The sequence below is a fragment of the Pseudophryne corroboree genome, chromosome 3 (genome assembly GCF_028390025.1).
Source record: "Pseudophryne corroboree isolate aPseCor3 chromosome 3, aPseCor3.hap2, whole genome shotgun sequence".
Lineage (NCBI taxonomy): Eukaryota > Metazoa > Chordata > Amphibia > Anura > Myobatrachidae > Pseudophryne > Pseudophryne corroboree.
The window spans coordinates 8,808,506-8,947,939 of NC_086446.1; the positions used below are offsets into that span (position 1 = coordinate 8,808,506).

At 46.4% G+C, this 139,434-nt stretch overlaps 1 protein-coding gene across 1 annotated transcript; it reads left to right on the plus strand.

The window, feature by feature from the left end:
• Window positions 1–33,366: 33,366 nt before the first annotated feature.
• On the plus strand, window positions 33,367–72,956 carry LOC135054526 (zinc finger protein 883-like). Its single transcript, XM_063957662.1, has 6 exons — window positions 33,367–33,506; window positions 54,652–54,813; window positions 55,401–55,479; window positions 55,599–55,696; window positions 55,823–56,258; window positions 70,880–72,956. The coding sequence occupies exons 3-6, from the start codon at window positions 55,446–55,448 to the stop codon at window positions 72,475–72,477; spliced, it is 2,166 nt and encodes a 721-aa protein (XP_063813732.1). The 5' UTR covers window positions 33,367–33,506; window positions 54,652–54,813; window positions 55,401–55,445; the 3' UTR covers window positions 72,478–72,956.
• The last annotated feature ends 66,478 nt before the right edge of the window (window positions 72,957–139,434 follow it).

Below are 139,434 nucleotides of genomic sequence, written 5' to 3' on the forward strand. Positions count from 1 at the left end.
AACAACAGTGCTTTTCGACAGTCTGGTACTTGGAGAACCACAAGTACCAGCATGCGGGGGGAAACGGGCCCGCTGGTACCTGTAGTTCTACTGCAAAAAAAAATACCCAAATAAAAACAGTACACGCACACTGTGAAAGTAAAACTTTATTACATACATGCCGCCACACACATACTTACCTATGTTCACACGCCGACTGTGTCCGTGGCTGACTGCGAGTAACCTCACCGCTGACCGCAAAATTCCCACCATTGAAGATAATGGAGCGGCAGTGCAATGCGCCGTCTGACAGCTCAGACATGCACAGCCAATCAGGAGAGTGCCAACGACATGGCAGGGACCGATATAAAAGTGTCCTCCGGCTGTGGCATTATCTCTCTGACTAGTGGAGCCCGGTGCTGGTGTTAAAAATATGGGGGATCCCTATGGTTTTTGTCCCCCGTATTTTTGGCACCAGGACCGAGCGTAGAGCCCGGTGCTGGTTGTAAAAATACGGGGGATCCCCTGTCATTCCCCCCCCCCCCCCCCCGTATTTTTACAACCAGGACCGGCTCAAAGAGCCCGAGGCTGGTTATGCTTAGGAGGGGGGACCCCACGCATTTTTTTTCACAATTTTTTACAAACTTTTGTGCCGTCCATGAAGTCGAATCCAGGACGCACACTATCGTCAATTGGTTCGTTTTTCTACAGCGGGACTGTCAAATCCGTTTTTAATTGCATATGTCGACTTCCGGCACCCGCCGGCCGGGATTCGACTGTCGTATTGTGTCTAATTTAAAAACGGTCGAATTCCAGCAGGAATTCGACCGCAATTGCATATACCCCATACTCTCTTTCTAAACCCCTATAAAATCCTAACTCCTCTTTGTATACCCATATAGCCTACAGTTTCAAATACTGCCAGGCCCAATCTACTAGGCTTCTGTACCAGTATGGGTTTACACCATTGGTGTGACTTTTGCCTCACAATAATTAGCAGAAGGCTTTGGAAGATGGTGGAGCTAGACAGTCCAGGACACATCACTATATCTGTGCTCTGGCTTTATATATATTTGAGTGCTTACTGTGCAAGTGTAAGAGTTAAGAATTCATGTTACTGGTTGGTACTGGGATTGTAATTTAATATGGGGTCAACATGCAGTAGCCGCCATCCAGATTCCAGTTTAAATAGTGGATTCCTACACAATAGTGTTAGCTTTGTATTAGAACCTGAGACTGCAGTAAGGGGTCCGTTCATCATTCATTGATCCAGGTGTTGATAAATGACAGAGCTCCCTGGAAACCACACCCTATTTTGAAAAGATTAACCTGTATTACATGAATCCCTACATGAAGCTCAGTATTTGCTATAATAATTTGTGAGGTGACAATGCTCAGTCTAGTGGTCATGTGTATAACTACTCCCTTCGATCAGAAGACCCACAGCTTCTATTTGCAGCTGAACCTTTTAAATGTTTTATTTAACATTTCTCTTACATCCTAGGGGATACTGGGAATTCATTTAGTTCCATGGGGTATAGACGGATCCACTAGGAACCATGGGCACTATAGAAGTTTGATTGTGTGCTGGCTCCTCCCTCTATGCTCCTCCAGACTCAGTTTAGAAAATATGCCCGGAGGAGCCGGTCACACTTATGGAAGCTCCTGAAGAGTTTTCTGCATTTATTTTTCTGTTTGATATTTTCAGGCAGGACTGTATGGCACCAGCCTGCCTCTGCTTCGTGGGACTTGGGGGGGGGGCAACCTCCCAAAGGGTTAATGGTCCCGTACCCCGCTGACAGGACACGAGCTACTGAGGGAACTATTCTCAAGCCCCACCACGGCGACTGTACAGACCCGCAACACGCCACCACCCCTAACAGAGCCAGAAGAATGAAGAGTGGTGAGTATTAAGCTGGCATCCCGACTAGCGGGTCGCCGTCCATTACGGCGGCATGAGGGTACGGAGACGCACGGCTTCTAATGGGACGTACTGAGTTTCACAGTACCCAGACTGACAATACAGTCTTAAAAGGGGGCTGACTCCATTTTAGGCACAGTTTATGTTGCAGAAGACTCTTGTGTGGGTGCACTCTTTATTGTGTTTAGTTAAATGGAATAAGTTAAAACTTAACTTTTATTAATTAAGGTTAATATAAGTAATAACCCCAGCTACACCACCGTAGAGTTAATGCACAAAATGCAGACTTACAATAGTATTAACAAAAATAAAATCATGTTCTGGTTAGTATATTACATATTAGACTGGCTGGGAGATAAGAACACTGTGGTTCACTCTCTGAAACCTGCCATACCAGCACAAGCGAAGCTTGTTTTAATTAGGACCTATTATGACCAAGGAGGACCAGATCATTTGTGGCAGGAGTCCACCCATCCACACATATGTAAAGTAAATGGTTATCCAATTGTTAAGACTTAAAATGTGCCCAATTGTTCCCCGGACTGCCCTAGGGAGGCAAGAAAAAAATCATTTACATAGGGAAATTAAATAGATGAAAATAAAGTGATTCTGCTGTTGGTATTGAGTCAGGATTGAATCTGGACTTACTACACAGAGTATTCTCTGAAGGTCCCCCTATCAGATACTAACCCAGCCCATCCAAGATCGGACAAGATTGGGCTCCTGCGGTGAGGTATGATAGTAAAGTTTTAGGCACTAAAGACACTTCATATCCCACTCTGGCGCTTCACAAGGTTTACATGTATAGGAATATCTTCATATCCTTTTAGAACCTATATATATAGCTTACACCCAATTTTTCAAGGATGTAAGTAAAGAAAAAGAAGAACAATATAGTGCAGAGACCTTTTAAAAATGGATATCTTTATAAAGACGAATGTACACTCACAAGCCGACTTTAAAACATAAGCACATCAGAGTTTCTCTCTCTTGAGTTGATTCCAAATGGGATTTTATTCTTCATTCTCCATTAACACCAACCTGAGTAGAGTGTGTATGTGTCTCCCACAATGGAGAGACACAATGGCTCACACACATAAAACAAAGAAAGGCTTATAGTGCAGACGTCCTTCAAAAGTATAACAAGGTTTTATTCTGACAAATTTGCACTTACATAACATAAAAGAATAAAAGGCATATAAAATCTCTATATCACGTCCCAACAAATGCCAAGGTTATCCACACCGGAGCGCAGAGATCACAAGAAACTGCTGGTTAGCTGCGGTCCCGGGAACCGTATAGCTCACCTATTCCAGGGGACAAGGATGGTGTTCAGGCAGATGGTGGTATCGTGATGCAGACCCGCTTAACGCGTTTCGGTTTCCCTTTTTCAAAAGTGGATACTATTACAATGAAAACCCCTTCCTTATAAACCCTAAAGTCCTCCCACTTAATGCTGAACAGCTGTAGAAGTTCATTAGCGTGATTCTGATGTTCATGACTTCCGATCACGTGATCATGCGTTCCACCGCCGGATGTCGAGTTTAACTTCCTGTTTATGCGGTTCACGTGCGTTCCAAATGCCGCGAATGCGGAAGTCCATCAATTATAGGCGATTTTCATAAATTCACATGTATAGCAGCATTTTTTGAAGCGGCAAGGACTCCATTCATAGATCATGGGGCAAGGTGCTCAAATACATAAAAGATATAGAATCAAAAAACAATAAATTAGAAGATGAAATATAAAAAAAAATTATTAATCATTTAAAAACCACTTTAATTCAAATTCACCATTAAGCCCACGTGGTACCAAGGTTTTAAGGTCAAAAATCCATTTCATTTCTGTTTTTGCCAGTTTAGTTTCAATATTTTTATTTTTCCAATTTCCTACAATCTGTTCTAATCCCCAAAAATGTCTTATTTCACATTCTTTTGAATTATGGCAGTGTTTGAAGTGCATTGAGAGAGTGTGCGTTTCAAGACCTTTTCTAATGTTATAGATATGTTCACATAGTCTCACTTTTAGCATTCTAGTGGTCTTGCCTACATAAAGTAGGCCACACTTGCATTCTATAGCGTAAATCACATTTTTAGATGTGCATGTGATAAATTGGTTAATCTTATAGCATATACCATTGATGTTAATTTCTTTATATTTGGAGCTTGTGGTTTTGACTGTTCTGCATACCAGACAAGACCCGCATCTGTGGAAGCCACGTACACGTTCACTACTCCTTTTGTTCTCACTTAAAGCACTTTTGACCAACTTATCTTTAAGAGATTTGGACTTCCTATATATAAATGATGGTCTTGTGGGAAGATTCCCTTTTAGAATAGGATCTTGTTCAAGAAGTTTCCAATTTTTATGGAAAATTTTTTCTATCTCACGGTGTAGACAGCTGTAACCGGAAATAAAAGACCATTCATAATTTTTTGAAGTGGGTTTTGTCGATTTTTCAACTAATAATTCATGTCTGGACATGGATGTGACCTTTTCTTTAGCAGACTGTAATTTTTCTTTTTTGTAACCCTTATTTTCAAAACAATCTGCCATTTGGTCTATTTGTGTATTGCAAATCTGAGCTTCTGAACAATTTCGTTTCACTCTTACAAACTGGCTGTAGGGTATTCCCTCAAGCCAGTTTGCATGGTGCTGGCTATCTTTCTCAATAAAAGAATTTGAATCTGTTGGTTTCCTAAAGACTTGTGTTTCTAACTTGTTATTTTTAATATATATGTTCAAATCCAAAAAATTTATCTCCTCTTTACTTATGGTGAAGACTAACTTGATGTTTTTATCGTTACAATTCAACTTTTCGCAGAAGGACTGGAGACACTCTTCACTTCCTCTCCATACGAAAAGAATGTCGTCAATGAATCGGTACCAGGACACCAGGTCTGCCCCTGCCAACTCGTCCTGCCACACCGTCGACTCCTCCCAGTATGACATGAACAAGTTGGCATAACTAGGGGCAAACCTGGTGCCCATGGCTGTACCGACCTGCTGGAGATAATAGTCCCCATTAAAATAAAAATAATTATTTTTTAAAATGAAAGCTATACCTTCCAATATAAATTCCTTCAGTGACTTTTCGGTATTATTTTTATCCAAAAAATATGATATCGCCTCTAGACCTTGTGTGGGTTGAATTATCGTATATAATGTACTGACGTCGGCTGTACACAAGAAACAATCTCTGTCCCAATCAATGAGTTGTAATTTTCTTAATGTATCCCCTGTGTCTTTTAAATAGGATTTACTTTTCACCACTAAGGGTTGTAGAAAAGAGTCGATGAATGCAGAAAGATTGGCAGTTATGCCATTGCACCCCGATATAATTGGTCTTCCTGGGGGGTGGAGTGGATCCTTATGGATCTTGGGTAGAATATAGATAGTAGGTACACTAGGGTCTTTAACATTGATATATTCAAATTCATCTTTTGATATTATACCGTTTAAAAGGGCTTTGGATGTCCATTCAGTAAGTGTCTTTGAAATTTGGTTTGTTGGATCACTTTTCAAACGTTTATAAGTACATCCCTCATTCAGTTGCTTATCTATTTCTTTAACATATTCTGTTTTGTCCATAAGGACCACTCCACCCCCCTTGTCAGCAAAGTTTTGAGCAAAAGTCTTAAATTTGCCCCCAAACATGTCCAAAAAACATGTCCAAAAAAGAAATGTTAGCTTTAAAAACCCTACAGGAAGACACTGACTTGATTATAAAGCCTGCTGACAAGGGGGGTGGAGTGGTCCTTATGGACAAAACAGAATATGTTAAAGAAATAGATAAGCAACTGAATGAGGGATGTACTTATAAACGTTTGAAAAGTGATCCAACAAACCAAATTTCATTGACACTTACTGAATGGACATCCAAAGCCCTTTTGGACGGTATAATATCAAAAGATGAATTTGAATATATCAATGTTAAAGACCCTAGTGTACCTACTATCTATATTCTACCCAAGATCCATAAGGATCCACTCCACCCCCCAGGAAGACCAATTATATCGGGGTGCAATGGCATAACTGCCAATCTTTCTGCATTCATCGACTCTTTTCTACAACCCTTAGTGGTGAAAAGTAAATCCTATTTAAAAGACACAGGGGATACATTAAGAAAATTACAACTCATTGATTGGGACAGAGATTGTTTCTTGTGTACAGCCGACGTCAGTACATTATATACGATAATTCAACCCACACAAGGTCTAGAGGCGATATCATATTTTTTGGATAAAAATAATACCGAAAAGTCACTGAAGGAATTTATATTGGAAGGTATAGCTTTCATTTTAAAAAATAATTATTTTTATTTTAATGGGGACTATTATCTCCAGCAGGTCGGTACAGCCATGGGCACCAGGTTTGCCCCTAGTTATGCCAACTTGTTCATGTCATACTGGGAGGAGTCGACGGTGTGGCAGGACGAGTTGGCAGGGGCAGACCTGGTGTCCTGGTACCGATTCATTGACGACATTCTTTTCGTATGGAGAGGAAGTGAAGAGTGTCTCCAGTCCTTCTGCGAAAAGTTGAATTGTAACGATAAAAACATCAAGTTAGTCTTCACCATAAGTAAAGAGGAGATAAATTTTTTGGATTTGAACATATATATTAAAAATAACAAGTTAGAAACACAAGTCTTTAGGAAACCAACAGATTCAAATTCTTTTATTGAGAAAGATAGCCAGCACCATGCAAACTGGCTTGAGGGAATACCCTACAGCCAGTTTGTAAGAGTGAAACGAAATTGTTCAGAAGCTCAGATTTGCAATACACAAATAGACCAAATGGCAGATTGTTTTGAAAATAAGGGTTACAAAAAAGAAAAATTACAGTCTGCTAAAGAAAAGGTCACATCCATGTCCAGACATGAATTATTAGTTGAAAAATCGACAAAACCCACTTCAAAAAATTATGAATGGTCTTTTATTTCCGGTTACAGCTGTCTACACCGTGAGATAGAAAAAAATTTCCATAAAAATTGGAAACTTCTTGAACAAGATCCTATTCTAAAAGGGAATCTTCCCACAAGACCATCATTTATATATAGGAAGTCCAAATCTCTTAAAGATAAGTTGGTCAAAAGTGCTTTAAGTGAGAACAAAAGGAGTAGTGAACGTGTACGTGGCTTCCACAGATGCGGGTCTTGTCTGGTATGCAGAACAGTCAAAACCACAAGCTCCAAATATAAAGAAATTAACATCAATGGTATATGCTATAAGATTAACCAATTTATCACATGCACATCTAAAAATGTGATTTACGCTATAGAATGCAAGTGTGGCCTACTTTATGTAGGCAAGACCACTAGAATGCTAAAAGTGAGACTATGTGAACATATCTATAACATTAGAAAAGGTCTTGAAACGCACACTCTCTCAATGCACTTCAAACACTGCCATAATTCAAAAGAATGTGAAATAAGAAATTTTTGGGGATTAGAACAGATTGTAGGAAATTGGAAAAATAAAAATATTGAAACTAAACTGGCAAAAACAGAAATGAAATGGATTTTTGACCTTAAAACCTTGGTACCACGTGGGCTTAATGGTGAATTTGAATTAAAGTGGTTTTTAAATGATTAATAATTTTTTTTTTATATTTCATCTTCTAATTTATTGTTTTTTGATTCTATATCTTTTATGTATTTGAGCACCTTGCCCCATGATCTATGAATGGAGTCCTTGCCGCTTCAAAAAATGCTGCTATACATGTGAATTTATGAAAATCGCCTATAATTGATGGACTTCCGCATTCGCGGCATTTGGAACGCACGTGAACCGCATAAACAGGAAGTTAAACTCGACATCCGGCGGTGGAACGCATGATCACGTGATCGGAAGTCATGAACATCAGAATCACGCTAATTAACTTCTACAGCTGTTCAGCATTAAGTGGGAGGACTTTAGGGTTTATAAGGAAGGGGTTTTCATTGTAATAGTATCCGCTTTTGAAAAAGGGAAACCGAAACGCGTTAAGCGGGTCTGCATCACGATACCACCATCTGCCTGAACACCATCCTTGTCCCCTGGAATAGGTGAGCTACACGGTTCCCGGGACCGCAGCTAACCAGCAGTTTCTTGTGATCTCTGCGCTCCGGTGTGGATAACCTTGGCATTTGTTGGGACGTGATATAGAGATTTTATATGCCTTTTATTCTTTTATGTTATGTAAGTGCAAATTTGTCAGAATAAAACCTTGTTATACTTTTGAAGGACGTCTGCACTATAAGCCTTTCTTTGTTTTATGTGTGTGAGCCATTGTGTCTCTCCATTGTGGGAGACACATACACACTCTACTCAGGTTGGTGTTAATGGAGAATGAAGAATAAAATCCCATTTGGAATCAACTCAAGAGAGAGAAACTCTGATGTGCTTATGTTTTAAAGTCGGCTTGTGAGTGTACATTCGTCTTTATAAAGATATCCATTTTTAAAAGGTCTCTGCACTATATTGTTCTTCTTTTTCTTTACTTACATCCTTGAAAAATTGGGTGTAAGCTATATATATAGGTTCTAAAAGGATATGAAGATATTCCTATACATGTAAACCTTGTGAAGCGCCAGAGTGGGATACTACTTGTGTATATAGAAATTGTCTTGGAAGCAGGTGAAACTTCCTTTGTATTTTTCACTGGGTCGATTCACTTGGTCTGATTGCGCACTCTGTCTCCATCAAAGCCTTTTTAGTACTAAAGACACTTCAGCCAGTATAAAAAAAGAGCAGGAAGACCGCGTGCCATTGCAGGGGCGGGGCTTCACTATGAGGGGATCCAGCAGCTCACAGGCACCATTTTACACACTGCATCATCACACACCGGGTTACACGGGCGAAACGCGTCTTCCTGACAACAGCGACTCTGGCAGATCCGGCGGTTCAAGTCCAGGAGCATCTACAGCAGCGCGGGCGGTGACGGCGGCTCCGGTGTTTACAGCCCAGGGATATCCAGCAGCTAAACGCGACCCCGGCAGACCCAGCTGCTCCAGACCAGGGGAAACCATACCAACGCGAGCGGTGGATCCGGCATCGGTAGCCCGGGGTGATCCAGCAGCACAGTAGTAACCGTATCCCCCATAGCAGGAATACCTGGGACTAATCTCCCCTATCTGAGGAATAATCATTTCTTGTCAGCTCCAGTTGAGACTTTAGAAGGTTCAGAATCCAACCGTGCTTCTTGAGCAGATGTGTCGTGAGAGCAATGGATCGCAACAACTTCTCCCCGGACGACGCCTTGATCAGGAGATCGTCCAGATCCGGAATTATGGCCCTCATTCCGAGTTGTTCGCTCGCAAGCTGCTTTTAGCAGCTTTGCACACGCTAAGCCGCCGCCTACTGGGAGTGAATCTTAGCTTCTCAAAATTGCGACCGATGGATTCGCAATATTGCGAATAGACCTATTTTAGCAGTTTCTGAGTAGCTCCAGACTTACTCTGCCATTGCGATCAGTTCAGTCAGTGTCATTCCTGGTTTGACGTCACAAACACACCCAGCGTTCGCTCAGGCACTCCCCCGTTTCTCCAGCCACTCCCGCGTTTTTCCCAGAAATGGTAGCGTTTTTTCACACACACCCATAAAACGGCCAGTTTCCGCCCAGAAACACCCACTTCTTGTTAATCACATTACGATCACCAGAACGAAGAAAAACCCTCGTAATGCCGTGAGTAAAATACCTAACTGCATAGCAAATTTACTTGGCGCAGTCGCACTGTGGACATTGCGCATGCACAGTAAGCGGAAAATCGCAAAATTATGAAAATCGGCAACGAGCGAACAACTCGGAATGACCCCCTATGTTCACACCTTGCTTGCGCAGGAGAACCATCATCTCCGCCATCACCTTGGTGAAGACCCTCGGTGCTGTGGAGAGGCAAAACGGCAGTGCCTGAAACTGATAGTGATCTTCTAACAGTGCAAACCGGAGATATGCCTGATGCGGAGACCAGATGGGAATGTGGAGGTACGCATCCTTGATGTCCAGGGACACCAGGAACTCCCCCCTTCGTCAGAGCTGAGATGACAGCTCTCAGAGACTCCATTTTGAATTTGAACTCCCTGAGGTAGGGGTTCAAAGATTTTAAGTTCAGAATTGGCCGTTCCGAACCATCCGGCTTCGGTACCACGAAAAGGTTCGAATAGTAACCTTTGCTCCACTGATGAGGTGGAACTGGAACAATGACCTTGGACACCACCAATTTTCGGATAGCGTCCAAAAGAATCGCTCTGTCTGCCGGCAAAGCTGAGGTGGTAGATCTTGAAACTCCAGCCTGTACCCTCTGGACACTATATCCAGTACCCAGGGGTCCAGGCCAGACAACACCCAGACGTGGCTGAAATGCCAGAGTCTTGCCCCCACCTGATCGTCCACCAGGCCTATCTGTCCACCATCATGCGGAGGACTTTGGGGTATCAGAAGCGGGCTTCCGGTTCCTTTAGCACGACCATCTCTGAAGACGGTGTTTGAAGGCTTGTTCTTTCTAGGCCTCGTGGGCCAAAAGGACTGTGACGTGGCTGGTGTAAAAGGCTTCTTCGTAGCCGGTGCAGCTGAGGGGAGAAATGGAGACTTACCTGCTGTAGCCGTGGCAATACACGCATCTAGCGCCTCCCCAAAGAGAGCCTGACCTGTATAGGGTAGACCCTCCACACTTTTCCTAGATTCCGCGTCCGCAGACCATTGGCACAGCCAGAGACCCCTGCGAGCCGAGACAGTCATGGAGGAGATCACCGCAGCCATGGAGCCCAGGTCCTTCATGGAATCTACCAGGAACCCTGCAGACTCCTGAATATTACATAAAAATAAATCAATGTCACCTCTATCCAGCGTAGTCAATTCCTCCTGCAGAGTGATTGACCATTTGCCAACACTTTTAGCAATCCAAGCACAGGCTATAGTAGGCCGCAATATAGCCCTTGAAGCCGTGTAAATGGATTTTAGAGTAGCATCCATCTTTCGATCTGCTGAGTCCTTCAACGCGGTGGATCCAGGGACTGGCAGCACCACCTGTTTGGACAGCCTAGAGACAGAGGCGTCGACTATCGGCGGGGACTCCCATTTCTCTGACGTCCTAGTGGATGCTGGGACTCCGTCAGGACCATGGGGATATAGCGGCTCCGCAGGAGACAGGGCACAATAATAAAAGCTTTAGGATCAGGTGGTGTGCACTGGCTCCTCCCCCTATGACCCTCCTCCAAGCCTCAGTTAGATTTTTGTGCCCGGCCGAGAAGGGTGCAAGCTAGGTGGCTCTCCTGAGCTGCTTAGAATAAAAGTTAATTTAGGTTTTTTATTTTCAGTGAGTCCTGCTGGCAACAGGCTCACTGCTACGAGGGACTTAGGGGAGAGAAGTGAACTCACCTGTGTGCAGGATGGATTGGCTTCTTAGGCTACTGGACACCATTAGCTCCAGAGGGATCGAACACAGGCCCAGCCATGGAGTCCGGTCCCGGAGCCGCGCCGCCGGCCCCCTTGCAGATGCCGAAGAAAGAAGGTCCAGAGGTCCAGAAATCGGCGGCAGAAGACTTTTCAGTCTTCATGAGGTAGCGCACAGCACTGCAGCTGTGCGCCATTGTTGTCAGCACACTTCACACCAGCGGTCACTGAGGGTGCAGGGCGCTGGGGGGGGGCGCCCTGGGCAGCAATGAAAATATCTATACTGGCTAAAATACATCACATATAGCCTCTGGGGCTATATGGATGTATTTAACCCCTGCCAGGATGTCAGAAAAACGGGAGAAGAAGCCCGCCGAAAAGGGGGCGGGGCCTATTCTCCTCAGCACACAGCGCCATTTTCCCTCACAGAAATGCTGGTGGGAAGGCTCCCAGGCTCTCCCCTGCACTGCACTACAGAAACAGGGTTAAAACAGAGAGGGGGGGCACTTATTTGGCGATATAATTACATATGTGAAAATGCTATAAGGGAAAACACTTGTATAAGGGGTTGTCCCTGTATAATTATAGCATTTTTGGTGTGTGCTGGCAAACTCTCCCTCTGTCTCCCCAAAGGGCTAGTGGGGTCCTGTCCTCTATCAGAGCATTCCCTGTGTGTGTGCTGTGTGTCGGTACATGTGTGTCGACATGTAGGAGGACGATGTTGGTGAGGAGGCGGAGCAATTGCCTGTATTGGTGATGTCACTCTCTAGGGAGTCGACACCGGAATGGATGGCTTATTTAGGAATTACGTGATAATGTCAACACGCTGCAAGGTCGGTTGACGACATGAGACGGCCGGCAAACAAATTAGTACCTGTCCAGGCGTCTCAGACACCGTCAGGGGCTTGTAAAAACGCCCATTTACCTCAGTCGGTCGACACAGACACGGACACTGACTCCAGTGTCGACGGTGAAGAAACAAACGTATTTTCCTTTAGGGCCACACGTTACATGTTAAGGGCAATGAAGGAGGTGTTACATATTTCTGATACTACAAGTACCACAAATAAGGGTATTATGTAGGGTGTGAAGAAACTACCTGTAGTTTTTCCTGAATCAGATAAAATAAATGAAGTGTGTGATGATACGTGGGTTTCCTCCGATAGAAAATTATTGGAGGTATACCTTTTCCCGCCTGAAGTTAGGGCGAGTTGGGAAACACACCTTAGGGTGGATAAGGCGCTCACACGCTTATAAAAACAAGTGGCGTTACCGTCTCCAGATACGGCCGCCCTCAAGGAGCCAGCTGATAGGAGGCTGAAAAATATCCTTAAACGTATATATACACATACTGGTGTTATACTGCGACCAGCAATCGCATCAGCCTGGATGGGCAGCGCTGGGGGGGCTTGGTCGGATTCCCTGACTGAAAATATTGATACCCTTGACAGGGACAGTATTTTATTGACTATAGAGCATTTAAAGGATGCATTTCTATATATGCGAGATACGCAGAGGGATATTTGCATTTTGGCATCAAGAGTAAATGTGATGTCCATATCTGCCAGACGAGACACGACAGTGGTCAGGTGATGCAGATTCCAGACGGCACATGGAAGTATTGCCGTATAAAGGGGCGGTCCATCGGACCTGGTGGCCATGGCAACAGCTGAAAAATCCACCTTTTGTTACCCTAAATCACATCTGAAAAGGACACAGTCTTTTCAGTCTCAGTCCTTTCGTCCCCATAAGGGCAGGCGAGCAAAAGCCCAGTCATATCTGCCCAGGGGTAGAGGAAAGGGAAGAAGACTGCAGCAGGCAGCCCATTCCCAGGAACAGAAGCCCTCCACAGCTTCTGCAAAGTCCGCAGCATGACGCTGGGGCCGTACAAGCGGACTCAGGTGCGGTGGGGGGTCATCTCAAGAGTTTCAGCACGCAGTGGGCTCACTCGCAAGTAGACTCCTGGATCATACACGTAGTATCCCAGGTGTACATTGGAAATTCGAGACGTCTCCCCCTCACAAGTTCCTGAAGTCTGCTTTACCAACGTCTCCCTCCGACAGGGAGGCAGTATTGGAAACAATTCACAGGCTGTATTCCCAGCAGGTGATAATCAAAGTACCCCTCCTACAACAAGGGAAGGGGTATTATTTCCACACTATATTGTGGAACTGAAGCCAGATGGCTCGGTGAGATCTGAAATATTTGAACACTTACATACAGGGGTTCAAATCAAGATGGAGTCACTCAGAGTAGTGATAGCGAACCAGGAAGAGGGGGACGATATGGTGTCACTGGATATCAGGGAGGCTTACCTACATGTCCAAATTTGCCCTTCTCACCAAGGGTACCTCAGGTTCGTGGTACAGAACTGTCAATATCAGTTCAGACGTTGCCGTTTGGATTGTCCACGGCACCCCGGGTCTTTACCAAGGTAATGGCCGAAATGATGATTCTTTTTAAAAGAAATATGGACGATTTCCTGATAAGGGCAAGGTCCAGAGAACAGTTGGAGGTCGGAGTAGCACTATCTCAAGTAGTTCTACGACAGCACGAGTGGATTCTAAATATTCCAAAATCGCAGTTTTTTCCGACGACACGTCTACTGTTCCTAGGGATGATTCTGGACACAGTCCAGAAAAGGATGTTTCTCCCGGAGAAGAAAGCCAGGGAGTTATCCGAGCTAGTCAGGAACCTCCTAAAACAAAAAATGGTGGTTTCTTACAAAGCGATCCCATTCGGTAGATTTCACGCAAGAACCTTTCGGTGGGATCTGCTGCAAAAATGGTCCGGATCGCATCTTCAGATGCATCAGCGGATAACCCTGTCTCCAAGGACAAGGGTGTTTCTTCTGCGGTGGCTGCAGAGTGCTCATCTATGAAAGGGCCGCAGATTCGGCATTCAGGACTGGGTCCTGGTGACCACGGATGCCAGCCTGAGAGGCTGGGGAGCAGTCACACAAGGAAAAAAATATCCAGGGAGTGTGATCAAGTCTGGAGACTTCTCTCCACATAAATATACTGGAGCTAAGGGCAATTTACAATGCTCTAAGCTTAGCAAGACCTCTGCTTCAAGGTTAGCCGGTATTGATCCATTGGGACAACATCACGGCAGTCGCCCACGTAAACAGACAGGGCGGCACGAGAAGCAGGAGGGCAGAAACTGCAAGGATTCTTCGCTGGGCGGAAAATCATGTGATAACACTCTCAGCAGTGTTCATTCCGGGAGTGGAAAACTGGGAAGCAGACTTCCTCAGCAGACACGACCTTCACCCGGGAGTCTTCCACCTGATTGTAAACCGTTGGGAAAAAGGTGGACATGATGGCGTCCCGCCTGAATAAAAAATTAGACAGATATTGCGCCAGGTCAAGGGACCCTCAGCCAATAGCGGTGGACGCTCTGGTAACACCGTGGGTGTACCAGTCAGTGTATGTGTTCCCTCCTATGCCTCTCATACCAAAAGTACTGAGAATCATAAGAAGGAGAGGAGTAAGAACGATACTAGTGGCTCTGGATTGGCCAAGAGGGACTTGGTACCCGGAACTTCAAGAGATGCTCACGGAGGACCCGTGGCCTCTACCTCTAGGAAAGGACCTGCTCCAGCAGGGGCCTTGTCTGTTCCAAGACTTACCGCGGCTGCGTTTGACGGCATGGCGGTTGAACGCCGGATCCTGAAGGAAAAGGGCATTCCAGATGAAGTCATCCCTACCCTGGTCGAAGCCAGGAAGGATGTAACCGAAAAACAATTTCACCGCATTTGGCGAAACTATGTTGCGTGGTGTGAGGCCAAGAAGGCCCCTACAGAGGAACTCCAACTGGGTCATTTCCTGCATTTCCTGCAAACAGGACTGTCTATGGGCCTAAAATTAGGGTCCATTAAGGTTCAAATTTCGGCTCTGTCGAATTTCTTCCAGAAAAGAACTGGCTTTAGTGCCTGAAGTTCAGACGTTTTGTAAAAAGGGGTACTGCATAGCCTCCTTTTGTGCCCCAGTGGCACCTTGGGATCTCAATGTTGTTTTGAGCTTCCTAAAGTCACATTGGTTTGAACCACTCACCACTGTGGACTTAAAAATATCTCACATGGAAGGTGACGATGCTATTAGCCCTGGCTTCAGCCAGGCGTGTGTCAGAATTGGCGGTTTTTATCATATAAAAGCCCTTACTTAAATTTTCATTCTGACAGGGCAGAATTGAGGACTCGTCCTCAATTTCTCCTTAAGGTGTTTTCTGTTTTTCACATGAACCAACCTATTGTGGTACCTGCGGCTACTAGGGACTTGGAGGACTCCAAGTTACTTGACGTTGTCAGGGCCCTAAAAATATATGTTTCCAGGACGGCTGGAGTCAGAAACTCTGACTCGCTGTTTAGCCTGTATGCACCCAACAAGATGGGTGTTCCTGCTTCTAAGCAGACGATTGCTCGCTGGATTTGTGATGCAATTCAGCTTGCACATTCTGTGGCAGGCCTGCCACAGCCAAAATCTGTAAAAGCCCATTCCACAAGGAAATGGGCTCATCTTGGGCGGCTGCCCGAGGGGTCTCGGCTTTACAACTTTGCCGAGCAGTTACTTGGTCAGGGGCAAACACGTTTGCTAAAATTCTACAAATTTGATACCCTGGCTGAGGATGACATGGAGTTCTCTCATGCGGTGCTGCAGAGTCATCCGCACTCTCCCGCCCGTTTGGGAACTTTGGTATAATCCCCATGGTCCTGACGGAGTCCCAGCATCCACTAGGACGTCAGAGAAAATAAGATTTTACTTACCGATAAATCTATTTCTCGTAGTCCGTAGTGGATGCTGGGCGCCCATCCCAAGTGCGGATTGTCTGCAATACTTGTATATAGTTATTGTTACAAAAATCGGGTTATTCTTGTTGTGAGCCATCTTTTCAGAGGCTCCTTCGTTGTTATCATACTGTTAACTGGGTTCAGATCACAGGTTGTACGGTGTGATTGGTGTGGCTGGTATGAGTCTTACCCGGGATTCAATATCCTTCCTTATTGTGTACGCTCGTCCGGGCACAGTATCCTAACTGAGGCTTGGAGGAGGGTCATAGGGGGAGGAGCCAGTGCACACCACCTGATCCTAAAGCTTTTATTATTGTGCCCTGTCTCCTGCGGAGCCGCTATATCCCCATGGTCCTGACGGAGTCCCAGCATCCACTACGGACTACGAGAAATAGATTTATCGGTAAAGTAAAATCTTATTTTTTTCCTATCTTCCTCTGGGAAGGGAAAAGCAACCAAGACCCTCTTAGGGATCTGGAATTTATTTTCCGGATTTTAGCATTTAATTCTTTGGATTCCGGGAAGGTGAGGGGGGCTTTTTATTGTCTGTGGAAAAGACCTCCCCAGCCTGCTCAGGAGCTGTGTCAGTAATGTGTAGCACATCCCTTACAGCTTCAGTCATCAACTGCACCCCCTTAGCAAGTGATGCTGTCCCCCTCGACACATCCCCGTCACCGTCTGCATTATCAGAATCGGTATCCGTGTCATCCTGCATAAGTTTGGCAAGTGCACGTTTTCGAGAATGTACCGCAGGGGACCCCGATAAATCAGTATCAGACCAAACAACCATAGAGGATTGTAGGATCTGAATGGCATGCTCAGTCCTAGAAACCCTATCGGAAATCTGAGAAATAGTCCCCCTCAGAGAGACTAACCATTCTGGCTCTCTAGCTGGGATCTACGCTACAACAGTGCAATCCTGATTACGTGGTATGGAGTCTTCCTGGGAAGATAAATCCTCTGCAGCATATGAAACAGTTTCCCTAGACATGTTGTCACACACCCACCAAACACCCCACAAACACACAGGGTACTGGGTAGACAGAGTTTCCCCCCCAAGAATAGCAGAGAGACAGAGATTGGAGCCAACCCACACACAATGCTATTTGAGTATAGGGAGACCCTAAACCCGCGCTGTGTCCCTTAATAGGTGACACAGTCTTACACAGCCTCCCCTCCCTTTCACACCCCCCTGGTACCGTACAGATAGCTGGAGTTGTTCTGGAGGGACATGTTCATCCACTGGCAGTGAGCTGCAGGCAGGAAAATGGCGCTGTACGCTGCTGGGTCCGCTCAGAGGAGAAGCTCCGCCCCCTTAATGGCGCTGTCTTCCCACTCTTAGAAGATTATACTGGCCTGAGGATTTTGTGCTGGCTTGGATCCGCAGACCCCGACAGGCTTGTTTTGGTCAGTGTAGGGTCAGGTGCTGGCTCAGGGCGCCCCTCACAGCGCCGCACCGAAGTACCGCTGAGCCATGCTCCTACCCTTAAGCCGCCTTCTTCACAATAACCCCCCGCTAGTAAGTGACTCACTCACAACTTTCAGCTCTGTAAGGGGGTGGCGGCTAGCTGCCGGGGTGAGCGGTCTCCTGTGGCAGGGCACGATCTGTCCACTCTGGAGCTCAATGTCCAGTCAGCGGAGTCAGTTGCTCAAGATCCCGCAGGGCGGACACTGCTCCCCCCCTCAGTCCCTCGATGCAGGGAGGCTGTTGCCAGCAGCCTCCTGTAAAAAAATAAACTCTTAAGAAAAACTTTTACCAGAGAAACTCTGTAGAGCTCTCCTAGCTGTGACCGGCTTCTCCGGGCACATTTTCTAAACTGAGTCTGGTAGGAGGGGCATAGAGGGAGGAGCCAGCCCACACTATTAAACTCTTAAAGTGCCAATGGCTCCTGGTGGACCCGTCTATACCCCATGGCACTAATATGGACCCCAGCATCCTCTAGGACGTAAGAGAAATGTCTTACATGGCGCTAGCATTATGAGTCACTATGGGTTATGGCTGAAACGACCTGCTACACTCCTTATGCCTAGAAGCCACTGTTACTGCGTCCTCAGTAGCTGTCTAGCACTGATTGTCTTATGCTTGGCTAAATGTTCTATAGCCTCCCATTGCTTGTGGTGCTTAGTGTTGTTCAGGTGACTGGTTATGCACTTACTCCGTCCTGTAGCAGTGCTGGTGTGTGGTGCTCCCCCGTCTCTTTCTCTTGCCAGTGACAGACGACACCCCCTCCTCAGCTTACTGGAGCCTTGCCTGGTAACCCCGCCTCTGACGGGCAGTACTAGGGGGAATGCTGTTGGTGTTGTGGTTGCTACGGCACTGTGCTTCCGCTGCTGCAGGCACTTGGATCTCTACGCCGTCCATCATCCACCGCTTGCCACCATCCGCCTGTATGTCACAGTCACCCCGGGAGCAGAGGCACTTCAGCGACTCGATCCCTCTCCAGCCTCTGCCGGCACAGAGAACAGGCACACCACCTCAGCGGCCACTTCTGTCTCTGCTCGCCCGCTCCTGGCACCTCCGCTCTGCCGCCTCATGGCCCCCCTGTTTTCCCGCTCTGTCCACATGGGTGATTGTTCTGTGGTCGCAGGACACTCTGGAAGCTTCCCTCACAGCGCTGTGTGCAGGGCACACTTAAACCCTTCAGCGCCACCAGTACATGGCCCTCACTCTACACTATACACATAGCTCAGTTCCAACCCCTACATACAAAACAACATAATAAATAAATATGTTTTCCACATAAATCAACTAGTTATAAAAATAAACCTGTGTGATGGACCGGCACTCCCCCGCACAAAGCAATTGTGCTCCGGTGCCCTCTGTCACAGATTGGCATAGAGTAAATGAAGAAAGCGTCACTCGGAGGCTGAATAAATGAAAGTGTATTTCACACTTAGTGAACCTAAGTGTGAAATACACTTTGATTTATTCAGCCTCCGAGTGACGCTTTCTTCATTTATTCTCTCTCTCTCTCTCTATATATATATTTCTGCTGCGGGGTACACTGGGCTCCACAGGGATTCACATCGGAGTGTAGCATGGGATCTTGATCTGAGGCACCAACAGGCTCAAAGCTTTTGACTGTTCCCAAGATGCACAGTGCCGCCTCCTCTATAACCCCGCCTCCATGCACAGGAGCTCAGTTTGTAAGTTGGTGCCATGCAGTTTGCAGGCACAGAACAGGGGGACTGCCTCAGGCAGCCTATTCAGAGCTTCATTTTTAAAGAATAGAAGATTCTTGTACAGAATACTACCAGGGCTGCAGCAGGCAAAGTCTCACAGACTTCCCTGCGTGTAGCTCCGTCAACCCCAGCGGTGCTGTATACTCCCGTGCCCTGGTTGTCGGGTCACTGCAGCGGTGGCTCCGGTTTCTTCTAAAAGGTCAAGTCACACACACGCCGACCTCCCGGATCGCGGGGCCGCAGACAAGGGGGAGTTAATGGGCTTCTGTGCCTGCACATTACCGCGATCCAGCGCAGCCGTAGGCGGCGGGCCGCGCGCGCTGGGGTGGACACTGATTACTGGGCAGCCGATCCACTAGTCACCAGGGACGTTCATGGGCACAGGTCAAGGGGGGGGGGGGTTTCTTCACATTAACCCCGTTTTCACCGCCCGCAGTACCCTGTGGGAATGCTGGGAGCAGGTTGGACCTAAGGCCCCTCCCCCGAGCCCCAGGGCGCCATTTCCCTAATGTTCCCGCCCTGGAGCAGCATATCTCTCCCTCACTCCTGACCAGCACATCATAGATTAAGCTGAGCTGTTTCTAGGACTGCTGGGGCAAATCCTCCTCTGTAGAACCGCCTGATCGCCAGCGCTGTGCTTCATACAAGACACTTGAGTATTCCACCTCTCACTGGGACAGTGTTAAGAAAGAGTGCATACATTCAGGGTTGTGTGGTACAAACACCCTGTGATATACATCCAGTAGTTACTGTGCTTTGTTATGTCTATTGTTAACACATATAGCCATACTGAGTATTACTTTGTATTGCTAGTCCAGTGCAGTTTTATGGTACATCATTTCTGCATGGTACGCTTGTGACTATATATGTGTGTGCGCATGTAGCTGCTGCGTGGCTGCCTTATTGAAGGGTATTTCACTCAGTGGACTATTCCTATATTGCTATACCTGAGGGGGCCAAGTTTCAGGTTTTCTTTCTGTTTAATATAGGATTGTATCACAGTATATACTGATGGTGTATTTTTTCTTGTGATTTATAGTCACCATATAGTCTATATCTCTTGGACTCCCGGTCTGTGCTATCATAGGCACACTTTACTGAGAGTTCTTGATAGGTATAGTGCTGCTACACCTTGTACCAGGTTGCCCAATATTGTGCACATAGTTATGTCTGCTACACGTGGCAACGAGGCTGGGACTTCTCCCACACTGCGTGGTAGTGAGGCCACGGATGTAACGGAGGATAATATGGCAGCTGAGAGTTCAGGTTCAGGGGGTTTCTTACCCCCCAGTGGGTCGGTAGCAACTGGGGCATCACAAGACCCACCTTGGGCTACATTTCTCACATTGTTAAACACGCTTGTAACTAAATTGACGCCCCCTGTGGGACCACCTGTGCGACTTCAGCAGTTTATGGTCCCTGCTGTTAACCCGCCATGGCAGATCAGCTTTCCACTCAGTTACAGCATTTGAACTGATCTATGACTAAATCTAAGTGTCACTCTCGCCCGCCTAATACTAAGGGGTAAATTTACTAAGGTGGGAGATTTTTAGAACTGGTGATGTTGCCCATGGCAACCAATCAGATTCTACTTACCATTTATCTAGCTGCTTCTAGCAGATAATAGATATAATCTGATTGGTTGCTATGGGCAACATCACCAGTTCTAAAAATCTACCACCTTAGTAAATGTACCCCTAAGTCGTCTTCTAAACGGGCCATTACTTCCTCCCAATCCACTGCTATTCCAGACACGTCCTCTGACGAGGACGGTGCATATACTGACCCCACAGACACTGACCCAGATGTTTCTGATGGGGAAGGGAAGTCATTGGTGGATGTCCTGGATTTGATTGAGGCAATCAGGCTCATTCTTCAGGTGTCTGATGATCCTGAGCCTGAGACTGTCACCAAGAAACCGGATAGGTTTAAACGTAAGAAGGTGGTTAAACAAGTTTTTCCCCATTCTGATCACCTGGCTGACATACGTAAGGAATCCTGGGAAAATCTGGGGACAAAATTCACACCGAATAAGAGACTATTGGCTCGCTATCCTCTCTCTGCTGAGGTCTGTAAAAATTGGGAAACCCTTCCGCCTGTAGATTCTCATGTGGCGCGTATGCTTGTTTCCTCTGCTCTGCCAGTAACTACCGTCACCTTTCTGAAGGAACCGACGAATCAAAGTGTGGAGGGCTGTTTAAAAGTGATTTAAACCCTAACGGGGGCTGTGCATAGGCCAACAATTGCAGCAACTTGGGCTGCTGAAGCTGTTGAGGCATGGGCTCAGGAGCTTGAGGCGTAACTGCCTTCCAACACATCTGATCATGCTCGAGAGTGTCTCTCGTATATTACCACGGTTTCTATGTAACTTAAGGAGGCGGCCTCCGATGCCGGGGTGCTGGCGGCCAAGGCTGCTACTACATCCATCTTCGACAGACGTATCCTTTGGTTGAGATCCTGGTCGGTGGATATGGATTCCAACAAAACCCTGGAGGTGCTTCCGTTCAAGGGAGACATTCTCTTTGGAGAAAACCTCAATAAGATTGTGGCTGATCTGGCTACTGCTAAAACAGCTTGCCTACCTAGTACGGCTCCTTCAGCGCAGAAGGCTAAAAGTATTTTCCCTCGGCCCTTTTGTCCTCCAGGAAAAGCAAAAGGTCAGGCGTACCCAAAGCAAAGCAAGCTTGTGCTTCCAGACCTGCCACACCCAGACCAAAGCGTGCCTGGGCCACCCATCAGCCAGCTTCCAAAACTGACGGGGCGGGCCTCCCTCTGGGGGATCCCAGGGTGGGGGACCGACTTCTAGGTTTTGCCCAGGAATGGTTGAAGACCACTTCAGATACCTGTGCGAAGGGAATCGTCACTCGAGGTTACGCCATACCCTTCAAGAATCGTCCCCTGCAGTGATTTTGCCTGACAGATGTGCCTCTGGATCTGGCAAAAGCAAACACGTTGCACTCGTAGTACATTACCTCCTGACCACAGGAGTGGTAGTACAGGTGCCTCGGGCACAGAGAGGCATGGGGTACTATTCACCGCTGTTTCTCGTCCCGAAACTGAACGGGTCCTCGCGGCCCATTCTCAATCTGAAGTCCTTGAATAAGCATGTGCGGGTCTCCAAGTTTCGTATTGAAACGCTGCGCTCTATTGTTCTGGCCATGGAAACGCTATGCTTCTGGCCATGGAGCCTGGGGACTATATGATCTCCCTGGACATACAGGATGCCTACCTATATATTACTATTGCTGTATCTCATCAGCAGTACCTGAGGTTTGCGGTGGGCAATCTTTATTAGCAATTTCGGGTGTTACCCTTTGACAACGGCTCCCCAAGTTTCACCAATGTTATGGTGGTCATGACGGCTACACTCCGCCGTCAAGGGGTCAGGATCCTGCCGTACTTGGACGATTTGTTGATCCTGGCAAATTCCCCAGAATTTCTCCTGTGTCACCTCGATCTGACGGTCCAGTGCATGAAAACCCACGGGTGGCTGATCAACTGGAAGAAATCCTCCCTGGTTCCTGCTCAGAGGATGTTACACCTGGGAGCGTTATTGGACACTAACAACCAATGGTTGTTTCTGTCTCAGGAGAAAGTCCTGAAGCTTCAGACAGGATTCGATGCTTCCTATCTCGTCCGCAAGTGTCGATACATTTGGCAATGCAAGTGCTAGGTCTCATGGTGTCTGCGTTTGACATGGTGGCGTATGCTCAGTTCCACTCTCGCCCTCTGCAGAAGTTAATTCTGACCAAGTGGGACGGCCTGCCTCACCGGATCAGATCTCACATGATCTCATTGTCTCCGGAGGTCCGCCTGTCACTGAGCTGGTGGCTTCAGGACCAACCGTTGAGCAAGGGCAGTCCCTTCTGGATATCCGACTGGGTCCATCTGACAACGGATGCCAGTCTGAGAGGTTAGGGCACAGTGTTGGAACAACACTCTCTCTTCAGGGTAGGTGGACCAAGGAGGAGTCTCTGCTCCAGATCAATTTTCTGGAACTGCGGGCAGTGTTCAACGCGTTGACAATGGCCCAGCATCTAAAACAGAACAGACCTGTTTCAGTACAGTCGGACGCTACCACGTTGGCGTACATAAATCATCAAGGCGGCACTCGAAGCCGCATGGCAAAGAGGGAAGTATCACGGATTCTTCAATGGGCGGAGTGCCATCTGCCAGCCATATCCGAAGTGTTCATTCTGGGCATCCTGAACTAGGAAGCGGACTCTCTCAGTCATCAGGACGTACACGCAGGAGAGTGGAGCCTCCATGTGGAGGTGTTTCAACTTCTCGTGGACACGTGGGGCCTTCCAGATGTGGATCTGATAGCATCTCGACACATTCACAAGGTTCTGGTCTTCGGAGCAAGGGATCCTCAAGCTGCATTCGTGGACGCTCTGGCAATTCCATGGAACTTTCAGCTTCCGTACGTGTACCCTCCAGTGTCACTCCTGCCCAGAGTAATATGGAAGTTCAAGCAAGAAGGAGGAAACCTGCTTTTGGACACTCCAGCGTGGCCCAGATGGCACTGGTTTTCCGATCTACTGGGTATCTCATGGGATCGTCCCCTTCTACTTCCACAATGATCAGACCTCCTTGTTCAGGGCTCTTGTGTTTACCAGGATTAGGCCCATCTGACTTTGACGGCATGGCCCTTGAGGCTTCCGTCCTGAGGGCCAAGGGTTTTCTGAGGCGGTCATTCAAACTATGTTGAAGGCCCGTAAGCCGGCTTCTGCTCAGATCTACCATAGGGTCTGGAATGCTTACTTTACTTGGTGTGCGTCTTTCACAATCATGACGTTTTCAAGTTTAGCATGGCCAAACTGTTGGCCTTCCTACAACAGGGCCTAGACTTAGGCTTGCATCTGGCCTCCCTCAAGGTTCACATCTCTGCCTCGTTGGTTTGGTTTCAGAGAAAGATTGTTACCCTTCCTGATGTCCATACATTCACTCAAGGTGTGTTGCGGATTCAGCCTCCTTTTGTGCCATCTGTGGCCCCTTGGGACTTGTCTGTGGTTTTGGAGGCCTTGCAAGTGTCTCCGTTTGAGCTTCTGCTGACCTTAAGTGGCTTTCCCTTAAGGTCCTATTCTTGCTGGCGATTGCTTCAGCTAGAAGGGTCTCGGACTTGGGTGCCTTATCCTGTAAATCTCCCTATTTGATTTTTCACCGTGACTGGGCGGTTCTTAGAACGCAGCCATGTTATTTACCTAAGGTGGTGTCTTCTTTCCACCTTAACCAGGAGATTGTGTTTTCCAGCCTTTACTTTTCCTGAGTTGTCTTCCAAAGAGCAGTCTTTGGATGTGGTACGGGCTCTCCGTATCTTTGTGAAGAGAACTTTCTCCGTTAGGAAATCTGATTCTCTTTTTGTATTGTTTGATTTTCACAAAAGTGGCTGGCCTGCTTCCAAGCTGACCCTGGCCTGATGGATTAGAATGGTGATTGCACATGCTTATGTACAGGCTGGTTGTCCAGCTCCTGCTACCATTAAGGCTCATTCTACTCGGTCGGTTCGACCTTCTTGGGCGGCACACCGTAGTCTTCAGCGAACATGTACTTAAGGTTCTATGCCATTGATACCGCCGCTTCCCAGGATGCTTCCTTTGGACGCTGGGTTCTTGTGCCCGCTGCAGTGCGTCCCCTCCCATAAGGAACTGCTTTAGGACATCCCCGATGTTGATCCTTGTGGAATACCAGTGTAAAATAATGGTTGTAAACTAGACCCATAATTAGATACGGCCCTACACTGAGTTAATTCCCTTCCATCGATAACATTATAGTAATATAGTAAATTGTTTAAAGGATTCCTTATAGAATCAATAGTATTGAGGAGTTTAATGAACTGATATCAGCATGGTCTCTTATGTTTAAGTGATTAAATTGTACTCTTAAATGATGTTGTTGGCTTCTTTTTTATTTATGAGCTATATAAGAAATACAGTTTCACCCTTATCCTTTTTAGGGATAAATACTACTTCTGACTTCAACCTAATTGTACATTTTCTGTTTTGATGAAGTCTATTTAGGTATGTATTGCTAAATTACATCATATATATGTCTTTATTCCATAAATTTTTTTGGACCTTATGTTTGGTGCTGTTACAATAGGTTTTCCAATAATGTCTGATTGCCTTTTCCTCTTAAGACCTCCATTTATGTATTATTCCTTCTAATTGAATTGGAGTAATAGTATTGATGATTTACTCTACATACTATATACAAACTTGAGATCAGTTATAAAGTTCATCATTTCTGACTCTTTTTCCCTCCCTTTGGAATGTATATATGTGTATGTATGTATATATGTGTGTGTGTATATATATATATATATATATATGTATATGTATGTATGTATATATGGATATAATGTATATTAATTATTATAATGGTAATGTTTCAGATACCAAATCATTTGAAAAGAACTTGTGATTGGATGTAACATTAAGAATTTAAACCTGTCTTAATCAGTGGTAAATCATTTTATCATGAAAGCTGGTATGTATGTTCATCCATACTTGATTTCAATAGAATACTCGTTATGACTACTTGAGTTTATTGTTTAAAAAGTTGGTCATGAAGATTGTGACTTATTTCCCTCTGTAACTATTTAGATTATCAACCCCTGATGAAGTCCTAACGGACGAAACGCGTTGGGTTTGCACTATTGAGCTAACAAAGCTATATTACAAGCACCTGGTCGGATGCACGTCCCCTCCAAGTTCTGACTGTGACAACCTGATTGTAAATTCTTCACATCAACTAAAAATATCTATGTATAAGATTGTTTAATGGTTTTATTGAATTTTTAGATATTTGTACCTAGGACAAACTTTTAGATTATAAATACCTTTCGTTTGTGTATAAATAAAAAAATTATTTTTATAAAATTGTTATTCTGAAGGCTGATTGGCTCCCACAAGATCCTTTTCCTATCTCATATATATATATATATATATATATCTATCAATGATATTGCGTTATATACAGCGGAGATACATATAGGAGATGTGGGAAGAAATGAGAGATGGAATAAATGTTCACCACAGTGATATGCAGAATTAATTTTGCTGATGAAAATTTTAATTGAAAGCATTTATCGACAATCGTTTTATTTCAGGATTAAAATTGGACTAAAATAAAAATAGATCCACTAAATTTTGACTAAAATAAGGCAAAAAAAACAAAAAAAAGTCTTAGACTAAATTTAAACCCTTGTCAAAATTAACACTGGAAGTCAGGTTTTACATTTTTAAAGAACTATTGTGTGTTCTAGATATTTGCAGGAAATAAATAAGACCTGCTGGGATGGAAATAGGATGGCGTGTTGCACTTATTTGTTCCAACAAACACGGCATTCATTTGTATATATTTGGGAGTAGTATGGTAAATCAGACTCGGTATGTAACACAGTTTCAGCCTATTGAGCCTAGATTACTAATGATATATGGGAGCGCTGCGGTAAGTCAGACTCCGTATGTAATACATTCTCAGCCTACTGAGCCTTGATTACTAATGATATATGGGAGCGCTGCAGTCAGACTCAGCATGTAACTCATTCTTAGCCTACTGAGTCTAGATTACTAATGATATATGGGAGCGCTGCGGTAAATCAGACTCCGTATGTAACACATTCTCAGCCTACTGAGCCTGGATTACTAATGATATATGGAAGTGCTGCGGTAAGTCAGACTCAGTATGTAACACATTTTCAGCCTACTGAGACTAGATTACTAATGATATATGGGCAGAGGAATTTCAGCTGGGTCGATTTCTGCACTTCCTACAGTCAGGAGTGACTATGGGCCTAAAATTGGGTTCCATTAAGGTCCAGATTTCGGCTCTGAGATTTTCTTCCAGAAAGAACTGGCTTCACTGCCTGAAGTTCAGACATTTGTAAAGGGAGTGCTGCATATTCAGCCCCCTTTTGTGCCTCCAGTGGCACCTTGGGATCTCAACGTGGTGTTGAGTTTCCTAAAATCACATTGGTTTGAGCCACTTAAAACCGTGGATCTGAAATATCTCACGTGGAAAGTGGTCATGTTATTGGCCTTGGCTTCGGCCAGGCGTGTGTCAGAATTGGCGGCTTTGTCGTGTAAAAGCCCTTATCTGATTTTCCATATGGATAGGGCAGAATTGAGGACTCGTCCCCAGTTTCTCCCTATGGTGGTATCAGCTTTTCACTTGAACCAACCTATTGTAGTGCCTGCGGCTACTAGGGACTTGGAGGATTCCAAGTTACTGGACGTAGTCAGGGCCTTGAAAATGTATGCTTCCAGGACGGCTGGAGTCAGGAAGACTGACTCGCTTTTTATCCTGTATGCACCCAACAAGCTGGGTGCTCCTGCTTCGAAGCAGACTATTGCTCACTGGATTTGTAGCACAATTCAGTTGGCGCATTCTGCAGCTGGACTGCCGCATCCTAAATCAGTAAAAGCCCATTCCACGAGGAAAGTGGGCTCATCTTGGGCGGCTGCCCGAGGGGTCTCGGCTTTACAACTTTGCCGAGCTGTTACTTGGTCAGGGGCAAACACGTTTGCTAGATTCTACAAATTTGATACCCTGGCTGAGGAGGACTTTGAGTTCTCTCATTCAGTGCTGCAGAGTCATCCGCACTCTCCTGCCCGTTTGGGAGCTTTGGTATAATCCCCATGGTCCTTACGGAGTTCCCAGCATCCACTAGGACGTCAGAGAAAATAAGAATTTACTCACCGGTAATTCTATTTCTCATAGTCCGTAGTGGATGCTGGGCGCCCAACCCAAGTGCGGATTGTCTGCAATACTTGTATATAGTTATTGCTTAAATAAAGGGTTATTGTTGAGCCATCTGTTGAGAGGCTCAGTTGTTATCATACTGTTAACTGGGTATTGCATCACGAGTTATACGGTGTGATTGGTGTGGCTGGTATGAGTCTTACCCGGGATTCAAAATCCTTCCTTATTGTGTCAGCTCTTCCGGGCACAGTATCCTAACTGAAGTCTGGAGGAGGGTCATAGTGGGAGGAGCCAGTGCACATCAGTTAGACCTAAAGCTTTCTTTATAGTTGTGCCCAGTCTCCTGCGGAGCCGCTATTCCCCATGGTCCTTACGGAGTCCCAGCATCCACTACGGACTACGAGAAATAGATTTACCGGTGAGTAAAATCTTATTTTTAAAAAGTGAAAAACTCATGTCGACCTTTTGACCTAGTACATGCCAACCTAATGACCATATCAACCTAGTGACCCTGTCAACCTAATGCAATTCAACCTATAGTGGTCGACCTAAGCTGTGTTGACCTAATGACCGTATCCCACTGGAAGCATCTCCATGTCACAGTTTATGGGAGAATTAGGAGACATAGGGAAGGATGAAATGCGCTAAACTCGCTCATTTTGCAAAGTCAACCAATGTAATGGGGGTGCAGGAACATGCAAAATCGCATGTTTCCTGCTGTCCAAAAAAATCGCAGTGGCAAAACTCGCATCCAAATGTTTTGCCATTGCAGACATACAACTCGGCCAGCATAATAGGATGCGAGTTTACAACTCACACCTAAAACGCTATCAAAACATCGCAAATAAATAGACCAGCCTCTGGCAGGCGAGACTGACAGAAGCATGCACAGATCAGTGAGATGCTTCTGTCTAGAAAAAGACAAGAAAGAGTTATAAACTTCAATAAAAAGGATGTGCAGGACCTCCGCAAAAAAATAACCAGCCTTGGGATCTTTGAGCCGATCCTGGCTACAAAAATACAGGGGGGGAGAATCGACTAGGATTCTCCCGTATTTAAACAACCGGCACTGGGCTCTTGGACCGGCCCGATCCAAAAATACGGGGAACAAAAGTAGGGGTCCCCTGTTTTTTTCCCCCAACCAGCACTGGGATCCATTAGCTAGGGAAATATTGTCTTTTGCTGTGGAACTACAGGTTAGCAGGCCTCCGCTGCATGCTGGTAGTTGGAGAACCACAAATAGCAGCATGCAGGGCATTAAAGGGCCCATTGGTACCTGTCGTTCCACAACAAAATAAATATTCAAATAAACACACACACACACACACACACACCGTGACAGTAAAATTTTATTAACACACACTTACATATACTTACCTACATCCCATGCCTCCATTCACGTCCACTTCTCCAGTAGAATCCATTAGAGTACCTGTAAAAAAAACCCTCAACTATACTCACCTAATATCTGGTGTAGATCGGTCCTCTTTGGTCCATGTAGGCATCCAGAGCTTAAAATAAATAAAAACTGAAAAAACCCGGACCACGCAACTAAAGGGAATCCATGTTTACACATAAGCCCCCTTTCCCAGAATGCAGGGGACCCGTCATGACTCCTGTCACTAGGGAACCCGGCAACCAGTCAGTAAGCGCCACATGATAACGCTCTCCTGAGGCCTGCCAATCAGGCCGAGCGCATAGGCTGTAATTGAGGATCGCAATCCCCAGTATAGTCTATGGTGGGAACTCTGTGGTAGACCGCAGGGTCAATTGGGGCCACTTTCTCACACTCGCACTGGGAGTATAACCCTATGAGTGCTGGCGGTACTGGAATCTACTCTCTCAGCACTGGGAGTATAACCCTATGAGTGCTGGCGGCACTGGAATCTACTCTCTCAGCACTGGGACTATAACCCTCTGAGTGCCGGCGGTACTGGGATCTACTCTCTCAGCACTGGGAGTATAACCCTATGAGTGCCGGCGGTACTGGGATCTACTCTATTAGCACTGGGAGTATAACCCTATGAGTGCCGGCGGAACTGGGATCTACTCTCTCAGCACTGGGACTATAACCCTATGAGTGCTGGCGGTACTGGTAGCTCTCTCAGCACTGGGAGTATAACCCTATGAGTGCTGGCGGTACTGGGATCTACTCTCTCAGCACTGGGAGTATAACCCTATGAGTGCTGGCGGTACTGGGAGCTACTCTGTCAGCACTGGGAGTATAACCCTATGAGTGCTGGCGGTACTGGTAGCTACTCTATCAGCACTGGGAGTATAACCCTATGAGTGCTGGCGGTACTGGGAGTATAACCCTATGAGTGCTGGCGGTACTGGGATCTACTCTCTCAGCACTGGGACTATAACCCTATGAGTGCTGGCGGTACTGGGATCTACTCTCTCAGCACTGGGAGTATAACCCTATGAGTGCCGGCGGTACTGGGATCTACTCTCTCAGCACTGGGAGTATAACCCTATGAGTGCCGGCGGTACTGGGATCTACTCTATCAGCACTAGGAGTATAACCCTATGAGTGCCGGCGGAACTGGGATCTACTCTCTCAGCACTGGTACTATAACCCTATGACTGCTGGCGGTACTGGTAGCTCTCTCAGCACTGGGAGTATAACCCTATGAGTGCTGGCGGTACTGGGATCTACTCTCTCAGCACTGGGAGTATAACCCTATGAGTGCCGGCGGAACTGGGATCTACTCTCTCAGCACTGGGAGTATAACCATATGAGTGCCGGCGGAACTGGGATCTACTCTCTCAGCACTGGTACTATAACCCTATGACTGCTGGCGGTACTGGTAGCTCTCTCAGCACTGGGAGTATAACCCTATGAGTGCTGGCGGAACTTGGAGCTACTCTCTCAGCACTGGGACTATAACCCTATGAGTGCTGGCGGTACTGGTAGCTACTCTCTCAGCAGCACTGGGAGTATAACCCTATGAGTGCTGGCGCTACTGGGATCTACTCTCTCAGCACTGGGAGTATAACCCTATGAGTGCTGGTGGTACTGGGAGCTACTCTGTCAGCACTGGTAGTAAAATCCTATGAGTGCCGGCGGAACTGGGATCTACTCTCTCAGCACTGGGACTATAACCCTATGAGTGCTGGCGGTACTGGTAGCTACTCTCTCAGCACTGGGAGTATAACCCTATGAGTGCCGGCGGTACTGGGATCTACCCTCTCAGCACTGGGAGTATAACCCTATGAGTGCTGGCGGTACTGGGATCTACTCTCTCAGCACTGGGAGTATAACCCTATGAGTGCTGGCGGTACTGAAATCTACTCTCTCAGCACTGGGAGTATAACCCTATGAGTGCTGGCGGTACTGGGATCTACCCTCTCAGCACTGGGAGTATAACCCTATGAGTGCTGGCGGTACTGAAATCTACTCTCTCAGCACTGGGAGTATAACCCTATGAGTGCTGGCGGTACTGGGATCTACTCTCTCAGCACTGGGAGTATAACCCTATGAGTGCTGGCGGTACTGGGATCTACTCTCAGCACTGGGAGTATAACCCTATGAGCGCTGGCGGAACTGGAATCTACTCTCTCAGCACTGGGAGTATAACCCTATGAGTGCCGGCGGAACTGGGATCTACTCTCTCAGCACTGGGAGTATAACCCTATGCGTGCCGGCGGTACTGGGATCTACCCTCTCAGCACTGGGAGTATAACCCTATGAGTGCTGGCGGTACTGGGATCTACTCTCTCAGCACTGGGAGTATAACCCTATGAGTGCTGGCGGTACTGGGATCTACTCTCTCAGCACTGGGAGTATAACCCTATGAGTGCTGGCGGTACTGGGATCTACTCTCTCAGCACTGGGAGTATAACCCTATGAGTGCCGGCGGAACTGGGATCTACGCTCTCAGCACTGGGACTATAACCCTATGAGTGCTGGCGGTACTGGTAGCTACTCTCTCAGCACTGGGAGTATAACCCTATGAGTGCTGGCGGTACTGGGAGCTACTCTGTCAGCACTGGGAGTATAACCCTATGAGTGCCGGCGGAACTGGGATCTACTCTCTCAGCACTGGGAGTATAACCCTATGAGTGCTGGCGGTACTGGTAGCTACTCTCTCAGCACTGGGAGTATAACCCTATGAGTGCTGGCGGTACTGGGATCTACTCTCTCAGCACTGGGATTATAACCCTATGAGTGCCGGCGGTACTGGGATCTACTCTCTCAGCACTGGGAGTATAACCCTATGAGTGCCGGCGGAACTGGGATCTACTCTCTCAGCACTGGGACTATAACCCTATGAGTGCCGGCGGTACTGGGATCTACTCTCTCAGCACTGGGAGTATAACCCTATGAGTGCTGGCGGTACTGGGATCTACTCTCTCGGCACTGGGAGTATAACCCTATGAGTGCCGGCGGTACTGGGAGCTACTTTCTCAGCACTGGGAGTATAACCCTATGAGTGCCGGCGGTACTGGGATCTACTCTCTCAGCACTGGGAGTATAACCCTATGAGTGCCGGCGGTACTGGGAGCTACTTTCTCAGCACTGGGAGTATAACCCTGAGTGCCGGCGGTACTGGGATCTACTCTCTCAGCACTGGGAGTATAACCCTATGAGTGCTGGCGGTACTGGGAGCTACTTTCTCAGCACTGGGAGTATAACCCTATGAGTGCTGGCGGTACTGGGAGCTAATGGTCCCCAGTGCTCTGTAACAGCCGCAGTTCGCAGCCCTCAGAGCCGGACTCCCCTCTTGCAGCCTGGGTAGTATTGGGGCTCTACCCCAGCACAGTGTATCACACCGGGGGTGAACAGCTCGAATCTTTCTAGGAGTCTGATTTCCCTAGTCCACCACAGTACAGCACTCACAGCCCTGCATTGTGGTTCCATGCACACTCCCCCCAATGCAGAGCACCCGGGATTGGCTGCTGTCTAGACACAGTTGCTGGAGGTGACCGGGATTGCAGTGCAAACAAAATAAAAACATCTCTGTACACTGGTGGCTCCTCTGTGCTGCTGTGTGATCTCTCCTCTGTGCTGCTGTGTGATCTCTCCCCCCTCTGTGCTGCTGTGTGATCTCTCCCCCCTCTGTGCTGCTGTGTGACCCCCCCTCTATGGTGCTGTGTGAGGGCCCCTCTGTGCTGCTGTGTGACCCCCCCCCTCTATGGTGCTGTGTGAGGGCCCCTCTGTGCTGCTGTGTGACCCCCCCTCTATGGTGCTGTGTGAGGGCCCCTCTGTGCTGCTGTGTGATCCCCCCCGGGACCTGTGCTAGGAACATGAGACGCACGTTCCCTATATACAGAGGTGTAGTACAGCAGCGGCGGCCATGTTCCTATAGTGCGGAGACGGAGACACATGAGGTAGATACTCGCTCTATATTCTATCACTGTCATGTGACCCGCTCCCGCCTATTACAGCTACAGTAATACGGCAACAGATAGAGGAGAGCGGCGGCCATTTTCTCATCGTCTCTCAGACCAAATCAAACTAGCGCTATCACGTGATGCAACCGGGGGAGGGTGGCGCCACAGACAATTCCATCCGCCATTGTGACATCTGTTGTCACAGGTCTATAGGCTGCGGTAATGTATATCCCTCATATCATATCACTGTTATTATATAGGGGAGAGGGGACAGTACAGTGATATATGAGGGGGAATAACACAGCTCCCGGCGCACGCTGATATGTGGTATTATTATTATATAGAGGAGAGGGGACAGTACAGTGATATATGAGGGGAATAACACAGCTCCCGGCACACACTGATATGTGGTATTATTATTATATAGGGGAGAGGTGACAGTACAGTGATATATGAGGGGGAATAACACAGCTCCCGGAACACACTGATATGTGGTATTATTATTATATAGGGGAGAGGGGACAGTACAGTGATATATGAGGAGGAATAGCACAGCCCCTGGCACACGCTGATATGTGGTATTATTATTATATAGGGGAGAGGTGACAGTACAGTGATATATGAGGGGAATAACACAGCTCCCGGCACACACTGATATGTGGTATTATTATTATATAGGGGAGAGGTGACAGTACAGTGATATATGAGGGGGAATAACACAGCTCCCGGAACACACTGATATGTGGTATTATTATTATATAGGGGAGAGGGGACAGTACAGTGATATATGAGGAGGAATAGCACAGCCCCTGGCACACGCTGATATGTGGTATTATTATTATATAGGGGAGAGGGGACCGTACAGTGATATATGAGGGGGAATAGCACAGCCCCTGGCACACGCTGATATGTGGTATTATTATTATATAGGGGAGAGGGGACTGTACAGTGATATATGAGGGGGAATAGCACAGCCCCTGGCACACGCTGATATGTGGTATTATTATTATATAGGGTAGAGGGGACAGTACAGTGATATATGAGGGGAATAACACAGCTCCCGGAACACACTGATATGTGGTATTATTATTATATAGGGGAGAGGGGACTGTACAGTGATATATGAGGGGAATAACACAGCTCCCGGCACACGCTGATATGTGATATTATTATTATATAGGGGAGAGGTGACAGTACAGTGATATATGAGGGGAATAACACAGCTCCCGGCACACACTGATATGTGGTATTATTATTATATAGGGGAGAGGGGACAGTACAGTGATATATGAGGGAAATAACACAGCTCCCGGAACACACTGATATGTGGTATTATTATTATATAGGGGAGAGGGGACTGTACAGTGATATATGAGGGGAATAACACAGCTCCCGGCACACGCTGATATGTGATATTATTATTATATAGGGGAGAGGTGACAGTACAGTGATATATGAGGGGAATAACACAGCTCCCGGCACACACTGATATGTGGTATTATTATTATATAGGGGAGAGGGGACAGTACAGTGATATATGAGGGGAATAACACAGCTCCCGGAACACACTGATATGTGGTATTATTATTATATAGGGGAGAGGGGACAGTACAGTGATATATGAGGAGGAATAGCACAGCCCCTGGCACACGCTGATATGTGGTATTATTATTATATAGGGGAGAGGGGACCGTACAGTGATATATGAGGGGGAATAGCACAGCCCCTGGCACACGCTGATATGTGGTATTATTATATAGAGGAGAGGGGACAGTACAGTGATATATGAGGGGGAATAACACAGCTCCCGGAACACGCTGATATGTGATATTATTATTATATAGGGGAGAGGTGACAGTACAGTGATATATGAGGGGAATAACACAGCTCCCGGCACACACTGATATGTGGTATTATTATTATATAGGGGAGAGGGGACAGTACAGTGATATATGAGGGAAATAACACAGCTCCCGGAACACACTGATATGTGGTATTATTATTATATAGGGGAGAGGGGACAGTACAGTGATATATGAGGAGGAATAGCACAGCCCCTGGCACACGCTGATATGTGGTATTATTATTATATAGGGGAGAGGGGACCGTACAGTGATATATGAGGGGGAATAGCACAGCCCCTGGCACACGCTGATATGTGGTATTATTATTATATAGGGGAGAGGGGACTGTACAGTGATATATGAGGGGGAATAGCACAGCCCCTGGCACACGCTGATATGTGGTATTATTATTATATAGGGTAGAGGGGACAGTACAGTGATATATGAGGGGAATAACACAGCTCCCGGAACACACTGATATGTGGTATTATTATTATATAGGGGAGAGGGGACAGTACAGTGATATATGAGGGGAATAACACAGCTCCCGGCACACACTGATATGTGGTATTATTATTATATAGGGGAGAGGGGACAGTACAGTGATATATGAGGGGAATAACACAGCTCCCGGAACACACTGATATGTGGTATTATTATTATATAGGGGAGAGGGGACAGTACAGTGATATATGAGGAGGAATAGCACAGCCCCTGGCACACGCTGATATGTGGTATTATTATTATATAGGGGAGAGGGGACAGTACAGTGATATATGAGGGGAATAACACAGCTCCCGGAACACACTGATATGTGGTATTATTATTATATAGGGGAGAGGGGACTGTACAGTGATATATGAGGGGAATAACACAGCTCCCGGCACACGCTGATATGTGATATTATTATTATATAGGGAAGAGGTGACAGTACAGTGATATATGAGGGGAATAACACAGCTCCCGGCACACACTGATATGTGGTATTATTATTATATAGGGGAGAGGGGACAGTACAGTGATATATGAGGGGAATAGCACAGCTCCCGGAACACACTGATATGTGGTATTATTATTATATAGGGGAGAGGGGACAGTACAGTGATATATGAGGAGGAATAGCACAGCCCCTGGCACACGCTGATATGTGGTATTATTATTATATAGGGGAGAGGGGACCGTACAGTGATATATGAGGGGGAATAGCACAGCCCCTGGCACACGCTGATATGTGGTATTATTATATAGAGGAGAGGGGACAGTACAGTGATATATGAGGGGGAATAACACAGCTCCCGGAACACGCTGATATGTGATATTATTATTATATAGGGGAGAGGTGACAGTACAGTGATATATGAGGGGAATAACACAGCTCCCGGCACACACTGATATGTGGTATTATTATTATATAGGGGAGAGGGGACAGTACAGTGATATATGAGGGAAATAACACAGCTCCCGGAACACACTGATATGTGGTATTATTATTATATAGGGGAGAGGGGACAGTACAGTGATATATGAGGAGGAATAGCACAGCCCCTGGCACACGCTGATATGTGGTATTATTATTATATAGGGGAGAGGGGACCGTACAGTGATATATGAGGGGGAATAGCACAGCCCCTGGCACACGCTGATATGTGGTATTATTATTATATAGGGGAGAGGGGACTGTACAGTGATATATGAGGGGGAATAGCACAGCCCCTGGCACACGCTGATATGTGGTATTATTATTATATAGGGTAGAGGGGACAGTACAGTGATATATGAGGGGAATAACACAGCTCCCGGAACACACTGATATGTGGTATTATTATTATATAGGGGAGAGGGGACAGTACAGTGATATATGAGGGAAATAACACAGCTCCCGGAACACACTGATATGTGGTATTATTATTATATAGGGGAGAGGGGACAGTACAGTGATATATGAGGGGAATAACACAGCTCCCGGAACACACTGATATGTGGTATTATTATTATATAGGGGAGAGGGGACTGTACAGTGATATATGAGGGGAATAACACAGCTCCCGGCACACGCTGATATGTGATATTATTATTTTATAGGGGAGAGGTGACAGTACAGTGATATATGAGGGGAATAACACAGCTCCCGGCACACACTGATATGTGGTATTATTATTATATAGGGGAGAGGGGACAGTACAGTGATATATGAGGGAAATAACACAGCTCCCGGAACACACTGATATGTGGTATTATTATTATATAGGGGAGAGGGGACTGTACAGTGATATATGAGGGGAATAACACAGCTCCCGGCACACGCTGATATGTGATATTATTATTATATAGGGGAGAGGTGACAGTACAGTGATATATGAGGGGAATAACACAGCTCCCGGCACACACTGATATGTGGTATTATTATTATATAGGGGAGAGGGGACAGTACAGTGATATATGAGGGGAATAACACAGCTCCCGGAACACACTGATATGTGGTATTATTATTATATAGGGGAGAGGGGACAGTACAGTGATATATGAGGAGGAATAGCACAGCCCCTGGCACACGCTGATATGTGGTATTATTATTATATAGGGGAGAGGGGACCGTACAGTGATATATGAGGGGGAATAGCACAGCCCCTGGCACACGCTGATATGTGGTATTATTATTATATAGGGGAGAGGGGACTGTACAGTGATATATGAGGGGGAATAGCACAGCCCCTGGCACACGCTGATATGTGGTATTATTATTATATAGGGTAGAGGGGACAGTACAGTGATATATGAGGGGAATAACACAGCTCCCGGAACACACTGATATGTGGTATTATTATTATATAGGGGAGAGGGGACTGTACAGTGATATATGAGGGGAATAACACAGCTCCCGGCACACGCTGATATGTGATATTATTATTATATAGGGGAGAGGTGACAGTACAGTGATATATGAGGGGAATAACACAGCTCCCGGCACACACTGATATGGGGTATTATTATTATATAGGGGAGAGGGGACAGTACAGTGATATATGAGGGAAAGAACACAGCTCCCGGAACACACTGATATGTGGTATTATTATTATATAGGGGAGAGGGGACAGTACAGTGATATATGAGGAGGAATAGCACAGCCCCTGGCACACGCTGATATGTGGTATTATTATTATATAGGGGAGAGGGGACCGTACAGTGATATATGAGGGGGAATAGCACAGCCCCTGGCACACGCTGATATGTGGTATTATTATTATATAGGGGAGAGGGGACTGTACAGTGATATATGAGGGGGAATAGCACAGCTCCCGGCACACACTGATATGTGGTATTATTATTATATAGGGGAGAGGGGACTGTACAGTGATATATGAGGGGAATAACACAGCTCCCGGCACACGCTGATATGTGATATTATTATTATATAGGGGAGAGGTGACAGTACAGTGATATATGAGGGGAATAACACAGCTCCCGGCACACACTGATATGTGGTATTATTATTATATAGGGGAGAGGGGACAGTACAGTGATATATGAGGGGAATAACACAGCTCCCGGAACACACTGATATGTGGTATTATTATTATATAGGGGAGAGGGGACAGTACAGTGATATATGAGGAGGAATAGCACAGCCCCTGGCACACGCTGATATGTGGTATTATTATTATATAGGGGAGAGGGGACCGTACAGTGATATATGAGGGGGAATAGCACAGCCCCTGGCACACGCTGATATGTGGTATTATTATTATATAGGGGAGAGGGGACTGTACAGTGATATATGAGGGGGAATAGCACAGCCCCTGGCACACGCTGATATGTGGTATTATTATTATATAGGGTAGAGGGGACAGTACAGTGATATATGAGGGGAATAACACAGCTCCCGGAACACACTGATATGTGGTATTATTATTATATAGGGGAGAGGGGACTGTACAGTGATATATGAGGGGAATAACACAGCTCCCGGCACACGCTGATATGTGATATTATTATTATATAGGGGAGAGGTGACAGTACAGTGATATATGAGGGGAATAACACAGCTCCCGGCACACACTGATATGGGGTATTATTATTATATAGGGGAGAGGGGACAGTACAGTGATATATGAGGGAAAGAACACAGCTCCCGGAACACACTGATATGTGGTATTATTATTATATAGGGGAGAGGGGACAGTACAGTGATATATGAGGAGGAATAGCACAGCCCCTGGCACACGCTGATATGTGGTATTATTATTATATAGGGGAGAGGGGACCGTACAGTGATATATGAGGGGGAATAGCACAGCCCCTGGCACACGCTGATATGTGGTATTATTATTATATAGGGGAGAGGGGACTGTACAGTGATATATGAGGGGGAATAGCACAGCTCCCGGCACACGCTGATATGTGGTATTATTATTATATAGGGGAGAGGGGACCGTACAGTGATATATGAGGGGGAATAGCACAGCCCCTGGCACACGCTGATATGTGGTATTATTATTATATAGGGGAGAGGGGACAGTACAGTGATATATGAGGGGGGAATAACACAGCTCCCGGAACACACTGATATGTGGTATTATTATTATATAGGGGAGAGGGGACCGTACAGTGATATATGAGGGGGAATAACACAGCGCCCGGCGCACGCTGATATGTGGTATTATTATTATATAGGGGAGAGGGGACCGTACAGTGATATATCATGGGAATAACACAGCTCCCGGCACACGCTGATATGTGGTATTATTATTATTATATAGGGGAGAGGGAACGTACAGTGATATATGAGGGGAATAACACAGCTCCCTGCACACACTGACATGTGGTATTATTATTATATAGGGGAGAGGGGACCGTTCAGTGATATATGATGGGAATAACACAGCTCCCGGCACACGCTGATATGTGGTATTATTATTATATAGGTGAGAGGGAACGTACAGTGCTATATGAGGGGAATAACACAGCTCCCGGCACACACTGATATGTGGTATTATTATTATTATATAGGGGAGAGGGAACGTACAGTGATGTATGAGGGGAATAACACAGCTCCCGGCACACACTGATACATACCTCCCAATATGACCCTCTCCAGGAGGGACACAATGCTCTGCTTCTGGACTTTTCTCTTAATGTATGATTGCCGGCACCTGTTTTGAACAGGTTAATGGATAAGAAAAGTGTTTCAGCACAGGTGATGGCAAACATACATTAAGCGAGAAGTCCAGGAGCAGAGCATTCTGTCCCTCCTGGAGAAGGTCAGGTTGGGAGGTATGCTGATATGTGGTATTATTATTTCTCTATCGTCCTAAGTGGATGCTGGGGTTCCTGAAAGGACCATGGGGAATAGCGGCTCCGCAGGAGACAGGGCACAAAAAAGTAAAGCTTTACTAGGTCAGGTGGTGTGCACTGGCTCCTCCCCCTATGACCCTCCTCCAGACTCCAGTTAGATTTTGTGCCCGAACGAGAAGGGTGCAATCTAGGTGGCTCTCCTAAAGAGCTGCTTAGAGAAAGTTTAGTTTAGGTTTTTTTCTTTACAGTGAGTCCTGCTGGCAACAGGATCACTGCAACGTGGGACTTAGGGGGAAAGTAGTAAACTCACCTGCATGCAGAGTGGATTTGCTGCTTGGCTACTGGACACCATTAGCTCCAGAGGGATCGAACACAGGCCCAGCCGTGGAGTCCGGTCCCGGAGCCGCGCCGCCGACCCCCTTGCAGATGCTGAAGCGTGAAGAGGTCCGGAAACCGGCGGCTGAAGACTCCTCAGTCTTCATAAGGTAGCGCACAGCACTGCAGCTGTGCGCCATTTTCCTCTCAGCACACTTCACTGGGCAGTCACTGAGGGTGCAGAGCGCTGGGGGGGGGCGCTCTGAGAGGCAAATATAAACCTTATACAAGGCTAAAAATACCTCACATATAGCCCATAGGGGCTATATGGAGATATTTAACCCCTGCCTGACTGGAAAAATAGCGGGAGAAGAACCCGCCGAAAAAGGGGCGGGGCCTATCTCCTCAGCACACGGCGCCATTTTCTGTCACAGCTCCGCTGGTCAGAACGGCTCCCAGGTCTCTCCCCTGCACTGCACTACAGAAACAGGGTAAAACAGAGAGGGGGGGCACATTAATGGCTATATATATATATATATATATTAAAGCAGCTATAAGGGAGCACTTAATATAAGGATATCCCTTGTATATATAGCGCTTTGTGGTGTGTGCTGGCAGACTCTCCCTCTGTCTCCCCAAAAGGGCTAGTGGGTCCTGTCTTCATTAGAGCATTCCCTGTGAGTTTGCGGTGTGTGTCGGTACGTGGTGTCGACATGTATGAGGACGATATTGGTGTGGAGGCGGAGCAATTGCCAAATATGCAGATGTCACCCCCCAGGGGGTCGACACCAGAATGGATGCCTTTATTTGTGGAATTACGTGATGGTTTATCTTCCCTTAAACAGTCAGTTGAGGACATGAGGCGGCCGGACAATCAATTAATGCCTGTCCAGGCGCCTCAAACACCGTCAGGGGCTGTAAAACGCCCTTTGCCTCAGTCGGTCGACACAGACCCAGACACGGGCACTGATTCCAGTGACGACGGTAGAAATTCAAACGTATTTTCCAGTAGGGCCACACGTTATATGATTTTGGCAATGAAGGAGACGTTACATTTAGCTGATACTACAGATACCGTAAAACAGGGTATTATGTATGGTGTGAAAAAACTACAAACAGTTTTTCCTGAATCAGAAGAATTAAATGACGTGTGTGATGAAGCGTGGGTTGCTCCTGATAAAAAGTTGATAATTTCAAAAAAGTTATTGGCATTATACCCTTTCCCGCCAGAGGTTAGGGCGCGCTGGGAAACACCCCCTAAGGTGGACAAGGCGCTCACACGCTTATCCAAACAAGTGGCGTTACCCTCTCCTGAGACGGCCGCACTTAAGGATCCATCAGATAGAAAGATGGAAGTTATTCAAAAGAATATATACACACATGCAGGTGTTATACTACGACCAGCTATAGCAACTGCCTGGATGTGCAGTGCTGGAGTAGTTTGGTCAGAATCCCTGATTGAAAATATTGATACCCTAGATAGGGACAATGTTTTACTGTCGTTAGAACAAATAAAGGATGCATTTATCTATATGCGTGATGCACAGAGGGATATTTGCACACTGGCATCTCGGGTGAGTGCTATGTCCATTTCAGCCAGAAGAGCCTTATGGACACGACAGTGGACAGGCGATGCGGATTCAAAACGTCACATGGAGGTTTTGCCGTATAAAGGGGAGGAGTTATTTGGAGTTGGTCTATCAGACTTGGTGGCCACGGCTACTGCCGGGAAATCCACTTTTTTACCTCAAGTCACTCCCCAACAGAGAAAGGCACCGACTTTTCAACCGCAGCCTTTTCGCTCCTACAAAAATAAGAGAGCAAAGGGCTTGTCGTACCTGCCACGAGGCAGAGGAAGAGGGAAGAGACACCAACAGGCAGCTCCTTCCCAGGAACAGAAGCCCTCCCCGGCTCCTGCAAAAACCTCAGCATGACGCTGGGGCCTCTCAAGCGGACTCGGGGACAGTGGGGGGCCGTCTCAAAAATTACAGCGCGCAGTGGGCTCACTCGCAGGTAGACCCCTGGATCCTGCAGATAATATCTCAGGGGTACAGGTTGGAATTAGAGACGGATCCTCCTCATCGTTTCCTGAAGTCTGCCTTACCAACCGTCTCTTCCGAAAGGGAGAGGGTGTTGGAAGCCATTCACAAGCTGTACGCTCAGCAGGTGATAGTCAAAGTACCCCTATTACAACAAGGAAAGGGGTATTATTCCACTCTATTTGTGGTACCGAAGCCGGATGGCTCGGTAAGGCCTATTCTAAATCTGAAGTCCTTGAACCTCTACATAAAAAAGTTCAAGTTCAAGATGGAGTCACTCAGAGCAGTGATAGCGAACCTGGAAGAAGGGGACTTTATGGTATCCTTGGACATCAAGGATGCGTATCTACACGTTCCGATTTACCCCGCACACCAGGGGTACCTCAGGTTCATTGTTCAAAACTGTCACTATCAGTTTCAGACGCTGCCGTTCGGATTGTCCACGGCGCCTCGGGTCTTTACCAAGGTAATGGCCGAGATGATGATTCTTCTTCGAAGAAAAGGCGTATTAGTTATCCCATACTTGGACGATCTCCTAATAAGGGCAAGGTCCAGAGAACAGCTGGAGACAGCTTTAGCACTATCTCAAGAGGTGCTAAGACAACACGGGTGGATTCTGAATATTCCAAAATCCCATTTAATCCCGACAACTCGTCTGCTGTTCCTAGGAATGATTCTGGACACGGTTCAGAAAAAGGTTTTCCTTCCAGAGGAAAAAGCCAAGGAGTTATCCGATCTGGTCAGGAACCTCCTAAAACCAGGAAAAGTGTCAGTACATCAATGCACAAGAGTCCTGGGAAAAATGGTGGCTTCTTACGAAGCAATTCCATTCGGCAGATTCCATGCAAGAATATTCCAAAGGGATCTGTTGGACAAATGGTCAGGGTCGCATCTGCAGATGCACCTGCGAATAACCCTGTCACCAAAGACAAGGGTGTCACTTCTGTGGTGGTTGCAGAAGGCTCACCTATTAGAAGGCCGCAGATTCGGCATTCAGGATTGGATCCTGGTGACCACGGACGCCAGCCTGAGAGGCTGGGGAGCAGTCACACAAGGAAGAAACTTCCAGGGAGTATGGACGAGTCTGGAAAAGTCTCTTCACATAAACATTCTGGAACTAAGAGCAATCTACAATGCTCTAAGCCAGGCGGAACTTCTCCTGCAAGGAAAGCCGGTGTTGATTCAGTCGGACAACATCACGGCGGTCGCCCATGTAAACAGGCAGGGCGGCACAAGAAGCAGGAGTGCAATGGCAGAAGCTGCCAAGATTCTTCGCTGGGCGGAGAATCACGTGATAGCACTGTCAGCAGTGTTCATCCCGGGCGTGGACAACTGGGAAGCAGACTTCCTCAGCAGACACGATCTTCATCCGGGAGAGTGGGGTCTACATCCAGAAGTCTTCAACATGTTAATAGACCGTTGGGAAAGACCAATTGTAGACATGATGGCGTCTCGCCTCAACAAGAAACTGGACAAATATTGCGCCAGGTCAAGAGATCCACAGGCAATAGCTGTGGACGCACTGGTAACTCCTTGGGTGTACCAGTCAGTGTATGTGTTTCCTCCTCTGCCGCTCATACCAAAGGTATTGAAGATCATACGGCAAAGAAGAGTAAGAACAATACTAGTGGTTCCGGATTGGCCGAGAAGGACTTGGTATCCGGAACTTCAAGAGATGCTCACGGACGAACCGTGGCCTCTACCTCTGAGAAGGGACCTGCTACAGCAGGGTCCCTGTCTTTTTCAAGACTTACCGCGGCTGCGTTTGACGGCATGGCGGTTGAACGCCAGATCCTAAAAGGGAAAGGCATTCCAGAAGAAGTCATTCCTACCTTGATTAAGGCACGGAAGGAAGTCACCGTGAAACATTATCACCGCATTTGGCGAAAATATGTAGCGTGGTGCGAGGATCGGAAGGTTCCGACGGAGGAATTCCAACTGGGTCGTTTCCTACATTTCCTGCAATCAGGATTATCTATGGGTCTCAAATTGGGATCCATTAAGGTTCAAATTTCGGCCCTGTCAATATTCTTCCAAAAAGAATTGGCCTCTGTCCCTGAGGTCCAGACTTTTGTCAAGGGAGTACTGCATATACAGCCTCCTGTGGTGCCTCCGGTGGCACCGTGGGATCTAAATGTAGTTTTAGATTTCCTCAAATCCCATTGGTTTGAACCATTGAAAAAGGTGGATTTGAAATATCTCACATTGAAAGTGACTATGTTACTAGCCCTGGCCTCTGCCAGGAGAGTATCTGAATTGGCGGCTTTATCTTATAAAAGTCCTTATCTAATCTTCCATTCGGATAGGACAGAACTGCGGACTCGTCCGCATTTTCTCCCTAAAGTGGTATCAGCATTTCATCTGAACCAACCTATTGTGGTGCCTGCGGCCACTAGCGACTTGGAGGACTCCAAGTTGTTGGACGTTGTCAGAGCCTTAAAAATATACATTGCAAGGACGGCTGGAGTCAGAAAATCTGACTCGCTGTTTATATTGTATGCACCCAACAAGTTGGGCGCACCTGCTTCTAAGCAGTCGATTGCTCGTTGGATTTGTAACACAATTCAACTTGCACATTCTGTGGCAGGCCTGCCACAGCCTAAAACTGTAAAAGCCCACTCCACAAGGAAGGTGGGCTCATCTTGGGCGGCTGCCCGAGGGGTCTCGGCATTACAACTCTGCCGAGCAGCTACGTGGTCGGGGGAGAACACGTTTGTAAAATTTTACAAATTTGATACCCTGGCAAAGGAGGACCTGGTGTTCTCTCATTCGGTGCTGCAGAGTCATCCGCACTCTCCCGCCCGTTTGGGAGCTTTGGTATAATCCCCATGGTCCTTTCAGGAACCCCAGCATCCACTTAGGACGATAGAGAAAATAAGAATTTACTTACCGATAATTCTATTTCTCGGAGTCCGTAGTGGATGCTGGGCGCCCATCCCAAGTGCGGATTATCTGCAATACTTGTACATAGTTATTGTTAACTAATTCGGGTTATTGTTAAGGAGCCATCTTTAAGAGGCCCTTTCTGTTGTCATACTGTTAACTGGGTTTAGATCACAAGTTGTACGGTGTGATTGGTGTGGCTGGTATGAGTCTTACCCGGGATTCAAAATGCCTCCCTTATTGTGTATGCTCGTCCGGGCACAGTACCTAACTGGAGTCTGGAGGAGGGTCATAGGGGGAGGAGCCAGTGCACACCACCTGACCTAGTAAAGCTTTACTTTTTTGTGCCCTGTCTCCTGCGGAGCCGCTATTCCCCATGGTCCTTTCAGGAACCCCAGCATCCACTACGGACTCCGAGAAATAGAATTATCGGTAAGTAAATTCTTATTTATTATATAGGGGAGAGGGGACAGTACAGTGATATATGAGGAGGAATAACAGCTCCCGGCACACGCTGATATGTGGTATTATTATATAGGGGAGAGGGGACCATACAGTGATATATGAGGGGAATAACACAGCTCCCGGCACACACTGATATGTGGTATTATTATTATATAGGGGAGAGGGGACTGTACAGTGATATATGAGGGGGAATAACACAGCTCCCGGCACACGCTGATATGTGGTATTATTATTATTATTATATAGGGGAGAGGGAACATACAGTGATATATGAGGGGAATAACACAGCTCCCGGCACACACTGATATGTGGTATTATTATATAGGGGAGAGGGGACCGTACAGTGATATATGAGGGGAATAACACAGCTCCCGGCACACGCTGATATGTGGTATTATTATTATATAGGGGAGAGGGGACCATACAGTGATATATGAGGGGAATAACACAGCTCCTGGCACACACTGATATGTGGTATTATTATATAGGGGAGAGGGGACCGTACAGTGATATATGAGGGGGAATAACACAGCTCTCGGCATATGCTGATATGTGGTATTATTATTATATAGGGGAGAGGGGACCGTACAGTGATATATGAGGGGGAATAACACAGCTCCCGGCACACACTGATATGTGGTATTATTATTATATAGGGGAGAGGGGACTGTACAATGATATGTGAGGGGAATAACACAGCTCCCGGCACACACTGATATGTGGTATTATTATTATATAGGGGAGAGGGGACCATACAGTGATATGTGAGGGGAATAACACAGCTCCCGGCACACACTGATATGTGGTATTATTATTATATAGGGGAGAGGGGACCGTACAGTGATATATGAGGGGGAATAACACAGCTCCCGGCACACACTGATATGTGGTATTATTATTATTATATAGGGGAGAGGGGACCGTACAGTGATATATGAGGGGGAATAACACAGCTCCCGGCACACACTGATATGTGCTATTATTATTATTATATAGGGGAGAGAGACCGTACAGTGATATATGAGGGGGAATAACACAGCATTTCCCAGAGTAAATTATAATGTCAAAAACAAGTACATATGTCAGTGTGTTATAATTTAATTCAGAATTGTTTAATATCCAGACAATGGTGATGCCAATAGTTTCTTGTGGGACCCATTGCATTGGCATTATTGGACTTTAAACCACGTTCTTTGTCCTGGACTTTGTTAATGCTTAAGGCAGAGGTTCTCAAACATGGTTCTCAAGGCACCCCATCAGTCCAGGTTTTAAGTTTATCCATGCCTGGCCGCAGGTGACTTAATTAGCACCTCAGTCAATTAGTTTTAACCATCTGTGCTTTAGCCATGGCTATACCTAAAATGTGGACGGTTTTGGTGCATTTGAGAACATCTGACTTAAGGCCTTCATCTCCAACCCTGCTGGTACTTATGTTGGCTTGTTGGTAATCTGGGCCTAGCTTCTGTACTTTGTTGAACTCATTTCTTTATTTGTATCATTTTATTATTTCCAAGTGTGCAGCGCTGTATAATCTTCTTCTACAGAATAAAATTTCATTTGGTGTTCATCTTTTACCGTGTGTGATCTGCTCACCCTTCATCCCATCTTCACCCTGACTTCACCTCATCATTCTTATTTCACCTCATAATCACCCCAACTGTATACCTACTTCACCATGACTTCACCTCTAGTTCACCACATCTTTATCCTGACATTACCTTATTGTCACCCATAATTCTTTTCCATGTATCCCCAATTTCTCTTACGTCCTACAGGATGCTGGGGTCCACATTAGTAACACTAGGAGCCACTGGCACTTTAGGAGTTCTAGAGTGTGGGCTTGCCCCTCCTACCAGACTCAGTTTAGAAAATGTGCCCGGAGGAGCCGGTCACAGCTAGGGGAGCTCCATAGTAGTTCTTTTAGTGTTTTTTTTAGAGTTTAGGCACAGGGAGGCTGCTGGCAACATCCTCCCTGCTTCGAGGGAGTAAGAGAGTGGTAGTAGTGTCCGCCCTGCGGGGTCTGAGCCACTATCTCTGCTGACAGGACACTGAGCTCCTGTGGGGACAGAACGTTCCCCGCCACAGGGGATCGCTCACCCCGGCAGCATGCCACCACCCCCTTACAGAGCCAGAAGGTCAGTGGCAAGTTAGTCACCGCCCCACTGGCAAGCAGAGAGCCGATGTGAAGATGGCGGCAACAAGGTAGGGAGCGCAGTATTAACTGCGCTTCAGGGCTCAGCGGTACATAGGGTGCGCTGTGAGGGCGCCCTGAGCCAGCGCCTACACCCTACACTGACCTCCAAGCCTGTCAGGGTCCCAGGATCGCTGCCAGCATTTTTCCTCAAAGCAGTATAATCTTCAGAAGAGTGGGAAGCAGCGCAATTAAAAAGGGCGGAGCTTCTCAGAGCGTACCCAGCAGCGTTCAGCGCCGTTTTCCTGCCTTCAGAAGCTCTGTCAGCGAGAGCTGTTCCTTTAAATCAACTCCAGCTATCTTGTACGGTACCAGGGGGTTGTAGAAGTGTGTGTGGGGGGTGTATCTGTGCTGTGCAACCTATTAAAGTGCACAGTAAGTGCTGGTTAGGGGTCTAACTATCTTGTAGCGCTGTGTGTGGGTTGGCTCCAATCTCTGTGTCTCTCTTGCCATTCTTGGGGGGAAACTGTCTGCCCTTCCCTGTGTGTGTGTGTGTGTGTGTGTGTGTGTGTGTGGAGTGTTTGTGGCCCCCGTTCAGCTATATCCAGGGACTCTGTGTCATATGCTGCAGAGGATATGTCCTCTCAGGATGATCCCATTCCATGTAATCAGGATTACACTGTGTTAGCGCAGGTCCCAGCAAGGGAGCCTGAGTGGTTAGCCTCTCTTAAAAGTATGATTTCTCAGATATCTACTAGAGTTGCACAAAATGAGTCTGCAACTCAGGTTTTACAGAACTCTATGGCAGTTTGGTCTGGTTCTGTTACCTCAGGGCCCCTAATGTACGCTCCCAAACACGTGCTCTTGCGCAGATTATGCAAGATGACACGGATACCGATTCTGACACTGCAGACGGTGATGGGGATGTGCTGCAGGGGGTGACACCTCTTGAAATAGTGGTGCAGTTGATGATAGAGGCCATTAGAGATGTGTTGAATATTGCTGATACAACACCTGAGCAGGTTGAGCAGGCTTACTTCACTGACAGTAAGAAAGCCTCGCTAACCTTCCCTGCGTCTAAGGAATGAAATGCTATATTTGAGAGAACCTGGGAAAACCCGGAATTTTTTTTTCAGATCCCTAGAAAGGTTCTGGTTGCTTTCCCTTTCCCTGAGGAGGATAGGAAAAAATGGGAAAACCGACCCATAGTTGACGCATCTGTATCCAGTCTCTCAAAAAAGGTGGTTTTGCCTGTCCCCGGATTTACCATGTTAAAAGAACCGGCTGATCGCAAAATTGACACTACGCTCAAATCCATATACACGGCTTCAGGGGCGATACTACGTCCTACTATTGCCTGTGCATGGATTTCCAAAGCTATAGTATAGTGGTCAGGCACGTTACTTGAGGATTTGGATACAATGGATAAAAGTTGAATTGTTTTTACGTAACATTCAGGATTCTGCATGATTTATGGTGTAATCCACGGAAGACCTGGGTTCAATGGCTGCACGGATATCTTCCATGTCTGTCTCAGCTCATAGAGGACTTTGGCTACGCCAGTGGTCTGCCGACACGGAATCCAGGAGAGGTGTGGAGACCCTACCCTACACAGGTCAGGCTCTCTTTGGGGAAGCGTTGGATGCATGGATTTCCATGGCTGCAGCGGGTAAGTCACCTTTTCTTCCCTCAGCTGCACCTGCTACGAAGAAACCTTTTTCTTCAGCTGCATCGCAGCCCTTTCGGGCTACTAAAACAAGAAAGACCAAGCCGTCCAACACCTTCTTTATAGGAGGTCGGCCAAAATCCAAGAAACCTGCTGCTGCGGGTTGCCAGGAATAGAAGCCTGCTTCAGGTACGCCAAAGTCCTCAGCATGACAGTGGTCAGCGCGGCCTGGAGGTGGGGTCTGTGGGGGCTAGACTCAGGCATTTCAGCCACGTCGTCCGGCCTGGATCCCTGGGTGCAAGATATTGTGTCCCAGGGGTACAGGCTGGAGTTTCAAGATCTCCCTCCTCACCGATTCTTCAAATCAGGCTTGCCAGCTTCGCTGGCAGACAGGGCTATCCTACAGGAAGCCATCCAGAAGTTGGTGGAGTCATAGGTCATTGTACCAGTTCCACCCCATTTGCAAAACAAAGGTTACTATTCGAACCACTTTGTGGTACCAAAACCGGATGGTTTGGTCAGGCCCATTTTTAACTTAAGATTGCTAAACCCCTTTCTGAGAGAGTTCAAGTACAAAATGGAGACTCTGAGGGCGGTGATATCAGGTCTGGAGGAGGGGGAATACCTGGTATCCCTGGATATCAAGGATGCATACCTCCACATTCCGATTTGGCCGCCACATCAAGCTTTTCTCCGATTCGCACTGTTAGACAGTCATTATCAGTTCCAGGCCCTGCCATTCGACCTCTCCACAGCACCGAGGCTATTCACCAAGGTGATGGCGGAAATTATGGTTCTCCTCCGCAGACAGAGGGTGAACATAATTCCGTATCTGGATGATAAAGGCATCGTCCAAGGAGAAGCTGTTACAGTCCATTGTTCTCACAACCCATCTACTCAGAGAACACGGTTGGATCCTAAATCTTCCAAATCACATTTGGAGCCGACAAGGAGGTTGTCCTTTCTGGGAATGATCTTCGACACGGAAGTGCAGAGGGTGTTTCTTGGTGATACAAACAATGGTCCAGGATGTCCTGAAGCCAGCCTGGGTGAGGCTCTGCAGTACGGGAGGTTTCATGCTCGGCCCTTCGAACCGGATCTCCTGGACAAGTGGTCGGGATCTCATCTACACATGCACCAGAGAATACGTCTGTCGCCAAAGGCTAGGATTTCACTCCTTTGGTGGCTACAATTACCTCACCTTCTGGAGGGCTGCAGGTTCGGGATTCAGGACTGGATCCTTCTAACTACGGATACAAGTCTCTGGGGCTGGGGCGCAGTCACTCAAGGGGAGACCTTCCAAGGAAGATAGTCAAGTCTGGAAGCCGGCCTACCTATAAACATTCTAGAACTGAGAGCCGTCTACAACGGTCTTCTCCAAGCAGCACATCTTCTGCGGGATCAAGCCATTCAAGTGCAGTCGGACAATGTAACGACAGTGGCTTACACAAACCGCCAGGGTGGAACGAAGAGCAGAGCTGCAATGGCAGAGGTAACAAGAATCATCCTCTGGGCAGAAAAACACACGTTGGCGGTGTCCGCAATCTTCATTCTGGGATTAGACAATTTGGAAGCGGACTTCAGCAGACACGATCTCCATCCAGGAGAGTGGGGACTCCATCTGGAGGTGTTCACGGAGGTAACAGATCTTTGGGGTGTACCTCAAATAGATATGATGGCCTCTTGTCTCAACACAAAGCTTCGGCTTTATTGTTCCATGTCTAGTGACCCGCAAGCCGTGGCGGTGGACACCCTAGTGACTCCGTGGGTGTTCCAGTCGGTATACGTGTTTCCTCCACTTCCACTCATTCCAAGTGTTCTGAAACTCATAAGGAGAACAAGAGTTCAGGCGATCCTCATTGCTCCGGACTGGCTAATAAGGGCTTGGTACGTTGATCTTCTGGAACTACTGCTAGAAGAGCTGAGGTTTCTTCCTCTTCGGGAGAACCTGCTGCAGCAGGGCCATTTGCTTATCAAGACTTATCACGGCTACATTTGACGGCATGGAGGTTGAACGCCAGATATTAGCTCGGAAGGGCATTCTGAACAAGGTTATTCCTACCCTGATACAGGAAAGGAGTAACCTCTAAACATTACCATCGCATTTGGAAAAAGTATGTCTCTTGGTGTGAATCCAAAAAGTTTCCTACGGTGGAGTTTCAACTGGGACGGTTTCTCCTCTTCCTTTAAACAGGTGTGGATATGGGCCTGAGGTTGGGATCCGTAAAGGTCCAGATTTCGTGCCTCTCGATTTTCTTCCAGAAACAGCTGGCTTCCCTGCCAGAGGTTCGCACCGTTTTGAAAAGGGTTCTGCACATCCAGCCTCCCTTTGTGCCACCTACGGCACCATAGGATCTTAACGTGGTGCTGCAGTTTCTCCAATCAGATTGGTTCGAGTCACTACAGGAGGTTGAGGTCAAGTTTGTTACATGGAAGGCTGTAGCTTTGTTGGCCTTAGCTTCTGCTAGACATGTGTCGGAGCTGGGGGCTTTGTCTTGTAAGAGCCACTACTTGATATTCCATGAAGATAGAGCTGAGCTCCGGACACGTCAGCAGTTCCTTCCGAAGGTTGTGTCGGCATTTCATATCAACCAACCTATCTATTGTGGTGGCAGTTGCTGCTGACTCCTCAATTTCATCAAAGTCCTTGAATGTTGTAAGGGCTCTGAAAATCCATGTGAAGAGGACCACTCGTCACAGAAAATCGGACTCTCTGTTTGTCCCGTATGATTCCAAGAAACTTGGGTGTCCTGCATCTAAGCAGATGATCTCTCGCTGGATCAGGTTCACTATCCAGCATGCGTGTTCTATGGCAGGATTGCCGTGCCCTACGTCTGTTAAGGCCCACTGAGTTTTCCGGCATGTTGGCTGGATTTGCCTTGTATGTGTGAGCTGGTGTGAATCTCGCCACTATCTGTGTAATTCCTTCTCTCGAAGTATGTCGTCTCTTTGGGCAGTTTCTAGACTGAGTCTGGTAGGAGGGGCATAGAGGGAGGAGCCAGCCCACACTCTCAAACTCTTAAAGTGCCAGTGGCTCCTAGCAGACCCATCTATACCCCATGGTACTAATGTGAACCCCAGCATCCTCTAGGACGTAAGAGAAAAGGATTTACCGGTTGGTAATTAAAATCCTATTATCACAATGATTTCACCTCTACTTCACCTCATCATTCTTATTTCACCTCCTCATCACCCCAACTTTACCTCTACTCCACCATGACTTCACCTAATCATTCTTATTTCACCTCATCATCACCCCAACTTTACCCCTACTTCACCCTGATTTCACCGCAACTTTACCTTGTTGTCACCCTGACTTCATTCACCTTGTTGTTGCTCCATCTTTACCTCTACTTCACCTTGAGTTCAACCCAACTTCTCCTCAACTTCACATTTTTTCCTGTGCAACTCCTTAGGGGTGCGAGGTGATGTTTAGGTGATATCAAGGTCATGTAACATCACCTGGAATTGACTTTATGGAATTAGCTCTGCACTGCAGTCCTAAGGGAATCCCACAATTGTGTTTATGTTCAGCAATTTTCAGGAAAGAATGGTGCATCATCATCTTCTAGATTGTAGCTCCAGTAGGGCGGGTACTTGTATGAGAATAGCAACTGAGATCCCCAAGATACCTACCTCACCCTCGGCAGTAAAGTGCTTCACATCTTATTGGGTGAAGGGGGCTATCTAAATACAGTATTATAATATGAGTGTATAATCAGACCTCAGAGCTGTTATGGCCATGACGTCATGCTAACCATTACAACCATCCGTGCTACCCCACAATTTTTTGGGAGATCATAGTCTATCTTCCGCTACATTGGTATCTTGCGTTTTGTACTACAGTTAGGCTGATTACACACTTGCCAATACACCTCATATGTGACATCATGCAAGATTTCCTCCCACAAACTATATCGATCGTACACACTGAGCGATATCGATTGCTAGACTGGATGACGGCACCCGGCCACTTCCAGTCTTGTACAATATCTTTAGATTTCAAGTTGAAAACTAAAGATATTGTACATCGCTAATGACCTGCGGAAGAGCGCACCGTTTTATGCTATTGTGACTACACACTTAATGAGCGGGTGCGTATCGTCAAGTGTGTACCCAGCCTTACACAGCAGGTGATTAATCCTTGGGCGCTGACTATGGACAAATGATCAGAACGTTGGTGAAACTGAAGATGACAGACGCTGTAAGACATATAAATGCTTTATACACTCCAATTTCCTCTATATAATAATCAGTTACATGTAGGGCATAGGTGATATCTGCAAACTGCAAGGATCCTGTTTATTGCATAAATCAGAGGTTCCCAAACTGTGTGCCGTGGCTCCCTGGGGTGCCTCGGGACACTTGCAGGGGTGCCCTGGGTTGGTGGTCCAGGACCAATTCAAATTATTCATGGTCAATATAATAGGCAAAACCAGTGCTGGTGGCTGCCAGTCATAAAATATGTGGCCAAAAATAAGCAAATATTGTCCCTCATCACACAACTGACCCTAAGGATGACATATAAACGTGATCTACTTAATGTAATATTTCTTTCTAAATTTCTCAATAAGAAATTTTTGGCCTAGGGGTGCCGTGAAAAAAATTCTGATATTCTAGGGCGCCGTGATTCAAAAAAGTTTGGAAATCACTGGCATAAATAGTTCTTTGAAAATAGTTCCAATTATATTCATTTTCTTTTTACCCTTTTGTTGCCTTCGTTACACAGTAGTGAGGATGATATTTGGTTAGTGTAAGTGTGTCAGGAAGACTGATCAGGACCCAGAGCCCCATCACGGTGCCTCCACCTCACTCACTGATACATGAAAGACACAATGACCAGAAGATCCTGGAACTCACCAACAAGATCATTCAGCTGCTGACTGGAGAGGTGACTGCTGGGAATGGGGTATTATACAGTAACACCAGGGGATGTGTCTGGGTGATGACTGGAGAGGTGACTGCTGGGAATGGGGCATTATACAGTAACACCAGGGGACGTGTCTGGGTGATGACTGGAGAGGTGACTGCTGGGAATGGGGCATTATACAGTAACACCAGGGGATGTGTCTGGCTGATGACTGGAGAGGTGACTCCTGGGAATGGGACATTATACAGTATCACCAGGGGACGTGTCTGGGTGATGACTGGAGAGGTGACTGCTGGGAATGGGGAATTATACAGTAACACCGGGGGACTTGTCTGGGTGATGACTGGAGAGGTGACTGCTTGGGAGTGGGGCATTATACAGTAACACCAGGGGATGTGTCTGGGTGATGACTGTAGAGGTGACTGCTGGGAATGGGGCATTATACAGTAACACCAGGGGACGTGTCTGGCTGATGACTGGAGAAGTGACTGCTGGGAATGGGGCATTATATTGTAACACCAGGGGATGTGTCTGGGTGATGACTGTATCATTGTGTGTGTCAGGTTCCTATAATGTGTCAGGATGTCACTGTCTATCTCTCCATGCAGGAGGGGGAGTACATAGAGGAACACAGGGGTCTGTACAAGGACGTGATGATGGAGAATCACCGGCCCCTCACATCACTGGGTAAGAGTAGACTGTCATGTATTGTACAGGGGAGAGCAGGTATGGGGGCCCCCTATATACACACATCACCTGATAATCACATATATACACTGTACTCAGTCACTGTGTGTCTCCTACAGATGGACCTAGTAACAGAGATACCCCAGAGAGATGTCCCCGTCCCCTGTATTCCCAGGATTGTACAGAGGAGAATCACAGGATCCCACAGGAGGATCAGGTAGGTGGGATTTAGGGTCTCACCAATATACCAAAGTGACTGTCACTATTTGATCTGTAGAGGAGTTATACTGTCTAATCTTAAAGAAATTAGACCCTACTAAAGTTTTATTGTCTTGTGATTTAGGGTGAAGACCTGACTCTTATTAAGGTAGAAGTTATAGAGGAAGAAGAAGAGCCGTATGTTACTGATATAAAGGCAGAAGATGATGAAGAAGAAGAGACATATGTGACTGATACGAAGGTAGAAGATATAGAGGGAGAAGAGGAGACATATGTGACTGATATGAAGGTAGAAGATATAGAGGGAGAAGAAGAGACGTATGTGACTGATATAAAGGCAGAAGATATAGAGGGAGAAGAAGAGACGTATGTGACTGATAAGAAGGTAGAAGATACAGAGGGAGAAGAAGAGACGTATGTGAAGGATATTAAGGTAGAAGAGATAGAGGGAGAAGAGACGTATGTGACTGATATGAAGGCAGAAGAGGGAGAAGAAGAGATATATGTGAGGGGTGATCAGCAGTGTAAGGAGGAGGAGATCCCTACTCATACCAGCACAGGTGAGTAACACTAACACTGTCCTGTTGCTCTCCTATCTGATCAGTGATTGTCTCTACTGAAGCTGCAATATAACTTAGTAGCTTGCAATTGCTACTTGAGGGACTTATAGCAGCTGATTCATGGTGTACTTTTGATATCTATATGTGTACATGGAGGGCTCTGAGTAGTGTAGAAGTATGGATAGTATGTGCTGCTTTATATAGATGTATCCTCAGTTACCCATCCTTCTAGAGGTGAAGTCACGGTGAACCTCCACTGTGGATAGCATTTTTTGACATGCACCTCCCCCTCTATACCCCCTTGTCTGGACATGTCAGGGTTTTCTAAGTGCCCATTAGAGTCATGTCAGAAAAAACTAAAATCTCTACAGTTCCTTTCCTGTGGACATTTTTCAGGCAAGCCTTGGGTGCCGTGGTGGTACGAAGCTCTGCTTGTAGTGAGGAAGGTCTCAAAAAGGAAAAACTACCAGTGTTGCATGTGTGTTTTTGAGATCCCTGGCTCAGCCTACCAACAGTTTCAGGATTCGGTATTGTGCACCTTGGTCCGTTGTAGATCGTGAATAGCTACCTGTTTCTACTGACGGCAGGTATATTTTTCTTTAATACAAGCCGAGGCCTCCACCTCCTTCACTCCCAGATAGGCAAAGGGTGTAGCAGAGATTCGGGGGAAGCGACGGGTGTTGTTCAGTGGTGGCTCCTTCAGGCTTTTGAACTAGTGGAGAGGAGTCCTCAGCGGGCCATCGTTTTGGATTTGCATGTTTTCTTTTTATTGTGCCTGGGGGGCAAGGAAATTGCCTGTAAATTTTCCTCCTGAGCCAGTGTTTTTATTTCATGACTAGCCAGCTAAACTGTTGTACTGTTGTTGCATTTTGTTATATCTCATGTCTGTGAAGAGCATTTCGTCCAAGTCCCTTAAAGACAAGGTAACTATTGTAGCACAATTCTACGTCAAAACTCCTCAAGAGGATTTTATGGAGGATTTAGAACAGGATTTATTATTATCTCTTACCGGGTCAATACTTGGTGGTGAAAAAGTTTTACATATGTTGGATTCAGTGATGTCTGAAGGTCCAAATACATATCTTTCAAAAGGAAATGAAAAGAGATGGTCTGTTTCTCCTCATTGCCTCTCTTTGTGGACATTCTGAATGAGGTATGTTTAAAACTGAATAAAAAGTTCCAGATTTATTGGAGATTCGTTCAGATTTATTCTCTTCCTTCAACCAACAGATCAAGATGGACGTCTCCTCCTTTAGTATATCCTTGTATTGCTTGTCTATCCAGGACAATTGCCATTCTTGTTCCTTTCAAGGATGGTTCTGATATTAAGTTGGAAACGACCTTAGGAACCATCTTTTAGGCAGTGGGAACTTCTATTTCGCATATTCTCGTATCTGCCTGAGTACATTAAAGCAGTTAAGAGATGGGCGGATTACTTGGATTTTCTTTGTTCAGTTAAAACTTGTTCAGCCTTCCTTCAGATCTCTTCTTCCCAAGAAGGACGTGCAATAGGAATACAGGCCTGGACAGGGTGTCACCCAGCTCCCTGACATTCCAGTGAACCTGCAGCATGATGGGATTTTCTCTCATCCAGAATTTTCTGTGGTGGTAACCCATCTACTTTTGTTAAAGTCGGTGTGGCAAAAGATCACATCCGGTGACTTCGTGCTAGCAGTTGTATCAAATTGGTGCCAGATAGACCTTTTGCATTCCTATTCTCATTCATTCTTACTACACACCTTCTTATAGCGCAGTGCAAAAAGGGATATATTCAAGCTCTTTAGGACTGCCTGTTTCTTCCGAACAGAGAGGAGTAGATTTCTAAGATGTTCCTGATTCAGAAGTCATAGCCAGTATGGACGATGGAGAATTTATGTCCGTAGACATACAAGATGACTATATCTATGTTCCCATTGAAAGGGACATCAACCTCTTCATTTTGCTGTCCATGAAAATCACTTGCATTCTTTATCTTCCCCCTTCGAACTTTCTACCTCCCCATTGTTTTTTCTTAAATATCATGGCTGTCATGGCGGCTTATCTAAGGACACTGCGGGTAATGGTTATCCCAGACTTAGATGACCTCTTGGTCAAAGCTTATTCTCTAGAGGTCATGAGGACACAGATGCACTTGGCAGAGTAAGCTTTCGTTTCTCACAGCTGTGTTTTCAGTCATGTGAAATCCAATTTCCATAGCCAGCCTTGCTAGGTGCATAGCCGCTTCCCCGCTGCAGGACCACCGTCCAGAGTGGTTGTTGTTCAGTGGGGCACTGCGCCTTGGCTGTCACAACCGCAGCACGCCACACTGCCTGAAAATAACGTCTGTGGTGAGTACAAACCGGGGTCCCCCCGGTTCAAAGTGCGACTGAACGCGGGCGCGGCGTACGGGACCCTCCTGGGGGGGGTCACGCTAGGGTCCCCCATATAGACTGGCTGACAATCGCTTGAACTACCACTTGTGTTATGTTTTTGAGCAAACGGGAAACATTGCCAGTATAAATAATCACTATAGCTCCGGTGCCATTGGAGGGGGCGGAGCTACCTCAGAGCAGGACCAGAGGCATTTTGACACTTTCCTCTGCTTAATGCAGCCACAGACAGCACACACAGCGCTTCCTGCCTTACAAGCCACGCTGGAACACTGGTACAGGGTGTTGCAAAGGGGGAGAGCCACTATTGTACACTATGTGGGTACTCTACAGACATTGTTAGTGTGTTATAGTTATCTGTCAGCCTCACTGTGGCTGTACAGCTCGAGGTGTGCTGCTGTCCTTCTCTCTGTGTGTCTCCTCTCACATACAGTAAGGGCAGGCTTGAGATATTACTGTCTGGATAAACACAAGCTGTGCAGTGTATGTCACACTAGATTCTCTCCCGTATCATCGGATTCTGTTTCTTGTGAACAATGCAGCCAATCTTCACAATTCAGTGAAGGGACTGTGGTAGAGGGTCCAGAGCCCGCATGGCTAGGGTCTCTGAAAAATATGATGTCTGATATGTCATCCTAGCTCACTGCAAATGTACGGAAAACTCAGCTACTACAACAAGCTGTTGCAGATTTAGCTGCTAGGCAGGTGTTACACAGCACACCTCCTTTCATGCACAAAAGCATGGTTTGCCTGCTCTACTATTTGACACAGATGAGGATATACAGGAGGATGGAGAGGACTTGGACCCCGTTAGTGGGGATACCGATTCTGCTCATAGTATTGAACTCCTAATTCTGGCTATACGGGATGTGTTAAGCTCCCTTTAGTGGACGCTGCATCACAGCAGTCGTTTTTCTTTATACAAAACAACAGATACAAAATGAGAGATCCCTGTGGCGCAAAGAAGATGTTCCATGTACAACCACAAAAAGGTAATAAATAAATGAACAAATCAATACAGTCCCTTTGGTCTTTGGTCCTCCAAAAGTGTCTCTCGATTTGTAGTACCTCAAAAATAGGAGAGAGACACTTAGTGTAACACCGTAGGGAAATGTACGGAACCAATGATAAAATGGCACACTCACATGGACTTAGGATAATTAGTGCTCGTCATCCACCCAATTTGAGAGTATTAACTTCAGGTATCTTCCTCCAGTAGAATCTCAAATAAGGGAAAGACACTTAGTGTAACACCGTTTGGAAATTTCACAAAACTAGTGTTAATGATAGGTAGCACACTCACATTAAGTTAAAGTGATAAATGCTCATCATCCACCAAATTGGGAGTGATAACTTGACATTCCTTCATCCAATAGAATCTCAAATAGGAGAAAGATATTTAGTGTAACACCGTTTGGAAATTTAATATAACAGTGGGAAATAGGTAACACACTCACATTCGGTTGGAATAAATAATGCTCATCATCCACCAATTTGAATGTGATGACGTCAAGTATCCTCCTCCAATGAAATATGTAAAATAAACAGAGAAAAATAGTGCAACACTGTGTTGCACTATTTTTCTCTGTTTATTTTACATATTTCATTGGAGGAGGATACTTGACGTCATCACATTCAAATTGGTGGATGATGAGCATTATTTATTCCAACCGAATGTGAGTGTGTTACCTATTTCCCACTGTTATATTAAATTTCCAAACGGTGTTACACTAAATATCTATCTCCTATTTGAGATTCTATTGGATGAAGGAATGTCAAGTTATCACTCCCAATTTGGTGGATGATGAGCATTTATCACTTTAACTTAATGTGAGTGTGCTACCTATCATTAACACTAGTTTTGTGAAATTTCCAAACGGTGTTACACTCAGTGTCTTTCCCTTATTTGAGATTCTACTGGAGGAAGATACCTGAAGTTAATACTCTCAAATTGGGTGGATGACGAGCACTAATTATCCTAAGTCCATGTGAGTGTGCCATTTTATCATTGGTTCCGTACATTTCCCTACGGTGTTACACTAAGTGTCTCTCTCCTATTTTTGAGGTACTACAAATCGAGAGACACTTTTGGAGGACCAAAGACCAAAGGGACTGTATTGATTTGTTCATTTATTTATTACCTTTTTCTGGTTGTACATGGAACATCTTCTTTGCGCCACAGGGATCTCTCATTTTGTATCTGTATTTCTGTAAAGGTTTGGTGGACCTAGAGGTACCAAGGCTGCATTGTTGAGTTTATTGCGCAGTGGTTAAGGTTTTTCTCTCTTTATACAAAACAAGCCTAATGTCACTTTCCCTTATTCTGCAGAGTTAGATTCAAGTTGGCCTGGAAAAATCCAGACAAAAAATCCCAACTGTCCAAAAACTTTTTGCACACTTTCCTATTTGCTCCTGAAGGTAGGAAATTTTGGGAGGAACCCCCGGGGGTTGATGCATCAGTCTCTCGACTGTCCAAAAAGGCGGTGCTACCTGCCCAGGGCTCCTTTGCTATAAAGGATCTGGGGATAGGAAAATAGAGGCTACACTCAAGTCTATTTACATGGCAGCAGGTGTATCGCAACGGCCGGTCATTGCGGGTTGCTGGATAACCCATGCCATTCATTCATGGGCCACTCAAATTCAGGAGGGCCTCTCCGGGGCTATGCCCCTCGTCACTAGTGACCCTCCTAAAGCACATTCAGAACACTACACGCGTCCTCTGTTATTCCCTCAAGGAGATGGGGAACATTAATGCTAGGACCTCTGCCATGGCATTGTCGGCGCGCTGGGCTTTTGGCTGCGTCAGTGGATATCATACGCAAAATTCAAATGCAATGTGGAATCCCTCCACTTTCCAGGTACAATGGCTTTTTGGGGTTGAATTGGGTACGTGGATTTCCAAAGTTACGGCTGGGAAATGCACGTTTATCCCCTATGGGGACCCGCCGGCAAGACGCTCCTACCTGGGGCCGTCTGATAGTGTTCACTCTAGGAGTGAAAAGGGGCAGGGTGCCGGACCCCAGGGGCACATGTGTGTGCTTCGCCGCGCACGCGTCCAAAATGGGGGCGCGTCCACGCAAATTAGGGGGCGTGGCCACGCCGCCGTCATTTTAGGGGGCGGTGCGGCCCACAGACGCTACTATAGAGAGCGTCTGTGGCAGGCGACGTCACTGTTGGGGGCGTGCCCAGCACCTCCGTCGGTGCTGGGCTTCCCCCAGCCCTCTCCCAATGCGTGAATGGATGCCGCGCGCATGCACACGGCATCTATACACGCCGGGAGGGCAGGGAGCGGGCGGCTGTTCTAGCAGGGCGCCGCAAAAGGGGCAGGGCGGGTTTTGCCTGTTAAAAAACGGGCAGGGCGCGGCGCCCTGCTAAAACAGCCTAGAGTGAACACTAGTCCGTCTGTACAGTCCTTTTGGTCTCTCAGATTTCAATCTAAAGCCAGAGGTGCCTCCAATGCGACTAGAGGCACCAGAAGTAAGTCAAGAAAGCCTGCCAGCACCAGCTCTCAGGAACAGAACACCAGTTCTGCTTCCACTAAGGCCTCACCATGAAGGTGTTCACCCACCCCGAGGGGATCTCGAGGTGGGAGCTCGACTGCGTCACTTCAGCCGCGTCTGGGAGGCTTCCTGCCAGGATACATGGGTCAGGGATCTCATTTCTCAAGGCTACAAGCTGGAGTTCGACATTACTCCTCCCCAACGATTTTTCAAATCAAGCTTACCAGTTTTGGAAGATATGCAGGTTACGTTGCAACAGGCCATCCTAAAGTTGGTCCAGTCCCACGTCATTGTTCCAGTACCAATACCACAATGAGGCAAGGGTTATTACTCCAACCTGTTTGGTTCCGAAACAGGACAGTTCGGTAAAACCCATTTTGGATCTTAGGTCCTTGAATCCTTACCTAAAGGTGTTCAAATTCAAAATGGAATCCTTGCAAGCAGTGATTGTGGGCCTGGAAAAACAGGAATTCATGGTTTCCTAGGTTATCAAGGACGCCTACCTCCATATTCCCATTTGGCCACCTCATCAGGCGTACCTGAGGTTTGCCCTGCTGGACAATCACTACCAATTCCAGGCACTGCCCTTCGGCCTATCCACAGCTCCAAGGGTGTTCACAAAGGTGATGGCGGAGATGATGTTCCAACTCTGGGTCACTATCCAACTTCTGTCACGCCATGGGTGGATCCTCAACTTACAGAAGTCCACCTGGAGCCTACTCAGCGGCTCCTGTTCCTGGGGTTGTTGCTGGATACTGTGGCCCATAAGGTGTTCCTACCAGAGGACAAGGTGCGAACACTTCAGGAGTTGGTCCGCATGGTGCTCCGACCTACTCTAGAGTCTGTCCATCTTTGCATAAGATTGTTGGGAAAGAAGGTCGCCTCATACGAGGCAAACCGATATGGGAGTTAACATGCCAGGACTTTTCAGCTGGATTTCCTAAGCAAATGGTCCGAATCACATCTTCAGATGCACCGGTTGATACGGCTGTCGTCTCAAGTCAGGATTTCCCTCCTGTGGTGGCTGCAATCCTCCAATCTCCTGGAAGGCCGGCGTTTCGGGATTCAGGATTGGATCCCCCTCAGAACAGCTGTGACTCTGAGAGGGAGGGGAGCTGTCACCCAATGGGCGCCGTTCCAGGTCAGGTAGTCAGCCCACGAAGCCCTCCTTCCGATCAACATTCTGGAACTTCGGGATCTACAATGCTCTGCTTTAGGCCTCTCGATCCACGTGCAGTCGGGCAGTGCCACTGCAGTGGCGTACATTAATCGTCAAGGATTAACAAAAAGCAAACCCTGCATGCGAGAGGTGTCAAGAATACTCCTCTGGGCGGAAAGAAATGCAAGAGCAATGTCGGCAATCTTCATTCCGGGTGTGGACAACTGGGAAGCGGACTTCTTGAGTTGTCACGATCTGCAGTGGGGTCTCCACCATCAGGTGTTCCAACAGATAATCCGCCAGTGGGGTTGCTCGCAGATAGATGTGATGGCTTCTCGTCTTAACAAGAAGCTTCTCTGGTATTGCTCACGAACCAGGGACCCTCAGGCGAGGGCAGTAGATGCACTGACGTCGCCTTGGCCTTACCGGCTGGTCTACCTGTTTCCTCCGATTCCATTGTTCCAAAGGGTGCTCAAGCTCTTCCGACATCAGGGAGTCCAGGCAATTCTGTTTGCCCTGGATTGGCCTTGGAGGGCATGGTACGCGGATCTTCTGGACATGTCCGTCAAAGACCCTTGGCCTCTACCTCTCAGAAGACATCTCTTTCAACAAGGACTGTTCATCTACCCGGACTTACAGCGACTTTGTTTGACGGCATGGAGGTTGAGCTGAACATCCTAGCACACAAGTACTTTTACAAACAGGTTATTGCTACCATGTTTCAGGCCAAGAAGCCTGTGACGTCAAAACACTATCATTATATCTGGAAAAGATATGTCTCTTGGTGCTATCCACCTAGAGTATCACTTGGGACGTTTCTTATGTTTCCTGCAGGCTGGTGTGGATAAGGGCTTACGTCTGGCTTCCATTAAGGTCAAGATTTCAGATCTCTCAATTTTTCTTCAGAAGAAGTTGAAAGTGTTGCCAGCGGTTAAGACCTTCTTGCAAGGGGTACTTCACATACAACCTCTGTTTGTGCTGCCCACGGCACCCTGGGATTTGAATGTGGTGTTGGAATTTCTACAGTCCTCTCTGGTTTCAGCCTCTGATGACGGTAGAAGACAAGTACCTCACGTGGAAGGTAGTGATGTTACTGGCCCTGGCTTCTGCTCGACGAGTCTCAGAATCTGGGCCTTATCGTGTAAAAGTCCCTACTTGGTCTTTTACGAGGACAGAGCGGAGCTCCGGACCAGACAGCAGTTCCTGCCGAAGGTTGGCTCCGGGTTTCACCAAAATCAGCCTATTGTGGTTCCGTCTAGTTCTGATACTTCTGATGTCAAGCGAACAGCTCGGATCAGAAAGACGGATTCCTTGTTTGTGCTCTCTGATGCGCAGAAAAAAAGGTTGTCCTGCTTCGAAGCAGTCCATTGCTCGTTGGATTAGGCTTACTATCCAACAGACCTATGTGTCGGCAGCCTTACCTGTTCCTAAGTCTCTGAAGGCCCACTCTACAAGATCAGTGGGCTCTCCCTGGTGGCTGCCCGTGTAGTCTCGGCCTGGCAACTCTGCCGAGTTGCTGCCTGGTCAGGGAAGAACACCTCTGTGAAGTTCTACAAATTTGATACCCTGGCCAAAGACGATACCCAGTTTGGGCAGGCGGTGCTGCAGTTGTCTCTGCATGTTCCTGCCCGTTCTGGAATCTTTGGGATGTCCCCGTCATACTAAGTCTCCCCAATATCCCTTATGGATGATAGAGAAAATAGGATTTTAATTACCTACCGGTAAATCCTTTTCTCATAGTCCATAAGGGATATTGGGCACCCTCCTCAGTACGTTGACTTTTCTGCAGGTTCTGTGTTATGTGGTTACCTGTTCAGCTGTTGTTGTTATTGTTACCAGCCGTTGCTGGTTGTTATATGTTCGTGGTGTGCTGGTATTAAATCTCACCACTCTTTGTTGTCATGTTCCTTCTCTCATATATATCCTTTCTCCTTCAGGCACTGTTTTACCTATAATTGCCTGTGGGAGGGGGCATAGAGGGGAGGCGCCAGCACACCCAGTGAAGAAATTTAAAGTGCATTGGCTCCTTTGGACCCCGTCTATACCCCATCGTACTAAGTTTCCCCAATATCCCTTATGGACTACGAGAAAAGGATTTACCAGTAAGTAATTAAAATCCTTTTTTTGCTACATCTCTGAACATGGTGTTCGTAGGGATGATCTTCGATACTCTCCTCCTCTAGACAAGATTCCGTACCATCATTCCATGGTGCAGTCTCTTGTAACTCGGTCCTGGGTGACCATCTACTTATGCATGAGACTTCTGGGCAAAATTAAGTCAACTATCGAAGCTGTCCAACTTGCCCTGTTCAATTCTCGGGAGTTCCAGACAGAAATTATCCTGAAGTGGAACAAATCTTACCTGCGCATTTCTCAACACATAAGGTTGTTTCCAAAGACTCTCCTTTCTCCTGCTTGGTGGTTGACGGTCGACTACTTGAAAAAGGGATACCCATATGCTATTTGGAATTGGACTTCAGTTTCAACAGATACCAGTATCCCGGTGTAGGAAGCGGTAACTCTACACTCCTATATTTTTACGGTTGGTGGACACTAGAGTAGTTTATACTTCCCATCAATGACCTCAAGCCAAGGGCAATTTTCTTCACTTTATCCAATGCACAGGGTCGTCTCTGGGGAAACCCAGTAAAATCTAATAAGACAGTGCTACAGCTGTAGCTTATTAAGGAGGGGAAAAAGTTCCCAGGCCATAAATTTGACTTTTAGAATCATGACTTGGGCAAAGAAAAACATGTATCAGCTTTCTTCGTTATGGACATACAAAACGGGGAAGCAAAACACCTGTGTAGACATTACCTTGTCTGATTCAGTGGTCTTTCCATTTAAACATATTTAAACTTATTTTGGAGAAATGTGGTATATTGGGTATTGATATAATAGCGTCCTGGCACATGTACAAGGTGAGCAGTTACTGCTCTTGGAAAAGTGACCCTGCAACCTTCTACATCAACACCATTGTTCCATTGATGTTTCTTTATCTGTTCCCACCAGTAGCTATGCCTACACAGGTTCTGAAGCGAATGAAAGAGGGTAGAAATCATTGTTATGGCCCCAGATTTGCAGAGAAGAGCTTGGTATTTTAATCTAATCACTTTATTGGCAACTTGTCTTGATGTCTCCCGCTGTGTTCTCATCTGTTATCCCAAGGTCCCATCAATCATCTAGGTTAACAACAATTGGTGTTGACAGTTTGGCTTTTGAAGCCACCATTATCAAATCTAAGGCTCTCTCTGACCAACTATGTCTCCTAGTGAGAAAAGAAAAATTTTCCCACTTCAACATTCCCTATCGATAGACTTTCTTTTTCTTTAGGACGGGTTGGATGCTGGTTTGTGGTTAGGATCCTCAAAGGTGCAGTTCTCTGCACTGTGCTTTCTTCTAGGGCTGTCTAGTCTTAATTCCAGATGATCACACCATCTTACAGGGAATTCATCATGTGCAGATATGGGACTCAGACTGGTGATAAGGTCATCACAATTATCTTCCTTTGTACCCTTGCATTCGGTAGGCATTTAAGATCTCACTTGGGAAACCATTTTTCTTCTGCTATTGCTTCTGCCATGAGGTTTATTTGTGTTTTTATATTACCTTTTGTGTTTTAACTTCTCTTTATCTTTTGATGTTCCATGATGACAGGTCGTTCTTTAAACTAAAAAGAACCTTCCTTTCTCTGACGTCCTAGTGGATGCTGGGACTCCGTAAGGACCATGGGGATATAGCGGCTCCGCAGGAGACAGGGCACAATAATAAAAGCTTTAGGATCAGGTGGTGTGCACTGGCTCCTCCCCCCATGACCCTCCTCCAAGCCTCTGTTAGATTTTTGTGCCCGGCCGAGAAGGGTGCAATCTAGGTGGCTCTCCTGAGCTGCTTAGAATAAAAGTTTAAGTTAGGTTTTTTATTTTCAGTGAGTCCTGCTGGCAACAGGCTCACTGCTACGAGGGACTTAGGGGAGAAGAAGTGCAAGAACCTTTCAGTGGGATCTGCTGGGAAAATGGTCCGGATCGCATCTTCAGATGCATCAGCGGATAACCCTGTCTCCAAGGACAAGGGTGTTTCTTCTGCGGTGGCTGCAGAGTGCTCATCTATGAAAGTGCCGCAGATTCGGCATTCAGGACTGGGTCCTGGTGACCACGGATGCCAGCCTGAGTGGCTGGGGAGCAGTCACACAAGGAAAAAATTTCCAGGAAGTGTGATCAAGTCTGGAGACTTCTCTCCACATAAATATACTGGAGCTAAGGGCAATTTACAAGGCTCTAAGCTTAGCAAGACCTCTGCTTCAAGGTCAGCCGGTATTGATCCAGTGGGACAACATCACGGCAGTCGCCCACGTAAACAGATAGGGCGGCACAAGAAGCAGGAGGGAAATGGCAGAAACTGCAAGGATTCTTCGCTGGGCGAAAAATCATGTGATAACACTCTCAGCAGTGTTAATTCCGGGAGTGGAAAACTGGGAAGCAGACTTCCTCAGCAGGCATGACCTCCACCCGGGAGAGTGGGGACTTCAGCGGGAAGTTTTCCACATGATTGTAAACCGTTGGGAAAAACCAAAGGTGGACATGATGGCGTCCCGCCTGAACAAAAAACTAGACAGATATTGCGCCAGGTCAAGGGACCCTCAGGCAATAGCGGTGGACGCTCTGGTAACACTGTGGGTGTACCAGTCAGGGTATGTGTTCCCTCCTATGCATCTCATACCAAAAGTACTGAGAATCATAAGAAGGAGATGAGTAAGAACGATACTCGTGGTTCCGGATGGGTCAAGAAGGACTTGGTACCCGGAACTTCAAGAGATGCTCACGGAAGAACCGTGGCCTCTACCTTTAAGAAAGGACCTGCTCCAGCAGGGGCCTTGTCTGTTCCAAGACTTACCGCGGCTGCGTTTGACGGCATGGCAGTTGAACGCCGGATCCTGAAAGGGCATTCCAGAAGAAGTCATCCCTACCCTGGTCGAAGCCAGGAAGGATGTAACCGCAAAACATTTTCACCCCATTTGGCGAAAATATGTTGCGTGGTGTGAGGCCAAGAAGGTCCCTACAGAGGAATTCCAACTGGGTCGTTTCCTACATTTCCTGAAAACAGGACTGTCTATGGGCCTAAAATTAGGGTCCATTAAGGTTCAAATTTCGACCCTGTCAAATTTCTTCCAGAAAGAACTGGCTGCAGTGCCTGAAGTTCAGACGTTGTAAAAGGGGTACTGCATATACAGCCTCCTTTTGTGCCCCCAGTGGCACCTTGGGATCTCAATGTTGTTTTGAGTTTCCTAAAGTCACATTGGTTTGATCCACTCACCACTGTGGACTTAAAAATATTTCACATGGAAGGTGAAGATGCTATTAGCCCTGGCTTCAGCCAGGCGTGTGTCAGAATGGGCGGCTTTATCATATAAAAGCCCTTACTTAATTTTTCATTCTGACAGGGCAGAATTGAGGACTCGTCCTCAATTTCTCCTTAAGGTGTTTTCTGTTTTCACATGAACCAACCTATTGTGGTACCTGCGGCTACTAGGGACTTGGAGGACTCCAAGTTACTTGACGTTGTCAGGGCCCTGAAAATATATGTTTCCAGGACGACTGGAGTCAGAAAATCTGACTCGCTGTTTAGCCTGTATGCACCCAACAAGATGGGTGCTCCTGCTTCTAAGCAGACGATTGCTCGCTGGATTTGTAATACAATTCAGTTTACACATTCTGTGGCAGGCCTGCCACAGCCAAAATCTGTAAAAGCCCATTCCACAAGGAAGTGGGCTCATCTTGGGCGACTGCCTGAAGGGTCTCGGCTTTACAACTTTGCTGAGCAGTTACTTGGTCAGGGGCAAACACGTTTGCTAAATTCTACAAATTTGATACCCTGGCTGAGGAGGACATGGAGTCTCTCATTCGGTGCTGCAGGGTCATCCACACTCTCCCGCCCGTTTGGGAGCTTTGGTATAATCCCCATGGTCCTTACGGAGTCCCAGCATCCACTAGGACGTCAGAGAAAATAAAATTTTACTTACCGATAAATCTATTTCTCGTAGTCCGTAGTGGATGCTGGGCGCCCATCCCAAGTGCGGATTGTCTGCAATACTTGTACATAGTTATTGTTACAAAAATCGGGTTATTCTTGTTGTGAGCCATCTTTTCAGAGGCTCCTTCGTTGTTATCATACTGTTAACTGGGTTCAGATCACAGGTTGTACGGTGTGATTGGTGTGGCTGGTATGAGTCTTACCCGGGATTCAATATTCTTCCTTATTATGCACGCTCGTCCGGGCACAGTATCCTAACTGAGGCTTGGAGGAGGGTCATGGGGGGAGGAGCCAGTGCACACCACCTGATCCTAAAGCTTTTATTATTGTGCCCTGTCTCCTGCGGAGCCGCTATATCCCCATGGTCCTTACGGAGTCCCAGCATCCACTACGGACTACGAGAAATAGATTTATCGGTAAGTAAAATCTTATTTTCAAGTCAAAAGTGGTTTCCAAATTCCACATTAACCATCAGGTTGTGCTGCTTCCATGGACTGGCAGGGTTAAAGCACTGACAATGATTCTCTGTCTTTTGGATGTAGTATGCGTGTTGCAGATTTCTGTCCAAAAACCATGGACTTGCATTGTATAGATGAGCCGTTTGTTTTTTAAGACCCTTCAAGAATGGATGGCCTGCTTTGAAAAACAAATTCTAGCCAGGTGAATAACTGCTGATATCAGTCAGGCTTATTCCAGAGCAGGAGTTCCTGTTCCGAACATTTATGGCTCATTCTGACAATTGGTGAGGCTTCCTGATTGGTGACACCCTGTCTCCAGCGAGCAGCTGTGCAGGGTTGCACAGATTCACTAGACTTTAATTTGACACTTTTGCGGCTCAAGATACGAGCTTTGGCCGTAAAGTCCTATGTCCCATGAGGAAAGCTTTGGAATGTCCACAGTGTCCTCCATTAAATGAAGGAGAGAGGGAGAGGTTTGTACATACAGTAACATCCATTTCTCTGATTCCATAGTTGACACTGGACATTCTCCCAGCTAATGTATTTTTTTTTTCTTTTGTTGGGTTTTGTCCGTGTAGATTGTGTTTTCCAATTTTTCACTCTTTCCTGTTATCTGTCTCTGTTTTGGTGCTTTGTGGCCTTTCCAGACTGCCGTGGTATAGAGTGGAAAAATAGTAATCACAAAATGGGTGCATCATTTGAAAGACCGTATCCATCCTCTTGCAACTGAGGGTGACTTGAATTTATTGAAGCCAGGATGGGGGAGATCCAACCCTTTCCCTGAGTTTTGTGATGATTTATATAGTTTTGAGGGTTTTTGTGTAGTGATCTCACGGATCGTTGGACAGTCTTTGCTAATGGGCACATAGACGCCACTGATTTGTTTACATTTGCCAGACTAGAAGAGATAAGGGACTTTAAATACCCTCCTACCCCATTCTGTGGGTCATTTAATTTTTATAGTGTAGTTGCAAAAGAGTTTGACTTGCCTTTAGCTGGTTTGAGGTATATATTGGGAAATAAAGCCCCTACTCATTCTTCGAACTAGGGGGATAAAACCACTAAATCACTTGCACTGACTAATAGTATGAAATTATGTTATTTCCAGCAGATGGATTCACAAGCAGCGATCCCTTAGATGAACATCTTGTTTTATCTTCAAACGGTAAAATAGAAGATAACAAAATCTTACGAGAATCCTCAGAAGAAAAGCCTGATGCTCTAAATATACATTCAGTGTGTGTCGGTGTGCCCTTTAATCTTGAGGAATGTTCTCCTGATGAATCAGTTCTTACTGCGCATAGTACAACTGGTACAGGTGATACAGTCTTGTCATCTTCTGAATGTGGTAATTGTTCTAAGTCTGTTTTCTGTGGGAAATGCTGTACAGACAAATCCCATCTTGTCAGTCATCAGAGAAGTCCTACCAATGAGAAACCATTTCCATGTTCTGAGTGTGGGAAAAAGTTTACACAAAAATCACATCTTGTTAGACATGAGAGAAGTCACAGAGGTGAGAAGCCATATCCATGTTCTGAGTGTGGGAAATGCTTTACACAGATATCTGATCTTGTTAGACATGAGAGATGTCACACAGGTGAGAAGCCATTTCCATGTCCTGAGTGTGGGAAATGTTTTACAGAGAGGTCACATCTTGTTAGACATGAGAGAAGTCACACAGGTGAGAAACCATTTCTGTGCTCTGAGTGTGGGAAATGTTTTACACAGGTATCTGATCTTGTTAGACATGAGAGAAGTCACACAGGTGAGAAGCCATTTCCATGTTCTGAGTGTGGAAAATGTTTTAAACAGACAACTGATCTTGTTAGACATGAGAGAAGTCACACAGGTGAGAAGCCATTTTCATGTTCTGAGTGTGGGAAATGTTTTACACAGGAATCGCATCTTGTTAGACATGAGAGAAGTCACACAGGGGAGAAACCATTTCCATGTTCTGAGTGTGGGAAATGTTTCACACAAGCAGCCCATCTTCAAAGACACCAGAGACATCACACAGTTGAGAAGTCTTTTGTGTGCTCTGAGTGTGGGGAATGTTTTAATCGCAAATCACTTCTTGAACATAAGATGCGTCATACGGGAGAGACACCATTTCCATATTCTGAGTGTGGAAAATGTTTTATAAGAAAATCACATCTTGTTACACATCAGAGACTTCACATGCAAGAGAATCCGTTTCCATGCTCAGAATATGGGGACTGTTTTACAAAAAACTTAAACCTTGTTGATCTTCAGAAAACTCACACAAGTGAGAAACCATTTGCATGCTCAGAGTGCAGGAAATGTTTTATAAAGAAATCATATCTTCTTAAACATCAGAAAAGTCACATCGGTGAGAGGCCATTTCCATGTCCTGAGTGTGGGAAATGTTTTACACAAAAATCGCATGTTGTTGAACATCAGAGACGTCATACAGGTGAGAAACCATTTCCATGTTCTGAGTGTGGGAAATGTTTTACACAGAAATCAAGTCTGGTTAAACATCAGATGTGTCACACAGGTGAGAAACCATTTTCATGTTGTCTGTGTGGGAAATGTTTTTCACACAAATCGGATCTTGTTAGACATCAGAGAAGTCACACGGGTGAGAGGCCATTTCCATGTTCTCGGTGTGGAAAATGTTTTACACAGAAATCAGATCTTGTTAAACATCAGAGAACACACAAAGGAGATCAGCAATTCCCATAAGCAAGCAGACATGAAACAGGTTCTAGCAATACTCTCAAAATGTCACATGCCAGACTGGTGGACCACGTTACTGTGCTGGACGCCATATATATTAGTTATGGTAAAACTTCCCGTTGATAACGTTATTTCTCCTAAGTCCAGAGGATGACATTGATATGACAGCGAATTTGCACCAAACGGTCAAAGCTTTCGGCCTCCCAGCATGCAACGGGCCCGTCCACATATCCCCGCTTACTGGCTCAGGCAAATCAGTTTTTCCAAAGCTCAAGGCAGGAGCATCATAGAGAGCCCTAGTCAGGTGAGAAGAACACACATACACACCCTTCCGTACAAGAAGGAAGAGGTTAGTAAGTGAAAGGATCCTCAAATCAAGTGAGTCAGGTTGGGATCCTGTGGACTAACGTTATCAATGGTAAGTTTTACCATAACGACTATTTCTCTGACGTCCTAAGTGGATGCTGGGGACTCCGTAAGGACCATGGGGAATAGCGGCTCCGCAGGAGACAGGGCACAAAAGTAAAAGCTTTAGGATCAGGTGGTGTGCACTGGCTCCTCCCCCTATGACCCTCCTCCAAGCCTCAGGTTTTTGTGCCCGGCCGAGAAGGGTGCAATCTAGGTGGCTCTCCTAAAGAGCTGCTTAGAGTAAAAGTTTTGTTAGGTTTTTTATTTTCAGTGAGTCCTGCTGGCAACAGGCTCACTGCAACGCGGGACTTAGGGGAGAAGAAGTGAACTCACCTGCGTGCAGGATGGATTGGCTTCTTAGGCTACTGGACACTAGCTCCAGAGGGACGATCACAGGTACAGCCTGGATGGGTCACCGGAGCCGCGCCGCCGGCCCCCTTGCAGATGCTGAAGAAAGAAGAGGTCCAGAAATCGGCGGCTGAAGACATCCTTGTCTTAAGGTAGCGCACATCACTGCAGCCGTGCGCCATTGCTCTCAGCACACTTCACACCAGCAGTCACTGAGGGTGCAGGACGCTGGGGGGGGCGCCCTGGGCAGCAATGTTAATACCTAAACTGGCTAAAAATACATCACATATAGCCCCTGGGCTATATGGATGTATTTAACCCCTGCCAGGAATCCAGAAAAACCGGGAGAAGAGCCCGCCGAAGAGGGGGCGGGGCCTATCTCCTCAGCACACAGCGCCATTTTTCCCACACAGCTCTGCTGGTGGGAAGGCTCCCAGGCTCTCCCCTGCACTGCACTACAGAAACAGGGTTAAAACAGAGAGGGGGGGCATTTTGTGTGGCGATATTATAATATATTAAGATGATATAAGGGAAAACACTTATTATAAGGTTGTCCCTGTATAATTATAGCGTTTTGGTGTGTGCTGGCAAACTCTCCCTCTGTCTCCCCAAAGGGCTAGTGGGGTCCTGTCCTCTATCAGAGCATTCCCTGTGTGTGTGCTGTGTGTCGGTACGTGTGTGTCGACATGTATGAGGACGATATTGGTGTGGAGGCGGAGCAATTGCCTGTAATGGTGATGTCACCCCCTAGGGAGTCGACACCGGAATGGATGGCTTATTTATGGAATTACGTGATAATGTCAACACGCTGCAAGGTCGGTTGACGATATGAGACGGCCGGCAAACCAATTAGTACCTGTCCAGGCGTCTCAAACACCGTCAGGGACTTTAAAACGCCCATTACCTCAGTCGGTCGACACAGACACGGACACTGACTCCAGTGTCGACGGTGAAGAAACAGACGTATTTTCCAGTAGGGCCACACGTTACATGATAAGGGCAATGAAGGAGGTGTTACATATTTCTGATACTACAAGTACCACAAAAAAGGGTATTATGTGGGGTGTGGAAAAACTACCTGTAGTTTTTCCTGAATCAGATGAATTAAAAATTGCTAATATCTAAGAAATTATTGGCGTTATACCCTTTCCCGCCAGAAGTTAGGGCGCGTTGGGAAACACCCGCTAGGGTGGATAAGGCGCTCACACGCTTATCAAAACAAGTGGCGTTACCGTCTCCAGATACGGCCGCCCTCAAGGAGCCAGCTAATAGGAGGCTGGAAAATATCCTAAAAAGTATATACACACATACTGGTGTTATACTGCGACCAGTGATCGCCTCAGCCTGGATGTGCAGCGCTGGGGTGGCTTGGTCGGATTCCCTGACTGAAAATATTGATACCCTTGACAGGGACAGTATTTTATTGACCATAGAGCATTTAAAGGATGCATTTCTATATATGCGAGATGCACAGAGGGATCTTTGCACCCTGGCATCAAGAGTAAGTGCGATGCCCATTTCTGTTAGAAAATGTTTATGGGCACGACAGTGGTCAGGTGATGTGGATTCCAAACGGCACATGGAAGTATTGCCGTATAAAGGGGAGGAGTTACTTGGGGTCGGTCTATCGGACCTGGTGACCACGGCAACAGCTGGAAATCCACCTTTTTTACCCCAAGTCACCTCTCAGCAGAAAAAGACACCGTCTTTTCAGCCTCAGTCCCTTTGTCCCCATAAGGGCAAGCGGGTAGAAGGCCAGTCATATCTACCCCGGGGTAGAGGAAAGGGAAAAAGACTGCAGCAGGCAGCCCCTTCCCAGGAACAGAAGCCCTCCACAGCTTCTGCCAAATCCTCAGCGTGACGCTGGGGCCTTACAAGCGGACCCAGGTGCGGTGGGGGGTCGTCTCAAGATTTTCAGCGCGCAGTGGGCTCACTCGCAAGTGGACCCCTGGATCTTACAGGTAGTTTCCCAGGGGTACAGATTGGAATTCGAGACGTCTCCCCCTCGCAGGTTCCTGAAGTCTGCATTACCAACGTCTCCCTCCGACAGGGAGGCAGTATTGGAAGAAATTCACAAGCTGGATTCCCAGCAGGTGATAATCAAAGTACCCCTCCTTCAACAAGGGAAGGGGTATTATTCCACACTATTTGTTGTACCGAAGCCAGACGGCTCGGTGAGACCTATTCTAAATCTAAAATCTTTCAACACTTACATACAAAGGTTCAAATTCAAGATGGAGTCACGAAGAGCAGTGATAGCGAACCTGGAAGAGGGACACTATATGGTGTCCCTGGACATCAAGGATGCTTACCTTCATGTCCCAAATTGCCCTTCTCACCAAGGGTACCTCAGGTTCGGGGTACAGAACTGTCACTATCAGTTTTAGACGCTGCCGTTTGGATTGTCCACGGCACCCCGGGTCTTTACCAATGTAATGGCCGAAATGATGATTCTTCTTCGAAGAAAAGGCATCTTAATTATCCCTTACTTGGACGATCTCCTGATAAGGGCAAAGTCCAAGGAACAGTTGGAGGTCGGAGTAGCACTATCTCGGATACTGCTACAACAACACGGGTGGATTCTAAATATTCCAAAAGATCCCGACGACACGTCTGCTGTTCCTAGGGATAATTCTGGACACAGTCCAGAAAAAGGTGATTCTCCTGGAGGAGAAAGCCAAGGAGTTATCCGAGCTAGTCAGGAACCTCCAAAAACCAGGAAAAGTGTTAGTGCATCATTGCACAAGGGTCCTGGGAAAAATGGTGGCTTCCTACGAAGCGATTCCATTCGGCAGATTTCACGCACTTTTCAGTGGGATCTGCTGGACAAATGGTCCGGATCGCATCTTCAGATGCATCAGCAGATAACCCTGTCTCCAAGGACAAGGGTGTCTCTTCTGTGGTGGCTGCAGAGTGCCCATCTATTAGAGGGCCACAGATTCGGCATTCAGGACTGGGTCCTGGTGACCACGGGTGCCAGCCTGAGGGGCTGGGGAACAGTCACACAGGGAAGAAATTTCCAGGGAGTGGGGTCAAGTCTGGAGACTTCACTTCACATAAATATACTGGAGCTAAAGGCAATTTACAATGCTCTAAGCCTAGCAAGACCTCTGCTTCAGGGTCAACCGGTGCTGATCCAGTCGGACAACATCACGGCAGTCGCCCACGTAAACAGACAGGGCGACATAAGAAGCAGGAGGGTAATGGCAGAAGCTGCAAGGATTCTTCGCTGCGCGGAAAATCATGTGATAGCACTGTCAGCAGTGTTTATTCCGGGAGTGGACAACTGGGAAGCAGACTTCCTCAGCAGGCGATCTCCACCCGGGAGAGTGGGGACTTCACACGGAAGTCTTCCACATGATTGTGAACCATTGGGAAAAACCAAAGGTGGACATGATGGCGTCCCGCCTCAACAAAAAACTGGACAGGTATTGCGCCAGGTCAAGGGACCCTCAGGCAATAGCTGTGGACGCTCTGGTAACACCGTGGGTGTACCAGTCAGGGTATGTGTTCCCTCCTCTTCCTCTCATACCCAAGGTAGTGAGAATTATAAGACGGAGAGGAGTAAGAACTATACTCGTGGCTCCGGATTGGCCAAGGAGGACTTGGTACCCGGAACTTCAAGAGATGCTCACAGAGGACCCAGGGCCTCTGCCGCTAAGAAGGGACTTGCTTCAGCAAGGACCATGTCTGTTCCAAGACTTACCGCGGCTGCCTTTGATGGCATGGCGGTTGAACGCCGGATCCTAAGGGAAAAAGGCATTCCGGAAGAGGTCATCCCTACCCTGGTCAAAGCCAGGATGGAGGTGACCGCACAACATTATCGCCACATTTGGCGAAAATATGTTGCGTGGTGTGAGGCCGGGAAGGCCCCCACGGAGGAATTTCAACTCGGTCGATTCCTGCATTTCCTGCAAACAGGAGTGTCTATGGGCCTCAAATTGGGGTCCATTAAGGTTCAAATTTCGGCCCTGTCGATTTTCTTCCAGAAAGAATTGGCTTCAGTTCCTGAAGTCCAGACGTTTGTCAGGGGAGTACTGCATATACAGCCCCCTTTTGTGCCTCCAGTGGCACCGTGGGATCTCAATGTAGCTCTGGGATTCCTTAAATCACATTGGTTTGAACCGCTCAAATCTGTGGATTTAAAATATCTCACATGGAAAGTGACCATGCTGTTGGCCCTGGCCTCGGCCAGGCGAGTGTCAGAATTGGCGGCTTTGTCTCACAAAAGCCCATATCTGATTTTCCATTCTTACAGGGCAGAACTGCGGTTTCGTCCCCAGTTTCTCCCTAAGGTGGTGTCAGCGTTTCACCTGAACCAGCCTATTGTGGTACCTGCGGCTACTGGGGACTTGGAGGACTCCAAGTTGCTAGATGTTGTCAGGGCCCTGAAAATATATGTTTCCAGGACGGCTGGAGTCCGGAAGGCTGACTCGCTGTTTATCCTGTATGCACCCAACGAGCTGGGTGCTCCTGCTTCTAAGCAGACGGTTGCTAGTTGGATTTGTAGTACAATTCAGCTTGCACATTCTGTGACAGGCCTGCCACAGCCAAAATCTGTAAATGCCCATTCCACAAGGAAGGTGGGCTCATCTTGGGCGGCTGCCCGAGGGGTCTCGGCTTTACAACTTTGCCGAGCTGCTACTTGGTCAGGGGCAAACACGTTTGCAAAATTCTACAAATTTGATACCCTGGCTGAGGAGGACCTGGAGTTCTCTCATTCGGTGCTGCAGAGTCATCCGCACTCTCCCGCCCGTTTGGGAGCTTTGGTATAATCCCCATGGTCCTTACGGAGTCCCCAGCATCCACTTAGGACGTCAGAGAAAATAAGAATTTACTTAACGATAATTCTATTTCTCGTAGTCCGTAGTGGATGCTGGGCGCCCATCCCAAGTGCGGATTGTCTGCAATACTTGTACATAGTTATTGTTACAAAAATCGGGTTATTATTGTTGTGAGCCATCTTTTCAGAGGCTCCGCTGTTATCATGCTGTTAACTGGGTTCAGATCACAGGTTGTACAGTGTGATTGGTGTGGCTGGTATGAGTCTTACCCGGGATTCAAGATCCTTCCTTATTGTGTACGCTCGTCCGGGCACAGTATCCTAACTGAGGCTTGGAGGAGGGTCATAGGGGGAGGAGCCAGTGCACACCACCTGATCCTAAAGCTTTTACTTTTGTGCCCTGTCTCCTGCGGAGCCGCTATTCCCCATGGTCCTTACGGAGTCCCCAGCATCCACTACGGACTACGAGAAATAGAATTATCGGTAAGTAAATTCTTATTTTCTCTGGCAGGGTCCACAGGTTATCCACAGGATAACATTGGGATGTCAATTTAGTGGTGGGGGACACTCCTGATTGGACTGGAGAATCCTTTGCCCGAATCCATCGTCCTGAAAGGCAAAGGTATCAAAGGCATAATGTCTAATGAATGTGTTAATGGAAGACCATGTGGCTGCCTTACATAACTGTTCTGCTGATGCACCACATTGTACTGCCCATGAAGGACATACCTTATGAGTAGAGTGAGCAGAGACATTAGCCGGAAGAGGGAGATCAGCTTGAGACTATGCTTCTGAAATCATCATCCGAAGCCACCTCACCATTGTCTGCTTATCAGCAGGCCATCCTCTCTTGTGAAGTCCGTAGAGAACGAAAAGAGTGTCTGCCTTTCTGATGGCACTGGTACGATCCATGTAGATCCTTAAGGCACGGACTACGTCCAACGATGCATCTACCGCAGAAAGGACTGGCCCCTGGAAGGCCGGGACTACAGTTTCTTCGTTAAGGTGGAATTTAGACACCACCTTAGGAAGATATCCAGATTTGGTTCTGAGAACCGCTCTATCTGAATAAAAAAAACCAACCAGAAATGGAGGGAGAAATAACAATGCCCCTAAATCTGAAACTCTTCTAGCTGAAGCAGAACTTTAGCTGTCAACCATTTAAGAGCCACTCTTTTTAGTGGTTCAAATGGGGCAACTTGAAGGGCCTTTAGGACTAAGTTTAAGTCCCAAGGCACTGTAGGAGGAACAAAAGGAGGTTGAATGTGCAGTATTCCCTGGAAAAAAGTGCGCACATCCTGTAGGTTAACAATTTTCTTTTGCAACCATACAGTCAATGCTGACACTTGCACTCTCAAGGAAGCCACCCGTAGACCTTGGTCCATTCCTGCATGAAGGAATGCCAAGATTCTGGAAGCTCTGAAAGACATAGGGTCAAATTTCCGGTCACTGCACCTTTGAATATAGGCTTGCCGTATTCGGTGATAAATACGAGCTGAGGAAGGTTTCCTTGCTCTGGGCATTGTTTCAATTACCTGTTGTGAGAATCCTCTTGCTTTCAGGATGGAAGTCTCAAGAGCCTCGCCATCAAAGACAGTTGATCCAGGTGCTTGTGATAGCAAGGATCCTGTGACAGTAGATCTGGACGTTGAAGGAGTAGGAATGGAGCATCCATCGACATCCTCTGCTGATCTGTGTACCAGTGTCTTCTGGGCCAAGTGGAGCTATTAGTATCATTGCGCCCGTTCCTTGTGTTACCTTTCGCATCACACTGGGTAACAGGGCGATTGTTGGAAACATATATGGCAGACGAAAGTCCCATCTTACTGACAAGGCATCCACAAGGATCGCTTTGGGATCCTTTGTTCTTGCCCCGTATGTAGGAACTTTGTTGTTCTGACAGGATACCATGAGATCTATCTCTGATAACCCCCACTCGTCTACCAGAGTTTGGAAGACCTTGGGGTGTAGAGCCCATTCTTTTACATGAATGGCATGTCGACTGATAATGTCTGCTTCCTAGTTTAGGACTCCCGGAATGAACACTGCGGACAAGGCTGGAAGATGAAGTTCTGCCCACTTTAACGTGCGACTTACCTCATTCATTGCATTTTGGCTGCGAGTTCCTCCCTGATGGTTGAGGTACGCTACTGCCGTTGTATTGTCCGAGCGGATTTCAACTGGTTTTCCCTGAAGGATGTCCTTTGCCGGAATAAGTGCCTTATATATGGCCCGAAGATTCAATACATTTATTGGCAGGCAATTTTGTTCCTTGGTCCACTGCCCCTGGAAGCAATGCCTTACTGACACTGCTCCCCAGATGGGATGTCTGTAGCCTCCAGGCTTATGACCTCCTTACCTCCAGAGGAAGGACCATAGTCTGCATTTTTATTGTCTGGCCTCGAGTGGAACTGAGTATACGCCACCATGTCGAATGTCGACACCATCAATCCCATCACACGCATTGCTGCGTGAATGGATGCCCTTTGACTGCCTAGCAGATCCTGAAACCTTGACTGAACTTTGGATATTTTGTTCAGAGGTAAAATTTACTCTCTAAAGCCTCAAATCCAAAACAGCCCCCAAGTGAGTCATCCTTTGTGACGGGACCAGGGTCGACTTTGCACAATTTTTGAGCCCACCGTGTTTCTGTAAACAATCTTTTGTCTGTTGCAGATGACACAGAAGCCATTCCTGAGATTGTGCCAGGATTATTAAATCGCAGAGGTATGGAAAGTTTCTTATCCCCTGCTGACAGAGATAAGCTGCCATTACCACCATAATCTTGGTGAATACTCTGGGAGCTATGGCCCGTCAAAATGGTAGGCCCTGTAACTGAAAACGTTGCTGGAGGATATCAAACCTGAGATAGCGCTGATGGGACAGTGCTATAGGAACATGCAGGTAATCATCCTGGATATCCAGGGATACCATAAAATTCTCTGGCTCCATAGCCAAAATAATGGAATGTAAAGTCTCCATATGAAACCGAGGCACCCAAACGTACTTGTTCAGCACTTTGAGATTTGAGTATGGGCTGGAATGACCCATTTAGCTTCTGGACTAAAAACATGTTGGAATAAAAACCTTGTCCTCGTTGCACAGGAGGAACCGGGATGATTACTCCTGACTGAAGCAACTTCTGAACTGCCTCTTGCAAAGCCCTGGCCTTCGTTTCCACTGAAGATGGGCTGGTACAATAAACATTTGAGGAGGGTGTTCCTTGAAAGCAAATGCATAACCCAGGCATTTGTGGTGGACTGCTGCCAGATCTGTGCAAACTGAAGAAGTCGGCCTCCCAACCTGGGCTCCCCCAGGTGGAGTCCCGCACCATCAGGCTGATGGCTTATCTTCAGATTTGGAATCCAGTCCTCTGGTAGCCCAATACTTTTTAGTCTTAACTAACTTGTTAGACTGGGACTGTTTGCCATCACCCTTTCCTTTTGCTTTCCCTTGAGACCGAAAGGGCTGGAAATCTAGGCTTGAATTTGTGTGTGGAAGGAAACTTCATTTTATTGGAGTCTGCTTCCGACTCCAAAATACTGTTTATTCTTTACCAAAAAGAATATCTTCTGTAAAAGGTAAAGACTCCAGAACCCACTTGGATTCTGAGAGCGTTCCATGTACATAGCCAAACCACTCTGCGAGCTGCTACTGCTACAGCTGATGCCTGAGAGGCAATTGTACCCATATTCAAGGCTGCTTCTTCCATAAACGTTGACGCCTGTCTGATATGTGCAATATGGGATTTTTGCTCTCTAGATGCCATTGAAAGATCCTCCAATGCATCAGCCCAGGCTGCCAATGCTTTTGCCATTCAAGCTGAAACCATGGCTGTTCTTATGATTGCCCTGACAAGAAAAAAATGGTCTTTAGAAAACCATCAACTCCTCCTATCTGTGGCATCATTTAATGATGTTGAAGGCAGAGGTAATGTAGATTTTCGCACCAGTCGAATGACATGCATATCTACCTGCGTAGCCACCTCCCCTTTTAAACAGTCCCCAGCCGGAAGAGGATAATTGGAATTCTCAACTTCTTACTGGGCGTAACCCAAGCCTCTTGCATAATTTCTGTCAGCTGTTCTAACCAAGGAAACTCGGTCCTAACTATTTTTGGGACGTTTAAACACAGGTGCCTTAGATTTTAACAGGGGCTCTCCTGCCTCCTCTAAGGATAGAATGGCTTTCATCGCACTAATTAGCTCAGATATGTCAACTGAGCTGAGGCCTTCCTCCTCTTCTCCGTATGCCGAACCTGAGTGTGTTGAGTCCTCATCTGAAACGTGTAGACTGTGAAGATGTTGTTTCAGGTCTGTGTGATTTACTTACCACCGTTTTTTCATTCTGTTTTTGTTGAGAGGCTGCCACTTCCCTTGCTGGATGTAATAAACCCCAGGAGGAATGTTGCATGTAAGGGTTAATAGTGTAACCTATCCCTGGTACAGAAGCTGGCATTATCCGCTCAGCTATACTAGATAATGTCTGTGCAAAAGTAGCCTGTGGGGGATTCACTTGCACATGTGTCTGCCTTAGATTATTTAAGAGGCTTTGGTGAAAGCTAAAAAAATTTGCACACAAACCATCCTGAACCAGATCGTGAGAAGTTAACCAAGCTTTAAAAGATAAACATGACATGAGTGTTGGTGCTGCTGTGAGTGTATTTTGCTCACCATTGCCGCTGTTAGACATGATAAATAAATCACACACCTGTACAGTGTTGTTTACACAATTTGTGACTGTAATCACTTTAAAATTTATTAAAGTGACACACAATCTGACCCTACCCTGCTTTGCACCAGTATTGATGATCGGAATACACAGAAAAACTGACAGAATTATAGTGAAGTCAGCAATCACACTAGCGATCAGTCACAGGTTATACATTAGTATAATTATCAATATGAGCACTTAATCAACTACAAAATACATTTCAAGTACGTAGGAGAAACATATTACTGCATTACCTTTATATAGGAGTTTTAAGAAAACAACAGCAATATTTATCAGACTCATATGCATCAGGCACTTATCTAACTATTCGTACTCAAAGGTAGATAGAGACTTCGTGCTGAATCACCCGGCTCAGTAGAGTGGGATACAGGGAGACTTTAACCCGCTTCCCGGATCGATCCGTTATGTTGGCGAACGCTGAGTGGACCCAGACGCTATTAGTGTACACAACCGTCCCGTGAACCTACAGTGAACACAGACGCCCAAATGAACACTGGCGCACCAGTCACACAGCTGCCTATGCTGCGACTGGGTCCTTTTATATACACAGCGTCTCAGCCGGAAGCAGTTCATGGCGGGAAACTGGTCATGAACCGGGGGAGAGGTAACTAAGGGAGCATCTTACTCCCCACCGCTGACATCAGCCCTAGGGATCGCGGCCTCATACTACCCGTGGGAGCCTATGATCCCTAAGGCCTAGCGCTAGTGCACTCTAGGTGGCAGCCGCGTCAGCGACTTTTCGGTAGTCTCTTCCCGAAGCAGTGCGGCTGTGTGTTTTCCCCTTTTTAAGCGGAACCGATGCCTTACCTTCTCCCCGTGCTCCGGCCACAGCCTGGTAACATCTGCTGGACCTGCTAGCAACATCCGACACAGACGCCCACCGAAACAGCACTGAACTCTTGGGTAAGCATTGTCGTGACCCAGCGGAGAGTTGTTGGAGCGACTTTTTCTATGGTACGTATAAGATGCTTTTTAGTAAGATCACTCAAGAAACATAGTAAGACTATAAAAATAAAATAAGAACACTTATGGCTGCTAAAAACCAGCAGTCCTCTGACCATGGTCCGACTCCTGCCGCACCAAACAAAAAAAATTATTTGCCTGAGCCAGGAGGCGGGGTCATATGGACGGGCCCGTTGCTTCCTGGGAGGCCGAAAGCTTTGACCGTTTGGTGCAATTCCACTGTCATGTCATATCCCAATGTTATCCTGTGGATAACCTGTGGACCCTGCTGGAGAAATGTCTTTCCCTGGCCATTGCCTTTTGCCGGAACAACTTCTCCTGCAGTGTATCACAGTTTCCCTCTAGAAATTTGAGAGGGCAGGACGCCGGACTGCGCGGTCATACGTGTGAGCGCGCATCTGAAAAGGGGGCGTGGCCATGCAAAATAGGGAGCGTGTCTATCTAACATTATTGAAGTGGGTGGTGCGGCCCAGATACGTTACTACGGGGAGGTGTGGGCGGCCGCACGGCATCTGCACATGCTGGGGGGAGGGCAGGAAGCAGCCGGCTGTTTTAGCAGGGTGCCGTAGAAAGGGCAGGGTGGATTTTGCCCTTAAAAAATCAGGCAGGACGCGGCGCCCTGTAGCGTGAACACTAGTGTTCTCTGAACCTCCATTGGCTACTGACAGACATATACATACGTACATATATATATATGTATTATATAAAAATATCCCTAGAAAGTCTTTTATTCGCACTGGGAACTCTCTACAGTTCCCTATCCTCAGCCCCTACCAGTAATCTCGGCTGTAGTGTGTACTGAGCACTTTGTTGCTAATTGTAACCTGTGCTCTGTTTTAGTTTCTCAGTTACTGTCATGTTGAGTTCTGTGTACCCACTATTGTTCTAATGTCTGCCGTGTGTACGGCTCTGCAAAACACTTGTGGTGCCTTTATAAATAAAATGTAATAATAATAAAAATATCTGCATCAATTTCTGGAGTACTAACAGCGTCACGTTATTTCTAAGGTTCTATGTGATCTATTATCTTGGCAATGGGTTGGAGATGTCGTTTGTGGTCTGGGATACTTTAAAAATAAGATTTTACTCACCGGTAAATCTATTTTTCATAGTCCATAGTGGATGCTGGGGACTCCGTAAGGACCATGACTGTAGACGGGCTCCGCAGGAGACTGGGCACTCTAAGAAAGATTTAGTACTACTGGTGTGCACTGGCTCCTCCCCCTATGACCCTCCTCCAGACCTCAGTTAAGGAAACTGTGCCCGGAAGAGCTGACATTACAAGGAAAGGATTTTGGAATCCAGGGTAAGACTCATACCAGCCACACCAATCACACCGTATAACTCGTGATAAACTTACCCAGTTAACAGTATGAACAAACAGAGCATCAACCAACGGATGCCAACATAACACAACCCTTTATTAAGAAATAACTATATACACGTATTGCAGAAAGTCCGCACTTGGGACGGGCGCCCAGCATACACTACGGACTACGAGAAATAGATTTACCGGTGAGTAAAATCTTATTTTCTCTGACGTCCTAGTGGATGCTGGGAACTCCATAAGGACCATGGGGAATAGCGGGCTCCGAAGGAGTCTGGGCACATCTAAGAAAGAATTAGGACTACCTGGTGTGCACTGGCTCCTCCCTCTATGCCCCTCCTCCAGACCTCAGTTAGAATTCTGTGCCCGGCCGAGCTGGTTGCACACTAGGGGCTCTCCTGAGCACCTAGAAAAGAAAGTATATATTTAGGTTTTTTTATTTTCAGTGAGATCTGCTGGCAACAGACTCACTGCTACGAGGGTCTTAGGGGAGAGAAGCGAACCTACCTGCTTGCAGCTAGCTTGGGCTTCTAGGCTACTGGACACCATTAGCTCCAGAGGGATCGAACACAGGCCCAGCCTCGGTCGTCCGGTCCCGGAGCCACGCCGCCGTCCCCCTTGCAGAGCCAGAAGCAAGAAGAACGTCCAGAAAATCGGCAGCTGAAGACTCCGGTCTTCATTAAGGTAGCGCACAGCACTGCAGCTGTGCGCCATTGCTCCCCATGCACACCACACACTCCGGTCACTGATGGGTGCAGGGCGCTGGGGGGGGGGCGCCCTGGGCTGCAATAAGAGTACCTTATATTGGCAAAAACACATAATATAGTCAGTAGGACTATATATATGTGTAAAATCCCCTGCCAAAAATATCCTTAAAAAAGCGGGAGTAGTCCGCCGAGAAGGGGGCGGGGCTATCTCCCTCTGCACACTGGCGTCATTTTCTCTTTACAGTGCAGCTGGAAGACAGCTCCCCAGGCACTCCCCTGCAGTTTTCAGGCTCAATAGGGTGAAAAAGAGAGGGGGGGGGGCACTAAATTTAGGTGCAAACTGTATATTATAGCAGCTATAGGGGAAAAATCACTGTGTGTAGTGTGAATCCCTGCATTATATAGCGCTCTGGTGTGTGTTGGCATACTCTCTCTCTGTCTCCCCAAAGGACTTTGTGGGGTCCTGTCCTCAGTCAGAGCATTCCCTGTGTGTGTGCGTGTGTCGGTACGGCTGTGTCGACATGATTAATGAGGAAGATTATATGGAGACGGAGCAGGAGCCGATAAGTGTGATGTCACCCCCTGCGGGGTCGACACCAGAGTGGGTGGATATGTGAAAGGTATTAACCGACAGTGTCAACTCCTTTACATAAAAGGCTAGATGACGTACAGCAGTGGGACAGCCGGCTTCTCAGCCCGTGCCTGCCCAGGCGTCTCATAGGTGCTCAAAAACGCCCACTACCTCAGATGGAAGAACACAGATGTCGACACAGAGTCTGATTCCAGTGTAGACGACGATGAGACAAATGTAAAATCCACAAGGGCCATCCGTTGTATGATTACGGCAATGAAAAATGTGTTGCACATTTCTGACATTAACCCAGTTACCACAAAAAAGGGTATTATATTGGGGAGAAAAAGCAGCCAGTGTTTTATCCCCCATCAGATGAATTGAATAAAGTGTGTGAAGAAGCGTGGGGTTCCCCCGATAAGAAAATAGTGATTTCTAAAAAGTTACTGATGGCGTACCCTTTCCCGCCAAAGGACAGGTTACGTTGGGAGACGTACCCTAGGGTGGATAAGGCGCTCACACGCTTTTCAAAAAAGGTGGCACTGCCGTCTCAGGATACGGCCGCCTTAAAGGAGCCTGCTGATAGAAAGCAGGAGGCTATCCTGAAGTCTGTATATACACACTCGGGTATTATACTGAGACCTGCAATTGCTTCAGTGTGTAGTGCTGCAGCAGCTTGGTCCGATACCCTGTCAGATAATATACTAGACAGGGATACTATTTTGCTGATTATAGAGCATTTTAAAGACGTGGTCTTATATATGAGAGATGCACAGAGGGATATTTGCCGGCTGGCATCTAAAATTAATGCAATGTCCATTTCTGCCAGAAGAGTATTATGGACTCGGCAGTGGACAGGTGATGCTGATTCTAAAAGGCACATGGAGGTATTGCCTTATAAGAGTGAGGAATTGTTTGGGGATGGTCTCTCGGACCTAGTATCCACAGCAACAGCTGGGAAGTCGACATTTTTACCTCAGGTTTCCTCACAGCCTAAGAAAGCACCATATTATCAAGTACAGTCCTTTCGGCTCCAGAAAGGCAAGCGGGCCAGAGGCGCTTCCTTTCTGCCCAGAGGCAGGGGAAGAGGGAAAAAGCTGCACCAGACAGCCAGTTCCCTGGAACCAAAATCCTCCCCCGCTTCCTCTAGGTCCACCACATGACGCTGGGGCTCCACAGGCGGAGCCAGGTGCGGTGGGGGCGCGTCTCCGGAACTTCAGCGACCAGTGGGTTCGCTCACAGGTAGATCCCTGGGTTCTACAAGTGGTATCTCAGGGATACAAGCTAGAGTTAGAGGCCACTCCCCCTTGCCGTTACCTCAAATCTGCCTTGCCGACTGCTCCCAAAGAAAGGGAGGTAGTACTGGATGCTATTCACAAGCTGTGCTTCCAGCAGGTGATAATCAAGGTACCCCCCCCCCCTTCAACAGGGGCGGGTTTCCTATTCCACAATGTTGTGGTACCGAAACCAGATGGTTCGGTGAGACCCATCCTAATTTTAAGAATTCTTGAACACTTTTGTATATATAAGTTCAAGTTCAAGATGGAATCGCTCAGGGCGGATATTACAAGCCTGGAAGAGGGTGTCCCCATGTACCCACCTCACCAGGAGTACCTCAGGTTTGTGGTACAGGACTCTCATTACCAATGCCAGACGTTGCCGTTTGGTCTGTCCACGGCACCGAGGGTATTTACCAAGGTAATGGCCAAAATGATGATACTCCTTAGAAAGAAGGGAGTTGTAATTATCCTGTACTTGGACGATCTCCTGATAAAGGCGAGGTCCAAGGAGCAGTTGCTAGTCAGCGTAGCACTATCTCAGGAAGTGCTGCATCAGCACGGCTGGATCCTGAATATCCCAAAGTCGCAGCTGATTCCCGCGACGCGTCTGCTGTTCCTGGGTATGATTCTGGACACAGAACAGAAGAAGGTTTTTCTCCCGGAGGAGAAGGCTCAGGAATTATCATCTCTGGTCAGGGACCTCCTGCAACCAAAACAGGTGTCAGTGCATCACTGCACGCGAATCCTGGGAAAGATGATAGCTCTTACGAAGCGTTTCCCTTTGGCAGGTTCCATGCGAGGATCTTCCAGTGGGATCTATTGGACAAGTGGTCCGAATCGCATCTTCAGATGCATCGGTGGATCACCTTGTCACCAAGGGCCAGGGTGTCTCTGCTGTGGTGGCTGCAGAGTGCTCATCTTCGTGAAGGCCGCAGATTCGGCATACAGGACTGGGTCCTGGTGACCACGAATGCAAGCCTCCGAGAGTGGGGGGCAGTCACTCAGGGAAGAAAACGTCCAAGGACAAAAAACTTCCTTGCATATAAATATTCTGGAACTACGGGTCATTTACAATGCCCTGAGTCAAACAGAATCCCTGCTTCAAAAACAACCGGTGCTGATTCAGTCAGACAACATCACGGCGGTCGCCCATGTAAATCGACAGGGCGGCACAAGAAGCAGGATAGCAATGGCAGAAGCCACGAGGAGTCTTCTATGGGCGGAGAATCACGTGATAGCACTGTCAGCAGTGTTCATTCCGGGAGTGGACAACTGGGAAGCAGACTTCCTCAGCAGACACGACCTCCACCCGGGAGAGTGGGGACTTCATCCAGAAGTCTTCAAGCTGATTGTACACCGGTGGGAACGACCACAGGTGGATATGATGGCGTCCGCCTCAATAAAAAGCTAAAAAGATATTGCGCCAGGTCAAGGGACCCTCAGGCGATAGCTGTGGACACTCTAGTGACACCATGGGTGTACTAGTCGGTTAATGTGTTCCCTCCTCTTCCTCTCATACCCAAGGTACTGAGGATAATAAGAAGGAGAAGAGTAAGAACTATAATCATTGTTCCAGATTGACCAAGAAGTGCTTGGTACCCAGAACTTCAAGAAATGATCTCAGAGGACCCATGGCCTCTGCCGCTCAGACAGGACCTGCTGCAGCAGGGGCCCTGTCTATTCCAAGACTTACCGCGACTGCGTTTGACGGCATGGCGGTTGAACACCGGATCCTGAAGGAAAAGGGCATTCCGGAGGAAGTCATCCCTACGCTGATTAAAGCTAGAAAGGATGTGACCGTAAAACATTATCACCGCATATGGCGGAAATATGTTGTGTGGTGTGAGGCCAGGAAGGCCCCAACGGAGGAATTTCAGCTGGGTCGATTTTTGCACTTCCTACAGTCAGGGGTGACTATGGGCCTCAAATTGGGTTCCATTAAGGTCCAGATTTCGGCTCTGTCAATTTTCTTCCAAAAAGAACTGACTTCACTGCCTGAAGTTCAGACTTTTGTTAAGGGAGTGCTGCATATTCAGCCCCCTTTTGTGCCTCCAGGGGCACCTTGGGATCTCAACGTAGTGTTGGATTTCCTAAAGTCGCATTGGTTTGAGCCACTTAAAACCGTGGAGCTAAAATATCTCACGTGGAATGTGGTCATGCTATTGGCTTTGGCTTCGGCCAGGCGTGTGTAAGAATTGGCGGCTTTGTCATGTAAAAGCCCTTATCTGATTTTTCATATGGATAGGGCGGAATTGAGGACTCGTTCCCAATTCCTTCCTAAGGTGGTATCAGCTTTTCATTTGAACCAACCTATTGTGGTGCCTGCAGCTATTCGGGACTTGGAGGATTCCAAGTTGCTGGACTTAGTCAGGGCCCTGAAAATCTATGTTTCAAGGACGGCTAGAGTCAGGAAAACTGACTCGCTATTTATCCTGTATGCACCCAACAAGCTGGGTGCTCCTGCTTCAAAGCAGACTATTGCTCGCTGGATCTGTAGCACGATTCAGCTTGCACTTTCTGCGTCTGGACTGCCGCATCCTAAATCAGTGAGAGCCCATTCCACGAGGAAGGCGGGCTCTTCTTGGGCGGCTGCCCGAGGGGTCTCGGATTTACAACTTTGCCGAGCTGCTACTTGGTCGGGTTCAAACAAATTTGCAAAATTCTACAAGTTTGATACCCTGGCTGAGGAGGACCTGGAGTTCGCTCATTCGGTGCTGCAGAGTCATCCGCACTCTCCCGCCCGTTTGGGAGCTTTGGTATAATCCCCATGGTCCTTACAGAGTTCCCAGCATCCACTAGGATGTCAGAGAAAATAAGAATTTACTCACCGGTAATTCTATTTCTCGTAGTCCGTAGTGGATGCTGGTCGCCCGTCCCTAGTGCGGACTTCTTCTGCAATACGTGTATATAGTTGTTGCTTAATACAGGGTTATTGTTATGAGCCAGCCGTTTCATGAGGCTCAGTTGTTGTTCATACTGTTAACTGGGTATGGTTATGGTTGAACGTGCAGCAGCACATCTGCATTTTTTGGGGTAATTGTTATACAGGTTGAGTATCCCATATCCAAATATTCCGAAATACGGAATATTCCGAAAAACTGACTTTTTTTTTTAGTGAGATTGAGATAGTGAAACCTTTGTTTTCTGGTGACTCAATGTACACAAACTTTGTTTAACACACAAAGTTATAAAAAATATTGTATTAAATGACCTTCAGGCTGTGTGTATAAGGTGTATATGAAACATAAATGAATTGTGTGAATGTAGACACACTTTGTTTAATGCACAAAGTTATAAAAAATATTAGCTAAAATGACCTTCAGGCTGTGTGTATAAGGTGTATATGTAACATAAATGCATTCTGTGCTTAGATTTAGGTCCCATCACCATGATATCTCATTATGGTATCTAATTATTCCAAAATATGGAAAAATCCCATATCCAAAATACCTCTGGTCCCAAGCATTTTGGATAAGGGAGACTCAACCTGTACCTCTCCCTGTCTGGTAGCTGATTAGTGCAGCTACCCTATTTTTCTCATACGTCCTAGAGGATGCTGGGGACACTTCAAGAACCATGGGGTATAGACGGGATCTGCAGGAGACATGGTCACTTTAAGACTTTTAATTGGTGTGAACTGGCTCCTCCCTCTATGCCCCTCCTCCAGACTCCACTTAGATTCTGTGCCCAGGCAGACTGGATGCACACTGAGGAGCTCTACTGAGTTTCTCGGAAAATACTTATTGTTAGGTTTTTTATTTTCAGGGAGAACTGCTGGCAACAGTCTCCCTGCATCGTGGGACTTAGGGGAGAGAAGTCAGACCTACTTCTGTGAGTTTCAAGGCTCTGCTTCTTGGCTACAGGACACCATTAGCTCATGAGGGTTTGGAACACTAGATACGCCTAGGGGTTCACTCCCAGAGCCCGCCGTCACCCCCCTTACAGAGCCAGAAGTCAGAAGACAGGTGAGTAGAAGAAGATAGAAGACTTCAGTGACGGCTTTCTGAGGTACCGCACAGCGATCGTGCTGCGCGCCATGCTCCCTTACACAGTGGCACTACAGGGTGCAGGGTGCGCCCTGGGCATCATTATAAACCTCTTGTTAGGCTGGCAGAAGGTAATTGAGGAGCCTGGGCACTAGAATTCGGCCCCCCCGCCGGCATTTATTTATTTAAAAAGAGCGGGCTGAAGCGTGCCATGTAGGGGGCGGGGCTTAGCCCTCATAGCTCACATCAGTGCCATTTTCTCACAGAGGCTGCAGAGACGCTGGTCCATTTTACCTACTACTGTACAAGTAACGGTGCAAAACGGGGGGGGGGGGGGCACAGTAGTTTAGTGCAGTTATATGTTGTCTTAAAAGCGCTACAGGTCTGGGGCTTAATATTAAGTTTTCAGAACCGGGATTGAGTGCTGGGTTGTGAGCTGGCAAACTCCCTCTGTGTTTCTCTGACAGGCTTTAAGGTGGGTCTGTCCCCTATTTGCCCTGTGTGTCTGTGGGTGTCGGTACACGTGTGTCGGCATGTCTGAGGCTGAATGCTCTTCCCAGGAGAAGACTGCGTTAGGGGCAGAAACGGCTGTGGGAGTGACCCTGTCGGCACCGCCGACCCCTGATTGGGGTAAATGTGTTGAATACCTTAAATGCTAATGTGGCTCTTATTAATAAGAGATTGGATAAATCTGACTCTCAGAACCAAGCATGGAAGAAGTCTGTGGAGGATGTGTTATCACAGGTTCAGACCCCTCGGGGTCACAAAAACATTTGTTCGCTCAGTTGGCAGACACAGATACTGACAAGGACACTGACTCCAGTGTCGAATATACTGAGACCAGATTAGACCCAAAATTGGCTAAGAACATTCAGTACATGATTGTTGCAATAAAAGAAGTGTTACGTATCACTGAGGACCCTGCGGTTTCTGATACTAGGGTCTGTATGTATAAGGGAAAGATACCTGAGGTAACGTTTCCGCCCTCTCATGAACTGAATACGTTCTTTGAAAAAAATGTGGGAAAATCCTGATAAAAAGTTTCAGATTCCCAAAAGGATCCAGGAGACGTATCTGTTCCCCTCTGGGAATAGGGATAAATGGGAGTCATCCCCCATTGTGGACAAGACCCTGTCAAGGTTATCAAAAAAGGTGGCGTTACCGTCTCCGGACACGGCAGCCCTTAAGGAGCCTGCAGATTGTAGACAGGAGAATACGTTAAAATCCATTTACGTCACCACAGTTACTCTGCTCAGGCCAACCATTGCATCTGCATGGGTGAGTAATGCTATCGAAAAGTGGGCCGGTGACCTGTCATCTGATATAGATACCCTAGATAGGGATAGTATCTTTTTAACGCTGGGTTATATCGGGGATGCTGCAGCATACCTGAAGGAAGCGGCGAGAGATATTGGCATGTTGGGATCGAAAGCCAATGCTATGGCTATTTCATCTAGAAGGGCACTGATTCATCAATGGAATGCTTATGCTGACTCGAAGAAAACTATGGAGTCTCTCCCATATAAAGGTAGCGTCTTGTTTGGTGATGGTCTCGCTGATTTGGTATCTACAGCTACAGCGGGTAAGTCGTCATTTTTGCCTTATGTTCCTCCACAACTAAAGAAACCTCACCAGATGCAGTCCTTTCGGACAAATAAATACAAAAAGGGCCGAAATTATTCCTTCCTTGCTAATACAGGAAGAGGTAAGGGTAAAAGATCTACTGCCGTAGCAGGGTCCCAGGAGCAGAAGTCCTCCCCGGCTTCTGCCAAATCCACCGCATGACGCTGGGTCTTCTCTGCAGGAGGCCGCACCGGTGGGGGTACGTCTCCAACTCTTCAGTCAATTCTGGGTTCGTTCGGGCCTGGACCCATGGTGGTTAGAAATAGTGTCCCAAGGGTACAAATTAAAGTTTCAAGACATTCCCCTTCGACGATTTTTCAAATCGGCCTTGCCAGCTTCTCCTCCGGACAGGGAGGTGGTATGCAACGCAATACAAAAGCTGTGTCAAAATCAAGTTATTATCAAGGCGCCCCCGTCACAACAGGGAGAGGGCTTTTATTCAAGCCTGTTCGTGGTCCCGAAGCCGGACGGCTCGGTCAGACCAATTCTGGACCTAAAATCCCTCAATTTCTTTCTAAAAAAGTTAAAATTCAAGATGGATTCTCTCCGAGCAGTGATTTCCAGTCTTGAAGAAGGGGATTTTATGGTGTCGTTTGACATAAAGGATGCCTACTTACACATCCCCATATATCCTCCGCATCAGGCTTACCTGAGTTTGCCTTTCAGTATTGTCATTACCAGTTTCAGATGCTGCCGTTTGATCTATCCAAGGCTCAGAGGGTTTTCACCAAAGTAATGGCGTAAATGATGGTTCTCCTGCGCAAGCAAGGAGTCACAATTATCCCGTACTTGGACGATCTCCTGATAAAGGTGAGTGCCAGGGACCGATTGCTGCAGAGCATTACGATTTCCTTGTCGGTTCTACAAAAACATGGTTGGCTCCTGAACTTGCCAAGGTCACAGTTGAGTCCGACAAAACGACTGGAAATTCAGAGTCTGGTCAAACAAATTCTAAAACCAGCGAGAATGTCAATCCATCAATGCACTCGGTTGCTGGGGAAGATGGTTGCGGCCTACGAGGCCATTCCATTTGGCAGGTTCCATGCCAGAGTGTTTCAGTGGGATCATTTGGACAAGTGGTCCAGTTCCCATCTGCACATGCACCGGAAAATAATCCTGTCCTCCAAGACCAGAATCTCACTCCTGTGGTGGCTGCACAGCTCTCACCTCCTAGAGGGAAGCAGGTTCGGGATCCAGGAATGGATCCTACTGACCACAGATGCGAGTCTCCGAGGCTGGGGAGCGGTCACACAAGGGGAAACTTTCCAGGGAAGATGGTCAAGCCAGGAAGTTTCTCTACACATAAACGTGTTGGAGTTAAGGGCCATTTACAAATGGCCTTCTTCAAGCGGAACATCTTCGCAACCTGCCTGTCCTGATACACTCGGACAATGTAACAGCGGAAGCACACACAAACCGCCAGGGCGTAACAAAGAGCAGAGCGGCAATGGCAGAGGCCACAAAAGTTCTCCGCTGGGCGGAAAGACATACAAGCGCTCTGTCGGCAATATTCATTCCAGGAGTGGACAACTGGGAAGCAGACTTCCTCTCAGACACGATCTCCATCCGGGAGAGTGGGGTCTTTGCAGAAGTAACAAGTATTTGGGGAATTCCTCAAATGGACATGATGGCGTCTCGCCTCAACAAGAAACTTCAGAGATATTGTTCCAGGTCGAGAGACCCTCAAGCAATAGTAGTGAACGCCCTAGTGACACCTTGGGTGTTTCAGTTGGTGTACGTGTTCCCTCCGCTTCCACTCATTCCAAAGGTACTGAAGATCATAAGAAGGACAAAGGTTCAGGCAATCCTCATTGTTCCGGACTGGCCAAGAAGGGCTTGGTATTCAGATCTTCAGGAATTAATAGTAGGAAATCCTTGGCCTCTTCCTCTATGAGAGAATCTGTTACAGCAGGGGCTGTGCGTGTATCAAGACTTACCGCGGCTACGTTTGATGGTTTGGCGGTTAAACGCCGGATCCTAGCCCGAAAAGGTATTCCCAGTGAAGTCATTCCTACACTTTTTCGGGCTAGGAAAGAAGTAACGCGGAAACATTATCACCGTATTTGGAGAAAATATGTGTCTTGGTGTGAGTCCAAGAGGGTTCCTACAGAAGAATTTCAGCTAGTCCATTTTCTACAAGCGGGTGTGCATGCGGGCCTAAAGTTGGGCTCAATTAAAGTACAATTTCGGCCTTATCAATTTTCTTTAAAAAAAAATTGTCTTCCCTTCCGAAAGTTCAGACTTTCGTGAAAGGCGTGCGGCACATCCAACCCCCATTTGTGGCACCGTGGGATCTTAACGTGGTGTTGCAGTTTCTTCAATCACATTAGTTTGAACCCTTACAGAAGATAGAGTTAAAATTTCTCACTTGGAAAGTGGTCATGCTATTGGCCTTGGCATCTGCAAGGCGGTTGTCTGAATTAGCGGCCTTGTCTCACAAGAGCCCATATTTAATCTTCCATGAAGATAGAGCAGAGTTGAGGACTCGTCAACATTTTTTTCCGAAAGTGGTGCCTGTGGCTACTGCCACTTTCGCTGAGTCAAAATCCCTCAATGTGGTTAGCGCTTTGAAGATTTATGTCGCCAGGACGGCTCAACTTAGGAAAACAGACGCTTTGTTTGTCCTTTATGCTCCCAACAAGATTGGGAATCCTGCTTTTAAGCAGACTATTGCACGTTAGATCTATACTACAATTCAGAATGCTCATTCTACGGTTGGTTTGCCGTTGCCAAAATCGGTGAAGGCCCACTCTACCAGAAAGGTGGGCTCATCCTGGGTGGCTGCCCGGGGGGCCTCTGCGTTACAACTTTGCTGAGCAGCTACTTGGTCAGGTGCAAACACGTTTGCAAAATTTTACAAATTTTACACCCTGGCTGATGAAGACCTCAGGTTTGGTCAATCGGTGCTGCAGAGTCTGGTCAGGTGCAAACACGTTTGCAAAATTTTTCAAATTTGACACCCTGGCTGATGAAGACCTCAGGTTTGGTCAATCGGTGCTGCAGAGTCATCCGCACTCTCCCGCCCGTTCTGGAGCTTTGGTATAACCCCATGGTTCTTGAAGTGTCCCCATGGTTCTTGAAGTGTCTAGGACGTATGAGAAAATAGGATTTTAATACCTACCGGTAAATCCTTTTCTCTTAGTCCGTAGAGAATGCTGGGCGCCCGTCCCAATGCGGACTCTATCTGCAGTAATTACTTGTTAGTTATTGGTTATAATACACACGAGTTGTGTTTTCTGTTATGGTCAGCCTGTTGCTGACATTGTTCATGCCGTTGACTGGATTTCTGTTGAATGCCATTTTGTACGGCGTATTTGTGGTGTGAGCTGGTATGTATCCCACCGTTAGTTTAAAAATAAATCCTTTTCCTCAAAATGTCCGTCTCCCTGGGCACAGTTCCTATAACTGGAGTCTGGAGGAGGGGCATAGAGGGAGGAGCCAGTTCACACCCATTCAAAGTCTTAAAGTGCCCATGTCTCTTGCGAATCCCGTCTATACCCCATGGTTCTTGAAGTGTCCCCAGCATCCTCTACGGACTAGGAGAAAAGGATTTTACCGGTAGGTATTAAAATCCTATTATCTTCTCCACTCCCTCAGTGCTGGTTATAGTTTACCCTGCTGTGTAAACTGCTGCTCCCTGTTACCTGTCTTGCTCATTATCCTTTGGATACTCTGCCTATCCTGTCCTGTCTGCTACTATCCAGGTTTTGTGTGGCACTCTCCATCTGCCAACTCTAGTTCCCCGACTGGGAGATTGTATACCATCAGCACGGTTAAGACCTGCCCTGTCAAAGGTTTATCCAGCTTGTACCCCATACCTCGGGCAGCCTTATGCCTCACTCTCAGCCGTTACTCAGTTCTATTCGGGGTCTTCTGTCTATTGGATGAGCTTCTACTGCTGGAGATATCAAGTCAAGGGGGGCCCTTTAGTGCCAGTGTGCACAACAAGCACTAAGGGAACAGCTATTGGTGAAAACCCTCTTGACGGCTGAAGGAGTCTCACCCCAATAGTACTGGATTTCTCCACAACGCCAAGCAAGTCCAAATTCTTTTCAGGAATATCAAGTCCAAGTGTCTTCAAATTTAGCAAGTCCAAGAATATCCTCGCTCATCAAGTCCAAGAGTATCACTTCTAAGCAAGTCCTAGGTTCCTAAAAAAGCTTTGATATGATTTATTTGACATCTTCTAAATAACCACACATTTTTACTGCTTATTATACCTATTACATTTGAATATGTGTAGATATACTAAACATATTAAAACACGATGTACGCTCAGAGACATCTCAATAGGACTGACAGATTTTAATTGAAATAAACATGAAGGAGATTAAACCATAAAGCATAGGTTCCCAAACTGTGTGCCGTGCCTCCCTGGGGTGCCTCGGGACACTTGCAGGGGTGCCCTGGTTGGTGGTCCAGGACCAATTCAAATTATTCTTGGTCAATATAATAGGCAAAACCAGTGCTGGTGGCTGCCAGTCATAAAATATGTGGCCAAACAGAAGCAAATCTTGTCCCTCACCACACAACTGACCCTAAGGGTGACATATAAACCCGATCTACTTAATGTAATATTTCTTTCTAAAATTCTCAATAAGAAATTTTTGATCTAGGGGTGCCGTGAAAAAAATTCTGATATTCTAGGGCGCCGTGATTCAAAAAAGTTTGGAAACCACTGCCATAAAGTGTTTCTCTGTGCATTACCTCTAAGAGTGTGTACACACGGTGAGATCCCTGCTATGTTCGATTTTGACTATGCGATTTCCCTTGAACTCGCCCAGATAGCACAGATTGTACAGATTTTGACTGTCTGTGCTTGAGATTTTGTCTATGTACGATTTTGACTAAGTGCCAATTTTGACTATACTATGTACTAGATAGTACACTAGATAGTCAAGATTGACTTGCCTGCACAGTCTATCTAGCCTTACGATACCGACCCCACGGGAGCGCGCATCGGGAGTGAATCTGTATCGCAATCTGCCTAGCACCATGAGATATGCACTAACTTCATAAGATTTTGACTTTATAGTCAAAATCTCACAGATTTATCTCACTGTGTGTACACATAGATGTGTTGGAATTGTTTACCCTTCAGAATTAAGAATGTTAGTTGTGGTATTCTCCTGTCCTATAGGATTGTTAGGGGAGGAGTTTGTGGAGTCCTAGCTGATGCTAGGCAGATTTAGTACTTCTCTGATCTGGTTCACCTTTCCTATAGCTCTGTGTGTGTGTGAATTTACTGCATTGGTTTAGCTCACTCAAATGGAGACCACAAGCACTAAGAATGTGGAATAATACCAGACAAATTCCCTTGTATTAGGCTTTTTTAAGAAGTCACAGCGTTGTACTTGTAGTCACAGCATAATACAAAAATAACCAGTTAAAAAAAAAAAAAAAAAAAAAATGTTTGATTTAAACCAAGGTGGTTTTAATCTGGTAACCGTTCTCCAGTTGTTTTAAAATACTGTTAGCGTTAGGATCTCTGGGAGCACGGTTGCCACTCTGCTTGTGATTTATAGTGGAAGGTACGCCAAAAGTGACATCATGTTTGGCACTAAAATATAATCTGTACCATATATATGTGAAGCTCTGGATACCGCACAGTGCCAGAATATAGGTTCCAATACCTTACTCCATTGTTTAGCCTTAATGCTACCTTGCAAAATCCTTTTGAATCCTGACATCTCTGTATTTAATTCCTGGTTCTTATCACCCCTGTGTTCTGGTTCCTGTCCTTGTTCCAGAGTCTACAATTTGGTCCTGACCAGGTCTGCCAACTTTGATATCCGCCTTATGGCTATATACCGTAGTCATTCCAGCACCAGTGTATATCAGCTCCTAGCTAGGGATCGCAGGCAAAGGGCTGTGACCTGTGTTACAGATGCAGCAAGTCCAAAGCTCCTTGCAGGGGTCCATGGTAAAAAAAAGCACTGCCCCAATAGACTCCATGCCTCTGTGCTGGATATCCGTAAATCCCAAAGTATGTGTCAGCATCCAGTATTCATCTGTGATTTTTAACGCCATGGAGCCCAGGCCTCCTGTTTAGTTCTACCCTCTGGACTTTCATTTCCTTGCAGATACTTACATCCGGCTACTACAAACCACTTGCTGTGTCCTCCATAGTTCTTTATACTTACCATATGAGTTGAAAGTTGTAGGCCTTGGTGAATGCCAGGTTAGAATAGGTTTCTCTTTCCTTCCAGGAACTGGTTTTTGATGTAGTGGAAGGCCTAGGGGCAGGCCCACCATCAGCGGGGTGAGGCGGGCACAGATGTCCTGGGCCCGGCCTCTCTAACAGAGAGGAGAGGGCCCAGGCGGTTCATGCCACCCGCCGCGATGCTCCGCCCACTTTTCATTACCGAGTTCTGGCATTGTTAAAGAAGGTGGGGAGGATGCTGAAAGCTTCTATTGTAAACGTCCCTCAAAAAATGGCCGCCGCCTCAGAGGAGACAGTTATTAAAGATACTAGAGGAGGCGCCTCTAGTATCTTTAATAACTGTCTCCTCTGAGGCAGCGGCCATTTTGGCAGAGACTTTTCAATAGAAGCTTGCAGCATACTCTCGCCCCTCCTGTGACAGTGCCAGATCTTGTCATGAAAAGGGTGCGAAGCTACACAACTGAGGGGGCGGAGCTACACGGGACCAGGCTGCTATAGCTCCGGCCAGCATGTGATAGGTAAGTTGAGGGAGATTTTTTTTTTTTGGGGGGGGCTGCCTGTTTGTGAGTCCCGGGCCCCAGATTTCTGATGACAGCCCTGGCCAGGGGTCTCGGGCACAGTCCACACCTGCTCTGGCTGAACCTTCTGTGGTCATCTCTGAACTCATTGTGGCATTTCCTGGGTTGCACAGCTTAAGGTCTTTCTTAGCAGGAAGGAAGGAGAGATGGGGCATACATGTTTAACCCTTGAAGCTGTAGTGGACTTCTGGCGGCCAAGGTTTATTGGTTTATTTAATTCATATATTGTTTTACTCTTTTCGATGCGGTCTGTATCTTCTGTGACTTGTGCATTTTGGTTGCACTTATTAGCTGCCTGCTTGACACCCTCCTTTTTTTGCCATTTTCTTACATTGTTTGATGTTCTTTTCTTTGTTTTTGTAAAACTTTTAATTAACTACATGAAACACAAATTAACACTCTCCCAGCAGATCGTTTTCCTGAAACACAAATGAACACCTTCCCAGCAGATGGTTTTACTGAAATACAAATTAGCACATTCCCAGCAGATGGTTTTTCTGAAACACAAATGAGCACCTTCCCAGCAGATTATTTTTTTGAAACACAAATGAACACCATCCCAGCAGATGGTTTTCCTGAAACACAAATGAGCACCTTCCCAGATGATTTTTTTTTTTTGATACACAAATTAACACCTTCCCAGCAGATGATTTTCCCCCCAACACAAATTAACTCCTTCCCAGCAGATGATTTTCCTGAAACACAAATGAACACCATCCGAGCAGATGGTTTTCCTGAAACACAAATGAACACCATCCCAGCAGATGGTTTTCCTGAAACACAAATGAACACCATCCCAGCAGATGGTTTTCCTGAAACACAAATGAGCACCTTCCCAGATGATTTTTTTTTTTTGATACACAAATTAACACATTCCCAGCAGATGATTTTCCCCCCAACACAAATGAACTCCTTCCCAGCAGATGATTTTCCTGAAACACAAATGAACACCATCCGAGCAGATGGTTTTCCTGAAACACAAATGAACACCATCCCAGCAGATGGTTTTCCTGAAACACAAATGAGCACCTTCCCAGATGATTTTTTTTTTTTGATACACAAATTAACACCTTCCCAGTAGATGATTTTCCCCCCAACACAAATGAACTCCTTCCCAGCAGATGATTTTTTTGAAACACAAATTAACACCTTCCCATCAGAGGGTTTTCTTTTTACTCTGGTTATTTGTCAGGCGTATACTGGCGCAGGACATTCTGTTCTGAAAACATGTTCTGAAAACATGATTGCACACTCTCCCAGATAACGTATTTTTTGTTGAGCGGTCTCGGCTCAGCAACTGTATCGTGTGGCCATCTCGTCTTTTGTCCACATCTTCACAAGTTTTCATATATTAACCATTTATATATCCAATTATTGTAGTCTCCTTTAGGGGCAGCTTTGGAATGTTCCCAGTGTTCCCCATTAGGATGAAAGAAAATACATTTTTATTTCTCTTACGTCCTAGGGGATACTGGGAATCCATTTAGTACCATGGGGTATAGATGGGCCCACTAGGAGCCATGGGCACTATAGAAGTTTGAGTGTGTGTGCTGGCTTCTCCCTCTATGCCCCTCCTAGCAGACTCAGTTTAGAAAATGTGCCCGGAGGAGCCGGTCACGTCTCTGGAAGCTCATGAAGAGTTTTCTACATTTATTTTTTAAGGTTTGTTATTTTCAGGCAGGGCTGGTTGGCACCAGCCTGTCTGCTTCATGGGACTTAGGAGGGGGGTGGACAACCCAACCCTACTAAGGATTAATAGTCCAGTTCTCTGCTGACAGGACACTAGCTCCTGAGGGAACTATTCGCAAGCCCCACCACAGCGAGCATACATTCCCGCAGCACGCCGCCACCATGGGGAATAGCGGCTCCGCAGGAGACTGGGCACAAAAGTAAAGCTTTAGGACTACCTGGTGTGCACTGGCTCCTCCCCCTATGACCCTCCTCCAAGCCTCAGTTAGATTTTTGTGCCCGGCCGAGAAGGGTGCACACTAGGGGCTCTCCTGAGCTTCTTAGTGAAAGTTTAGTTTTAGGTTTTTTATTTTCAGTGAGACCTGCTGGCAACAGGCTCACTGCATCGAGGGACTAAGGGGAGAAGAAGCAAACCTGCCTGCTTGCAGCCAGCTTGGGCTTCTTAGGCTACTGGACACAATTAGCTCCAGAGGGATCGAACACAGGCCCAGCCTCGGAGTCCGGTCCCAGAGCCGCGCCGCCGGCCCCCTTACAGAGCCAGAAGCAAGAAGAGGTCCGGAAAATCGGCGGCAGAAGACATCGGTCTTCACCAAGGTAGCGCACAGCACTGCAGCTGTGTGCCATTGCTCCTCAGGCACACTTCACACTTCGGTCACTGATGGGTGCAGGGCGCTAGGGGGGGGCGCCCTGAGCAGCAATAAAAACACCTTGGCTGGCAAATATATCACAATATAGGCACAGTGATCCTCTTCTCCATGGTGTTCACTAGTATGTACTTAGTGTAGTATCCCTTCCCAGGCTAATTCGGCTGAACCAGCATGGCTGGACTCCATTAGGGGAATGATTTCCTCCATTTCTACAAACTTTTACTAGAAATGAGAAAGAGACACAATACTTAAGGCAGTCTATGGATGAGTTGATGAAAAAGGACTCCGTACCCAGACCAGCATCTCCGTCCTCTACCAATTATCCGCAAAAACCTACCTTGGCCCATATCCTGCATTCTGACTCTGATAATGAAGGGTCAGAAATGGAGGAAGGTGAGGTGGATACAGAGGAAGGGGAGGGTACTCTGTCGCGGGGTGTAGAGCAGTGGTCAGGGAACAGGGGTAAATTACCCCAAATGGGATAAAAATGAAATTCCTGGGAGTAATGGACGGTTGCGCTGCTGAGACACAGCCCCATCCATCCCCGGCCGGCTCGCGATGTGACCTGTGCTGTGCTCCTAGCCTGCCCTGTGTTGAGTTCCTGGCCACGGTGGGAAGTGCTGACGTCACACCGCGCTCCCTCACGCCCGCCCGTCCTGCGCTGTCCTGAAGTGACTGTGGCTGACCGCTGACGGAGTTCCGCAGGATCAGACACTGGCTCATAAAACTGGGAAATTCCCACTGACATTACTGAGGTGAGGCTGTGTCCATCTGTCTCTGAAAAGTCGTTGGTGTCCCCCCTTCCCCCATCATCCATCTTTCTTACATTCATCCTGGTGTTTTGGGGAGAAAGTGTTAATTAACCCATTCATTGCAAAAAAATAATTGGCGGGGGAAAAAAAAAAAAATATATATATATATATATATATATATATATATATAAAACAACAACTCTATTCCATGCAGCGGCACTCAGAGACTTGGTAAAGTGGTAAAAATACTTTTTACTGGATCATAGTGGTAAGTTGCATTCCAACGTTTCGGGGCGCAACCCGCCCCTTTGTCAAGGTGAGCAAATAAACACCTTGACAAAGGGGCGGGTTGCGCCCCGAAACGTTGGAATGCAACTTACCACTATGATCCAGTAAAAAGTATTTTTACCACTTTACCAAGTCTCTGAGTGCCGCTGCATGGAATAGAGTTGTTGTTTTAAATGATGTTTCAGAAGGCACCGGAGCATTTTACCACCTGGTAGGTGAGTGCCGATCCGTTCACAGCAATTATATATATATATATATATATATATATATATACAGGTTGAGTCTCCCTTATCCAAAATGCTTGGGACCAGAGGTATTTTGGATATGGGATTTTTCCGTATTTTGGAATAATTGCATACCATAGTGAGATATCATGGTGATGGGACCTAAATCTAAGCACAGAATGCATTTATGTTACATATATACCTTATACACACAGCCTGAAGGTCATTTTAGCCAATATTTTTTATAACTTTGTGCATTAAACAAAGTATGTGTACATTCACACAAATCATTTATGTTTCATATACACCTTATACACACAGCCTGAAGGTCATTTAATACAATATTGTTAATAACTTTGTGTATTAAACAAAGTTTGTGTACATTGAGACATCAAAAAACAAAGGTTTCACAATCTCATTCTCACTCAAAAAAGTCAGTTTTTCGGAATATTCCGTATTTCGGAATATATGGATATGGGATACTCAACCTGTGTGTATATATATATATATATATATATATATACACAGTATCGCAGAAATGCCATATAAACAGTGATAACCAGTATATATGCACAATAATATATGATTTCCTTCCTTTCAAATCAAGGGGGTAATGTCTGCGTATCTAAATATATTTTGGGGTAAAAGGTAAATATGTTCCCTGACCCCTGGTGTAGAGGCTCTCATAGATGCTATCAGTGAAGTTCTAAATATATCTGATAAGGTGACAAAGGAGAGTGAGGAACCTTACTTTAATATTAAGAAAAAATTCTCTCTTTTCCTGTGTCAAAGGAACTAAATACCCTCTTTGAAGAACCGTGGGTTAATCCAGATAAGAAATGTAAAAATCCCAGGTGGTTATCATCTTTTCCTTTTCCTCCAGAGGATAGGAAAAAATGGGAAAATCCACCGGTAGGGTATGCGTCAGTCTCCAGGCTCTCACGTAAAATTGTACTACCTGTGTCGGGTGCAGCCTCCCTAAAAGATGCGGCTGATCGCAAGATAGAGACTACACTCAAATCTTTGTATACTGCTGCCGGGGTGGCCCAGACACCCACTATAGCCTGTGGGTGGATTACCAGAGCCACTACTAAATGGTTAGGTCATTTAATTGAGGGGTTAGACACCTTACCTCAAGAGCAAATTATTTTGCTCCTGCAATATTAACAAGATTCTGCAAACTTTATGGTGGAAGCCATAAAAGAAATAGGTTTGCTTAATGCACGCACTATAGCTATGGCAGTGTCGGCACGCAGAGGATTATGGCTAGGTCAGAGGACTGGTGATGCGGACTCCAGGATAGGCGTGGAAGTCCTACCTTTCACAGGAGAGGCCTTATTTGGAGATGAACTCCACAAATGGATCTTCCAAGCTACTACATGTAATTCTACATATCTACATCGTGCAGCTCCGCCAGCAAGGAAGGCCTACTCAGGACCCCCTCTACAGTCCTTTCAGACTTTCAAGTTTAGGGGCAAGGCCAGAGGTTTTTCTACCGCCGCCAGAGGTGGTAGAGGTAAACCATGCAAACCAGCATCTGCTGGTTCACAAGAACAGGGCTCAGGCTCTGCTTCCTCAAAACCTTCCGCATGACGGTGGACCGCGATGCCTGGAAGACATGAGGGTTGGAGCCCGGCTAAAATGCTTCAGTCACATCTAGACAGGATCGTGTTAGGATTCCTGTGTCATAGACCTTATATCCCAGGGCTACAGACTGGAGTTCCAGGATTTCCCACCTCACAGATTCTTCAAATCGGGCTTACCAGTTTCAGAGGTGAGAGTAAATTTACACGACGCCATTCAAAAACTGTTACAGACCCAGGTCATTATTCCAGTTTCACCTAATCTACACACCAAGTGTTACTATTCCAGCTTGTTTGTAGTACCAAAAGTTCAGTAAAACTGATTCCGAACCTCAAGTCATTGAACATGTACTTACGTGTGTTCCAATTCAAGATGGAGTTGTTGAGAGCGGTGATCTCAGGTCTGGAGGAGGGGGATTTCCTAGCGTCTTTGGATGTTAAGGATGCGTACCTTCACATTCCGATCTGGCTGCTTCATCAGGCTTATCTATGGTTTGCACTGCAGGACTGCCACTACCAGTTTCAGGCCCTGCCATTTGGTCTCTCCACGGCACCGACGGTGTTCACCAAAGTGATGGTGGAGATGATGATGTTGCTCCGCAGACAGGGAGTGAACATAGTTCCGTACTTGGACGAATTTCTGATAATGGCACCGTCCAGAAAACAGCTGTTTGAGAACATTGCCCTCTCAACCAGACTACTCCTGGTGTATTCTGAACCTGCCAAAATCTCACCTAGAGGCTTCAGTTCCTGGGAATGATATGGATACAGAGTCTCAAAGTATTTCTTCCATTGGAAAAGGAAATCCAGTCGATGGTTCGGGCTGTCTTGAAGCCGACCCGAATCTCAGTGCATCTCTGTATACGTTTTCTGGGGGAAATGGTGGCTTCTTACAAAGCAATTCAGTACGGAAGGTTTCATACGAGGCCCTTCCAGCTGGATCTGTTGGACAAGTGGTCCGGATCGCATTTTCACATGCACCAGAGGATTTGTCTGTCACCAAAATCCAGGATCTTCCTCCTGTGGTGGTCATAGACTGGGTCGAAGGTTAGGAATTCATAATTGGATTCTGCTAATCACAGCCGCAAGCCTCAGAGGTTGGGGAGCAGTCACCCAGGGGGTGCAGTTTCAGGGAAGATGGTCAAGTCAGGAAGTCGTCCTTCCAATAAACATCCTGGAACTCAGGGCTATCTACAACGTCCTTCTGCAGTCCTCATCTCTTCTTCACAATCAGGCCATTCAGGTCCAGTTGGACAATGTGACGGCGGTAACGTACATAAACCCGACAGGGCGGAACAAAAAGCAGAGCTGCAATGTCAGAAGAGTCAAGAATTCTCCCCTGGGTGGAGAAACATGCGGTGTTGTCGGTGATCTTCATTCCAGGAGTAGACAACTGGGAAGCAGACTTCCTCAGCAGACGCAATCTGCACCTTGGGGAATGGGGCCTTCACCCGGAGGTGTTCCTGTGGTTGACTCATTGGTGGGGGTATCCACAAATCGATAAGATGGCCTCTCGACTCAACAGACACTCAAGCGGTATTGTTCCAGGTCGAGGTACCCACAGGCAGTGGAGGTGGACGCCCTGACAACTCTGTGGGTCTACCAGCTGGTGTACATGTTTCCTCCCAATCCTCTGATCCCAAGAATTCTAAAAAGAATAAAAAGGGAAAAGGTTTAAGCAATCCTCATTGCTCCGAACTGGCCACGAAGGGCCTGGTATGCGGATCTACTCAAGATGCTGGTCTCTGCCTCTTCAAGAGGATCTTCTGCAACAGGGCTCGTTCGTCTATCAAGACTTACCATGGCTACGTTTAACGGCATGGAAGATGAACGGCCGATCTTAGCCAGGAAAGGGATTCCTGGCAAGGTCATCCTGACTATGATCCAAACCAGGAAAGGGGTAACGTCTAAACATTACCATTGTATCTGGAAGAACTATGTCTCTTGGAGTGAAAGCAGACAATATTCTAATGTGGCATTTCATCTGGGACGTTTCCTGCTTCTGCAGTCGGGAGTGGATGTGGGCCTACGCCTAGGATCCATAAATGTTCAGATTTCGGCCTTGTCTATTTTCGTTCAGAAATTATTGGCTTTTCTCTCGGAGGTCCAGATGTCCTTAAAGGGGTTTCTGCACATCCAGCCTCCCTTTGTGCCTCCCTCGGCACCTTGGGATCTCAGTTTGGTGCTGCAGTTCCTCCAATCAGACTGGTTTGAACCATTACAGGAGGTAGATGTAAAGTATCTTAGGTGGAAGACCGTCACACTGCTGGCCTTGGCTTCAGCAAGACGTGTGTCGGAGCTGGGGGCGTTGTCTCACAAGAGCCCCTACTTAATTCTCCATGAGGATAGAGCTGCACTCTGGACTCGTCAGCAATTTCTTCCTAAGGTGGTGTCTGCGTTTCACATCAACCAACCTATTGTGGTTCCGGCTGTTACTGATGCCTCAGCTACTTCAAAGTCTTTGGATGTTGTAAGGGCTTTGACGGTCTATGTGAATAAAACAGCTTGTCACAGAAAATCGGACTTGCTGTTCGTTCTTTATGATCCCAGTAAAGTTGGGTGTCCTGTTTCAAAGCAGTCTATTGCGCGCTGGATCAGGCTCACTATCCAGCATGTTTATTCCATGGCAGGTTTGCCGGTTCCGAAATCTGTTCAGGACCACTCTACTAGGTTGGTGGGTTCCTCTTGGTGGCTGCCGGCGGTGTCTCGGCTTTACAGCTCTGCAGAGAAGCTACTTGGTCGGGGTCCAACACGTATGCTAAGTTTTACAAGTTCGATACTTTGGCACCTGAGGACATTCAGTTTGTTCAATCAGTTCTGCAGGAACCTCAGCACTCTCCCACCCGGTTTGGGAGCTTTGGTACTTCCCCGTGGTTCTAAATGAATTCCCAGTATTCCCTAGGACGTAAGAGAAAATAGGATTTCAATTACCTACCGGTAAATTATTTTCTTGTAGTCCGTAGGGGATACTGGGCACCCACACGGTGCTCCGTTCTTCCTGCACTGTTACTTGGTTAAGTAATGTTGTTTGGTTCAGCTGTTGCGGTCCCTGTTTGCAAGTTTGGTTAGCATGGCTTTCCTCTTGTTCTGGTTGTGCTGGTTCAAATTCTCACCACTTTTCTGTATCATTCTCTCAAAGTATGTCCGTCTCCTCGGGCACAGTTTCCTAGACTGAGGCTAGTAGGAGGGGCATAGAGGGAGGAGTCAGCACACACAATCAAACTTCTGTATTGCCCATGGCTTCTAGTGGACCCGTCTATACCCCATGGTACTAAATGGATTCCCAGTATCCCCTACGGACTCCGAGAGCACTGGTGGGCCCAAGATTCCCTCCTGTTACGCCATTGGTTTTGTTTGCGTTTATAGTATTCTAGAAGTGGTCCCCGTTTGTGCCATACTATTGGGCTTTCTTGGACAGGGTAGTAATTAGACTATTAGAGCAAATTTTTAATGTGCCCAGATTCCTGCTGAGCCTCCGAATCCCAGTGTCTGCTGTGGGACTCCAACATGATGTCTCTGAGCCTTAAGACCTAGTAATACTAAAATGTGCACATAAAACAGAATAGTAAATTAAATTTTAGTAACTAAAATTTGAGTATTATAACATAGTAAAATAATTTTTTAAGTATTTAATTTATAAAGAGATTTATGGTAAGAACTTAGCTTTGTTAAATCTCTTTCTGCGAGGTACACTGGGTTCCACAGGGAATAACATCAGGGTGTAGAGTAGGATCTTGATCCGAGGCACCAACAGGCTAAAAGCTTTGACTGTTCCCAGGATGCATAAGGCCACCTCCTCTACAACCCCGCCTCCGTGCACAGGAGCTCAGTTTTGTTAACCAGTCCAATGCAGTAGCAGGTAAAAGAGACGACAACCATAAGTAGCCACGTACACCACATTTCTCACGACAGGAGAAGGTACCAGCGGCTAATGCCATACAAACCCAAAGAAGCTAAGTGCGCAAATGTGTGCTAAGAACTTCAATTATACTCCATGTCAATTGTGAGGGTTTATTTAAATTATTTTTATTATCAGTGTTCTTAGTGCTAAGAGTGTGCATCTGCATCTCTCTTCCCCCAGCATAGTATTAGAAGCCTCAGCATGATAGCACCTCTTGATATCTTTAGTATTAGGATTTGCAATCCAGGTTCCCCCCTTTTCTGAACCCAGTATACCTTGCAGAAAGAGATTTAACAAAGGTAAGTTCTTACCATAAATCTTTTCTGCTGCGGGGTACACTGGGGTTCCACAGGGAATAACATCGGGGATGTCCTAAAGCAGTTCCTCATGGGAGGGGATGCACTGTAGTGGGCACAAGAACCCGGCGTCCAAAGGAAGTATCCTGGGAGGCGGAAGTATCGAAGGCATAGAACCTTATGAACGTGTTCACCGAGGACCGCCTTGCACAATTGTTCAAGGGTCGCACCACGGCAGGCCGCCCAAGAAGGTCCAACAGACAGAGTAGAATGGGCCTTGATAGTAGCAGGAGCTGGACGACCAGCCTGTACATAAGCATGTGCAATCACCATTCTTATCCATCTGGCTAGGGTCTGCTTGTGAGCAGGCCAGCCCCGTTTGTGAAAACCAACAGTACACAGAGAGAATCAGACTTTCTAACAGAAGCTGTCCTCTTCACATAGATATGGAGAGTCCATACCACATCCAAAGACCGTTCTTTGGAAGAAAATTCAGGAGAGACAAAGGCCGGAACCACAATCTCTTGATTAAGGTGGAAAGAAGACACCACCTTAGGTAGACACCCGGGACGTGTTCTAAGAACCGCCCGATAACGGTGAAAAATCAGATAGGGGGACCTACACGATAAGGCACCCAAATCCGATACCCGTCTAGCAGAGGCAATAGCCAGCAGAAACAATACCTTAAGAGAAAGCCACTTAAGGTCTGCAAATTCAAGAGGCTCAAACGGAGACTCTTGCAATGCCTCCAGAACCACCGACAAATCCCAAGGAGCCACAAGCGGGACGTAAGGAGGTTGAATCCGTAACACATCCTGAGTGAATGTATGAACATCAGGCAGAGTCGCAATTTTTCTCTGAAACCAAACCGACAAGGCAGAAATATGAACCTTGATGGAGGCCAGACGAAGGCCTAAGTCCAGGCCCTGTTGTAGAAATGCCAAAAGTTTGGCCGTACTAAACATGTAAGCATCATGATTGTTATCTGCGCACAAAGCAAAGTAGGAATTCCAGACCCTATGGTAAATCCGAGCTGAAGCTGGTTTCCAGGCCTTCAACATGGTTTGAATTACCGCCTCAGAAAATCCGTTGGCCCTCAGAACCGAAGCTTCCAGAGCCACGCCGCCAAAGCCAATCGGGCTAAATCCTGAAATACACAAGGGCCCTGAACGAGGAGGTCTGGGCGCTGTGGAAGTAGAAGAGGACGCTTAATCGATAGACCCTGAAGGTCTGAGAACCAATGCCTTGTGGGCCACGCTGGGGCAATCAGCAGCAGGAGTCCTCCTTCTTGCTTAAACTTCCTTATTATCCTGGGCAGAAGTGACAATGGAAGGAACACGTAAGGCAGCCGAAAGTTCCATGGAATTGCCAGTGCGTCCACGTACGCTGCTTGAGGATCCCTTGTCCTTGCTCCGAAGACCGAAACCTTGTGATTGTGTCGAGACGCCATCAGGTCTACATCTGGGAGACCCCACTTGTCCACTAGGAGTTGAAATACTTCTGGATGGAGGCTCCACTCTCTGGCGTGTATGTCCTGACGACTGAGGAAGCCCGCCTCCCAGTTTAGGACCCCCGGAATGAACACTGCCCATATGGCTCTCAGATGTCGTTCCGCCCACTGAAGAATCCTTGATACTTCCCTCATTGCCATGCGGCTTCGAGTGCCACCTTGATGATTTATGTATGCCACTCTGGTGGCGTCCGACTGTACTTAAATAGGCCTGTTCTGTATTAAATGCTGGGCCAGGTTCAGAGCATTGAACACAGCCCGCAGTTCCAGAATGTTTATTGGGAGGAGAGACTCTTCCTTGGTCCACCGACCCTGAAGGGAGTGTTGCTCCAACACCGCGCCCCAACCTCTCAGACTGGCATCCGTCGTCAGAAGGACCCAGTTGGAGATCCAGAAGGGACGACCCCTGCTCAATCGTTGGTCCTGCAGCCACCAGCTCAGTGACAGACGGACCTCCGGAGACAAGGAGATCATGTGAGATCTGATCTGGTGAGGCAGGCAGTCCCACTTGGGAAGAATCAGTTTCTGTAGAGGGCGGGAATGGAATTGAGCGTACTCCACCATGTCGAAAGCTGACACCATGAGACCTAGCACTTGCATTGCCGAGTGTAGCAACACTTGCAGACGAGATAGGAAGCATTAACTCCTGTCCTGAAGTTTCAGGACCTTCTTCTGAGACAAGAACAACCTCTGGTTGTGAATGTCCAACAATGCCCCCAGGTGCACCATGCTCTGAGCAGGGACCAGGGAAGACTTCTTCCAGTTGAGCCACCCATGGGCTTGCAGAAACTGGAGCGTCAGATCCAGATGACCTAGGAGAATTTCTGGGGAATTTGCCAGGATCAACAAGTCTTCCAGATACAGGAGGATCCTGACCCCTTGACGGCGAAGTACAGCCGTCATTACTGCCATGACCTTCGTGAAGACACGCAGGACCATGGTCAAACCAAAAGGTAAAGCCCAAAATTGATAATGGCGGTTGCCCACAGCAAACCTCAGGTACTGCTGATGCGGCAATAGGAATATGCAGATAAGCATCCTGTATGTCCAGGGAGACCATATAATCCCCAGGCTCCAAAGCCAGAACAATAGAGCGAAGAGTTTTCATATGAAACTTGGAGACTCTCACAAATTTGTTCAAGGACTTGTGGATGAGAATGGGGCGAGAAGATTCATTCGGTTTCGTGACTATGAACAGCGGTGAATAGTACCCCTTGCCTCTCTGAGCCAGAGGCACCCGTACTACCACTCCTGTGTCCAGGAGGTACTGTACCACCGAATAAAGAGTTTTTGACTTCACCTGATCCGAAGGGACGTCGGTCAGGCAAAATCGATGAGGGGGACGATTCTTGAAGGATATGGCATATCCACGAGTGACGACTTCCCGTACCCAGGCATCAGAAGTGGTCCTCAACCATTCCTGGGTAAACCCTAGAAGTCGGCCTCCCACTCTGGGATCCCCCAGCGGGAGGCCCGCCCCGTCATGCAGCAGGCTTGTCAGTATTGGAAGCAGGCTGACGGGCAGCCCAGGCACGTTTAGGCTTGGGCTTAGTGGTTTTGGAAGTGCGAGCCTGTTTTGGGTACGCCTGACCTTTTGCTTTACCTGAAGGACGAAAGGAGCGAAAAGAAGTACTCTTAACCTTCGGCACCGAAGGAGCAGTACTAGGAAGACACGCCGTCTTAGTAGAAGCTAAGTCAGCCACAATATTGTTGAAGTCCTTTCCAAAAAGAATGTCTCCCTTAAAAGGGAGCACCTCCAGGGTTTTCTTAGAATCCAGGTCCACAGACCTGGACCGTAGCCATAGACTCCGGCGAGCCAAAATAGACGTAGTAGAAGCCTTGGCCACCAGAATACCGGCATCAGAAGCCGCCTCCTTAATGTAATGAGAGGCTGTGACAATATACGAGAGACATTGTCTAGCATTATCAGAAAAGTTGGAAGGTAGCTCCGCTTCCACCTCCTGAGCCCACGCTTCAATAGCTTCAGCAGCCCATGTCACTGCAATAGTGGGCCGATGCACAGCTCCTGCTAGGGTGTAAATTGCCTTTAAGAAGCCCTCCACACGCTTATCCATCAGTTCCTTCAGAGAAGTGACTGTAGTTACAGGCAGAGCTGAGGATACCACCAGCCGCGCCACTTGCGAATCCACTGGCAGGGGTGTTTCCCAATTTTTACTTATCACCGCAGCAAGGGGATAGCAAGCCAGCATTTTCTTGTGAGGTGTGAATTTCTTTCCTGGATTTTCCCAGGATTCCTGACGTATGTCAACTAAAAGTGTCAGAGTGAGGTAAAACTTGTTTAACGACCTTCTGATGTTTAAACCTGTCCGGTTTCTTAGAGGTAGCATCAGGCTCTGGGTCATCAGTAATTTGAATAATTAGTCTGATAGCCTCCAATAAGTCAGGAACATCCACTTGTGAGACATTTTCCCCATCAGAAGTATCTGGATCAGTGTCTGTGGGATCAGTGTACACGCCATCCTCATCAGACGAGGTGTCTGGGACGTGGGTGGATTGTGAGGAAGTAATGGCCTGTTTAGAGGACCCCTTGGTCTTAGGCGGGCAAGGGTTAGATTTCTGTTTAGTCAATGAGTGGTTCAATTGCTGTAACTGAGTGGACAGGTGATCTGCCCATGGCGGATTAACCGCAGGGACAATATGCAGTTGTAACCAGCGTACTTAATAACGTGGAAAAAGTAGCCCAAGTTGGGTAATTTTGAACCCCCATTGCTACGGTCCCACTGGGGGGTAGAGAACCCCCAGAACCTGAACCCTCTGCTGCTATGTTATCCTCTAATGTTTCTGCAGCGTCACCACCACACAATGTGGGATCAGCCCCAGCTCCGTCGCCCCTTGTAGCTGACATACCTGTAAGCTCAATTCACGTACAACCCAATACAACATCAGCAGTCTAATACCTTAACAAGAACCCCTGTGCATGTATTAGCACAGACAGAGAGTTCCAGAGGTATACGGTGACTGAAAATCAGAGAAAAATACTCAATAAGTATATCTTGTGAAACACCTATATTATATAATAACCCTGACGCACTTAGCCCCCTCAGAGTACAGAATATAGGGATAACAGTAAGAGTGAGATACACAAAATGGAAGTTACGCAGCAGCTGTAAATGCATACACACAGAGTCACATGTACTATGCAGAAATTGTGACATGCAATAAAACTACACTGAACTAGCAATACGAATACTGAGTAAAGCTATACAGATTAATAAATATATCAATGCACAGTAAAACACTGGATATATATCACAGGGAACTTGTACTACATTACCCTGAATAAATGCACTTTTTCTTAACTAACACTGTCAGCAGACATGTAGAATACTTTAGTGTCCTGTAAAATGCACAGCGCTGACATGCAGGCGGCTTTACAGAAGAGGATTTGCCCAAACAGTCCCAGGATCAGCTCAGCATGTGAAGATGGCGCCCAAACGCTGACAGGGAGTGAGGGAGAGAGAGATGCAGCTCCAGGGCAGGAACATTTACTCTAAATGGCGCTCTGGGGCTGGGGGAGGGGCTACAGGTCAGAGCCTTATCCCCTTGCTGGACTTTACCACCGGGTACTGTGGGCCATATAGCAAACGGTTTTTAGTAAAACCGACCTGTGCCCTTGCCCTGATGGTCTAGTGGGAACCCAGCACTGCTACAGTGTCCACGCCAGCTTGCGCGTCCTGCCTCCCACCGGCCGCGCCAGATCACGATTTCCAGCAGGTCCCACCTGGGGGAGCCTCCGCTGTAAGAACCCGGCAACCAGGGCGCGGGAGTGTACAGCGCCGCTGGGGCAGGTGATGGAGTTGCAGCAGGAGATGTCTGAGTGACATCTAACACTCACAGTGTCTCTGCTGCAGCCCTTCAAGTCTTCAAATTTCACTTAAAAAAGCTCTTCTGAGGGCTACGGGAGCATCCCACCTGTTGTATGCCTGCACTGCATGGCACCAACTACAAAACTGAGCTCCTGTGCACGGAGGCGGGGTTATAGAGGAGGAGGCGCTATGCATCCTGGGAACAGTCAAAGCTTTTAGCCTGTTGGTGCCTCGCATCAAGATCCTACTCTACACCACAATGTTATTCCCTGTGGAACCCAGTGTACCTCGCAGCAGAAATTAATTTTATACATGTCTTAGTGAATATCCATTGCCGGATAAATAACTCCTTTTCTGTATGTACATATGGTCCAAAGTTACTGTTCTCTCCTCTGGCATTTTCATGGTTACATTTAAGGTTATGTTCTTATTTGTCTCTTGTGATACATGGTAAATAGTGTATTGAATGTTTAATAAGGACATTTTGGGACTAAAGTAATGATTTTATTACTCCGTTTGTCAACTTTTGTTTAATGTTCAAATTATATTTTGTATTATTCTTGTTCTAAGTCATCTGTTCTCAGACTTGGTCCTCAGGACCCTAAGTGGTCCATGTTTTCCAGGTCTATTCATAGACTCACAAGTAAAATAATTAGCTGCACCTGCACACACCTGCTGGGTGACCTGGGACATTTCCCAGTGAGTAATGAGTACACCTGTGCACCTGCTGGGTGACCTGGGAAATTTCCCAGTGAGTAATGACTGCACCTGTGCACCTGCTGGGTGACCTGGGAAATTTCCCAGTGAGTAATGAGTACAACAGTTCACCTGCTGGGTGACCTTGTAAATGTGTTGTTGAATAATGACTGCACCTGCTAGGTGACCTGGAAAATGTTAACAGTGCCGGGTCCCGGGGACCGAATTTGAGGACCACTGTTCTATTTCCACCAAATAAATGAATTGCATGTGACACGCTTCCGTGCAATGGCTCTAATTACCTTCAGTTTTTTATTTCCATATCTGCCCTTCAGATGTCCAATTAAATATTTATTATTTCATTTTGGTCCCCTTATCAGTAGGTGTCTCGATTCCTGTCTCTTCAGCCACTCTTATTTGTATCTCCGTATGATACATCTAATTGGCTGCAAGACAGGTACCTTAAATAAGGTGACTTCTAAGGATGATTATAACCACCTTCTATAGGCCTGCTCTCCACCCATCTTTCCTTTACTGTTTTCATTGTGTAAACTGATAAAAAAATATCTGGCAATGGTTTTCTTTGGTGTATAACTGTACAATATGTGCCAGGGATTTTCAGGAGAGTGATTCTAGAGTCAGCAAACATCCAACAGAGCAGGGAACATTCTACTAAGAGCCTTTGGACACCTGTGCAATTAGGTGAAGGACTTTCACTTGGGTGTAATTAAAGAGAATGCAATGGTTTGTGAAGTGGGTGGTGGGTCAGTCTCTCACACATGGGGAAAGATGGTGCTATCCCTGCATCTTCAGGACATAAAAAATTCTCCATTTAGAGAAGTAGAGATCCTGCAATTATGGTACAACATGACGTGAACGGTGAAGTGGCGTCCCGTATCAACCAATCTGGATGAAGTCAAACGGTCAACAATGACCATATTGACAATTATAATGTTGACACTGTCAAAATGTTAACATTCCCAGAAGGTCGACAGGTGATTTGTTGATGTCAGAATATCAACATTAAGGTTAGGCACTGGATGGATTATTAACGATAGAGGAGAAACATCAGAGGATAGCAGTTTTCTCCTGGAAGTAACAGACACATGACTGCCAGAACCTGGAAGACGACGCTGGAGCCCTGCAGCCTTCAGGTGTAGGTAAGTTACGGCTGAGCCACCAGGAGTGAGATGTTGATGTTCTAACATGGAACATTTCATCACTGTCAAACATTATTACTGTTGACATAATCATACACAACTCCAACCAATGAGAGTCTAGCTTTTTTTTTTTTTTTTTTAAACATATGTTTATTTGGGTTTTTCAGCTTTTCAAACATATAACAACAGTCAAAAACAAAAAGACATACGAAAAGACATTGTAGACCAAGGAAAGTTTGATAATCATCTATGCGTTAATGTCGACCATTGGTAAAATAGGACCTTGTACTTCGGAACAATAAGGATGGTCCTCAACATTATATGATTGTTTAGAACATATACTCGGACATTCCATATCAGACGTGTCAAAAACGGATCAATCTAGGAGTAGCCAGGGGAGGCAAGCTACAACCCTGACATTGGACGTTTGGACAATTTCGCCTAAGACCCACCGGGATAAGGGAATAACTAAAGTTTGCAAGGCCTAATGTGAAGTGTTATGTTGAACAAAAATTTACATCTCTTTGTCCTTTCAAACCAATTTCTTAGGAGAGGTCTATCAAGAGGAGGTCAAGAGACAATAGACAAAAACAGTGAGAGTAAGGAAAGGGGGGAGGAGAGAGATAGATCAGGGAAAGGAAGGTAGAAACAGGTGGAGGATGTAGGGGGAGCTGGGATGGGTATCGGAGCCAGGCCAGACAACGCCTAAAACAATCTACAAATATAGTATAGTGGGGCCAAATTGGATAACTATCAATCAAGGAGTGCGCTGATCAAATATCTTCATTTTTTTGGAGCGTTCTTCCATTGTTTGGGCATTAATATATGGGTTCCATTTCTTAGTAAAGCATTTAGCCCTCAACCGGACATTGGGGTATAAAGAGTATCTATTGTAATACATCAGTTTATTTAGTGAGGAATGTACTTCTGCCATTGAGGGGGCTGATCTAGAGATCCAGGAGTTTAAAATCACTTTTTTAGCAACAGTTACCAAAACTGTGAAGAAGGGGATAAGGTGTCTGTCCCAAACCGCCAGGGTCCATGAGTCAAAATTGGCAAACAACATAGGGATTGGGTCAAAGGGTATATTTAAAGCAAAGGAGGAATTTAGGGGGAAGAGATCTGATGTAGTGTTGGAGTTGGAGATAAGGAAAATAGTAAATATCTGTAACCCCATACGTTTCTTTCATGTAAGAGAAAGAGATAAGTTTCCCACCTGGATCAAAAACTTGAGAGGTGCTACGTGATCCCTTCAGTTTAAGTCTGTAAAAAAGTGTTTCTTGTATCCCCGGTAAAAACAAAAGGTTGCCCCACAGAGGTATCCATTTTGAATTTTGAGGGGATTTTCCTAATTTTTTCTTAACAGCCCACCAAGCATTGTAAGTGTCTCTGAAAAGTATATTTGTATAGATCGCTGCGGGCAAGTTTGCTTTATTAGTGTGTAAGAGTGCCCTTGGGGCATAAGGGAAAAACAAAGCACAGTCTAGGTCATAAGAAGTATATTTGCTTGTTTCAAGTAACCAATCATAAATATAGCGGAACATTAGGGCCCGGGAGTATTGAAGAATGTCAGGGAAGCCCCAGCACCCTTCCGATTTAGATAATTGGAGTTTTTGTCTAGAAATGCGTGGTTTTTTATGTCTCCAAATAAAAGACTGGAAAATCGAATATAACTCTCCAATGTCATGTAGAGTAAGTCTGATAGGCAACATTTGCATAGAGTATGTGAGTTTTGGCAGCAGGATCGTCTTCACTACTTCCAGTCTGCCAAGTAGTGATAAATGGAGATTGCACCAATTCTCCAGAGTCTTAGCGAAATATGTGATGGTTGGGGAGTAATTGAGTTTATAGAGGAGCGCTAGATCCTTTGGGATTAAAAATATTTGATGTGGGATTGCATAATTTTAATAGAGGATAAGGAAGTGTTATTAGAGAAAGAGGGGGAGGGGCCTTTAAGCATAAGAAGTTCAGATTTGTCTATGTTAATTTTGTATCCCGAGAAAGAGCTGAATTTCTGAATGATTTTAAAAACTTGGGGGATAGAGGTTTCGGGGTAGGAAAGAAAAAGAAGCATGTCATCTGCAAAAAGAGATAAACGTAAATCAAGGGAGCCAATAGAAATACCGGAGAACAAAGGAGATTGTCTCAAGGCTATTGCCAGTGGCTCCAGCGCCAAAACAAATAATAGAGGGGATAGGGGACATCCCTGTCTGGTGCCTCTCTTGATCGGAAAATGAGATGATAAATTGCCATTACAGATCAGCTGGTAGGAAGAATCAGAGTATAAAGTTTGCAGTATTGTTATGAACCGACGTGGGAAGCCAAAACGAATTAGAGAGTCATAGAGATGGTCCCAGTGCACCATGTCAAAAGCCTTTTCGGCCTCAAGCGATAAAATGGCTTTTGATATCTTAGACCTGGGGCACTGGGAGTCATTCACCACCGCCAGAACCCGTCGAATATTCACTACCGGGTTTCGAGCACATACAAATCCCGTCTGGTCAGAGTGTATCACACTGGGTAAAATCACTATAAGTCTGTTGGCCAAAATTTTAGTCAGTATCTTGTAGTCAATATTAAGAAGAGAGATTGGCCTGTAAGAGCCGGGCTTAGAAAGGTCACGCCCAGGTTTTGGGAGAAGTCTCCGAACAGCTGAGTTGAAGAACGGCGGAAGCGAGCCCGACTCCATGATAGTGTTGAAGACAGAGGCTAGAATCGGGGCTACTAGCGGGCTAATGAGTTTGTAATAATCAGGAGTAAGGCCATCTGGACCTGGCGCTTTACCTGAAGTCAGTCCCGCTATAGCTTCAACCACCTCGATCTCGGATATTGGGGCTATCAAGGAAGCCCCTTGGGACACCTCAATTTGTGGGACGGGGAGCGCCTCCCAAAAGGTGGAAGCATCAAGCTGGGGAGGGGGAGGGGATGAGTACAGGGATGTATAAAAGTCTTGCAGTACTTGGTCTGGTCATTATTGGTAGACAAGGATCCATCTAACGTTTTCAGAGGGTGTATAGAAGACGAGGGGCGTTGACCCTTAAGAAGGTTTGACAGTGTCTTACTAGGTTTATTCCCAAACTTGTAAAACCGATAACCCGACTTAAAAGAATAATTTGTTTCTAGTTTAGTGAGAAGAGCATCAAATATAGTTTTTGCTGATGAATAATTTAATTTTGTAATCGGGGAGGGGAAGGATTTAAAGCTATTGAAGGCGTTTGTTAAGGCAAGTTGTGCAGAGACATAGTCCTTTAGTAAAGGGCCCTACTCACTGGCCGCCGCGCTGCCCGGCGGCGGATACGGCCGACGAGCGACCCGGCGGCGGGGGGGGCAGTGACGGGGTGAGTAAAGTTTCTTCACTCCCCCCGTCACCCGGCTGCATTGAAGTGCAGGCAAATATGGACGAGATCGTCCATATTGACCTGCATGCACAGCCGACGGGAGACCAGCGATGAACGAGCGCGGGGCCGCGCATCGTTCATCGCAGGATCCTCCACACTGAAAGATATGAACGAGTTCTCGTTCATTTATGAACGAGATCGCTCATATCTTTTAAAAAATCGGCCAGTGTGTAGGGCCTATAAAGCTTTCCTCGATGAGGATGAAAGAGCAATCATACTACCCCTTACCACTGCTTTTGAGGCTTGCCAAAACAAAGGCGGATTAGTGGATTGCATTTCAGCATTGTGTACAACATATTCATTCCAACTATCCCTGACTTTTTGTCTAAAATCAGATGAAGTAGCAAGAGCAGGGGGGCAACGCCAAGAGATAAAGTTTCTTTGATAGGGCTTCAATTGTAGTTCCACCCATATCACCGCATGGTCTGAAAGGGATATGGGCTCAATTTCAGATCGGACTACTTTAGATAGTAGAAATTCTGACATTAAGATATAATCTATACGTGACAAAGTGCCTCTCGCAGCTGATAGGCAGGTGAAGTCACGGTCTGTCGGGTGCAGAACCCTCCAAATATCTAGCAGTTGGAGTTTCTTGGCTAGGGAAGGGATACCAAACTTGGGTGTGTTGCCGCCATGCTCTTTCGGGAATTGTTTATCTAAAAATTTTGGGGAAATAACATTCCAGTCCCCACAAAGAATAATAGGGGAGCCTGCAAAAGGTGTCAGTTTAGTCATTATTAATCGAAAGAAATGTTTGTTGTATACATTAAGGGGCGTAGACATTACAGAGGGTATAAGGTTGGTCATTATACTTAATGTGACACAGCACCCATCTGCCCTCCACATCCGCGGAGAGGGAAACAACTTCGGCAGAGTTGCTTCTTTTGGCTAGAATCATAACTCCTCTAGATTTTTTGGAGTATGAAGCTGCTGCCAGTACCCTCCATCCCAAAATATTCATTCTCTGGACATCTGGGGGAAGAAAATGAGATTCTTGTAAAAACACAATATCTAAGTGCAACTTTTGCAGATATAACAGAACTTTTTTCCGTTTTTGTGGGGAGTTCATGCCTCCCACATTCCAGCTTCCCACTTTAAGCGATGGCATTAGCCCAAAGATGGAGAAGCAAATATAATGGCCATTGAGTAAGCATGGCCCCGACACCCATCAGGAGGAGGGGAAGAAGAAAGAACGAAGACAGAACAGTAGGACAAACACAAAAAACAACATATAACAGAGAACAAGCATATTTCGCAAACTGACATTCCGGATAGGGAATCCCACTAAAGTCTAAGTACATTATTAACAGGGAGAGCAACCGGCAGCCACCCAATAGAGACATGACATAGCAGCGTGACCGCCGCTGGATCTCACCCCCGGGAATAACTATAGTCTAATATCTCTCAAGAGAGTGCGTTAAGTAAACAGAGGCACATAAGTTTGAAAGGAGGGGTATATAGTGCAGCATAAAAGTGGGGACAGGAAAATATATTAGAGGAATGGACAGTGGAAGATAGTAGATGGGAGTCTGGAACACCTCAGTGGTAGGGCACCAGAAGAGCTATATCACTGATGTCAGTATACAGAGGTCTAGAGAGGAATAATGAGAAAGAGATGTGTAGGGAAGAAAAGGAGAGCACGGAGGCCCTCAACAGCTCGTGCAGGCATATATGTATATTATATTATATATATGGTAGCATGGTAGAACATGTTAGAAAATTGTGACCCTATATCTGAGGTAGCGTAATAAAAGCCTAAAAGGAAACAATTTTAAAATTAAGGCATCAATAACATGAGATAGTGGACCGCTCCACATGGATACAGCAAAACCTAGCTGCGGGGATTAATGAAAAAGATGTCTGCAGAGCAGGTCACAGTCATACGCCCCAGGGCAAGGAAGCTATCTTTTGTATCCAGGTAGGATCAGTCACATCGATCTGAGTCTTCAGATTGTATTTGGAGATAGGCTTCGGCGTCGCGTACAGACAAAAAGTCTTTAAAGGAGTCATCTTTGTAGATGCGCAGCCCCGCCGGGTATAGCAGTGCAAATTTCTGATTAATCTGAATCAGTTTAGAGCATAAAGGAGAAAATTCTTTCCTGGCTTTAGTGAGTTCTGCAGAATAGTCTTGAAAAATCAGTAAGGAATGTCCTTCCCAGGATAAGTTGCGATGTTTGCGGGATGCATGCCATAATATTTCTTTGTGTAAAAAGTTCAATACTTTGAAAATCACAGCTCGGGGTCTGCCGCCATCTTGTGGTCGAAACGGGCCAAGGCGGTGAGCCCTCTCAATAACTATGTCTGCGCATTCAGATTTAACTTGTAGAAGTGCAGGTAAAGTGTCCCGTACAAACATCAATAGATCAGACCCTTTCACTGTCTCCGGCAGGCCTATAATTCTTAGATTCTGCCTTCTGGCCCTGTTCTCCAGTTCATCTGTTTTATTATGAAGGTTGTAGCAAGCCTTCGTATTCAGACTAACTGCTTTTTTCAGATTGGCTATATCTGCAAAGCATTCCCCTAATCGATGCTCAGTTACTGAGAGTCTTTGAGAGAATTGAGCCAGCTGCTTGTTAATGTCTGCTGTTTGCTCTTTCAACAGGGAGCCGACAGTTTCTTTAATTGCTTGGACAATATCAGAGTATGTGACTGGGGCCGCCGGGGTCTGTATTCCCGCCAGCACGTGTGGAGGACTGACACTCTGAGGGACCTTGAGAGGGAGGGGAAGAGGGAGGTTTGCTGCAGGCAGCCTGCGGGGGAGAGCTTGGGGGAGCCAGGAGTGATTGCTGGGACTGCAAGGTAGGAGACGACTCACCTCCCGACCCGGCCGCCGCCGCCATTTTAGGTGCTGTGCGGTTCTGCTCCCTGTCTTTGCGGGCTTTGCTGCGCGACATCAGAGGCCGGAAATAGCGTTCCATACACCGGGGGGAGCCGTTACGGGTGTGTGGGGGAGCAGCGGACCAGCTGCAGGAGGCTCAAGAGCCGTTACGAGGGCTCTAATTAGCGGGTGGCAGTGGAGCTCTGAATTCAGCTGCTGCTCATGCGGCCGCCAGAACCGGAAGTCGAGAGTCTAGATTTTATTTCTCTAGTGTGGTCTGGAAAATGATAGGATCTCATTAGTTGCCATGGGCAATGCATCCACTTGTCTGTATTTAGAAGTTTTGGAAAACCTCTTTTGGTCTCCGTGACCAATATTATGTGTGTGTGAATACATGGGTGTAATTGAAATTCTCTTCCATTGAGGTTTGCTCAAACCACAAACCTGTGTCAGTCTAGGAAGGGAATGTCAACAATCTTAAATAATTAATTTATAAATCTGGGAGATATGCTACTGGTTATACAAACTGATTCAAATTGGGTCACAGCTCTACCTACCAAGTTTCCTCAGTTTGTTTTACCAAGTTAATTTTTAAGACTGTTAGCCCAAAGCGACTTTATAGGAGAGTGACTGTTCCTCTTGAAAGATATAATATGGACAGATCCTACCACCATCTTACAGACACTAAAGGGCCGTAGTGTGAAGCAATTATTTATGGTACAGGGGCAAACGCAGGATTTACTCAGGTGGGTTTCCATGGGTGTGTGTGTGTGTGTGTGTGTGTGTGTGTGTGTGTGTGTGTGTGTGTGTGTATATGTATGTATGTATTTATATACAGGTTGAGTATCCCATATCCATATATTCCGAAATACGGAATATTCCGAAATACGGACTTTTTTGACTGAGAGTGAGATAGTGAAACCTTTGTTTTTTGATGTCTCAATGTACACAAACTTTGTTTAATACACAAAGTTATTAAAAATATTGTATTAAATGACCTTCAGGCTGTGTGTATAAGGTGTATATGAAACATAAATGAATTGTGTGAATGTAGACACACTTTGTTTAATGCACAAAGTTATAAAAAATATTAGCTAAAATGACCTTCAGGCTGTGTGTATAAGGTGTATATGAAATATAAATGCATTCTGTGCTTAGATTTAGGTCCCATCACCATGATATCTCATTATTTTATGCAATTATTCCAAAATACGGAAAAATCCCATATCCAAAATACCTCTGGTCCCAAGCATTTTGGATAAGGGAGACTCAACCTGTATATATATATATATATATATATATATATATATATTTCTCTAACGTCCTAGTGGATGCTGGGAACTACGAAAGGACCATGGGGAATAGCGGCTCCGCAGGAGACTGGGCACAACTAAAGAAAGCTTTAGGTCACCTGGTGTGCACTGGCCCCTCCCACTATGACCCTCCTCCAAGCCTCAGTTAGATTTTTGTGCCCGGACGAGCTGGATGCACACTAGGGGCTCTCCTGAGCTTCTAGAAAGAAAGTATATGTTAGGTTTTTTATTTTACAGTGAGACCTGCTGGCAACAGGCTCACTGCACCGAGGGACTAAGGGGAGAAGAAGCGAACCTACCTGCTTGCAGCTAGCTTGGGCTTCTTAGGCTACTGGACACCATTAGCTCCAGAGGGATCGACCGCATGGAACTGGCCTTGTTGTTCGTTCCCGGAGCCGCGCCGCCGTCCCCCTTACAGAGCCAGAAGCAAGAAGAGGTCCGGAAAATCGGCGGCAGAAGACATCAGTCTTCACCAAGGTAGCGCACAGCACTGCAGCTGTGCGCCATTGCTCCTCATACACACTTCACACTCTGGTCACTGCGGGTGCAGGGCGCTGGGGGGGGGGGGGGGGGGGGGGGCGCCCTGAGCAGCAATAAGAACACCTTGGCTGGCAAATATATCACAATATATAGCCCCAGAGGCTATATATGTGATAAATACCCCTGCCAGAATCCATTAAAAAGCGGAAGAAAAGTCAGCGAAAAAGGAGTGGAGCTATCTCCCTCAGCACACTGGCGCCATTTCTCCCTCACAGCTCCGCTGGAAGGAAGCTCCCTGGCTCTTCCCTGCAGTCTGCACTACAGAAAGGGGTAAAAAAGAGAGGGGGGCACTAAATTTAGGCGCAGTAAATATAATAGCAGCTATAGGGGACATAATTCAGTTAGTCCCTGCATTATATAGCGCTCTGGTGTGTGCTGGCATACTCTCACTCTGTCTCCCCAAAGGGCTTTTGTGGGGTCCTGTCCTCTGTTAGAGCATTCCCTGAGTATGTGCGGTGTGTCGGTACGGCTGTGTCGACATGTTTGATGAGGAAAATTATGTGGAGGCGGAGCAGATGCCTATAGAAGTGATGTCACCCCCTGCGGGGCAGACACCTGAGTGGCTGGTCTTATGGAGAATTACGTGCAAGTGTCGACTCCTTACACAAAAAATTTGATGACATGCCAAATGCGGGACAGCCGGCTTCTCAGCTTGTGCCTGCCCAGGTGTCTCAAAGGCCATCAGGGGCTCTAAAACGCCCGCTACCTCAGATGGCAGACGCAGATGTCGACACGGATACTGATACCAGTGTCGACGATGATGAGTCTAATCTAATGTCCACTAAGGCCATTCGTTGCATGATTGAGGCAATGAAAGAGGTGTTACACATTTCTGATATAAACCCAGGTACCACTAAAAAGGGTATTATGTTTGGGGAGAAAAAACTACCCGTAGTTTTTCCCCCATCGGAAGAATTAAATGAAGTGTGTGAAGAAGCGTGGGCTTTCCCCGATAAAAGATTGGTAATCTCTAAAAAGTTACTAATGGCGTTCCCTTTCCCGCCAGAGGATAGGGCACGTTGGGAAACACCTCCTAGGGTGGATAAAGCGCTCACACGTTTGTCTAAAAAGGTGGCACTACCGTCTCCGGATACGGCCGCCCTCAAGGAGCCTGCAGATAGGAAGCAGGAGGCGATCCTGAAGTCTGTATATACACACTCAGGCATTATACTGAGACCAGCTATTGCGTCAGCATGGATGTGCAACGCTGCAGCTGCGTGGTCAGATTCCCTGTCAGAAAATATTGACACCCTAGACAGGGACACTATTCTGCTAACAATAGAGCATATAAAAGACTCAGTCTTATACATGAGAGATGCACAGAGGGAGATCTGCCGGCTGGCATCTAAAATAAATGCATTGTCCATTTCTGCTAGGAGAGGCTTATGGACTCGGCAGTGGACAGGGGATGCATATTCTAAAAGGCACATGGAAGTTTTGCCTTATAAGGGTGAGGAGTTATTCATGGATGGTCTTTTGGACCTAGTTTCCACAGCAACAGCTGGGAAGTTAGCATTTTTACCCCATGTTCCCTCACAGCCTAAGAAGGCGCCGTTTTATCAGGTACAGTCCTTTCGGATCCAGAAAAACAGGCGAGGAAAAGGCGGGTCCTTTCTGTCCAGAGGCAGAGGTAGGGGAAAAAGGCTGCAACAAACAGCAGGTTCCCAGAAGCAAAAGTCCTCCCCCGCTTCTTCCAAGTCCGCCGCATGACGGTGGGGCTCCACAGGCAGAGCCAGGTACGGTGGGGGGCCGCCTCAAAAATTTCAGCGATCAGTGGGCTCGCTCACAGGTGGATCCCTGGATCCTTCAAATAATATCTCAGGGTACAAACTGGAATTCGAGGCGTCTCCACCCCACCGGTTCCTAAAATCTGCCTTGCCGATTACTCCCTCAGACAGGGAGGCTGTGCTAGCGGCAATTCACAAGCTGTATTCCCAGCAGGTGATAATCAAGGTGCCCCTACTTCAACAAGGACGGGGTTACTATTCCACACTGTTTGTGGTACCGAAACCGGACGGTTCGGTGAGACCCATTTTAAATTTGAAATCCTTGAACACATATATAAAAAAAATTCAAGTTCAAGATGGAATCGCTCAGGGCGGTTATTGCAAGCCTGGACGAGGGGGATTACATGGTATCCCTGGACATCAAGGACGCTTACCTGCATGTCCCCATTTACCATCCTCACCAGGAGTACCTCAGATTTGTGGTACAGGATTGCCATTATCAATTCCAGACGCTGCCGTTTGGACTGTCCATGGCACCGAGGATGTTTACCAAGGTAATGGCGGAAATGATGATACTCCTTCGAAAAAAGGGAGTTTTAATTATCCCATACTTGGACGATCTCCTAATAAAGGCGAGATCCAGGGAGCAGTTGTTGGTTTCAGTGGGACCTGTTGGACCAATGGTCCGGATCGCATCTTCAGATGCATCGCCTAATAACCCTGTCTCCAAGAACCAGGGTGTCTCTGCTGTGGTGGCTGCAGAGTGCTAATCTTCTAGAGGGCCGCAGATTCGGCATACAGGACTGGGTCCTGATGACCACGGATGCCAGCCTTCGAGGCTGGGGGGCAGTCACACAGGGAAGAAACTTCCAAGGACTATGGTCGAGTCAGGAGACTTCCCTACACATAAATATTCTGGAACTAAGGGCCATTTACAATGCCCTAAGTCAGGCAAAACTCCTGCTTCTACACCAGCCGGTGCTGATCCAGTCAGACAACATCACGGCAGTCGCCCATGTAAACCGACAGGGCGGCACAAGAAGCAGGATGGCAATGGCAGAAGCCACAAGGATTCTCCGATGGGCGGAATATCACGTACTAGCACTGTCAGCAGTGTTCATTCCGGCAGTGGACAACTGGGAAGCAGACTTTCTCAGCAGGCACGACCTCCACCCGGGAGAGTGGGGACTTCATCCAGAAGTCTTCACACTGATTGTAAATCGTTGGGAACGGCCACAGGTGGACATGATGGCGTCCCGCCAAAACAAAAAACTAGAGAGATATTGCGCCAGGTCAAGGGACCCTCAGGTGATAGCTGTGGACGCTCTAGTGACACCGTGGGTGTACCAGTCAGTTTGTGTTCCCTCCTCTGGCTCTCATACCAAAGGTACTGAGAATAATAAGAAAACGAGGAGTAAGAACAATACTCGTGGTTCCGGATTGGCCAAGACGAGCGTAGTACCCGGAACTTCAAGAGATGATCTCAGAGGACCCATGGCCTCTGCCGCTCAGACAGGACCTGCTGCAGCAGGGGCCCTGTCTGTTCCAAGACTTACCGCGGCTGCGTTTGACGGCATGGTGGTTGAACACCGGATCCTAAAGGAAAAGGGCATTCCTGATTAAAGCCAGGAAAGATGTAACTGCAAAACATTATCACCGCATATGGCGGAAATATGTTGCTTGGTGTGAGGCCAGAAAGGCCACAACAGAGGAATTTCAGCTGGGTCGATTTCTGCACTTCCTACAGTCAGGAGTGACTATGGGCCTAAAATTAGACTCCATTAAGGTACAGATCTCGGCTCTGTCGATTTTCTTCCAAAAAGAACTAGCTTCACTACCTGAAGTTCAGACATTTGTAAAAGGAGTGCTGCATATTTAGCCCCCTTTTGTGCCTCCAGTGGCACCTTGGGATCTCAACGTGGTGTTGAGTTTCCTAAAATCACATTGGTTTGAGCCACTAAAAACCGTGGATCTAAAATATCTCACGTGGAAAGTGGTCATGTTATTGGCCTTGGCTTCGGCCAGGCGTGTATCAGAATTGGCAGCTTTGTCATGTAAAAGCCCTTATCTGATTTTCCATATGGATGGTATCAGCCTTTCACTTGAACCAACCTATTATAGTGCCTGCGGGGCCTTGAAAATTTATGTTTCCAGGACGGCTAGAGTCAGGAAAACTGACTCGCTATTTATCCTGTATGCACCCAACAAACTGGGTGCTCCTGCTTCTAGGCAGACTATTGCTCGCTGGATTTGTAGCACAATTCAGCTGGCGCATTCTGCGGCTGGACTGCCGCATCCTAAATCAGTAAAAGCCCATTTCACAAGGAAGGTGGGCTCATCTTGGGCGGCTGCCCGAGGGGTCTCGGCTTTACAACTTTGCTGAGCTGCTAATTTGTTCTGGAGAAGGGGATCACGTCCCCGAAACGTTAACCTCACAATACACGTTTGTGTTTGGATACAAGTCTCCTAGTGCCGCCTCTTTTGTTCATAGCTGTACAGTAGGGGTACATTCCCTAGTGGAGAGCACAGGAGCAGGTGAGCCCCAATTGGACTGCAGGAGTGCCGGAGCATTGGTGTCTATATATTTTTATATATATATATTGACAATGCTAAATTCCTTTGTCGTATAAACAACCCTTTATGAAGCTAAGAACACTGTACGCTGTTTGCTTAAGAAGTACCGTATGGGTACGCTATCTGCGTAACGATCGCTCAGCCGTAGGCGAGACGCTCAAGCGTCACGTTCGCTCGCGGCCCAGTGATCACAGGACACGTTATTGGCTATGACTAGAGTAATGATTCGCTATGGCGTAGCGGACGCTCGAGACCACGAGGAGATCACCAGCGGCGCAGACGCTCACAACGCTATACCTTTATGTCTAAACCTTATACCAATGAAATACACAGAATACCTTAATGTGAGTACAGGGTGTAAGTGCAACCTTGTGTAACCTGACTAACTACAAAGCTGCTTGAGCGTCACCGACGCTCAAGTGAACACTTAACACTATAGGAAATACACAGATACTGGTTTAGGGTCCAAAGCCTATTAACTGTATTATATCTAGTATACTTGTAAAAAGGGGATAACAGTACAAATGATACACTACAATATAACAAAGACTTCCTAACCAAAATACAATACTATCTAATACAATACAATACTAGTCTAGGGGAGATACGAGAGAAAGAGAAGGGAAAGAGAGAGAGAGAGACGGAGAGAGATGAGAGAAATTGGCTCACAGAAAGACAATGATTACGGAGAGAAACTTACGCACAAGGGTAAACGATCGCATGCGCCTGGACATCCAGCACCCGATTTTCAGCAATGAGAACCGTTGAAGAGTGAGAGCTGGATGTGGTCGGCCTGCCTATTTATGCCCCACACACAATGCAATCCTACAGTCCCTACAATCCCATTGTCCATTGGACGTCGGAATTCGGCCCTGCATCATAACAAAAGGTCATAGGTTGATTCATACAGGTGGGCTGTGACGATTTCAAACAGCTCAGGTGGGTGGGGAACTAGGTTTCCCGCCGCATACCTGAGTATGAGTAAATAGTAGAAATGGACATAAACTTCTTATGTCCATAACTATTCGCACGAGCGATTAATACGCTCCAAACCAACACCGGAATATTGCTAATTAAATACTCTTCCGATGGGTACCAAACACTGCTGTATGATTCCTGTTAGACCCTTCGTACGATACAAAGAGGGATTCCTTAGCTCAGGGACCTTCTATATTAACCAAACTTTCAGAAACTATCAAAGGGACCATGATCTATAAACTACATTAATTGTGAAAATATGTAACGAATGAGTCGCACGCTACGACTACATAAACTCTACCGTAAATACGCACACCGCGCCTGCGAGTGCACGCTATTGCGGGTATGCGCCTTCACGGGAGAGCGTACGCATGCGCAGCACGGACCAGTGTGCGGTGCAAATATGGCAACGTGTATGGGGATATTTTTCTGACTTTGACAGTCCACCCTTTGGCAGTCAATAATAACTGCCACCTTCTAAAACATTTCAAAAGGAGAAAAATATATGTCAGGGGTTAATTCATTTCCATGGTTGGGTGAGGGAGGAGAGAGGAGTAGGTGTGAAGAGGGTATGACCTAGTGTGATAGCAGAAGCATGTGTGTATGAGTCCATGTTTGGAGGGTCATGTATCATCGTGCCGTACGTGTTGTAAATCAAGCTTCGAGGTATTGCGAAGTATACATTTGAATTCCTTCTTATCCTGTGGTACAGGTCTGTGGATGGGCTGTCAAACTTTACCGAGCTCTTTTCGGATTTTGAACAAAATGGGGAGCACATTTTAGTTGATGATACATGAATGGGGGAGGTATGTGGTTGCTGATATCTGTGCCTGTATTCCCTATCGTCTATGTGTGTCATTACCTGAGGGTTGTAGAGATGAAGATAAAGAACACTTATGGAAAATGCAATGATATTCTATGTCAGGGAAATGTACATCTGTCGTCGAAGTTGTGTTCGGTATCTGTTGAGAGTCGTCTTCTTTGCGCTGTATTGCTCCTTGGGCATGAGCAAATAGCTTTGTCTGAGCCATCAGATTTACAAAAAAATGTTGGGCTAGCGTGAGTTTAAAAGTACTAGGGAAACTGGGGATCCATGGCAAAGTTCATCAAGTGTCCATTTCTCAAGTGGTCAAAACTTCATCTTTGGTGCTTGTCTGTTGTCTGTATAGCGTCTCGTCAACTTCCTCGTCCAAGGGGGTCTTTGTATCTTGGAGAAAAGCAGAAAAACAGGTGAAAGAAACGGACCGTATAATCGCATTTTCATCACATCCTGGTTTCTATCATTGGGTCATAAATCAAATCCAGGTTAATTACGGTTTCCTCACTCCTCAAGCTCATCACTTTTGTACTTTGTTTGCACCTCATTAAAGCCTGCCCGCATCTAAATATCAATCCAATCGATATAACGACACCCAAGATACATAGTAGAAACTTTCCAACATCCATTATGACTCCTTGAGCCCAGTCTCCTAAACCGGAGAACCAATTTCGCGGGTTCAACCATGACACCCAACCAGTCAGCTCATTACCTACAGCAGCAAGGGTGAGATTGTGTTTTCGACGAAATTCCCACTTCAATTGGAGAATGTCGTCCATCTTTTGGTCTATGACCTCTACCGGATCCTCGGTGCTATTCGTGATATACGTGCAACACTTTATACCGTACTGTGTTGCCAATGTAACACAATATCCGCCTGTTATTGCTGTAAGATAATTAAGAACCATCCTATGCTGAACTAGTTCTGTTTTATAAGCTTGAAGTTCTCTTCCAGTGTATCTAAACGTGTCATCATACATTTCAGTGATATTATCTAACAAATTGGCGAGTGCGGAAATGTATCTATAATTCATCACTCCTCGAGCGGTGCGAGTGAAATCTAACGCTACCAGAACCTGAATCCCGGTGGATTCATGGATAAGATCGGAGGCCGGATGCTCTAACCTTTCTGACAGTTGTCTTTTAACTCGGTGCTCGTAATGAGTGTGAGTATAAGGAGCTTGGGCACCACGGTGTATGTCTTTCATTTTGTCATGTGTAACAGTCATCACTTCAGGCAATACTTTTCCAATATAACACAATCCTTCAGAGTTTGGGGCAAGCCACCTGTACGCCTTTCTCCCGCATATGAAATATGCGTCATCGGGGAGAACATATGGGACGGAGAAGGACATGACCATGTTACAAACCTTCCAGGTGAAATCTCCTGACCCTAATTCTTCCATCTGCTTAAGGCACGTATCAGTTTGTACGATATGTGCACAGTATCCTGGTGATACCTCTCCAACTCTAGTAATCCTATTTCCTAAGGTATATCGATACCGGAAAGATTTTCCTCTACTGGCTATGTGGCGTACGAGCTCTGTATCTATAGGCATTCTATCTGCTCTGTGTGAAAAGGTCATGGTAAGGTTGCTCCATGACACTTCCCAATTTCCCGGCTTACGGGGGTTGGAGATGTTAAAACATAATAGGGACCTATCCACATGGTATTGGTGGAGCTTCAAACTAGGAGGGCTGGAGATATTAAACCTCCGGTCCACCGGTCTCCCACCACTTAGCTCAAGTACCTCCCCTAACGTTAAAGGAAATGGTACTAGCCCTGATTTACTATGACCCTGAGGTACTTGAGAGCATACCCAACAATCTGTTTTGTTTAACACATTACCCACTAAAGAGTGATAGTCACTCAATGGATGCCGGTCCATATGGATATTAAAACTGGATTGGCATTATTTTATGCATCCATCTTCAACCAGATTATCACAGAGCCTACAGATACAATTTTCTTTTTGAGCTAACAATCCTTCAAAGAAAATGTTTACAGATAACATGGTTGTTAGATCGTGCCCGGTACTCGCCTTTGCTTGGTGATTGGGTTGCTATTGGAAATTTACACCTCCGTCTCAGTCATTAGAACCTTTCTGGATCCTTTCTCGACCTCACTGGTACTCTCACCGAAACAGACTGCTCTGGTCAACATCCTGGTTAACGGGAAAATCCATATTGCAGTCTCTTGGGGCAAGTCCATCTTACAGGAGGAGAAAAGAAGAAATTTGTAAAGGGGGTATAAGAAAACAGTTTGAGGGGGGGGGGGGGAAGAACTTGTTACGATAATAAGTTCTCTCGTCTTGTTGTTCTTCTTGTTCTGCTGTCCTCTCAAAGGTGCTGTCTCTCAGTCTTCCAAACGAACATTCTGGTGATGCAATATTCCTTCCCAACCGACGATCTTTCTGTAAGGAGCAAAAATCTGGCATTACCATTGGTCCAACTGAGGGGTGACATACCATTTTTAAACCATGGAAACATGAGTGGGAAGAGAGAGACAAAAAAAAAAAAAAAAAAAAGAGGTAGAGAACAATTCATGTGCATATATACATTACATAACTCGACAATAACCATTAATAAGAAAAGAGAAACAAAGCATTTTTAAACATTGTCAACATTAAGAAAACATTGTTAGCATTAGAAAATCATTGTCAGACTTATTAGGCTGTCATATCTATGTGTCTAATGGTCTCCTTGAGCAGTCCCTTCCCACCAGCACCTGCATTACTCCACTGTCTGTATCTGGCCAGAAATACATTGTGGCGGAGGTCATGCTGGGGTTTGGTAGACTTCTGCAAGGACCAAGTGGATATGCAATGTGTGAATTCTTACCAATACTAGTCAGAGATGGGGATAGAGAGAGAGAGAGAAAAAAAAAACATTTTTTCACAAATACATTTACAACTTTTCACCTGGTCATTCCTGTGTCTTCAGTGAATGACCTCCCACTTCATTAACCGTTACCTCAGGCTTGCCTCCATTCCTAATAATCACCTTTCCTGCCTATGTGATCCCTGATTATAATGGTGTGTATTGTAATTTTGCTCATTTCTTGGTCTAGGGGGTCTAACTTTATGTGGGTTATTACAGTTGTTGGCATAATGCCCTTCTCTTCTACAATGGTAACAGATCCTTGGCGTTCTCCGAGTGTCAGTGAACTGGGGTCTTGGCTGATTTGATGCCTCCTCAAACGCTTGGATGCTCATCACCATCAACCGCTTTCCCTGTACCTACCTGATTCCTTGGATACCATGATTATGTCGTTGTCTAGGGGGTTCATATACCTTCTGTGAATCTTTGATCATACACTTAGATCTTTCCTAGGATCTGGGTAATCAGACATGATTGATCTCAATTCTGTCCGGGACCAGGGATGGCGCATTGCACTGTCCTTGACGGGAATGGTTCCCTGATCGTCAGTCTTCCCATTGGGGACTGAGATCACCCTGGCCAGATCGAGCTCAGTTACATCATCTTGTGTTGGTCTTATTTTTTGGGGTACATCTGTTTGTGCGTGATATAAAACATTGTACGTACCTGTGGACACGACCTCACCTGACCCTCCGTTAGGGGGTTCGATTATTGCCTTTACCAATTTGGTCGCGTCCACCTGGATGGCTTTTGTGATGGTTGCTGGAAGAGGTGCTGACATCGTTCTGGGCTCACTTTCTTGTTTGTATTCCTGAGGGAAGTTTGACATGGGGTGCAACTTGCATAGGTTAATAGTTGTACATTCAACAGTATTACAATAATCATTGTTACAGTTATTACACTTATTCTTATAATCTATACTACAGTTGCTAAGAGCGTTTTTATTGTTCAACCTTGTGCTTTTCTCCGCAACCATAATCCTCCCCGATGCCATGTCTCTCCTCTCAAGATAAGATTCAGAAAAGTCAATTGACTCTCTTTGTAATTCACCTTCCTGTTGCCCTAACTGCACATAATCATAATGTTTACTTCGTCTCTTTGTTGGTTCAATGAGACATATCCTCCTCCTTAAATTTTTGTAACACGTCTGGACTGAAGCTACCTATTCTTGGGAATTTGTCCCTGTCTTGTACAGTCATTCTTTCCCATTCATCACATAAAGTTTTTGTGTGACTTCCGTATTTTTCACACATGATGTACCTTGCCGACCCAACGGGTCGGTTCTCTGAATCAACCCGAACCGAGGTTGATCGCCCCCTACCTGAACAAATGGCCCCCATAATTCTGCAGGTGTTGCTTATTCCTCCTTGGATCTTTATCTCAAGGTTTTCAGCGAACCCTTACAAACAAACCAAGATGTCCTGGGCAGGCCGGCGGTGGCGGTTTACCAAGTACCCCACTTACTTCTCGCCCACGTTGGCCAGTACTGCAATAACTGTAACCAGAGCTGCTGTACCCAACCCAGGGCCCCTGTGAACCTTCTGTTTACTGGAACATATGAGGGTTACCCGAAGGACACTTACTCTTTCCCGTAAAGTTGGGGTTGTTAGATAGTTCCTGAGTGACCAGCGAACTTCCCTTCCAAAAATAAAAAATTACACAAATCACGTCAGAATGTACAGATAGCGTTTGTGACCACTTTACTCTAATGGTATTAGGTCAGATTACTAACTACTGCACACAATTACGTGCGGTCCAATCGTTCAGTACATAAGCACTACTTGTCATGTACTGAAAGATCAATGGAATCGATGTTTCCGGCCGCGATTCCTTCAGCAAGAGCTTATGGCCTATATGGGTTCTGCACCAACACCCCAGGCGTTGTGCCGCTGGACTTTTATAGCGGACCTCTTTGTCTATTTTACCTGTTACCTTATGACCTCCTGGTCTGTTACCGTCTGTTAATGACCTCCTGGTCTGTTACCTTATGACCTCCTGGTCTGTTACCTTATGACCTCCTGGTCTGTTACCTTATGGTCCGCTATACTCTAATGCTCAAATATTATTTAACCAAGGATGCCTCCCTAGCCACCGTATATGTCACTTACACGTGTGTCCCTTGACGAGTACCCGACTTTCCTTTTGGTTCAACCTCTTAAGTTATATAAACTTATGTAATAAAAACACACTCACTCAACACATGTACACTTTGTTTCTATATCTATTTCTGCGCAGAAATTGTCTTCAGTCCAACAGTGTTACCAATTAGGAGCAGGATCTGTTAAACTAAATTTCAGACTTTTCCAAAAATAGATTTGCGTTATTTACCGCGTCGCGTTATTTACCGCTGTGCGTTACTTATCGCCTTTGCGCTAATTATCGCTTTGCGCTAATTCAACTTTTCGTGACTTGAGCTACGTTGCGTAACCAGACGCTACGTTGCGTAATGTACGCTGCGTGCGTCTGCCGTTTGGATTGCGTACGCAAGTCTTTTGTTAGGGACACGTGTACGCAAAACAAAGATCCACCGTAACACAATTTCTACCTTTATCAATGTAGATGATCCCTGATCATCTACCGCACCCCACACTGACTGCCTTATCTCCCAGACAAGCCGTGTGTTGGTCTATACTTTAACTATTACCTCTACTATGAAATAACAGCAAATCTCTTTTAGCACTTTCTATCAACTATAAAACTTGGCAAACAGGAATAGTGATATACGAAATTGAAAAAAAGAAATGCAGATAAATGTATGCGTGCGTGTATACGCAAGACAGAAGAGAAATAAAACAGTTTTAAAAGACACAAGCGTTTTGTTCTTACTTCCGGTTCCCGGATTCCTTCAGCACTCTTTATCTAAGCGAAGCAGACGCTTATCCCGTCAGCACTGCGAGACAACCTCCCACCCTTTGCTGGGGGGATAATGTCTGCTGATCTACCTAGTGCAGATATGAGAAGGATAGGACGAGTCCCCAATTGACAATGCTAAATTCCTTTGTCGTATAAACAACCCTTTATGAAGCTAAGAACACTGTACGCTGTTTGCTTAAGAAGTACCGTATGGGTACGCTATCAGCCGTAGGCGAGACGCTCAAGCGTCACGTTCGCTCGCGGCCCAGTGATCACAGGACACGTTATTGGCTATGACTAGAGTAATGATTCGCTATGGCGTAGCGGACGCTCGAGACCACGAGGAGATCACCAGCGGCGCAGACGCTCACAACGCTATACCTTTATGTCTAAACCTTATACCAATGAAATACACAGAATACCTTAATGTGAGTACAGGGTGTAAGTGCAACCTTGTGTAACCTGACTAACTACAAAGCTGCTTGAGCGTCACCGACGCTCAAGTGAACACTTAACACTATAGGAAATACACAGATACTGGTTTAGGGTCCAAAGCCTATTAACTGTATTATATCTAGTATACTTGTAAAAAGGGGATAACAGTACAAATGATACACTACAATATAACAAAGACTTCCTAACCAAAATACAATACTATCTAATACAATACAATACTAGTCTAGGGGAGATACGAGAGAAAGAGAAGGGAAAGAGAGAGAGAGAGACGGAGAGAGATGAGAGAAATTGGCTCACAGAAAGACAATGATTACGGAGAGAAATTTACGCACAAGGGTAAACGATCGCATGCGCCTGGACATCCAGCACCCGATTTTCAGCAATGAGAACCGTTGAAGAGTGAGAGCTGGATGTGGTCGGCCTGCCTATTTATGCCCCACACACAATGCAATCCTACAGTCCCTACAATCCCATTGTCCATTGGACGTCGGAATTCGGCCCTGCATCATAACAAAAGGTCATAGGTTGATTCATACAGGTGGGCTGTGACGATTTCAAACAGCTCAGGTGGGTGGGGAACTAGGTTTCCCGCCGCATACCTGAGTATGAGTAAATAGTAGAAATGGACATAAACTTCTTATGTCCATAACTATTCGCACGAGCGATTAATACGCTCCAAACCAACACCGGAATATTGCTAATTAAATACTCTTCCGATGGGTACCAAACACTGCTGTATGATTCCTGTTAGACCCTTCGTACGATACAAAGAGGGATTCCTTAGCTCAGGGACCTTCTATATTAACCAAACTTTCAGAAACTATCAAAGGGACCATGATCTATAAACTACATTAATTGTGAAAATATGTAACGAATGAGTCGCACGCTACGACTACATAAACTCTACCGTAAATACGCACACCGCGCCTGCGAGTGCACGCTATTGCGGGTATGCGCCTTCACGGGAGAGCGTACGCATGCGCAGCACGGACCAGTGTGCGGTGCAAATATGGCAACGTGTATGGGGATATTTTTCTGACTTTGACAATATATATATATATAGAGAGAGAGAGAGAGAGAGAGAGAGAGAGAGAGAGAGAGAGAGAGAGATACACAGTACATACATACACGAGATACATGGACCAGCACTCCCTTACTTGTTTGCATGGGATCTATTTCTCTCTCTCTCTCTCTCTCTCTCTCTCTCTCTCTCTCTCTATATATATATATATATATATAATATACATATATAAAGTAGATATATATACACATATACTGTATGTGTGTATACACACATACACTTGCAAATACACTAGTTACCCTCTCTTTACCAGATCCAAATGCTCCTGAGCAAGTTGTGCAATCAGTGTACTTACTGTTCTGTATGTGTGGTGGCTGCTGGTGAGCGGAGAGGTACACGCTGGGGCAGTGTGAAGATGGAGGGAGCTGCTGTGGCTGAGCATGCGTGCGCCACTGTGGTATGAGGAAAGAGCCCTGGAGGGAAATCGGCATTGTGTGCAAATGAGGTCAAAGATGATATTGTGGAAGAATTCACCAGGACTTCCGCCTGTGTGTGATGACCAGAATTATGTGACACCACCACAACATAAATTAACTAATAGGTTTATTTGGGATCCGGTCGACGTTGGCCATGTCAACATTCATCATGTAGACAGTGATGAAATGTCCATATTTTATAATGTCTGGGGTTCGTTCCAGTGGTTACTTATTTACATAGTGGTACCAATGATGTCTTACGAATTCTGGTGGTTACTTACGGCTCAGAGCTGCAGACAGCCAGTGTTCCTGTAAGTATATTTCTTCTATCCACAACCCTTCTCCTAGTGCCTCACCTGCCAACATTCTTACAATGTCGAAATTACATGCAATGTTCTGGTGTCAAAATTAAGAATGTCTGCATTGTTGGCCTTTTGTCTACATCCCGTGTGGCGTACAATCCAGATTTCCTGTGGAATCATTCGACCCCCTTGTCTATATCAGGGAGAGTGGATCATTAATGAAAGTAGAGGGGTTGCAAGGCCACTTCACTGAGGCCAGAAATGAGGAGATATTTATGTAGAGACCACCACCAGTGTAGGGAATGTGCCAAAATTCTTGTTTATGTGGTCCCAAAGCCACGTCGTCAAAATTGGAACATAGGATTGTTAATACATATCCACCACATGGCAGATTCAAGTGCGCGAACCTCAAATTATACTGGGAGCCTTCATTACAATAGGGACTATTGTGGCCATGAAATCCGGCATTGGTACCCATCCTAGACAGCTTTACACACAGCCTGTATTTACCAGGGAACATGAGACCCCGTGATCCACCACATTATCATCACAGGCCAGAGCTTAAGATGGATGATTAGTTCTCCACACCAGCTCCACAGACTGTGACAAAGGAATCCCGCAGCTGGAGTTCATGACGGATACTCTGCTCTTGTAGTCACTTCAGACGCCATGATGGAGGTCTCTCTGTTCCTTGCAATTGGTCATCATAGCGACACCACACTAGTCTTCAATCAGTATTAGCAATAGTTTAAGACCAACTTTATTAT

Coding starts and splice junctions, on each gene's coding strand:
- LOC135054526 (XM_063957662.1), top strand. CDS start 55,446: ATGATGGAGAATCACCGGCCCCTCACATCACTGG. Junction 55,480..55,598: donor CCGGCCCCTCACATCACTGG/GTAAGAGTAGAC, acceptor TGTCTCCTACAG/ATGGACCTAGTAACAGAGAT. Junction 55,697..55,822: donor GGATCCCACAGGAGGATCAG/GTAGGTGGGATT, acceptor CTTGTGATTTAG/GGTGAAGACCTGACTCTTAT.